The sequence below is a fragment of the Gobio gobio genome (assembly GCF_949357685.1).
Source record: "Gobio gobio genome assembly, chromosome: 25".
NCBI classification, from domain to species: Eukaryota; Metazoa; Chordata; class Actinopteri; order Cypriniformes; family Gobionidae; genus Gobio; species Gobio gobio.
This window is the reverse complement of record NC_137121.1, coordinates 25,297,225-25,441,403: the sequence shown is the minus strand read 5'-3', so window position 1 is coordinate 25,441,403 and position 144,179 is coordinate 25,297,225. Positions and strand designations below refer to the sequence as shown.

The following is a 144,179-nucleotide window of genomic DNA, read 5'->3' as shown; positions in this document are numbered from 1 at the left end:
TAATAAGGTGTTGAATGTAATCTCAAAATGAATATTGATTTTTTTCATGCTGTACATTATAATGATGTGATGCACCAATTGACTTGTAGCTTTTAAAATGTTTTAATTTGACACATTAGTACAGAAATGTAATGTCAGCTGTAGGTTTTCATCCACTACATTAACATAATTAACTGATTATCAGTATTGAACCAGATTTTTAATGTTGGTGCAAATCAACCCTTATGCGTTGTTACGACCGGGGGGAGTTGACGGAAAGCATTCGGACACTTATTGGTCTCTGGAAAGCGTATGGTCAGTGGCTGAATATGGACTTGGCTGCTTACAGATGCATGAACGGGCTCGTTTTCATTTGGCCACTTTAATTTAGCCTCTGTCAATTTTTAGATGCAGCGTCCCGAGACGCGCCTATTTATACGACTCGAGTAGAAGCGCACAATTATTCTGCTTCCCTAAATGAGGCCATTTTTTTACTCTTCGGGATTCATTAAAATAGCATTTCAGCTGTAAACTGTCCAACAGATGTGCGCGTATGACGTATTTGTAATTGTGTGCTTTCATTAGAGGCTGTTTGCACGAGTTCGTCTGTGATCAGTCGTGTGTCCTTGTTCATCTTCTGAATTGATTACGTGAAATGAGAGCCTGATATCCATATCTCACTGGAGCCGACCCTCCTGCTTTTGTTCACCATGGGAGATGGTGTGTGTTTGTTGGAGGGGGTCGAGTCACAACTGTTATCAGAGCATTCCCGGCCCTCTCTGGGCTCCGCGGAGGTCTCTGATAACTCCCAGCATGCACTCCGGTGTGAGTGGAGTCTGTTGCGGTAGGCTGGATTTAGAGTCACTGTCTCATCTGATAGCTCTGATTATTGATACGCTGAAAGGGTTTGTTTCCTTCTGAGTGTCCGTTGTTGAATTTTAAGGGATTCTTTCAGGGTTGCTCTGGTGTATCTTTTTACTTTATGACTATTTTCACTTTATTACGGATCTAATATTAACTCTTTCCCCTATTTTTTTGTGTGTAAGTTTTCAGCCAGTGCCAACATTTTTTAGCATTTTCACAAAAATGTCCCCCAGAATATATTGTTGTATGAAAAGAAAGAACAGACCCTCTGCTTTTAAACCGTTTTATTCTAGCTTCATGTTTTTTTTTTTTTTAAATACTTGAATGTAGGTATGTTTCATTAAAAAAAAGCAGCATTTTGAACAAATTTTCAAAGATTACTATATGCTTTCTAGTATATAAACAATATTCAAACTAGGATTGACCGATATGGATTTTTTAGTGCCGATACCGATTTTTTTTCATCAGCCTTAGCCGATGACCGATATGGGCTGCCGATTTTTGAGCCGATATTTGGAGCCGATACTCCTTTTGCTCCCTCAATTTACATCATAAAAATGACACAATGATCATGATGATGACAATTTAAAATTTAAAAAGGAACATTTATTGAACTAAAAAAAACAATTTAACAAATAGTAAAAACAGGTGAGGTAGAACAAGAAAAAAAAGAGTTCAGTGGTGAAACTAAATTCTGAAAATAAATATTTAAGCATAAATAAAATAATTACACTATTGCACACCGTATCAACAAGCAAGCATCATAATAAAGTGCACACTGACTGTACTATACTTAAAACTTTTATACTTTTAAAACTATTTACAACCTAGTCATTTAATGCTTAGGTGCACTTAACTTAATCTCTTGAAAAAAATATCGGCGAACGCAGCAACCTTGTATCTGCCGATGCCGCAAATATCGGCCCGATATATATCGGTCTAACACTAATTCAAACCCAACTGAAAAAATGCGATACACCACACTCAAGTTCATGGTGGAAGGACAAAGAAAGACAGTTTCCCCATTTAGCCAGGTAGGCAAGATGCTACCTTGGAGTCCCAGCAACATCGTCATTTTCGTAGTTTGTTACGAAATAAAAAAATCTCTCAACTCAGAAAACCGCTTTCCTGTCCTGTTAGCTGTTATACTGCACTCGTAGCGCACACCCTTTAGTTACACGCGTGTGTGCCGGATATACAGCGCAAGAGAAACTATGGCTGCGTCTGAAATCGCGTACTATGTGAGTAGGTACTACATTTGAATTTGAACGAACTTCGCGACCGTTATAAAAGTACTTTCTATATAGTATGAATTAGGGCTGTACGATATTGAAGAAAAATGCGATATCCTTGTTAAATAATGCGATATGTGATACGATATTGCTTTAAGTGTGTAAAATCTATTTAAATAATATTTTTTAAAAATATTTAAAAAGTGAGAATGGTACCATTTATGTGTTTCACATTCTTTCTGTAAAAAGAAAGCATTGACAGTTCCAGTGTGTAACAAGACACGAAAAAATAACGGCTTGTGCGCATGTTCGGTGTGTGTTTCAGACAGCAGACAGCGCGAGACTGCAAGGAGTTGTTTTTCGCGAGTGATTGTGTTTAATAACTCTTTTTAACGTCAAGCAAGTCACATAAGTAACAGTCGTGTGCCCAGTCTATTCTCTGCTATATGCGTTGACCTAAAACATAGTAGCCTATTAAAATCATTCAGATATTGCGTGCCCTTGCGATATGTACATTTGCGATATTTCGATAATTTCGATATATTGTGCAGCCTTAGTATGAATGAATGAATGTAATCCGGACGTACTACATCCGCCATGTTGTCATGATCACGTGACCTACCAGCGTCAGTTGCGTCCCTTCACCTCCATTCATAAATTGTCTCCCGTGGCCTCATGGGATAGTAAAGTGTCCATCGTATGCGCACTTCAGAATCTCGCCGGAAGTAGTAGGTCATCCGGGTACTTTTCGCCTCTGTTTTTCGAATACTATGAATTCGGACATACTACTCTGTTGGCATACAGTTTTTCGCATACTATATAGTAGAGAAGTATTTGATTTCGGACGCAGCTTATGAGCATACAACGTTACGATGCCAATTTGTAAGTCATGAAATAAAAGTAAAGGACCAAAAAATCCACGCAACTGGTTTGTCGTGTGTGAGCTGGGAAGGATTTGCATGCAGGTGTGATGTTCATTCTGTTCATCAGGAGCAGTTTTCATGTTCCATTAACAGCTCATGATGTATTGTGTACTCGCCATGGTAACTGTTGTTTCCATAACCACAAAATGCCACTTTATTTTCACTTTGTTGTTTTGTTTTATTTTATTTTATTTTATTTTTTAAATGAGTGTGGTGGCTACTTTATATTAGTAACAAAAACTGCTATTTAATAGCTTTAACTTATAGGCCTATTTATTCATTAGTATTAGTCATATTCATACAATTTATGTGTTTAAGTAGGCTAAAGTGGGACATTTACTTGTGTGTGTCAATTTTTTTAAAATAAATGTGCGTGTTTTTTTTTTTTAAACATTATGGTAAAGGCTAAATTGACTAGATTATTTATAACTAGTCTACAGTGCAGACATTTACTTCATTTTAGTTTACTCCGGTATGCCAACTGCTCTAAAGGAAACGTGAAGCCAATGTATAAAGTTAATAAAGATAAAGTTATTGATATTATTGCTGGTGCCCTGCCATGAACCTCCACAGCAAACAGAACCGAACCGTGGCTTCAAAATCGTGACATGAACCGAACTGTGTCATAGGTGTATCGTTACGCCCCTAGTATATAATGTATGTATAATAGCGCCCCCTACCGGATAACGAGGCAAACACGAAAGCTGGAAAATTCTGTCAATGGCGGGGAAAGAGTTAATAATTACAACATTTTTGTATGATCAGTAGATTCAATATAGTTTTAGTGTCTGGTATAGAAAGAGAACTGAATGGAATAATGTTGCATTGGGGGGAGGGCCTCTAAATATCTTTTTTGTTATTTCATTTCATTTCTAATATCGAGTTATTTACCAGTACTGAGTATCTTTTGAAACCAAAAGAGAGTTGAATGTAGTAGGAAAGGACAATATATCGTTACCATCCGGTTGTTAAGTCTGATGTCACGTGGCAGCGGGTCCAAGCGCTCTATCTCACACCACAAGAAAAACAACAAACGGTGCTAATATACACACAATGTGGTGTAATACTACAAAAAAATATATTATCATAACCTTTATCTCCATACCAAAATTCCAGATGGCCAGACAGTGATTCATCTTTTATAAATCTTTAAAATATTGATGTCTGCGACACTGTGAGCACAGAGACTGTTGTAGACTGTAAGTATTTTAAATATTTGATGTTTAATATGAATAAATAGCGCTCATAAACGGCCGTCGATGGCATTCTCAAGTGAAACGAGTTGAGGCTTGGACCCAGAAACGGCGTTCCTTACTTAACAAGGGGATACCAATATTGGCTGTGTGTTCATTTTATGCATTTATTTGTTCATGTGTATTAGTTTTGGCAGATAATTAATAAATTCTGCAAAACAATTGTTCATTGATAGTTCATTATGCCTAATAATGTTAACAAATCAGGCCTAAACATTGTAAGTTTAACCAAGATTTTTTACATTTATTGCCAAGTCTGTTTAAATGTCCATGCTTATTTTCCAGATTTTTTCACTCACTTAAAGTTAATCTGTTTGTAATTTAATTGTTTAATTCATTTGTTTCTGCCTATCTTAAATTCACTTGTTACACAAACCATTTAATTATTAATTTTTTTGTATTTTTTTCAGGGCTGTCAAAAGATTAATCGCGATTAATCGCATCCAAAATAAAAGTTTGTGTTTACATAATATATGTGTGTGTACTCTGTTAATTATTATTTATATATAAATACACACACATTCATGTATATATTTAAGAAATATTTGCATGTATATACTGTATATACATTTATATAATCTATAATATATTTAAATATAAATGTTTTATATATAAAAATAATATTTTTTTCTTAAATATATACATGCTTGTGTGTGTATTTATATATAAATAATAATTAAAAGAGTACACACACACATATATTATGTAAACACAAACTTTTATTTTGGATGCGATTAATCGCGATTAATCTTTTGACAGCCCTAATTTTTTTGCATTTATTTAACAAGTTAGTTCAATTGTCCTTTTATCAGTTGCTATCTATTATAAATTTGGTATTGGTATTGACTAATATTTCAATATTGATGCATCCTTAGAATAACATACTGTTCGATACTGCTTATCTGGAAAATATTAACCCTCATAATATAAATGTATAATATTGGGCAATGACTATAAACGTCATAAATCTCATTGGTTTGTGGTTGTGTAATTTGTAGCCTGCGGCATCTTTGTTGTTTAACAGTTTGTGAATGTGTGAATATCTGCAGTCTTTGTCACCTGTGAGTCAAAGTATGTGATTCCATTAAGCGAGTGATCTAAAGTTAGCCGTGTCACAGTGGAATGGCAGGAAGTGAGTGATCCCTGACGTGATCCTTCAGGCACAAGTGTGACGTTGCCGGTGGTCTGGCCATCATCAAAGATTCCCCATCCTCCCCTCTGGTACCAGCTGAGAACCTAAAATAACGTCCCCTACCCCTACATGAGATCCGTCACACTTCAGGTGCATCAGTCTTAAAGGGAGTCAATTCTGTCATTTACTCGCCCTCTTTTTGTTCCAAACACATGAATGTCTTTCCATGTTGGATGTAGCTTTTAAATAATGTCCTTGAGAAATCGAAGCTACAACATCCTTCACCGTCATTTAGTTCCTTTCTATTGCATGCTTTTCACAGCATAGTCATTTCTGGGCTTGGTTTGAATAATTTGAATATTACGTTGAGTATATATTTTTACATTCGTATAGAATATCGAAATCCACACACATGCACGTTTTCTCTAACCTATGTGAATGTCACTGGCGGAGGTCATTGAATGGAAATGAACTACAGCATCCATCCATCCATATGTGTCCCCTCGCTCCCGCTGAAATCTGAGCCCTAATCATTACCTATGGGCTCTTTATAATACTGTAGAGTCAGCAGCCTTGAGCTATTTATAGCCTTTTCGATACAGTCGCTTCACTGCTATCACGTTTTTTTCTTCTTTTTTTCGCCCCCAAAGAAGTCCTTCAATGGATGCAGAAGATGTGGTCTTACATGGGATCAGTTCATACTAACGGAACCTTAAACATGGCATCAGTTTCCAGATTGTCAGAATTTCCTCTCTTGTTCAAACAGAGCCGATGTTAATGGCACTGGAAAGCTTTGTCAGCAGATTTACTTTGAAATATCCAACATTACGGTTTGTCGACGGGAAGCAATTTGTCAAGCTCGGAAAACATATGGGTTTTTCTTTTGCCGATGTTTAGAGGTCAGGGTCAGCCGATGGCCGATTTTTAGGGCTGATATCTTGAAGTTTTCCCCTTCATTTGCATGCTAAATGCCACACTAATAATAAGTGGATGCACAACATTTCTAAACTTATCATTTATTGAACACTGATTTGAACCATCTCTCGAATCTTAATTTTGTGCACAACACTGCACGGTATTAAAATGAATTTATCCAAAGTTAACCAAACAAATCAATAAACTGACCAAGTATTAATGATAAACATGGCCATAAATACCATTCCCATTCTATGCAATGCGTCTATACACTATCTAATTTGCATAGTAATGTGCTTTTGGGACAATATGTAATGTAAAACGACGTGTAATAATGGGAGTAATAAAAAGGAATATTTTCATAAGAATCTCATATATCATAAGAATATCCAAATTCAGAAATTCACTAAAATATAATGTCCTCTACAGAGGCAAAACCTGTATTCTGTTTCATGCAGAGTGAATCCAGCATTTATATTTAGTTGTCACTTCCGAAACTTGAAACTTGTGCGCTGATCATGCGAACACCGAATTACATTTTCTTTCTTGTCTGTTTGTCCTTAAACGGACACGTACATGCAAAAATTGTCTTTGTCAACATTCGCTTGTGGCTCACATGAATGTAAACAATTGAGAAAGAAAACAGATGCGTATCTTTATATTGGATCCATGCATTCGGTCTTAAAGTGACAGCAGCCTAATAAACCAGACGCTCTCTGTGTCATTAATGTTAATCAAACAACAAAATACACTTTTCTTTAGTTTTAACAAAGATTACTTGTATTTAATTGATACAGTGAAGACTATGCAGTGTTATTTTACATTTGATTATTCAATTTCAGTTTGTGAATACTCTTAGGCTTACCTAAAAAACACAAAGCACTGTTTATTTCCTTTGTATATTTCTTCTATTGTATTTATCTATGCTTTGTAATTTGTTCATTATTTTCTTTGCAGATTAACTCCCCTACAAAATCACCCCAATCGTTCCAGAATGATTAATTCTTTCCAAATAGAGCTATTCATGTCACCTGGGGAAATTCATATTTCCTTCAGCTTGAGGCTTATTCATCACACTTTTGGTGTGAAAGGGCCTTTACATTTGCTAAAAAATATAACTTTTCGTTATTGAAAACACAAGCAAGCAAGCCCAGAACAGAACAATTTACTTTCCATAAAAAGTAACTTAGTTACTTAGTAAAGTAACTTATCACAATTATTTTTTTTAGGGAGTAACAAAATATTGTAATTCGTAATTTTTTTTAAAGTAACTTTCCCCAACACTGGTCACTTTCAAACCAAACAGCGTCAATGTGGCGAATCCACACGATCAACTTTTAATCGAAATCTGAAAATATTTCCCTGCAGCTAAATTCCCAATCGCGTGGATCCCTATTGAAATTACTGCATTTCGGCCACAAAACTTAACCGAACAACGTCAGACAGATTAGCAATTTGGATTTTTATGCCCAGCTATCTGCAGTTATTTAATAGCATCTCCTCAGAACAGTGTAATTTGGTAGTGTAGTCATTTTTCAGGATATCTAATATTCATTGCTCTAGTGTAGACATATTTGTCACAATGCTGCAGAATGGCTTTGGAAACGAGATGCAGTGAGCTGGCAGTATGGAGATAGCTTACAAAACTCTGCTTGTGTTCGCCAGGCTGACTAGTCCTGTTGATGAACCGAGGATGATGGGATTTATTCCCTGACCTCAGTATGGATCAAACATCACTGTGAAATCGAATGAAAATGTAATCAAATATATGCAAATATTTTTAATAACTATCATAAACCTTTTGGACATAACAATGCTTATGTTTTGGCGAGTTAAATGCTGACACAGCCTGTTTCCTACGAGAACTAGTTGGTTGGCCTTCAAATGGCACTTATTCAGCGGGAAGACCTGTTTATTAACTGGTCACCTCTATCAACACCTCGTACTGAATTTAAAGAGCAGAAAACATGTTTAGTATGTAGCATTGACAGGTCTGGACGAGTTTATATATGAACTCTGGTCAGCGTGCTATTTTTCTGCCGCCTCTATTGATAGCTAAGTAATCCCATGTTTTAGCTGTGCTAAGGAGTGAGGAAAGGAAAACGTGCGTGGAATCTGCCGTTACTTCGGTCTCGTGCATTCCAGCCTGACAGCCTGTCGAAGGAGCTACACATGCAGACTGCATTTCTAACATTTTTAGGGAGTATGGAGTGGCATTAACACAGTGGGTTTCCAGTTATATGGAGGAAGCTTAGGTGCCACTAAGGCATTCGACTGATCATTATTTACTTCAAAAAATAACTTATCAAGTCATATTTAAGTATTACTGGTTTGAGTCTTATGGTTTTAACTTGACTTACATTTATATAAAACAGTTTTTGTACTGATGCCGAACTTAAGGGGATAGTTAAAAATAAAATAAAATAAGTCATATGTGAAATAGGGATGCTCCTATTGATAGTTTAACCGTTAACCGAAAGTAAGAATTTTGACTGATTAATACTATCAGTTAAACGGTTTAATAGCCACGGTTTTCTGCCACGGGTCTAACTGTCAACAGGCTGCGCTCCAGACTAAACCAACATCATGTAGACATGTTACTTAAAAAAAAACTAAAAAAACATCTAAGGTGTGGATTAAGGTAGGCCTGCTATTTTTATTTGATGAAAAAAAACTTTCAAGAACCGGAATAGTTTTTTTCCGTTAGACTAAGCTTCAAACTGATTCGGTGTATTTTCGTTTTGTCATCTTAATTCAGTTATTTAAGTGGCCTATTTATTTTATGCTTTTTAATTATATTATTTTATTGTGTTTGTCTCTGTTGTCAGAAACGCTGCAGGTGCATGGAATTTTGCTTTTTTACGGGTCACAGACACTCGTCAATTGTATTTTTATTTAATGCCAATTCAATATTGTAATCTTATCAGTTAACGGTTAATATTCGGATAATGAGCGGCGGTTGTCAGTCTGGAAAATTAACCAAAATGAGCATGCCTAATGTGAAAGTCAATGGGGTTTGAAAATACTTCAATTTGTGAAATAGGCACCAGATTGACACTCTTTTCCTTATAAATCTATAAAAACGTGTTTTGTTTTTGTGTCTATGTCTGTGGTTGTCACACTAGGTAGCTTTGCCCACAGTGAAATTCCATTGTTTTGATTGGACAGCCAAATTACTAATTACCATCCAAATTGTGTTATTGAAATGTGGTCAAAAAGATCTGGAAGTACTTCATAACCTTCCGGTTGCAGTAAATGAATCTGCATTGTTGGAACGTTTGTTAACCAGTTATAATCATTACAATAATACACATAATATACAAATAATCTACAGTAATACATTTTGCAAAAACAAAATACATTTCACCCAAAGATTAAAACTCATGTCATTCTAAACTTGTCTCTGAAACAAAAGAATATATTTTCATACAAGAAATTTCCATACAAATGAACCCCTTAACCTGTTCTTTTTTTTATTATTGCCTTTTTTCGTATCACACATTTTAGTAATCATCATAAATTAGGTATCATTCGAAAGCTTACAAACTCAAAATTCATCCTGTGGAAACCATTTTGAAATTAGATGTTGTTTTACCATGGAAACCGTACTTTAAATTCTTTTAGCGGTCTCCTCCCCTAGTGGGCGGTGTCAGGTTTCATATTACAAAATTAATTTGAACTTCTTTATAATCAAAACCTTTTCTAATCTTGACAAAACGTATATCATCGGACAGTTCTAAATCTCAACTATTTTGTGATAGAAGTGATATTTGGACCCGTTTTTGGCTGTTTTTGGTACAGCGCATAAACAAAAGCTAATTTGGAACTTCAGTTTTTGTGATATCAACTTCGAATTTGGAACACAACTTGGTTAGACATATGGCCTTGATTTTATAAAAAAAAAATTATATTTATTTTGCAAAATCTATATTTTATTTCAAATAAAAAAATGTTAAGTACAGTACATTTGATTTACAGTAAGGCCCCGTCCGCACGAAGCCAGAGCTTTCCCTATCCAATCTTTTTTCCCTCGTTTCAAGAAATATTTGTGTACACACGAGCCAGGCCAGTATGTGGCACTGTAATTCTGTCACAAAAATGCACTAAAATATCATATTTTATGTTGTGTGGAAGAAAGTAAGTACAAGTGTGGAATGAAATGTCAGAATTTTCTCCATTCAATTCTGGTATTTTGACTGAAATAATGACAACCGGCAAGAGATGCGCACTTTAACTTGGGTTATGATTGTGCAAATTCATGAATATTTCTTATCTACATCTACGCATTGGCAGTGAGAGGAACCGTTTGTACAATGAAGACTTCCAGCGTTGCATTTCTGTACGTGGCATTTACCTGCAGGCTTCATAGCCGGTGGAGTACTAGAGGGATTTTGGAGCGTTGTCCCCCCCAGTGGCACTGAAAGGGTTAAGACCGATACAGCACTTTCTACTGCAGATGGATCTGTGCTCCTACTGAGCAGAGCAGTTCTACAGTGAAGCACTGCTGCAGTTCAGTACACACACTTACTCCCTTCAATGTTGCCAAGCCACGGGGATTTACTCGCACGGCGCACGTTTGGGTGTGAAGTAAAGCAAGAGCTCGGCGAGAATTAAAGGCGATTCGGATGGAGTGATGCAACTTTACTGGAAGTGCTCGGAGTACTTTTTAAAAGCGCCTAAGCAAATCAATGCGGTCTGTGGATGCGACTCCTCTCTTTCCCGAAGTGATTGAACAGTTACTGGCCACTGCTTGATACCAGGGTTGGGACTCTCTTTTTGTTTGTACCTCTCTCTCTCTCTCTCTCCCTCCCTTCCCCCTCTCTCTGCACTATCTTCCTCCCTCCCCCGCCTCGTGCCGATTGAATCGGGGATCTCGGTGTGATCAGGCAGGATCAGTATGAGGGCTGGAGCTTTGCCGGCATGCGCACGGGTCTGCGGGACCCTGGTTTTGGAGAACACATATGACTGAAGAAAGCTACGTGTGTGTTTCTGGTTCTTCTGAGGTGATCTAACGGCTGTAAGTAATGCTTATGCTCATCGATTGCGGTTCTTGTTATTTTTGTGCATATGCAAGTAACTTGCATTGAAGTTTAACCAGGTTTGGGTCTGCAATGCTGAGCACCTTGAGGCAGTGGTGCGTTGTAGTTTCTTAATACTTTGGCGGAGTACAACAAGTGCTCCAACAGTTGCGCAAATTGATGTTAGCGATTTAGTTTTGGTGTAGCTGCAGTGATCGCGTGCCTCTGTAAATCTGCAGCGGTGGTGACGTTGCTGTGGTGTGTATGTGCAGGATATCACTACGTCCCCTGGGGACCACCTCCTCTTGCTCTGAGCTTTCCTGCTCCTGCGTTTGAATAGCGGGATCACATGCCCCTGGATTGGGGCTTTTAGCCGTCGTCAGCACTTTGAGACACATCTTTCTCCATTTCTGAAGTCATCAGTCATCAGCTCCTACGTGTTGCCGGCGGATGCCAGATCCAAAGGTGGTGTGTGTGTGTGTGTGTGTTTAAGAGGGACATTTGGATGTTTTTCCACCCTACTCATCATCTTTTGGCTTCCAGTCAACATACGCAATGTTCTCTGGGAGAATTTGTTTGCACTGTTCAATGCAGCTTCTTGCTCTGTTAACACTTAACCCTGGTCTGATCGTACAATTTTCTGTAGTATTGTGGTAAAGGATGATCCCAGTTACTAATGCTGACTTCAAAATTGACCCGATTTACTTTCTTAATAGCTAAATGTTCTATGATCTATTTTAGGAGACTTATTGATCTTGACACAGTCATGAGGGTCTGCTGGGGTCCTCTCTATATCATTTCCTGTTTGGTTTTTTTCCCCCTTCCCCATGTATCTGCCCGTTGGTTGCAAGTTTTCAAATATTCTTCATATCTGCTTCAGTTCATTTTTATCATAAAAAAGTAAAACATGGTTACACTACTGATGTTTCCCCCCCAAGAATTGTTACATCTTGTCCCTAATCTAGAGCTATCCCTAGAAGAACCAATGAGTTTTGTTCTTGTTTCATACAAACACCTTTGAGCTTCTGCAAGAACCAATGAGGCTTGTTCTCGCGTTTCAAACAAACACCTTTGAGTTTCTACATGAACCAATGAGTTTTGTTTTCGTGTCGCACAAACACCTTTGAGTTTCTGCAAGAACCAATGAGTTTTGTTCTTGTGTTTCATACAAACATCTTTGAGTTTCTGCAAGAACCAATGAGGCTTGTTCTAGCTTTTCAAACAAACACCTTTTGAGTTTCTAGAAGAACCAATAATCTAGAGCCATCCCTAGTTAATGCTACTGTAGATGATGGCGAAAAGTAATATAAAATCCTCAACAAAGGAAGATTGAAATGAGCAGACACAGACAAGGTTGACCAATAACTAGGGATGCACAATATTGAATTTTTGCCGATATGCAGATATTTTTCAGCTCATTTTGGCAGATGCCGATACATATGTATTTTTTTCCCTTTGTTTGAAAACAACACCAAGTCTTTCCTGTGCAAGAATTAGAAATTAATTTTTGTATCTGTATGTTATTACAGATTAATAAACTGTATGAAAATGTATTTAATTTACAAGTGTCACGCTTGTGATTTTTGACATCAATTGCTGCTTTATTTATTCAGAAACAAAAGTAACTTCAAGATAGTTGTGCATTCTACATTTTATTTATTAGTATAATAACAATACCCCCCCCCCCCCAAATAAATATAAATATTAACATAACATTCTACCGGCCGGGAACTAGGACCTGGAGGAGGCTTCTGCCGCTGTGGAGGCATAATTGTTTAATATCGCCCGATGCCGATTATTATATTTTAAGCCTTTATCGACAGATTCTGATGTTGTGCCGATAATATTGTGCATCCCTACCAATAAAAATAAAAAAGTACTAATATCAGCTGAAACAGATGTTACTTTTACCTTACTTTTCTTATATCACGAACACTGATTTCTTCTTGTAGCGCAGAGAGAAAAATAGGTAATTTCTCCACAACTTTGTGAATCAAACTTCCTTTTCTTTCAGTGGCCAACATAGTATCTAATTAAAGTGTGGCACCTCTGCATTAGCTCCGTATCATCTCAGACCTGCACATACACTCACACAACTTTGTAGAAATGGTCTAATAGCACTTGTCGACAGTGTGATTTGGCTTAATCCAGCTGTGCGTCTCGTAGCAGCACTCAGTCCACCGCTGCCGTCTCCCCTGAACGTCATCTTCATGTCGTCCGCATCACAGCCCCACTAGTTCCCTGCATCTGAACCCAACAGCGACAACGAGAGCTATTTTTAGTTCCTCCCTCTTGCTCTCTCCGTTTCGCTCTCTCGATTTCACTCTCCTGTGGTGAGGGATAATGTGCTGCATATCCAGATTTAAAAAGACACTGAATCGCTGCCTCTCAGTTCACACTAGCATAGTAATGACTGTTAGCAGTTAAGACGAGCTTGACACTTACTATTTGCGATGCCTCAGTCACGCATTGCAAAGAGGCGACTTGGTGGCAAGCAGAAAATCACTCGCACAACTCTGTCACTTTCCCCCCCCAATGATGCAGATGGCGTTTTCCATTTTAATGGGGCATCTCAGGTCTAGGCGTTATCTCTGCTAGTGTCTCTGGAGTCTGACTATTAGAAAGCAGAGTGTGAACTTGCGCAAGAATTTCATGGATTGTTTGCATGCCGCTTGCAAGCCAATTATCCTGGACCCAAGTTTTATCATCCTCCCTGTCAGATCGCCCCCATCCAGTTGTTGTTACGTAAAAACCACAGATACTCACACCATCTGTGCATCTTCCTATAATTGACTTTTTTCAGGCTCTGTTAGAATTGATAACCTCTTCCACCCCCTCTAAACAGGTCCTGTATCATTAATTAAAAATGACTTGGGTAGCTTCCTGTCAGAATAGTTTGGCCCTGGCCACTCGTTACGGCTGTGTTCAGCTGTCCGATCCATCTGCGAGAGGGGCCATAGCTGTCCATGATTCCAGACCTCTGATAGTGTGGAGCATTGGCTGCCAGTCAAGCTAGGTTTCTTCCTGCAATATGAAGATATGCTTGACCTAGGGGTAGGTGCAATCGGTCCCTTTGGGAACGCAATATTTAGCATGATAATGTGTGCAAACAGTGGATGCATGTATACACTATGACTTAAACTACTCTTAATACATTCATGAGCCCCGTTTCCACCAAAATTACCCGGAACAATTTGTCTCAGGAACTTTCTTCCCCCAGGCGCAAAGTACCGCGAAGATTAGTTCGGTGGCGTAGACTGCACGCGACTTTCCAGTTCCCACTTAATTTTGTCCTCAGTGTATAAACTCAAAGGGATGGTTCACGCAAAAATTAACAATCTGTCATAATTTACTCCCTACCCTCAAGTTGTTCCAAACTTGAAAGAAGATATTTTGGAGAACTAAACAGTTGATGGACCCCATTGACTTCCATATTAGGGAAAACATTCTAGTCAATGGAGTCCATTATGCAAGCTGGTTTCCGCCACATAATAAAAAAAACGTATAAAGTCAGAATTGTAGGATATAAACTCGCAATTCAGAGAAAAAAGTATTCTTTTAGACTTTATGGCCCGGTTTCACAGACAGGGCTTAGACTAAGCCAGGATTAGGCCTTAGTTCAATTAGGACATTTAAGTAACTTTTATAAACATGCCCAAGAAAAAAACATTACTGGTGTGCATCTTGAGACAAAACAATGCCACTGACATATTTTAAGATTTGTCAGTGCAAGATTCTTTCAGTTAAAATAGCTCAAACATGCATTTTAGTCTAGGATTAGCTTAAGCATTGTCTGTGAAACCGGGGGTATATCTCACAATTCTGACTTTATAACTCGTAATTCTGAGAAAAAAGTCAGAATTGCGAGATGTAAACTCACATTTGTGAAAAGTCAACCAATCAGAATGTTCATGCCTAAGTCTCAACCAGAACGTTCCTTAAAGGATTAGTTCACTTTTAAATAAACTTTTGCTGATAATTTACTCACTACCATGTCATCCAAGATGTCCATGTCTTTCTTTCTGCAGTCGAAAAGAAATTAAGGTTTTGGATGAAAACAGTCCAGGGTTTTTCTCCATATAATGGACTTCAATGGGCTCCAAACGGTTCAAGGTCCAAATGACAGTTTCAGTGCAGCTTCAAAGTAATATATTATATTACTATATAATAAGGGTCTTATCTAGTGAAACGATCAGTTTCTGTGTGAAACCGAGCAGTATTTATGCTATTATTTTACCTCTTATCAGACGAACGTGATCATCTCTGAGCTCCACCATAACTTCCGCTAAATGAGGTCAAAATACGAGCCTGATCATAGATATATCGATCGTAGATGCCTCATTGTACTGATCCGTGCAGGCGCTAATGAGGCATCTACGTATATACCTATGACCACGCTCGTATTTTGACCTCACTTAGCGGAAGTTACGGCGGAGCTCCGAGATGATCACGTTTGTCTGATAAGAGGTAAAATAATAGCATAAATTCTGCTCGGTTTCACACAGAAACTGATCGTTTCGATAGATAAGACCCTTATTCATCGTTTAAAGCCCTTTGAAGCTGCACTGTCATTTGGACCTTGAACCGTTTGGTTTGGAGCCCATTGAAGTCCATTATATGGAGAAAAATCCTGGAACGTTTTCATCAAAAACCTTTCTTTTTGACTGCAGAAAGAAAGACATGGACATCTTGGATGACATGGGGGTGAGTAAATTATCAGCAAAAGTTTTAGGTGAGCTAACCATTTGGTTACATGACAAGATAACATTTAACATCTCACAATCGGTGAGTGCTGTCTTCAACAAATGGCTTGTTTCATAACCTTGCCGTCATGACTTTCCTCAGACGAGCAATTCGCTACTTGAGCAGGTTGATGAATTGACGCAATGAAGTTTTATCTCTAGCGTGGGAATCTCTTGATTGAGGAAATCTGTCACAGTGAATCCAGAGCACTCCGGGCTCTCGTACGTTTATATAGCAGCATCAGGACGATCGTTACAGTGATTCCCATCACACAGGAATATTTTTATGACATGTTTGACATCAGGCGTTTGATTGCAGCCTGTGGGCATCCCGAAACGTGTGACATGCTTTATTTTTGACAGTATATGGAGTAATAGGGATGTCGGCTTTGTTCATTGTGCAAGTTATTTTATAGTATGGTGAGAGACCGAGTCGGACTTTAAAAGCTGAAGTCTGTTCGGATGTATCATGTTTTGCTGTATCACATGCTTATTGCACCAAGAACATACTAAAGCAGAATCGTAACTTCCTATGGGACTCAACTTGCAATTTAAATATGGATTTTGATGTTAGCATTTGGCTTAGGCCATCACGCCTAATTTCTATTGAGAAATTAGGCGTGCCATATCATATTAATTTCACGCCATATCCCTATTTCACAATTAATTTTGCCTGGAAGTTACTGGAAGAAGATTGATTGACAAATGATTGGTGGGAGACGCACCATTCAATTAGAAAATGAGAGAACCTTCTCTTTCTCTCTCACCGTATCGCTCCATCCTTCTCAAGGCCAATTTGTGCAAATAGCTACAGTGCTACAAATCTTTACATTTACAAACACAACCTCAGAATGCTGCCTCATCAGGAAAAAAGGTTTTGCCGCCTTTTTTGCTGTTAGCCAAAGTAAAATGGACTGCCCTTGCCAGTAAAAGTAGTGTCGTCATGCTTCGCCATGGAGCTTGAACGGACAGAATCACAGTTTGTTGTAAAATATGTATTTCTCTTTGATTTCCGGCAGCTAGAGAACCAAACAAAAGTCATAAACGTGCAGCTTTTCTGTGCCTTCGGGTCAATTTTGAACGGGCTGGTAAAAGTCAGGAACGGTATTGCCCCAGTCATGTTCTGCCTTTGTAGCGCATTAAAAAAGATGACTGTTAAACTCTCTAAAGAGCTCTTTCACGGCATGTAAACTTAACAAAACTTCAGGAGAAACTGTGAACTAAGATTTACTGTCATCAGGAATCAAGTGGCCCCTTTGTTAGCTTTTCGACTGGCCGTTGAAAACCACCCATAAATTCTGGCAAAATGGTGCAGGGAATGTTGCATCAGCGCTTTTACGGCGCCGATCAGCCTTAAGATGGGAATAAATCCTCCCAACCCTTCTTTTGCTCTCCAGAGAGCAAACTTTTCCCAGCCGGGCTTCAGTCGCCCTGCGTTTTGCACACTTCTGTTTATGAATATTTAAGTACCAAAGTACCAAATTGTTTCTCCCCTCAAGTGGGATTTCTGCTTGTCAGTTGCTGATGTTGTGCGCGCAAAAAATCCTTATGTATACATATAGTCCTTTGTATTTTCTTCACAGCTTATATATATTTTAAAGCTGTCTCGGTTAAGACAACAAAAAGTTTGCACTCTCTCTTGATGCTGTGTAATTCTTGGGTAAGTTTCTATCCTTACCCTCCAACTCTGAAGCCGGTTTGGCAGCTTGCCTAGACTGTCGGGAGGAACTGAAGGATGAGCAATGTTGTGTTTAACAGGATAAATCCAAAGCCTAGTGAGCTGCCTAACTGTCTACTGCCTACATAGTTAGCTACCTTCTAAGGTGTCATCATCCTAACGCGCAGAACCTTATAAGTGAACGATTTGGAATGGTGCAGGTATGACGTCAATTTGTAGGCCAACCTGCAGTTAGCATCACACTGGTTCCCTTGAGAAAAACAAAGAACATGTTGATGTGTTAAAATTTGGCCAAAACTAGATATTTTAAGGGATAGTCCCCCCCCCCAAAAAAAATTATCCCATGATTTTTTCACCCTCAAGCCATCCTAGGTGTATGACATTCTTCTTTCAGACGAATACAATCAGAGTTATATCAAAAAATGTCCTGGCTAATCCAAGCTTTATAATGGCGGTGAATGGGAGCCAAAAATTTGAAAAGTGCATCCATCCATTATAAAAGTAATCCATACGGCTCCAGGGGTTAATAAAGGCCTTCTGAACTGAAGCGTTTGGTTTGTGTAAGACAAATATCCATATTTAAGACTTTTATAAAGTGAAATATCTAGCTTCCGGCGGACTGCCTTCTGTCATATACACCTAGGATGGCTTGAGGGTGAGTAAATCAAGGGATAATTTTCATTTTTTGGGGTGAACTATCCCTTTAAAGAGACAGAAAAAACAAATTTTTCTTGTGTTGCACAGAACAGAGTAAATTTTAGGTGAAATATCTCTTTAAAATGCTGTCTAGGAGTTTGTAATGCATCTCCAGAAGACAAATAAGCAGTTGATGTGAATCATCTTTCAAGGACGTTCTCTTGTGGTATTACAGTAGCTCTTGAGGCTTTATCTTGCTGGATTACGGTCTTCCTGTGCTCTTTGGTTTCTTGTTCGGAAGATTTCTATGATTCAGCCTGTTGTTCCAAAGAGTGAATGTCTAATGCCCCGGACGATCAGAAGTGTGCTCTTTCAACGCAAGTAGCATTAGTTACAGAACACTAGGAATTGGCCATCTCTGTTGGATGCACTGAACATTTACACCACTTCTCATGCATTTCCTTTTTAACATTCAACAAGGGAGAGAGGACTAGATTGTACAAGAGACAGATGGATTTTCTAATCCACTTCCTTCCATGTGATGTAACAAGCTTGTTAGCTGTGAAAGGAATGAACGCAATGATTTGGAGTCACTGACTGAATCCGAGTAGGCCGAGTGACTTCCCAGTGGTCAGTGGGAATTTACAGATAGAAAAGAGCTGTTGTGCTCACGAGGACACGGATTCGATTTCAGCTTACATCATGCCCTGATCTGTATTCTCTTGCAGTACTATTTCCTCCACTATTCTGGAATTGAAGACAAGAACTAGGGGTGGGCGATTATATACCGGTAGACGCAATTAACAGGTCGAATTTTGTCAGGCGGTAGAGATTTTGGACTATTGTCTCTATCGCGGTTAGGCTCGTGCAGTCACAAAAGCTTATCGCTTGAATGCGTATTTAAGATTTGCAGCGAAAGACGACTCTACATAGAGCGCGAGAACTGCTTTTTTCCACCTAATTGGGCTTGAACAGTTAAATAGTCACACTGATGTGTCAAAGTGACCATGTATTTGCTAGTAAACGCATTCCGTTATGTCTGAAGTGAACCTAAACAGTTGAGAAAGTATATTGGATCCGTGCAGTCGGTCTTAAAGTGACAGCATTCAAATTTACCTGCTGTCATAATGCTAATCAAATGAAAAAAAAAAACTCACTGCTCTTGAATAAATAAGAATACATTTATATTTAATTTACACAGTAAAGACTATGTCTCTTCTTTGCTCTTCCTTTACCTCAGTTTACTTGTCTTCAGTAATCTTGAGAGTTTTTTTAGGCTAGTATTAACTTTTTAAATGATATTGAAAATGGTGATAAGAATTATGTAATTTCAATTTGGTATTAAACATTTTGATGATATGTGACCACAAAACCAGTCACAAGTCGCACGGGTATATTTGTGGCAATAGCCAACAATACATATTAGGGGTCAAATGATAGATTTTTCTTTTATGCCAAAAAATCATTAGAATATTATATAAAGATCATGTTATATTTTGTAAATTTCTTACCGTAAATATATTTTAAAAAAATATTTTTAGTAGTAATATGCATCACTAAGCACCCTCAGATTCCAAATTTTCAAAAAGTTGCATCTCGGCCAAATATTGTCCTATCCTGACAAACCATACAACAATAGAAACTTATTTATTCAGTTTTCAGATGATCACATTTACCCTTATGACTGGTTTTGTTGTTCATGGTCACATATAGGCATGTGCCGGTATCAAATTTTCATGTTGCGATTAATTGCTGAAGCTTTTATCACGGTATACGGTATTATCACGATATTGAAATAAGTTGCAAAAAAAGTGTTGTCATACTATAACAGGTTAAATCACTTTCTTATAACAAAAGAACCAAACATTTAAATACAATAAAGCAATACACAAAAATGTATAAAGTAAACAAAAAATTTAAAACAGATTAAAGTGTAAAAGAATTATAAAGAACAATAGGTATGCTGAAATGTACATTTAACTAAGATTAATACATGCTTTAGAAGTATTTTTCATTGTCAGTTTGTTAATGAAGGAACTAATGTTAAATACTGGAGCCTTGTAAAGTGTGTGATTGAACAACAGTCAGAACATATTCAAACAATATCTAGGGCATGTAATTTAGTCCAGATTAAAATATAAAATGCAAGTTTGAAAATGAATAGCCTTAAATCTTTAAAGTCCCTGTAAAGGCAATTCTGAGATTTGTTTCTAAACACATTATAAATGTTAGAAATGTATTGCTGAAACACATTACAAAGACTGTGAACTAGGGCTGTGCAATTAATCGAATTTCGATTTCGATTTCGATTTTGCCTCCCAACGATCACCAAAATAGTACAATCGAGAAAAAACGATTATTTTGCCTTGCGTTCTGAATGAAACGCGCACGCGCTCATCCGCCCCTCCCGAAGCCACAAACTTTCTCAGATCGGGAGTCTCGTGTGCATATCATCCGCTGGAATTTAAAAACTTGGCACGAGTAAAGATGGCAGAAGGAGGGCAGTTACAGCAGCGTTTGGTGAGCAAAAAAGGCAAAACCAACTCCGTTGTCTGGGAACAGTTTGGCTTCGAGGAATCAGACGACGAGCAGAAACATGCTACGTGCAAGATTTGCTACATGGTAGTGGCTGCAACGCAAGGGAACACCACAAATTTGTTTAACCACTTGAAAATTAAACAGAGTGACCTATGAGAATCTAATAAAGAAACAAAAACTGACGAGAGCAGGGGTGCCGTGTAAACGTCCTTTTTTCCCCTCATATTTTTCAAATAATTCTCTCTTTGTAATCTTTGTTCAATCTAAAGACCAAGATGGCGGCGCGAGTAGATCGCGAGGCTCAGCGTCTCTCCAGATTCTGCAATTTTGCGGTATTTTTCTTGTTCATCTCGGGTCTGTTCGTACAGAACAGTTGTGCTTTTACATCGTACACCCGTTGTGAGCTTTTGGATATTGGTTTGCGAATTTCCGACAGTTTTATGGACAATCTTCAACTCCTTCCTGAGATCGCTAGGACGCCCGAGGCGATGCGCTCTGCCCGGCCGGGCGGAAGTGCTAGAAGGCGGCGCTGTGATCGTAAACAAAGGCGGGGTAAGCGTGGAGGTCTAAGAGCTAAGCTAAGGCTAACTCCTTACCGGCTCTCTTTACCCAGCATTTTCCTTGCCAATGTACGATCGCTAGTGAACAAAATGGAGGAGATTCGACTCAGCATCACACACAGTAAGAAACTTTTGAACTGTAACGTCCTAATCTTCACTGAAACCTGGTTAAACGGCGGAATACCGGACACCGCTATTGAGCTAGCGGGATGCCACACGCTCCGGGCGGATAGAACATTAGATGGCTCCGGTAAGACCAGAGGTGGTGGATTGTGCATTTACATTAACAAAGCCTGGTGCACAAACTCTGCTATTGTTGGGAGTCATTGTTCAGCTAACCTGGAGTTTCTCATGGTTAAATGTAGACCGTTTTATCTACCCCGGGAGTTCACCTCCACTATTATCACTGCAGCCTATATTCCCCCGGATGCTGATGCCAAGCTTGCTATGAAAGAACTTCACGCAGCCATCAGTAAACAACAGACTGATCACCCGGAAGCTGCGTTTATTGTTGCAGGTGACTTTAATCATTCAAACCTAAAGTCAGTGCTACCCAAGTTTCACCAGCATGTTTCCTGCCACACCAGAGGAAACAAAACCTTAGACCATGTTTACACAAACATGGCTGGCGCTTACGTTGCGACACCCCTCCCCCACCTAGGACAGTCAGACCACCTCTCTTTGTTTCTATCACCCAAATATTCACCCCTCATCAACCGTGTGAAGCCATCAGTAAAGACCATCAAGGTGTGGCCTGCGGGGGCAGACTCCACACTCCAGGAAAGGTTTCTAAACACAGACTGGAGTATGTTTGCTTCTCAAGCCACCTGTGGCGCTCACACGGACATTGACTCATTCACTTCCTCTGTATTGGATCATATCAATACCACCATCGACAGTGTTACAACCCAGAAACAGATCACCACATACCCTAATCAGAAGCCATGGATGAACAGGGAAGTTCGACTCCTGCTGAAGTCACGCAACACTGCCTTCAGATCAGGAGATGCACAAGCCTACAGTACGTCCAGGGCAAACCTGAAGAGGGGCATCAAAAAGGCCAAGCACTGCTACAAGCTAAAGATAGAGGGTCACTTTTCCAACTCTGACCCTCGACGCATGTGGCAGGGCATCCAGGCCATCAGTGACTACAAACCCCCCCACTCCACCCCCGCAGCCACTGATGTCAACTTCCTGAACGAGCTAAATTACTTTTATGCTCGTTTTGAAAGAGACAACAGAGAAACTGCCACCAAGCTCAAACCCTCAGCTGACCCACCAATCACACTCTCCTCCACAGATGTCTGCAAGGCACTGAGCCGGATCAGCGCGCACAAGGCTGCTGGACCAGACAACATCCCTGGTCGTGTTCTCAGGGCATGTGCGGAGCAGCTCGCTGGGGTTTTTACAGACATTTTCAACCTGTCTCTTGCCCAAGCAGCTGTACCGACATGCTTTAAACGCACGTCCATTGTGCCAGTGCCAAAACACTCTAACCCGAGGTGCCCTAATGACTACCGCCCTGTAGCACTCACACCCATCGTCATGAAGTGCTTTGAGCGGCTGGTCCTGGAACACCTAAAAGACTCTCTACCATCCACATTGGACTCACACCAGTTTGCCTACCGCAGCAATAGGAGCACAGAGGATGCCGTTTCCATGGCACTGCACTCTGTGCTCACTCACCTGGACAATAAGAACACGTATGCACGCATGCTGTTTGTTGACTTCAGCTCAGCATTCAACACTGTCATCCCATCCAAGTTAATAGCCAAACTTGGAGACCTGGGCATCAACACTTCAATGTGTAACTGGATTTTGGACTTCCTAACTGACAGACCCCAGAATGTTCGTTCAGGATTCACCTGCTCCACATCCATCACTCTTAACACTGGTGTACCACAGGGCTGTGTGCTAAGTCCGTTTCTCTACTCCCTCTTCACCGCCGACTGCAAGCCTGTGTATGGATCTAATTCCATCGTCAAGTTTGCGGACGACACTACGGTGATTGGTCTCATCAGCAACAACGATGAGACTGCCTATAGGGAAGAGATCCAGCACCTGGCCACATGGTGCACCGAAAATAACCTGCTCCTCAACACCACCAAAACGAAGGAGCTCATCGTGGACTTCAGGAAGGAGTCAAGAGGCACACACGACACCATCCACATCAATGGAATGGCTGTTGAGCGTGTCTCCAGTTTCAAGTTCCTGGGGATCCACATCTCGGCGGACATGTCGTGGACGACCAACACCTCCAGCCTGGTCAAGAAGGCTCACCAGCGCCTCTTCTTCCTGAGGACACTGAGGAAGAATCAGCTCTCCTCGGCCATCCTGGTGAACTTCTACCGCTGCGCAATAGAAAGCATCCTGACCAACTGTGTGGCAGTGTGGTATGGGAGCTGCTCTGTTGCGGAGCGCAAGGCACTGCAGCGGGTGGTGAAAACTGCCCAGCGCATCACAGGGACTCCACTACCTGCCATCGAACACATCCAGAGGAAACGCTGCCTGCATCGAGCTCGCAGCATCCTCAAGGACTCCTCTCACCCAGCCCACAGACTGTTTTCTCTCCTGCCCTCCGGCAGGCGTTTCAGGATCCACCGGACCAGGACCAGCAGACTAAAGAACAGTTTTTTCCCCAGAGCTGCCTCTTTATTGAACTCAAACCCCCGTTGATCCACTTCCCTCATAAACTGATAACTCTCCTACCTCACATCTTCCTTCACTTTGTTATTTGCACTACCGACTGTTTATCACAGTAACAACTGTTTACATATGCATCTTGCACTGCCATATCTTAACTGGATTATGCTCATTTGCACTGCCGACTGTATTTATAGTACCAATGTTTACATTTGCATTTTGCACTGTACTTCTAACTGTAATATGCAACCACTTTCCACTGCACTTTACACTTTTTTTTTTCTTTTTTTTTTTTTTTTTTTTTTTTTTTTTTTTTTTTCGGATAGCTCTGTCCATAATTTATTGCACTACCCTAATCCACTGCTATTCCTCATATTAGCCTAACATATCATTGTATACCTCTATCTGTAAAATTCTGTTTATAGTAATAGCCATCTGTATATTGTATTCATAGTACATATTCACCTGTAAATTCTGTTTATAGTAATAGCCATCTGTATATTTATTCACTGTACATATTCACCTGTAAATTCAGTTCTGTTTATAGTAATAACGTCTCTCTATTTATACATATTTATACATATTCAGTACATATCCATGTCCTGCACTTACGCATCCATTGTATATCCTGCACTTGCTGCTATTGCACTTCTGGTTAGACCTAAACTGCATTTCGTTGCCTTGTACTTGTACTTGTGTAATGACAATAAAGTTGAATCTAATCTAATCTAATCTAATCAATGCATGCGAGTGCTGCCGTATGTTTGAATATGACCAGTCGTTTTCACCGTCATCACCCGGGTTTAGTGCCAGAAGACGCGAATGAGAAGCCGCGCGCGCTGTGAGGAAATGTATCTCTGTGCGCTCATCCGAGAGCGCGCACACGTCTCTCAGCACGCAAATACTGAGTTATCTTTCAAGTCTTGCTCTTGAACGGACAAACTCACACAAAACGTATGTCAACATGTCCATCTTGGATGAGTATCCTAGCAGACATAGTCTGTATATGCCTTAAGTGAACTTTATACAGTCGATAAAGACGACGCATATCCGATCCGGATTGAATAGCTTTTGTAAGTTTAATAGGATTCATCTTTAATTTATGCACTCAAATATGCAATGTTATTTTACATTTGAGACATTTCTGTACCTGAAAACTAATGTTAGACGTACCTGAAAAGCATATCTAGCCGAACCATATTGTTGATCTTATTTATTTGTGATTATAATTTTTACGTGAATACTTTTACACTTTGATTTGAATATATGTTATATTATTTATTTTAATAGTTCAAAAAGTACAACAAATGTTACAATTTCAATTGAATTGTTGAAAGGTGTATTTTTAATAAATACAACACATTCCCAAAGTCATGTGAAATAATCGTGTTACATAATCGTGATTTCAATATTGACCAAAATAATCGTGATTATGATTTTTTCCATAATCGAGCAGCCCTACTGTGAACTATGAAGTACTGATTTCAGAAGTTAGACCGTTAAACAGTTTTTCACCGTTGCTGTGTTCAGGATTTTCTGGGCGGGGCTAAAACGGTGGCTCGATGACACACTGGAGCCACCGAGCCTGGCTCCTCCCCTAGAGCACATTCGCATCAGTTCGATCGCGAGTTACTGTTAGTACTGTTAGTTACTATAGTCAACAACTTACATAACAGCTTACAAAACAAAAACGATGAAGAGGTGGATTCATTTTGTGAACAGCAACCTTGATGGAGAGCTGAGGATCATCACCGACACCTACCTCTGCAGTGACTTTACACCGGTTCGTTTTACAAACTTTCACCGGAGACAACTGGGATTCACTGATAATCCGCTGCAGAACCGACTATCCCCCGCCCAGGCCTTCATCCTCCCGTCCCGCCGACATCTGGTGCGTCGTGATCATAGACGCTGGTGATCAGTGAGTGTTGTCTTGTGTTCTACTGCCGCTTTCCCGCGAGTGGGCGTGGTTTCGGCGCCGACAGCGGACACACCCCCAGCGTTTGAGAGCAGAGAATGCTGCTCATTTTTTCAAGTTTTTGATAAGCTATTTTTTGTACTTCCCGGATTTTTTTATGATTCAAATTTGGCTGGGTGGTTAATAACACATTTATCTGTGGTGTGAGGAACTCAAACACATGTTTAGTTTTGACTTTACAGGGACTTTAAGTATTATGTATTAGGTTATGTGATTACTGGGGAAACGGCTGCATTTCTGCTGTTCCGTCAGCGCCCTCTGCTGTCGAAGAATGAATGTGCACTTCAGCGCATCTCCTCATTCCGCCATGTGCTCGGCTCATGCACGGTCTATTTACATCAGTGCGTGTTCCTCTTTGACGTGTTTTTCATTTTAAACGGTTGATGGGTAAAGTATTCTTAAAATTCATTCTAAAAATCTGAATAATTCGTAATAAATAATTATTCACTGTATTTTGAAGTGCCCACGATAACAATATTGTGCATGTTCATTATTGCGGTATATCGTATTACCGTTTACCGGCACATGTCTAGTCACATATATAAAAACCCTATTTAAAGCAAAAATAACTATCGTGATTAGACATTATCGTGAAATAAAATTAACTCCAAACGTGATAAGATTTTGGTCATATTTTCCACAACTTGCTAGAGCCAATAAATATAATACTAGTTATTAGAAAAGGTAAACTTGAATAATTTTGGAGCATTAGTCTGGTTTGACTTACTAATTTTACTGTATTTTCAAAGTTTTGTCATCTGAATGATCAACAACAAATAACACAACAGTACAAACTCTTAGAGATAGCAAAGTGATTTCAAACATTATTAACTGACCATCCAAGTTCATTGATCAAGTATGCAAAAACAGAACACAGGTGACATTTTTAAAAGTATCTGTTTTTATCATTTATCATGTCATGCTAAAACCTTTCTTGCAAAGTTTTAGCTTCGGATACATCTCCATTGGAGCACTGCTGTTTAATTCTAGTTAAATTAGTTGGCCTCATTTTTATTTGCATTACAAAAAATATTGCATATATCCCAATTAAGGTCAATTGGTGCCATTCTTTTTTAGTATAGCCTTTTCTAGCTTACATTTTCGTACAATACGTCATGGAAAGGCCTATCCAGCTGAGAGTAGCTATGGCTTTAACAAGCCTCGCAAAGATGCAGGATATGTTAATAGCACCCGATCGATCCAAGCAGCTCCTCATTGCCATGCAGGGCACAGGTGAAGGGTTGAGCTTGCAGTAATTGTCCCCTAGGTCAGCACATTTCCCACAACGCACTGCCCTTGTATTCTCTCTCTCCTTCCCTCTCCTTATTTCTTTCTCCGCATCTGCTCTTTATTTGAATTCATAGTCCGTCAGTCATGTTTCATTACTCTGCAATCGTCAAACGGAGCTTGTTTGGCTGATGTTTTAAGAGCGATCTTTAAGAGCAACGTTTTAAGTAACGTCAGATTGTCCTGGAGGAAATACTATTGCCGTCGTATTTAGCCTGGCCTGATTGGCAGAATAAATCATATTTTAAAGAGGCCATATTACGCCTTGACTTATTCTAGTAGACCCCAAAAACAATTTTCATCAACATATATTTTGTATATTTGCTGCTGCTTTCTTCCCAGTCTGTTAGTAAAGCTCTGTTTAGTTCCCGTCTTTATGAAGCCCCACCTTCAGAAAAGCACAATGGGCTCTGATTGGTCGGCTGGACTAGCGTGTTGTGATTTGGACCACAGCTTCGAGTGTGTTTTAGAAGTGTCTCTTACCATAACCACATGTATCAACACACTACCAACACAACTCAACCAGGCCTGGTTTTTTGCATATTGCTTGGGAGGGAATTCTGGGAACGAGTTCAGAAACCGTGCTTACTGTTATAGAGAATAACTCCCTTTGGAGATACGTCTTTGTGCTTTGTAACTCTGCAAACCCTTTTCATGCTCAGAGGGCAACATTACACACTAAAGAAAGCATTGTAGGTCTTCGTTAATTGTTTTATTGAAGCATAATAGTCTACAATTATTTGCCCGCTGGTTATTTATCCTGAAAAAGTTAAATTTTCATTTGACATTTGCGTTATTTTGCCTGGGCAACAAGCCTCCACAAGCCTTCATGCATTCGGTTGCCAAATGTCAGAAGAGTTTATATCCCCCAATCAGAGCTTTTCTCTTAAATTGATACATTTTCTGCTTGGTGTTTTACTTAATCTTCCTAACCTTGCAACTATGCACATGTGCTCTCTCTATTAATCATTTTTATTATAATTGTTGAGCAAAAAAAAAAAAGTATTATCAGTTTAAACAGTTTAATCTATACTGTAAACCCAAAGTTGGCAAAACTCAAAAATGTTGAGGCAATCGGTTGGTTTTAAGTTAAGAAATTCAAAGTTTAAGTAAGCAGAACTGGCAGATTTTCATTTTGTATTTATACATTTTTAATTGTTCTTTTCTTGAAATTATTCATACATTCAACTTAAAATGTTCATGTAACCTCAATGTGAACATTTCTATTTGTATAAACTTAGCTAGCTATAACAAGCTAATTCGCTAGCATGTTAACAATGGCATTGCTAAATGAGTGCAGCAATATAAAGCATTTGACATAATTGCAAAATCAGGTCAACTCACACCAAGTCGCATGCACCACTTGTCACCATGATGGTAAATCTCCAAAAGCCCAACAGAAACTCTTCTACAGCATAACAAAACATTAATCATTACTTAATATCCCACTTAACATTAATCTTGCACAAAAAAAACATTAAATAACATTTAATTTTAGCATTTACATTCGAGTGCCATGGGCAAATCATGCTGGGAAATAGAAATCCCAGCCCAGTTTCAGTTAAACTTAAGCTTGTCTAAACTAAAAGAAATAATTTTATAAAATTCAAAACAATGAAACAGTTCCGTTTACTTAAAATGTATCAGTTCTGTGAACTTAAAAGAAAAAGAAAGTGCTAAATACTCAAAAAAGTTAATTTGACTGAACTAATTGGTTTAAGTTTGTCCTACTCAAATCAATGAATTATTTTGAGCATTAGGGTTTACAGTGTAGGCCAGTGAATGAAAGACCACAAAGTATTGACTCTCTGTAGACACCACAAAAAGATAGCAAAGGTTGGACTAATGAGTCCCTCTCATCAACAGACTTCATTCGGTCAGATTAGCGTGCTAGTCGAACCAAAACTGCTCGATCTTCCCGATTCACAGGCAGTTGAACGCAGTTGAGATTAAAGGGATCAGACCTCAGGCGTTTCTTAGCCTTGGCAAGAGACCGATAACCATAACTCTTGCTGTCAGATTGTAGTAGATCTATTTAACTAGCTGCACGCTAACAAGATGTAGTGTGCGGTTTGAGACGGGCGTAACGGGAAGTCAGAGCTGTGAAGCGAAGGAGACCTGAGTTATTATCTGTGAGGTCAAAGGCACTGGACGGATGGACTGAGACTTGATCTCTCAGCTCGTGAAGATGTGACACGAGGACGTCATTCATCCTTCCTCTATCGCCCTGAGGTCAGGAGGCAACCGCTTGTGCTTCACACAGAAGGCCATCGACCTCTCATCACGCTTTCCGTTTGTTACAGAAACCATTTACACGTCCGAAGCTCTTCATTTTTAACATACTGTACCTGTGGATTTGCACATACGCTTCCTGTTGCATGTTGAAGATTCCTGTTTTGGTAGGTCATTCGGACTGAATGCAATGATTGGATGAATATTTTTTGGGATCCTGAGACTTCCACAGAAGATGCATGTACATATTTTAATATTAAGACCACTTTTATTAATGATTGCTATCAGGATGTCAAGAGTTTCAACTAGTATAACAAAAAAGTTTACAGCCCCCTCCAGCCTTTTTGAAAATTCTTCACAATTTCATGGCCCACAGAATATTTGTTGTATGAATATCTGATCATACAATATATCCAATGAAAGAACAGACCCTCTGCTCTTACACACACACACACACACACACACAATTTATTCTAGCTTAATGCTTTCTTTTTTATCAACACTTGAATATAGCATAGAAAAAGAAATATTTGAAACTAAAAGTTGAGAATCATGTTTGTTTGTTTTTTCAAAGACTACAATGTGCATATGCAATGCTTTTATTGCTTGTTTCTGCTCCTTTTTTGCCTGTGTTTTGATCCGGAGATTCTGTACTCTTTCAGAAGATACTGTATAACAGTGAAAACATGGACAGCCGGAAAATTCTGTCAATGCCACGGTGACAGAATCGTTGTCTCGTAAACAATGTTGGAGTAATTAGTTATGTGTAACAGTTATGTAATTTAATTACTAAATAAATAACTGTAATCAGTTACAGTTACTGAGAAAAAATGTAATCAAATTAGTTACTTATGAAAATGTTAATGATTACAAAGGGGGTTACATCTGCATATTTTCTGTTAAAAGTTTGTTGCTTTGCTTGTTTTTGATGTGGTGCCTCCTGCCATTTTAAGGCCGCTTAGTAAAGCAATGCTATTCTGATGCTTTTGATTGGTTCTCGTTTGAATTTGTGGCGCACCACGTCTGCCAATTACATCAATCCACATTGCCGTTGAAAGCTTTAGGCTACAACCTGTCTGAGAGTTGCCACCATGGCGAGTGATTAAAATGCGTTTCAGTGCTGGAAATTAGAAAAGTAATCAAAAAGAAATTGTAATCAGTTACATTACTTTAATAAAGTAATAGTAACACTAATTATTACATTTTAAATAGGGTATCTTGTAATCTGTAACGTATTACATTTCCAAAGTAACCTTTCCAACACTACTCATAAATGATGGACAATTCAGTCAATGGCAGGGAAAGAATTAACATTGAAATATATATTGAATGTCTTAAGAAGGATGAAAATATTGCTTGTTTTCTAGCTTGTGTAGCTCCAGTGCAAACACTCAATGTTTCTGTCTTACATAGAGGAAATGATTCACATCTGTTCAGGCATCTTGTATGTGGTCGTGTTAATGTGAGGTACAGGAATCTTCGTTTCACTAAGGAGGGAACACGTTTGAGGAGAGAGTGAAGATTTGCTATTAATAGATGTGTGTGTGTGTGTACGTGAAGTCGTGGATATCCTGTCAGGTGCTGCCTCCGGTCCTGACACTGCTGACATTCTTCATCCTTCATGGATTTCCTCACTTGAGGTCGTGCCACGGACGTGATTGAGTGGGCGGCACAGTTGCCCTCATGGAACATTTCTAGAGCTTCAACCCACGATCCTTCTTGCTCACAGTTTAAACCCTCCGCATCGTCCTGTTGGTGTTTAATTTGCCATACATTAACACCACATACAACTACATAAAATCATTCACTAAATGTTTGATTAGATTGAGTTTTTTATTTTATTTGAGTTTCTGATGATCTATAGGAGCACAGTTGTGCAGCACTGACGTTGTTGCTGTAAATGCGTGAAGCTGCTGTTCGAGGTGACTGCATTGCAGAAGCCATGGAGAAATAAGTGAATGAATCAACGTTTGCCCACCTCAGGTGGCTTTGCTGTGTGTCAGCAGTCCTTTCTTCTCCTCAATCCTAGCGTGAGGTTTCACCACCTTTGTTTTTTCCTTGTCTGTTGTGTAACACAATTTCCAAGTCTTCTACATAACGTGTAGGAAGATCATTTAGACTCTATGGAGGATTTCTAAATGTATTTACGGATGTTACGCGCTGAAAAGCTTTCAAAGACATTTCCGAATGTGTGTGTAACCCGCTTGATTTTAATGAATGCATCTGCATCCTTAAGGCCGTGTGGGAATGTAACCAATTAAAGTTGTTGATGTTAATCTAACGATTTGTGTGTTTCTCTATTAATCTCTTTCTTTCTGTTTTGTTTGTTTGTTTCTCTCAACACAGAGTGCAGCAATGGAGGAGACCGTAATATGGGAACAGCACACTGTAACTCTACACAGGGTGAGCATCTAATCCTCTGTGTAATAATTAAAACCCTTAGAAATATTGGTAGAATCTGTAGCATTTGTGTTTTGTTTTACTTGTTTAAAAAAATCTATCTCAAGATGGTCTTTTATATTCAGCTGGCAGATTTCTTTGACTTGTTTTAAAGACCCCATGAAATCAAACCTCTGACTAGCCTGGTCATGGTTTTAACTATAATGTAAACTATAATCTATTGGCTAATAAAAATAAAAAAAAAGTCCTGCTACAAGTGTGTGTGAGTGTGTGTGCGATCAGGCATAACATTATGACTGGTGAAGTGAATAACACTGATTATCTCTTCATCGCGGCACCTGTTAGTGGGTGGGATATATTAGGCAGCAAGTGAACATTTTGTCCTCAAAGTTGATGTGTTAGAAGCAGGAAAAATGGGAAAGCGTAAGGATTTGAGCGAGTTTGACAAGGGCCAAATTGTGATGGTTAGACGATGGCCCATGCTGACCCCGGTCCACCACCGAAAGCGGCAACAGTGGGCATGTGAGCATCAGAACTGGCCTGGTCTGATGAATCATGTTTTCTTTTACATCACGTGGATGGCCAGGTACATGTGCATCGCTTACCTGGGGAACACATGGCACCAGGATGCCCTATGTAGGGTTGGGAATCGTGAGAAATTTTCCGGTTCCGGTTCCGGTTCCGGTTCCGGTTTCGGTTCCGCCTAACGATTCCGGTTCCGATTCCGGTTCCATTAAAATTATTACACAAATAGTGGTAAAGGAAAAAGGCACAATACGCAACTCAAACAATCCATTTTGTGTTTATTACTTGCTCTAAAATTAATTTACAGGTTGGCAATGTCAAAAAAGTCCTGTACTGTACATAGGCTATATTACAGTATTAATTAAGCCATTCTTGCAACACATTGTTTTTCAAATGAACACCTCTGAAATTGTCTTATTACATTTTATCTCTCTGTCTCTGAATAAAACCAAGTTATAAATTATATTTATTAGTTATATTTATTAATTAGTTGTATATTAATTTAATAGTAATTCAGTTATTCAGTGAACTTGTAAATAATAAATTGCAATTCAGCATTACGAAGGTAATTGTGCCTAAACGCTTACCTAAACCATGGTGACTCAACGATTGACATACATATACATTATATATATATATATATAGGCCTTACACTATAAATCTGGTATAAGCCCTGAGGCACTCTGTGCTGTAGCAAATGTTTTGTCAAATTGCTAGTGCAGCCTCCTTTGCATGTTATTAACTTTTCACATTTTGCTTCATTATCATTCATTCTTTGGAAATGAATCCATACTTGTGACTTTCTCTTCGCCATGCTGGTGGTCAACGAGAAAATATCTGACGCAAAACCATAAATGTGTAGCGCGAGGGCTTTCAGTGCTGAACTGCGTTGCACTCCTTGAAGCGGCAGGCAACGTAATTAATATTCATGATGAGGTGAGCCAGAGTTGCCAGGTTTTCACAACAAAACCCGCACAATTGCACAATCGCTTCAACCCGCGGACATGAAACACAGCCCGCGGCAACAGTGGAAAACGGGAAAGCGGGAAAACCACGGACTTGGCAACACTGGCTGTCACTCGCTATGAAAGGATACGCTTCCAGCGCTTCGCACACACATTGCACCAGAACCGTTTTCGGAACCGAAACTTAGGAATTTCGCGCGGTTCTGGTATTTTTCAAAAATCTGTTTCGGTTCTGAATAAGAACCGGTTCTCGGTTCCCAACCCTAGCCCTATGGGAAGAAAACAAGCCAGCCGAGGCAGTGTGATGCTTTGGGAAATGTTCTGCTGGGAAACCTTGGGTCCTGCCATCCATGTGGATTTTACTTTGACACGTACCACCTACCTAAGCATTGTTACACACCATGTTCACCCTTTCATGGAAACGGTATTCCCAATGCGTCCTGACACAAAGCAAAAATGGTTCAGGAATGGTTTGAGGAGCACAAGTTTGAGGTGTTGACTTGGCCTCCAAATTCCCCAGATCTCAATCCAATCGAGCATCTGTGGGATGTGCTGAACAAACAAGTCCGATCCATGGAGGCCCCACCTCACAACTTACAGGACTTAAAGGATCTGTTGCTATTGTCAGATACCACATCACACCTTCAGGGGTCTAGTGGAGTCCATGCATCGACGGGTCAGGGCTGTTTTGGCAACAAAACGGGGACCAACACAATATTAGGAATGTGGTCCTAATGCCTGATCGGTGTGCACAAAGCAAACTTTCTTTTTGGTTTTTAGTGTTACATTAAATAATGTTACATTATTGGGTTATTCCCTAATAAAAGTACAAAATACATTTAAAGAAAAGTAATGCATTAACGCTGATTTCACATACTATCGGAGTTATCGTAAAATACAAATTTCTTTGTCAGAAATTGGACATGAATGCCTTCTGAAGTCGTAGTTGGTTCTGGGAAACTCTGAGTTTCCGAGATGGACGGGCCATAAACTTTAAACATGGCGGAGGACGATTGTGAGAGTGACTGCTATTCTTTATTAGTTTTTCCACAACAGCTACATCACCTTGTCTTGTCATTAAAGAAGTACATTTACATTATATAGTAATAGCCATTTGAAGCATATTGCATGTTTTATACACTGCGAAAATGGCATGTTTTTAACCAAAATTCCAGAATCGTCATCTAGCTATCTAGATGCATTAATATCTCTGATAATCTGAGGCAATTTACTGTTGGAGAAGAAGTCTACACTAATGTCCGATGTATCAGTTATGTGTGTTAAAGTTTTATCAGTGTCAGTTCAAAAAGCAACACGTTACTTTGTTACATCAAAATGTTTTAATGCACATTACTTGTAACCTGTTACAGCTAAAGCTGGTCAAATCAACAATTTATGAGCTGTTGCTGAATTCAGGTCCAACATGGCTTGAGTTTTATCGTATTGTATTGTTTCTCTCCTCTTTATATCTGTGATAAGGTCTTTCTATTTCTCTGCCCTTCTCTGCCCTCTCTCTGTATCTCTCTGACCATCCCATCACCTCATTTATCTTCCTTCCCATGCCTCCGATCTTATCTTTTCATTCTCTTTATCCTATTTTTCACTGTGGTGTGAATGTTTGGGTGTCTCTCTCACCTGTTGGCTAACATGTAGATGTGTGTCTCACAGGCACCAGGGTTCGGTTTCGGGATCGCTATCTCGGGCGGACGGGATAACCCTCACTTTCAGAGCGGGGAGACGTCCATCGTCATATCTGATGTGCTGAAGGGAGGCCCAGCAGAGGGCTTGCTGCAGTAAGACCGATCACTTGCCCTCTTTACCAGAGCTACACTCCAGATGAATTCAGTTCCAGTTTAATTCCTGGATTTGATTTGAAGTAGATTAATTTGATCAAATGGAATGAGATGTCAATAATATGACTTAAGCGTTTCGTTTTTAAAAAATAAACATATACAGTATGAGCGAAAAATGATGTCCGGAGTAGTAAAATCTTCACCCTTTATTCAAGTCTTATTAAAAAATGTGTTAACGTTTTTTGTGCTGACGTAATTTTTGGCCAGGCTGACATACAAAGAAATGAACATGCAAAAACAAAAGAGAACCAATTAAATACTAATAACTGCTTTTCCTGTCAGCTTTTTGTTTTTCTATGCTTTTATTTTTACATAGGCCTTTTTTCCTGAATAATTTTGTCAGATAAATCCCTTCACCAAGTTTTGTTTTGTTCTTCCCTTTTATTTAATAAAAAATAAATACTTGCTTCATTTTTTGATGGTTTAGTCGAACTTGTTGGGTCATTAAAAACAAATTTCCCCTCCGGACCGCACTTTTGCCCACTACTGTATATTTCTATGAAATACTCCTAAATACATGATTCACTATTTCCAGTAATATCAGATGATGCTAATAATGTTTGGGATGCCACCTAAAGAAATCTATATTTAATAGATAACATGTATTATAATTTATACTCATTACTCAAATGATTTAAATTGTATTGAAAACAGTACTGTACTGTACTTGGACCCACTCTACATTTTTATGTACATGTATTATCAAATATATTTATTTTAAATGTATTAATTTTATAGACCATGGTGAAAGATTTTCTTTTCTAGAATCCTCTGATTACTCAAAGTTGCTCTTCACCCTCATGGAGTTTCTTAGCGTGTAAACGCATGAGCGCACAGGACTGCTGATCAAGCTTTGCACTGAGATCAGTTGGAGTGGCACTTTTGCTTACTGCCTTTTGCACCTTTTGCCCCCGGCAGGGAGAATGACAGAGTGGTGATGGTCAACGCCGTCTCCATGGATAATGTGGATCATGCATATGCAGTGCAGCAACTTCGGAAAAGTGGCAAGAATGCAAAAATAGTATGTAACCCGCTTTTTGTTTATTCTTTAACTCTATTTTTATGTAGAATTTGTTATATATATATATATATTTCTGGTTCTCTGATTGGCCTTTCCAGCCGTGCAATATTCTCCCAGTATCAGAACTGGAACCGTTTCACTGTTTTTATCACTCCACTTGTGACGACTGTCTTGGCGGCTGAGAAAATTCACCATAATTTTTTACAAATACTACTGTGTTGATGTATCACGGAATGATTTTTTTTAGGCAAGAATGTAGTTATTTAGACCTCAGATATTAGCCTAGAAATCTAGACACACCTTAGCGGCAGCAAATCTAATTTGCAGCCAGGGTCATCTAGCAACTCTCCGTTGGCTTGCGAGCTGGAAAAACCAAACTCTGGTCAGGCCAATATCAGCGTGTGTAGAGTCGGTGGGCGGGCTTAACATAATGAGGGCAGAGTTGCGGCGGTTTCATGTGCTACTTGTAAACAAAGAAGCTGGCGAACAGCGGCCTTTCGAATCGGCTTTGGCCGCAACTCTGGAAGACTTGGAGTTAAGCTTTTCTTTAGGCGCCAGAGGTTTTTTCCTAAAACGTTCGATTTTGACATCTTAATTTCAAAAGGCTATATCTTAAAAGTGATAAAAGATAGAGACTTTCTGTAAATTAGAGAAATATTAAGGATGATCCAAAGTTTATGTAGGGATTAAATTTTCCCATCTAATTTGAATATTATGACGTCATATGGTGGTGGTCACCTTGGATTATGGAATTTTCATGAAAAGTCACGTTTAAATGATAAAATGCAGCACTTCTTTCCCCCAAAAATGTACCTCACCTTCTGTATGCTATATTGCACAATACTGAATGCTCAGGTAAATAGTAAACAAACTGTGTAAATCGTTACTAATAAATGGTAGAAACAAACCGAATGCATGTAGCGGTTGGCCTTTTGCTGTAGAGACTTTCCATTTACTACATACAGTAGGCACTCTGATTCCATGTATGGGGCACATATATATTATTCATATGACACACAAACACAAGTAGACAAGACCTGTTTAGTTCAAAAGCTCGCTCGCCATAGCAAGGCAGAGATCATGAGTGAGATGATGAGAAAAGACGAGAGACAGACGCGCGCCCGCCCGCAGAGTGTGCACAGTTCGGTCATTGCGACTCCCCACCCTGCCCCCTAACTGTATTTGGAATACACGATTCGTGGTTCAGCTGCGCGAGACAAACGCTGCCAGTGTGAATGCACAACGCGCGGCTCCTGCTCTCCATACGCACCACTCCTGCCAACGCACCTGCCTGCGCGTGCAGTGTGAAGCCGGCGTAACACGTCTGCTAACTTCGCGATGAACACTCCGACCCCGGGAAACACCACTGTGTTCCCACCACTGACATTGGGCAAAGGACCATCTACATTGGGCAAAGGACCATCTACATTGGGCAAAGGACCATCTACATTGGGCAAAGGACCATCTACATTGGGCAAAGGATTCACCGTTTGTGCTTGGTGTAGGGCTATACTTTCACTTTCAGAATCACGTCATCTTCTGAAGGCAGATATTCCCCTTCAGAATCAGGGTCCGCGAATAGAAGACCCAACACTTCATTGCGGGTAAGCTTTATTGATGCCATTAGAAAATAATAATAATCTAATGCAAATACTCGCTGACGTTGACACTATTGCTCTGATAAAATGGCTCACTTGCACACTAGCTCCGCTTTTGTTCGCACTGATTCAATGCGCTCTTGCTCGAAGATTTTGTATAGAAGCATGACATTTTTTTGAGTCAGGGATGAAGTATGACATGTCTGCCATCTAGTGGAGGGGAGGTCGAACGAAATTTGACCCCCTATTTGACAAAATCAGCCGTTTTATTCAGTGCCGCATCTTGTCGTGTAAACTCCAACGTGGCGCCTAGAGGGTTAAGAAAGAAAGATGTGTTCTGAGGTTTGCCGACCGGATATGGTGAAAGTTTAATCCATCAACTAGCTCCGCTTCACCTTCTGCGTTGCTCTGGTTGGTTGTAGTGCTATCCTATTGCGTGCAGAGGGAATTTGAAAGACAACCGTTTATCCCGCCCCTCGGATTGAGCCCTGCCAATGGTGAGTTCCCAGACCCAAATATGTGACTCATATATAAACATATAGCGCCTGTTTTACAATTTGTTTAAAAGCTTTTATAGATGCGAGCTCCAGACCGCCAACAGCCGTTCAGCGTTCATGTACCCGCCAAGAACAGTTTCATCCCGGGCACCATGACAGTGATACTAACGGTGAAACGGTTCCAGTGCTGATACTGGGGGAATATCGCACGGCTGGAAAAGGCTCTCAGCCAATCACATTTAGTCTTCTAAGACTTTTTTATATTTAATTATTTTTTGTTTTTGTTTATATAATTTGTATAAAATAAAATAAAAATGCTAATTACAAGTAGTCTGGTAGTTAAAATATGTCTAATAAAAGTAGTCTCACACTTTTGGACTACTTTGATTTTGCACGAGAATGTTTTAGAGATGTACTGGAGATGAAAAATGTGCCCAAAAATCCTTCTGTCCAGACCATCAGGAGAAAGAGGAAGGTGCAGATCCCTATGGGGCGCACGGGTGAACGCGAGACCATGTCGGAGCACGACGAGGACGACGACAGCTACGAAGACGAGATCTACGAGGCACGGAGCGGCCGCAGCGCCTACAGCGGGGGCGGGGCCACGGGCCGGAGGAGCGGGAGAGGCGACCGGCTGGGCGGGAGGAGGGACCGAGACAGAGAGCGCAGCGGCTCCAGGGAGAGGAGTCAGTCCCCACGCTCGGACCGCCACTCTGTGTCCTCCAACCTCCCCCCACGCCCAGCCAAGGTCACCCTCATCAAGTCCCGCAAAAATGAAGGTGAACATGGCCGCTTCGACCCTGCCGACCGGTGTCGTCCAATCACTTTGCCTTTACAAATAATAACAATGTTGTTCCTGACATGGCACAAGAAGTTTCCAGCCGCTCTGTCCACAATTAAATTGAAAATGCTGGACGAAACAACATAATCACATCCAGTCAGAACATATCTGAAGTTTACCATTTAGGCCCAATGACATTTTTGCTATGTCAACCCTCCACGCACACCGTCATGGTGTGGCTAGTCATTTTTTAGTTTTCTCTTTTTAGATTCCCGCCCACTACTGAAGGAACCAGCCGGCAGTGGCTGCTTGGCCTTAGGGGCTGAAAATCAAAGTTAGTCATTTTTTACAGGAAAAAGGGTTGGGTGTGCAGGTTTCCATCAGGAAAAAAAGCAACTTTATAGCTAACATATGCTAACATTGTGTATGTGTTTCTGCGGTTTACTCTGTAAGCAGAATACGGGCTTCGCCTGGCCAGCCACATCTTCGTAAAGGACATTTCCCCCGAGAGCCTGGCAGCCCGAGACGGAAACATACAGGAGGGAGACGTGGTGCTCAAGGTAAGATAAATTACCACCTGTAGTGGAGGGGAAACAGATGGAGAGAGAGAAGGGAGTGTATTAAGTGATGAGCGTGACCGAAGCGAGGCATTTAGTGATGTGAGGAATTATGAAAGAATGCAGACATTTGCTAATGGAGATAAATGACAGTGTTCGCATCTTTTTTTACATTTTATTAACTCTGCATCTAGATTAATGGCACTGTGACTGAGAATCTGTCCCTGATCGATGCTAAGAAACTGATCGAGAGGTCAAAGGGCAAGCTGAAGATGGTGGTGCAGAGAGACGAGAGGGCGACCTTGCTCAATATCCCTGACATGGATGACAGCATACCTTCAGCTAATGCCTCTGACAGGGATGGTGAGAGAGTCTCTATACAACACACACACACACACGCCTACCAGTCAAAGTGGATTGGATTTATTATTTTCAATTCTACCTGCTAATAATGATTATATATAGATAGAAAGCTGTAATTTTAATTCACAAAGCAGTCGTGAGATCCTACCAAATAAATAGATGTTTTATTTATTCTTTAGAATATCAGTTTATCCGCAGGTTTTGTTAACAATACATTTTCTTTTACAGTAAAAAATCTAAACAAAGCTAATTGTGTGACATTGTTTTAGTGAATATATCTTCATCCTATTGACAAATAAGTTCTTTTTAAGTGTAAACCTCACAATTTTGTTAGATAAAACCATTTATTATTAAATAGTATTTTAATTCTTATTTTAGTATTATTTATATACATTAGTATTTATTACTATTTTGAGTTAGTGTTTAGCTTTTATATTTTCATTTTAGTTTACATTTTATTTACCAAATGTGTTATTTCAGCAAATTCTTGTTTTAAGCAGTGTTGTTGCTGTTAACTAAAACTGAAACTTTTAAAATTAAGAATAAAGCGAAAATAAAATAATTGATAAATATTGGATGATAAATGTCAACTTAAACGGAAAACTCAGATGCAAATTAGAAATGAAATGTTCACTTGGCAACTAACTGAAATAAAACAAGTTTAAGTTGAAATACAATTTAGAACTGAAAAAACCAAACTTAAATTTAAGCTAAATGTATACATTTTATTTATAGGGTATTTTAGGGAAAAATAGAATATCCCAGTAGCAATAATTTAGCCTTTAGACTTAGTATACTGTAACTAACACGTAATGGTGTGAAATCATGTGATCTTTGTGTTAGATATTTCAGACATCCACTCCGTGGCCTCGGATCATTCCAACCGATCCCACGAGCGGAAGAGAAGCAGCCGCTCTCGATCTCCGGACCGGCGCTCGGAGCCCTCGGACCACTCTAGACACTCTCCGCCACAGATCAGCAATGGCAGGTCCGAACACTTTTCTGTTTTTCTCCCATTGCTGCCACACAACATGTTTCGGTGCAAATGAAATCAGAGGTCTGATTCACGTGACGCTTTGATGCCAAATCATCTCCAAATAGTCTTTTTATCCCCCCCCCCTCATTATTAAAGTCTTCCGGTTTTTTATAAGATTCAACAGATTTGAACTTTAAGAGCTGAAGTTACAGGCCTGCTCACCGCTGATATGAGAACAGCCTTGTGACAGGCATATGAAAAAAAGGTTCTGTCAGACGGTGCTGCAGCTCTTGACAAAACGCTCCTGTAAATTGGATGTGTCCTAGATAGATAAACCAGGGTGTGACAGCGGTAGAGGATGAGAGGAATTTCATCTCCCTGCAAATGTGCCATCCTCCTAAATGAAATCTTAAATTTAAAAGTGAAGTGTGTAATTTTTTTTTTTGATTGTAAAATACTTTCAAATACTTGGAAGCTTCAGTAGGTCATTTGTGAAACTCTCTGGCACTATGAAAATATGCTATGTTTGCTTTGAGCAGCCCAGTATTCAACTTTAACTGTTTGGCTGGCTTTTGTTTTCTGAAGAATTGCAGATGGGAAATGTTTTAGGGCAGGGCTCCAGACTAACATTTGAGAGCAGTGGCACCGGCTCCACTAAGTTCTACAGATGATGGTGCCAGCACCTGATTTGGTTGCACTGGAGGAAAATTTATCATTTAATTTAATCATAAAATCACTATTGTTTTGCTAATAAGTGCAATTACTAATAATATAACATGTTTGTTTATTGGAAATTTAACAGTGAAGCACTGAGATTGAATTGATATTCAGATAAAATTACTTTGTGACGTCCTAATTTTACATCTATTAAGGTGCAGTGTTGAATTCTTTGCGCCATCTAGCGGTGAGGTGGTGAATTGCAATAACCCAACGCTCACCCATCCCTTTCGAAGCACATAGAGAAGCTACGGTGGCCAACACAGGACATAAATTTCGTCGTCTGAGACAGCAGAGAGTGACTAGCGCTCTGTAGAGAAGTTTGTCAGTTTAGGGCTAATGTAGAAACATGGCGGCGCAAAAATGTCGATTTCACCGTAAGGGGACCCGCGGTGTATGGAGATAGAAATGGCTCATTCTAAGATAATAAAAACATAACGGTACATTATTTAAGTTCTTCACACACCACTGAAAACAAAGTTATGTATATTATATTGCATTCCTGTCAATAGATCCTCATAAATAATACACACTGCACCTTTAAGGAGTGGAAATTGCTAATACGTGCTCCTCTGCCGCCAACTACTGGTTATAGTGGTCTTTTTTTTCTAAGTGGCCTACACCTTTAAACCTTTTACAAATCATCACATTAAAAATAACATTGAAAAACTTAAGAGCTTTTAAGTGCTGGAAAAGTGTGAAGCCCTTGAAAAGTGCCTTTCATTCTCAAAAGGTTGTACGAACCCTGAGATGAATAATGTGAAAACAAAAACAAAACCTGCCGCTATTTCTGCCGCAATACCATGTGGTGTTACTACATTAAATCCATGGTGAATGTTGGTGATTTGTGGACTGAAACCCCTGAACTAACTCTAAATTAACTGTATTGAGAAAAAAAACTGTAGAAATAGGCTAGAGTCAAGATCTTGAAGAACCACCAAGTGTTTATTTTAGAAAATGAGGCTACTGTAGGCCATATAAATAAATGTATATAATAAATGTATATAATTATCTCACCCAAATATTTGATAATGCAGTGCATTTTTGTTTTTAAAGACAAATTTTCAGGTAGGTCTAACATTAGTATTGAGATAAGAAATACTAAAGACATTTAATAAGAAATCAAATGTAAATTAATATTGGTCTTCCCTGAATAAATTAAATTAGATTAATCCTTACACTTAAGGTTGCAAAAGTTAGATATTCAAGAGCAGTGAGTGTCATAAAGGTTCATCAAACAACACAAGACAAAGAGAAACTCAGAGACAGCAGCAGTTTATTCGACAGCTGTCACTTTAAGAGCGAACACGGATACGGTTACAGCTGCACAAACGTTCACTCGCGAGTCACGACAGGGTTTACGTGCATACTGGTCAAGACGGTCATTTAGTACATACATTTGAGTGTATCTGACCATTTCACCGCAATTGGTTCTCGCAAGCTTTTTGTGAGATGGCCTGTGTGTGTGTGTGTGTGTGGGCGCGCGCTCACGGTCTGGAGAGCGCGCGAGTGCTGGTTTGAACACTGGCAAGACTTAAAAATAAATGCAAATGGTAAACTTTAGTGACGATGCGACACTGCATCGATTGTGCAAGTGGCAAATCCTGTCAACAGTGGCAAATCCTGTCAACTGTGCAGCTTGATTTTAGTGCAGATGCGATGATATGAAGCCATTTGAGCATTTTGAAAGGGAGAGAGAGAGCGCGCGCACGCGGTGATTCACTCGCGCTGTTTGTGAACTTACGCAGTCATTTGAAAACTTTCTGTGAGACGCAAGTTATTTAATGTAGAAATATGAATTGTACCTCACCTTCAGCATTATAATTATTTTACCCGCGCTGGAAAGAGAATGAGACGGTGTCGCTGCATATCATGCCCTCGCTCTCATGGCAGGCACGGGTTTTATGTGTCGTCAGCATGAGATCTGCCTTTTTAGAGACCGCCGATCAATCATCCCAAAGCGATTATCGACCGATCGAGATCGGTTGCCGATCAATCGGAGCACCCCTAGAAAATTCTGCGCTGAACGCTTCCACTAGATCTCGCAGTAAAGATGTTATTAATTCTGTGGTGATTTCAAACGCTTTCTCACTGGAGATCGGCCCGTGTATGAGCTTGCGCTGTCTATTATTGTTCCGAGTTGATAAAACCGTCTACACAGAGCAGCTTAAACGAGTAACGCAGGTCCATTCCGCTTTCATTTCGTTTGCTGTTTGAGGTTTCAGAAATGGCTTATCAGTTGGGCACCGTGGTGGTCAGTGCAACCTCTAACAAAATTTAGTCGCACCAACAGGAAAAAAGTCTGGAGCCCTGTTAGGAGAAGAAATTACACACTTCACAGTTCACACAAGCCAGGATTGACTACACACATGTTTACAGACCCTCAGGTTTGTAGGTGTTCATGAAGTGTCTTCTGATTCTTGTTTTGAATCAGGGCCGCAGGGCCGACGACTCAGAGAACCCGGCCAGTGTAAGTTTTTGGGTCCGGTTAACGCAGCGTCCCGAACGTAGCTAACCAAACTAACGCTTTTGTGAGCTTTGCACTAAAGCATGTGACGTGGGCGCTTCACAAAGTGGTGTAACCCAACGTGTGCTGAAATGTGTTCTTCTTTTATGCGCACTACTTGACGTGTTCATTTCATCATTTCAACGTCACTCAAAACCTAGCTAAGGGAATGAAGCTCAACAAGCCAACTTGGGTACAGGAAATGTAATGGTTTGTGTGCATAATCCCAGCATGCTTATCCATCAAACATATCCCTCCATTCATTCTCATTTCTTATTCAATCTCACAGAGCTGGTCTCAGCTGTGTTGCCCATTTCCTGGTGAGTGAAAAAAAATAAAAATAGGGGTGTCTGTCGGTAACGTACAAATACACCGAAGGGCTGCTGCTGTCAGTTTCGCAGTGTAGGCGAAAACATGCTGCTTTTAACATCGTCTGTAGTAGTAGTTCTCTGCCTTAGAGAGTTCTTGGTATTACAGGCACATCTGCTCTCCCAGCCATCCTTGAAAGTCGTCCAATAGGATTGAAGAACCACCTGCACCATGTGCGTAAAAATTTGGAATCGGTGAAGACAGAGGCCACGTGCTGAAAGCTTAGGCAGCTGCCTTTTTGCCTCTCAATCTATATTGTTGTTGCTTTGTACAGTTTTTCTGAGAAGAACATCACTGAATTCCTGGTTTGAGAACCAACAGGTTTAATAGATTGGAACCATTAAGGAGGCAAATTTTTCTTCCAACTTTTTGGGGGGGTGAACATGTGGAATGGTGTCAGAATGGGCATGGCACTGTGTTGCAAAGGTTTCCCAACTAACAAAATATGTTCTAAGAACATTTTCTAACATTCCTATTAAGTTATGAAAATGCAAATGCTCTCTGAACATTCAAAATCTCCAGTTTTTTTATTCGTAATTCAGCGCGGAGCCCTGGAGGGCAAAACAGCCATAGAACTGCAGCACGAGCCTGTCAATTGTCCATCTTAAAAACTAAAATATGTGAACAAGATGCAAGTTTTGGGCACTTGTGATCCAAATACAGCACCTGCTGCAGTTTTTCAATCCATAAAAACTCTATAGGTTGAGTTGCACCAATAAGGATTAAATTAAGCAAAGTTTAACACTTAGTATTTGTTGATCTGGGTTTTATTTTAAATTGAGTTGTGTTGCACCACTTCATTTTAAACACAAATTAACCATGTAGAAAGACCGTTTGAATTAAAGGGCTGATCGGGATGAACTGACGACAGGCTAAAGATTTCTTATTAGTGCAACCCACCCATAAAGTGCCTTAATGTACCATGATATTAACTGCACAACGGCTGCTTAAAAGGACCACAAAGTCAGCAAAGCATGCAGTTCCGTCTCCATGTAATCTAAAAGCATCGTAATAGTAATAGGTAGTTTAATGTGGGCAGCCACCTCTTCGTTTTCAAAAGTCTCCATTTTGGTCCGTTTATACTGAGTTTTCAAACTAAAACGGGATCTGCAGCGTTTTCAAAAGTCTCAGTTTTCGATGTTCGAAAACGCCAGGCGTAACCGTAGCATAATGTATGCGTTTTAAAATGAAAACGCACTAGTGTAAACAGGGCCTTAGAGAACCGTGCCAGAACGTTAGCCAAAGTTCTGAGACTGTTCACTGTTAGCTGGGATGTTTGACAACCTGAAGCAGAACTTCCTGTCCCACCGAGAACATAAGAGAAGACGCATACATATAAATCAAAATGGATTTATATTTTTGCCTGTGTGCTACCTTTTATGTCTCAAAGATGGATCTGTGGACGTCCTTGTGTTGCCATCAGCCAGTCAGACTAATCATGACGTTTCAGAGTGATTAGTCACATGGCATTTGCTGAATAACTAAGTATTATAGACCTCCTTGGTTTGAACCTTGTGTATGAATAAGATCCAACATTTTTCCTCTTGCTTTCATGGTTGATTTTACCAGCCCGGATTGTCAGTCTGTTTACAAAGAGGAAAGAGTATGTTAAGAAGTCCTGCCAAGTTCTTCCCTCCATTTTCTCTTTCGGTTAAAAACTAGAGAATTACACCAGTGTTTCGCAACAAAATAAATAGGATTATCAACTTAAAGGTAGGGGAATGGTATGTTGCTGTCAAAGTCTCTACAACGTTCAGTCGGACTCTGATATTTTGGCACAAAGTCGTTGGGCACTTGGTGGACGCTAGCCAAATCAGGCAGATGCCAATATGGACATGCTCTCATTCTCAAAACTAGTAGTGCTTATTCATTTTGATGTTTATTTTAAGGACATTTTGTTCACTAATTTTTGGGTCGGCACTTAATGTCTAATGTAAAATGTAGGTCCTGATGCAAAACCAGTTAGGGAAGGTCTATATTACACTTACATCCCTGAATCAGAATGCTATATTTCTTAGAAATAAGTGCCACCCCCACAACACAATACAGTTTTTATAATCCATAAAACTAACTACAAGAGAAAATGTAAAGACCTTTGAGTGCACAATGGCGTCTGTAATATTTTGAGGTATAGTGCGTTACGCCACACACTTATCCTCAATGTCACCAGCCAAGGCTTTTTATTGAGCCACACCGTTATTGCTGGGAAAGATATTCCGTCATTGTCATGAATAAAACAGGACCACATGTGGCGGCCCGGTCCTGCAAAGATGGAGAGTTTCTGCAATCCGTGGGTGTCGCCCGCTGTTGTTTACCGTGACAATAAAGGTCACGGGCAGGACCCGTCATCTTTGGCCATGTGCCGATTTTTGGAGTGCCTCAATAGCGGTGTTGCACCTGGAGTCCTTTTCTCTTTGCCATCTCTTTCTCTCTCTCTCTGTCTCCTCCATTACTCCAGATCAGATGGTCTGCGCTAAATATAGTCCAACAAAGGAGCTGCAAAACACAGCTGTGACCTTCAAGACTACCTAGCTGCCCTAGCCACACAACGTCCTCCCTCTCTCCCCATCTACCTCGCTCTCATCTGCCATTTGTCTTTCAGTGTAAACAGTGTTTTATGGGTTGTGTGCTTAGGCTTGATAGTGTGGAAAAAGCGGTGTTGTTTTTGGTTGTCCTGCTGAGAGCAGAGCATGCATTAATCATCAAAAGCTTTAACCGAACAGCACAAAGCTCATCTCATTCCACATTGTATCGTATATTTTCAGGTGTGTTATTGATGTACATTCACTAACGGCCTGAAACATACTCTACCAAGTACATGAACGCAAACACTACTATAGTGGGCATTTGCGTAAACTTTCAGGTTGACTACTGTCATAACTTTTCGAGCAAGTTAAAGTTCAATGCTTGACCTCTGGTTTAATAGCACAGATATTTGAAGGTAACTCTATCGTACTGAGGTTGGTTACTGCCACAACAACACAAGATTGCACGTTAACACACTTCGTTGGCCAAGCATTCACCTCTGCGTTTGGGTACTTGTGTTGAGAATGTTTGTGGCCTTTGGAGAAAAGGTGTTTAGCTGTCAAAGTGAATTTGATGTGTGATTCATTTGACTACCTTTTTATTTAGACTGTTTTAATGAATCAGTTAACAAAGTGATTCGTTTAAAGTGTTCGTTAAGTGAAGTGTTTACAGACGTGAGGCATTTTATGTGTTTTTTTTTTAAGAAGTCTATATTTAAACTCTGATCTTTTAGATCTGTATTATCAGATATATGATATTTGTGTGTGTATCCCGGTCAGTAAAGTTGGTCTGATTCATTTTAGTGATTTGGTTTGTTTGGACTATTTGCTTTGATGAGAAAAAAAAAAAAATACTGATTCGTTTGTCGTCATTAAATTCAAAATGTCTGTTTTTTCAATCAATAATAGTGGTAAATAGTAATATTTTGAGTTATAATAATTAGAGTATACGTATTTAAGTTACAATAGTTTAAGTTTTGTAAAATGTTAGTGAAATCAATCTGGGAAGTCTGCTTCATGTCAGAGATTCGGTTCGTTTAGACTCTTTCAATGAATTCAAAAGTCTGATTCATCGTTGAACGATGAGTTCATGAGTTCGATGAGAACGATGAGTTCAATGATGAGAACAAAGTGACAAGAGTCAATATGATTGTCCATAAGTTTTACAAATCAGTGTTTTTTAGTAGTATATCATGCAAATGAAGTTTGAGTTTGATGTCACTCTAGTTAAGACCCTAATGACTTACTTCAAAAGACTGATTCACTAAGAATCATTCAAAACTGATTCATTATTCAACACTGGCAAAAGTCTACATTACTTTCGATACATTTTTACAAATCAGTGGGTGTTTTTTTTGTTTTTGTTGTACATCATGTAAATGTAGTTCTTGGAGTCTGATGTCACTCTAGTTGATTGTATTTGTTCCAGATAAACCCGTTTTAAGGCTGTTAAGTTGAAGAAGACTCATTCTGAGAATTGATTCTTCCAAGTTTTGCATTGCTTATGCTTCAAACATATCACTCCCCTTATTGTTTTACTCTCAGACAAACTTGTCACACACAATCCACTGATTTAAATAGCTTCTCATTTCGGTTTGACCAAATCATTAAAAAGAAACGGCTTCAAAGAATGATTCATCCACAGACTTACTACAGTAAATCATGACATTTACTCATTACCAATGTATGATATTTCCTGTGTGGGATTCTAACGGCTTTGCTCTTTGTTGTCCTTTTTTTGTACACCCACAGTCACAGGAGCCGTGATGAAGACAGGATCTCAAAGGCTGGGCCGCTTCCCTTACCTGCTAAGATGGTGGAGGAGATGCCGAAAGAGCAGAGCGCAGCCAGAGAAGAGAAACAGCTCCCCCCTCTGCCAGGTCAGAGGTCATTACACATGGATACACTGTGATCGAACATTCTCTCCCTGTGCATGTGGGCTTGTGTTTGTGCGCAGGTGGTGATGACCAGCGGGAGTTTGTCAGTTGTGACAGTGTCTTCCCACCTGCTCCGTCCCGCTGGGCGTCTCTGACCTCCCAGTGTGCGACACGCTCCTGTGGTGACAGTTTTTTGTGTGTGTGTGTGTATTTGACTCAGCTACTCAATGTGCTTTGATCTCCTCAGAGCCCAAGCCTGTGTACGCTCAACCCGGCCAGCCTGACGTGGACCTGCCTGTTAGTCCGGCAGACGCCCCCGTGCCCAGCGTCACACATGATGACAGCATTTTACGGTGCGTCTCGCCAACTTGCCCAAACCTGAAACTGTTTCAAAGAAGTTGAGATTTAAACGTCCTAAGATGTGTGTTTGTGTTTCCACCCTCAGGCCGAGCATGAAGCTGGTGAAGTTTAAGAAGGGCGAGAGTGTTGGATTGAGACTCGCTGGTGGGAATGACGTCGGGATATTTGTGGCGGGAGTTCTGGAGGACAGTCCTGCTGCTAAAGAGGGCCTAGAGGAGGGAGACCAGATTCTCAGGGTGAGTTTACTGTTTAATTACTTCAAAAAGTCAACAAAAGCTGTCTACACAGGCAGCTACCTCTAAATGTCATCAGGGTGCTGTACTTTTGGTTGCTAGTGATCCAGCATTTAGACAGTCACTGTGGAAGCAAGAGCTATGGCAGAAGAACTCAACAGTAACCGCCCACTCCCATGAAGCATTGCAAATGATGTAAAAAAAAAAAGGTGGTCTCTTTTCACTCTCAAACAACTTATGTATGTGTATATTTATAAATGCGCTACCATTCAAAAATGTGGGTTTTATAATATTTTGAAGTCTCTGTAACACTTTACAAAGCCTTTCTGTATAGTGTATTCATAATGTGTCACAATTATTTATGAACAAATATAATGCATTATTACCACAGTTAAAATGGGTTCCTGATTACATCTGAAATTGGTTGTTTGTCATGTGTTTTAATGCATTATACTTTCTAAAGGCATAACATAAGTATTATAATGTGTTAACAATTATTCATGAGATCATAAAATGCATTATAAGGTGCAGATTACAAGGTATAATGAATATATTAAACATATTTTTTAAACGCATTATGAATAAAGATTTAAGTGTAACCAAAGTCTCTTATGCTGACATTAGGCTGCGTTTATTTTTTGAAAAATACAGTAATATTGTGAAATATTATTACACTTAAATGTAACTGGATTCTGTTTCAATATATTTTAAAATGTAATTTATTCCTGTGATGGTAAAGCTGAATTTTCAGCATCATTACTCCAGTCTTCAGTCTAATATGATGATTTGTTGTTCAAGAAACATTTATTATTATTATCAATGTTGAAAACATATTTTTGTTGAAACCCTGAAACAACAGCGCATGTTCAAGTGACTTGAGCACTTGAAAACAAAGTCCACTAGATAGTGTGTGCGCCGAACGGAAAAAGTATTATACTTCCAAAGGCTTGTGCACTCAACTGTGTGTGAGACAAAGCGGCCCACGGAAAATGAAGTATACGCAGGCTTTAATGCGGTCTTGATGAAATTTTCTTACTGACCCCAAACTTTTGAATTGAAGTGTATATGAATATTTTATTGATATTGAACTTTTGTTTGTGATTGTATTACTTCAGTGCTTCATGTAGATCATTCCCTCATAAAGATAAGCACGCATTTGTAGTTTTGATTCGTTTGATTCATAGTTCTTTACTAAAGAATGTTTTAAAGGCTTGTATAAAAAAAATGAATGGGAAAAATACTTCCTGAGCCAATTTTACAATAATATAATGTATTTTTGGGTGACACTGGGTGCTTGTTACATGTATTTACCATAGTAATAACAGTAAAGTATGCATAATTACATGCAACTAACCCTCAACCAACCATCCTACCCATACTAAGTACATGTTGTTGATTTTAATATTACTTAGTACTTAAATATATAACTACACTGTAACAGTGACACCTTAAAATAGTGTAACCCATTTTTGTAATAATAAATGGGTAAAATAATTATTTATTGGCCTATTAGAACCTTAATGCTACATTTTCAATATTGTACAAAAGTAGTTTATTTATAATATACAATCCCTTTGACTCTACCGCAGAGTTCACAGCAGAATCATCTGCAAAAAATACATGTGATGCTGACTTTTTGCTAGCAATAGATATTAAACGAGGCTGCATCATTTGCTGCCCATTTTTTTGGATCTGACTTAACGTCAGGTTGGCCTGAGATGCCTGAAAATGTTGCTTAGGTAGACAGCTTAAAGGTCCTGTTCTTCGTGATCCCATTTTTCAAACTTTAGTTAGTGTGTAATGTTGCTGTTAGAGCATAAATAATACCTGTAAAATTATAAAGCTCAAAGTTCAATGCCAAGCGAGATATTTTATTTAACAGAAGTTCCCTTTCAAAGCCTACAGCGAACGGCTGGTTAGGACTACATCCCTGTACATCCTGCTTTAATTACGTCAGTAGAGCAGTATGTCGACTAACCTCCGCCCACAAGAATATGCGAAAAAGGGGGCGTGGTCTTGTTGCTCCCGCGTGGAGAATAGGAAGTGTTGCGTTCGGTTGCGTTCGTATAGTTTGTTTGTTGCCATGTCGTCGAGACGCTGTTATTTTCATCCCGGAGTCAAGTCACCTTTGTTTGGCTTTCCCAGGGACGCTGTACTTAGAGATCATTGAGCGCATGCATCCCCGTTATGGTGAGAGGCGTGACCTTTCCGGTAACGTGCGCTCTGCGTGTGCTAAGCTGCTGTCGAATCACAACACGGGAACCGCTGGCACAATCAGAACTCGTTACGTGTTTCTGAAGGAGGGACTTCATAGAACAGGGAAATCTTTCAAGCCGTTTTGAGGACAGTGAAGACCGCAGTATACAGATAAGTAAATTGTGTGAAAAATACTGTGTTTTTTTACTCGCGAAACATGAACACATGTTATATTGCACACTGTAAACACAATCAAAGCTTCAAAAAAACACGAAAAACGGGACCTTTAATGTTTTGCAGCAGAGCCTTCATGCTAATGCTGTGTGTGTGAATGTGCATTTCTCTCTGATTTTGATACCTGCTTGGTTTGTGCTCAAGCCGTTGCATTTCTTAGTTTCTTAGCAGTTCAGCCTGAAGATGTTTGTGGTGGTGTTTAGCTCTTGTGATGAATAACTGGAGTGGGACTCTTAAAGGCCTGTGGGTGAAGGGAGATTTGGTGTCCCGGCTTTTATAACCTTCTGTTTACGGGCTCTTAAATGGCAGTCTTAGTTTTATGGCGGTTCCCCCTTCCAAAATGTCCCTCTTGTGCTGTATCGATGGCATTAAAGCTCAGTGTGTGAAGATGCTTGCCTTCTCTCAGGATGGTTTCCCCGGTGACGTTGGTTTCCTTCACCTCGCTGCCAAACGCAGCCTCTTTCTTTTCCTCGCTGGGTTTTTCCAACATGCTTATTCATTATTCAGAACATTTGTCACTTTCCCTTTTCTCGGAGACCTCACCGCCCACCACACGATCACACTATTTCACAAACCTGTCTCAAGAACAACAGTCTTGAAACTTTCTGCCCATTCATTAGTCCCCTTTAGAGAGGAGTTTTGTTGTTGTTGTTCTAATTAGCTTTTCTTCTGACCCTTCCCAGGTAAACAATGTGGATTTTGCGAACATCATCCGTGAGGAGGCAGTGCTGTTTCTGCTGGACCTGCCCAAAGGAGAGGAGGTCACCATCTTAGCCCAGAAAAAGAAAGATGGTGAGGATGATCTGTCAGGTCTTGGGACAAAAACTTATTTGAGTTTGTTACAACAATGCCGAAATAGCTTTTTGGTAGTGACATCGGCAGAAATTGAAAGTAGCAATAGAGGACAAGCATGTTAATGTATTTTCATTGAAGATTACCAAGACAAAATAATTTAACCAATGATATCATAACCTAGCTTGATTACACCCAATCAAATATTCATGGATAAAGCCTAATTGATTAAATGTGTGGAACTTAGTGTTATTTTAATGTTTTGTAAGTAACCAGTTAGTGCTATGCTAAGGAAGTTGTCAATGCCTGATCAAAAATGTGTGTTATCATGATATCCTATTCTAGCTAATAAAAATAGTTTTTTTTTAACCAGTTACCGTTATGCTTAGCTTGCCAATCTCAATGTTTGATCAGAAATAATCAATCATATGTCATTCTAGCTAATCAAAACGGCTTTTCTTAACCAGTTCGCTCTATACTAAGCTAGTAAATTAATCAGTTAGCTTTCCTATCTCAGGCTACGTCTACATTAATCCAGATAGTGTTTTCGCTTGCCGTCCACACTAGCGTTTTCCAAAAGTTTCTCATCCACACTGAAACGTCAGGACATGCCAAATTTAACTTCCTGCGCATGCGTAAAACCTCATAAAAACTCACCGAGATGATACAGACATCATAAAGTTATCACACAATTCTTCTGGCAGGATCATTTTATTTAGCAAAATATCTCACCATTCACTGCTAAATAATAATAATAAAAATATATTTGCTTCACAGTGTACCGGCGCATTGTAGAGTCCGACGTAGGTGACTCGTTCTACATCAGGACCCATTTTGAGTATGAGAAGGAGTCGCCCTACGGCCTGAGCTTCAACAAGGGTGAGGTCTTTAGAGTGGTTGACACCCTTTACAATGGAAAACTGGGCTCCTGGCTCGCCATCCGCATTGGCAAGAACCACCAGGAGGTGGAGCGAGGCATCATCCCCAACAAGAATAGGTACTGAAGCCGTTTGCATTCAGTCATGCTTCTTTGATGTGGTGAGTCGATCAAGTTTGGACGGATGTTTTGTGTCCTCTGCAGGGCTGAGCAGCTATCGAGTGTCCAGTACACTCTCCCAAAGACTCCAGGAGGGGATCGGGCCGACTTCTGGAGGTTCAGAGGCCTCCGTAGCTCCAAACGAAACCTGAGGAAGAGCAGAGAGGACCTTTCTGCTCAGCCCGTCCAAACAAAGTTCCCAGCTTATGAAAGAGTTGTTCTTAGAGAAGGTACGCCACCTGCTCTTATAGCCTTCTTTTAGTTGCTATGGTTATTTGTGGTTTGGACATCTATTTTTAAAGCTTTGCTAATCAGTTTCAGCTTGTCTGTCGATGTTTGCAGGAAATAATCTGATAGATTTACATTGAAGGACCGCATATTTGTAGAAATCTAGTTAACCTGTCGTTTCTCCTGCATAAAAGCTGGTTTCTTGAGGCCAGTGGTCATTTTCGGGCCTATTGCGGACGTCGCAAGAGAGAAACTGGCGAGAGAGGAGCCTGACCTCTTTGAACTTGCAAGTGAGTTTTGTGTAATGAGATTTGATGCCGTTTTTCCTTTATTATTCAGAGGGTAAATCTGTATAAACCTGTCTTCTCCTCTCAGAGAGTGAACCCAGAGACGCGGGGACAGACCAGCGCAGCTCTGGAATCATCCGTCTCCATACCATTAAACAGATCATTGACCGAGTGAGTATGGACTCGGATAATTTAGTTAACTGCCATCCCGCTTTCCATCTGCTCAGCTCGCGAGCAAAGACCCGGCCGGTGTTTCATGATTCTGTTTGTACTGCTAGGACAAACATGCCGTGCTGGACATCACCCCCAACGCGGTGGATCGTCTGAACTACGCTCAGTGGTACCCCATCGTGGTGTTCCTGAATCCAGACAGCAAGCAGGGCGTCAAGAACATGAGGACCAGGCTCTGTTCTGAGTCCAGGAAGAGCGCCCGCAAGCTGTATGAGCGTGCTCTCAAACTGAGAAAGAACAACCATCATCTCTTCACCAGTGAGTAGACCCAAACATCATGTACGAGAAGTATTTTGAAGCATGTACGAGACACTCTTGTCCACATAATGAAAGTGAATTAGGCCTGTGACTTTTGCAAGCTTCAAAAAGGATGCAAAAGGACCATAAACCTAGTCTTAAGTAGCTTTGTGTGAGGAACAGACTGAAATTTTAAGTCATATGTTACCTCCACTTTTAAAAGCAAGCACTAGTTGTGGTTAGTTTATTAACATAATGTTGTGATCTGCTTCCAGAATTAATTGCGACTCTACTTTCTTTTTAGCCACCATTAACATGAACAACATGAATGACGGGTGGTACGGTGCTTTGAAAGAGACCATCCAGCAGCAGCAGAACCAGTTGGTTTGGGTCTCAGAGGGCAAGGTAAGTTTCTCTACAGTTCTGCATCCCAATATCCAGATATCTAGGCGACACAACCACCTTAAGTGAGGGGACTTAAGCAACCGTTTCAACTCAACCCCACCCCCATTTGTGTGTCTTATGGAATACCTTACTGTACTGCTGTTTGAAATACTTGATACTGATTGGTCAGTCATGGTCATTCTGTGGCTAAATATATTTCTATAGTTACACTGTATAATTTAATAGATACTAATTGTCTAACTGTAATTGTAATTAGAGGTGGACATGCAGTATATATCACCAACCCTGATATATCAACCGATATTTTGTTATAATTCTGTTATAATTTTAAAACCATCAAAGCCTGAAAAAATTATAATTTTAAAACTCTAATTATATATATTGGTCAACCTATACATCAACTAGGCTGTTTTCCATTTTTTTTGGTTGATAAGTGTCAGAATGGGGACTTTTATTTTGACAGCACTAAAAATGCCAGCACCTGAATTAATACATTTTGATAACTTTAATTGTAATTAGCTGTTGACTTATTTCCAAGACTTTTTTTTTTTGGTTTGTCTGATAAGTGTCACAACTTTTATTTTGACAGCATTATATATATATATATATATATTAATAAATCCAAATGCAAGTATCAGCTGATATATATCTGATATGATAAAAAATGTCTAATACTGGACGATAGGCGATATGGTACCAATGTATTGTGCAACCCTAAAATAATTTCCGCTTAAAACAATATTTCATGTCCGTTTATTTATTTGGTTAGTAGCGGTGTAATAATAATTATAATTAATTATAGTTGTTAAACTTTTTAGAGCAGAAAGCAGAGCAGAGAGGCTCATTCCTGCTTTTGCACGGTGTCCAGTGCAAGGCGTTTGATGTGCATTGGTTTCCGCTCTCACCCATCCATCATTTCATTTCCACTGTTGTGGGTCATCAAACTCATCCTAACCATCCCTCCCTCCCCCTCTCCGTCTGCAGGCAGATGGTGCTCCTGACGATGACCTTGACATCCACGACGACCGCCTCTCCTACCTCTCGGCACCGGGCAGCGAGTACAGCATGTACAGCACTGACAGCCGCCACACTTCCGACTACGAAGACACCGATACGGAGGGCGGCGCCTACACCGACCAGGAGCTGGATGAGACTATGAACGATGAGGTGGGCCTGCCTAGCGAGCCTGCCATCACGCGCTCATCCGAACCTGTCCGAGAGGACCCGCCGGTCATCCAGGACGCAGCCGGGTACCCGAGCTACCAGCATGCTGTGCCGCAACCAGAGCCAGTTAACCGCATTGACCCGGCCGGGTTTAAGATGGCAGCGCCTCAGCAGGTACAGAATAGGAGTACCATTATGTGTGTGTGTGTGTGTGTTTGTTGGTTACTTTGTTCATGTCAGAGTGACTTCTCTAAGTTTTAGGGTGACATTGGTCATTTCTGCTATGCAGTGATTTTGAACTCTAATCTTTAAAAAATTAATACACTTGGTTTGTAATTTAATGAAGCATTTCTATAAAATACACTCAGGCACTTAAAATTTTTTTTTTTTTTTGCTTCATCAGAATGGGGATGACACTTAGTGACTTTTGTCGCATTAGCTATGTGAACACGCACACAAAAATCACGGACATGATTCGGTTAAAGGGTCAATAACAAAAAAAGTCACACTTGGCCAGATATTTAGGACACAGCAGTGAATAATTATCGCTGTCCATTCCTTATTTTGTTAGTTTTTTTTTAATCGGAGTGCCTATTCACACCAAATGCAAATAGCATGCCTTGTTGGCAAGTGCTATTCGCTCAAACTCCGCCAAACAGCATTTTTAAAATACGCTTGTTATTCAACGTCTTCAGTGGCACAATCAGTAAAGTGTATGGCTAATGGATCATTGTTTTGATGCGATCAACACGGGTTCGAATCCGCCTTTTGCAGAGCTCGCTCTTCTCTCTTTTCTCATCACAAATCACATCGGAAAGGCATTTTCTTTCAATAAAAGAAATAATGTGGAAATGTGGAAAATGTGGAAATGTTTAATAATAATAAAAGCATTTATTGGGTTGGGTTAGGGGTAGGTGTAGGGAGGGCTTTTATTGTCCCTTTAAGGCGGCATCCATTTAATAATTTAAATAAATGTAATCATTTACACTGTTATTATTGCATCCTGTTAATGTACAACAATGCTGAGGTGCAAATAGTGTGTATCTGTCAAAATAAAGTATAAATTACATGTAATTACTATTTATATTGCAAAGAACTGCTACTTTTATATGGTGTAAATAGAATATATCACTATTTTCACTTAGTAAATAGCATCTATAGAATCAATAGAATCTATTTGCTATTTATAATTGGTATAAATAGAATCTAGTTGCTATTTTCACTTAGTGCAAATAGCCGCTGCCTTTTTAAATGATCAAATACTGAGTAACAAAAATGCTTACCATGCGTTTCCTTTCTGGCAACTTTGGTTACATTTTTTGGGGTGTCATTGTTACAGTGTAATTATATATTTAAGTACTGAGTAATATTAATTAACTACATGTTCTTACTATAGGGTTAGGATTAGGTTTTGGTTGCGGGTTAGTTGCATGTAATTATGCATAATTTACTGTTATTACTATGGTACATGTACATGTAACAAGGACACTGTAAAATAGTGTTACCCAACATTTGAATGTTTGATTGTAATCATAAAGCAAAGATCTATGCATAACTTATTTAACAAAAAATATCTAAACCTTGACAAAAAGTAGTCTTTTAGAATGTCTAAATGTATATCTAAATTCAAAACCTAATAAAATTAAGAAATGATGTCTAAAAAAAACACAAACCTCTCTATATATTTATATATACAGGTGGTTACACATTTTATAAGTTTTTTTTTATTTTTAAGGCTTCGGTCACTTTTGGCTGAGAAGGAGCCAAGTGTGACCCCTAAACGAAGAGGTCCAGAGGGTTAGGCAACCGTTAAAGGGAAAATGTTTGTCTTTAGGGCTTCGTTAGTCATTAGGATATACAGAAAACTGACAGGATGAAAAGCGACACTGAGGACACAGGACGTTTTTTTAATTAATTGCCAATTAAACCTATATATGCACCCCTACGAGTTCAATATAAAAACTATACGAGTATATATGGTCAGAATGTGAAAATGCACTGCATAGTAGAAATGACCCATTATATACAACAAAAGCCATTTACCTTCCTTTGGGATGTTGAAATGTAAACCTTAATTTTCTGCCCAATAATATTTGAAATTTCATATGCAGCAGGACTGGACCACTACCTATTTTTCTGCTTCCTGTAAAGCTAAAGACACTATTTCATTCTGATACACACTTGATGTGAGCTAGTTTGGATGTTTTGATGGTCGTAGCTGCTAGTTGTAGCTGGTGCTGTTGGCGGCGTGTGTCTGTAACCTCTTTGCCCCGTACTCCACAGCAAGCCGAGGCCGCTCTGGCCTCGCCGCCCCCTCCCTCTGCAGCGGCAGCAGCGTCCCCTGCTGTCGAACCCACCTCACCACTAGCGGGTACGAACCCAGAGGAGCCGCCTGGCACCCCTCAGGCCGACTCCCTTAACAGCCCCGTCCCCGTTCCCGACCCCCAGCCCGAACCTGAGCTCGCTCAGCCCCCAACACACGACCCCCACCAGTTGCTTCCTCCTGGCCCAGATCCAAAGGTACCAGCACAACCGGAAGCTGGACCCGCTCCCGGCCCGTGTCGGCCCGGTTCAGCCCAGCTCTTTCTTTTTCAACCTTGCCTGCGTCTATCACTCTTTTCTTTGACTCCTCCCACTCCACTGTCTGCATGAATGCTCCGCCCACCCCACGCGTGTGCTGCGTGTGTTCCTCTGACACTACGCCAGAGACTGTGTAACTGGTACACATGCACCACAGGAGGACGAGGACCCGTTGCATAAGTAGATGTGCGGTCTCCTCCCATGGTGCCTCGTACTTCCTCTTGCATGGCTCCTAATTTAAGATGTTTCTTGCAGCTTGTTCTGTCTGTAGTAGGGCTGGGCGATATATTGAATATGTAATGTTATATTTGTGATGGCAATTCAAAACAAAGCAACTTAGTGAATGTGTGGCGATGATTTTTAAAGCGCTTCTTATACGTTTCCTGAAGATTGTTATTAAGGTCACATTAGCGAAATTTTTTGGGCAAAAAATGCCCCGACACGGAATTTCCGATCGTATGAATTAAAACAACTGGATTTCGCCAGCAAAAATGTGCCAAACATTGATGAATGTGACCACACCTTTAGACTAGTTTCCGTCCTTGTCTTGCGACCCATGAGAGCGTTTTTTATACCTTCTTTAATTTAAGATAATTAGGTTTTAGTTAAGTAATTAAGATTTAAGAATTTGAGTCTTTCAAATTTCAATCATTTCCTTGAAATCAGTACAAACTGTCCTCTAGGAGTCAATTCATATTTGTGATTCATTGATTCTTTTGCGTTATCACTAATTAGCTGCGTTCACACAATGTCGTTATTACGAGATAACGTTCTATTTCGAGCTGTACACGCCCTCGGGAATTATGGCAACTCTATCAACGGCAAAATGAATCCGCTGCAGTCAGGTGGTACAGGTCACTGTAGCGCCTCAGTTAAAGCTACTCGTGAACCGATCATCTCTTCCTTCTAGTTCATTTATAGTATCAAATAAACATGAATGAACTTCAGAAGGAATGCTGTTTCAACCGGGGAAAGACATTAGTACACACCGCTTTTCAAGTTCAAGTCCACCAACGTTAATCTACGAACTCTCTTGACTGCTTTGTCGGATAAAAATGGCGGATTCGGCGAATGGCGGATTATGATTGGTTAGATTGCCTGTCTATCAAACTCCCAGCGAAGGGTGAATTAGGCTGTCCATCTCATAGTGAAGTCATAGTTTTGAAATCTAGCTACCGCCCTACGTTTTAAAATCACGTACAGGGGACGTTTGGTCCTGTCAGCGAGGCACGCAAACATGACAGTCATGCGGCTCTTAGACGGTACGCTTTTCTTTGACTGTTTGTCTTTTTCCGCTCGCGATCTTCTAACATTACACTACGACACACCGTATTTCTTGGCACACTCGTTTTACGTGTTTTTGGCGCCACTTATTGTTGCAGGCATATTATTGACATGTAAAAGTCTAGACCCTGAATATAAGGGCGTTTTCACACCTGAAAGTCTGCACCAAGGTCCGAACCGAAGTTCACGTTTTTGATACATTTGATACTTTCGGTTAGTTTTGATTTGGTTTCACATTGCAATTATGCGAGCGCACTGAAGAACTTTACATGACACACTTGCGTCCACTCGTCATCATCTATGTGGGCTGCATCTGGACATTGATTGGTTTGTAAACGGACGTGTGTCTGACGTCAGCGTCTTTGACAAGAGTGAATGAACGGACCACTGATATAGATCAGTGGAACGGACGCAAATCGTTGCCACTATTGAACAGTGCGCATTGCTTGACTATGTTCTTTTCGTCACGTTTAAAAGTGGACATTTCAAGCTTTATATACACATATTTCTCATGTTTGTGAGACAAGTAGCTGCTGAGTTTCGGTTTATTTGAGACGCGCTCAAGTTCATGTGCAAAGCATGTGATCGCTCCCGCGATTATTGTCTGCTATAGACTATTTGCTTCTTATTTATTAAATCCAGGTAATTATCTGATGAAACATTGTTTAAATTAAGATACAATTTATACAAAACGAAATTCACATTAAAGAAATGTTCATAAGCATATTCATGCAAAATTTCGTTCAAAATCATTTCTGACCTTCTGTCTTCTGACATAGTGCGCATCTTTTCACTTTTCATAATCAATGTAGCCTAGATTGAATTTAAAAATAACGTTATGATATTTAAACATAAACAGGAACTTCCTGTAAATGGTCTGAAAGTACGAACCATACAGAAAATGCTTTCACACTAGAAATGAACCGAACCTTTGTTCAGTTTGATCCGGACCGAGACTACCTCTTTTCGTCGGACCAAATTTCGTCTGTTTGGTCCGGACCGTGGTCCGGGGGAGGTTTCACACCTGTAATTTTGATTCGGACCAAACTGAAAAGTCTGAAAATCCGGACCAAACAAGGTAGGTGTGAAAACGCCCTAAGACACATCTGTTTTTCAGATGTATTTTTTTTAAATATTCGGAACAATACGGTAATTCTGACATGGCGTGAATGCACCTAAAGAGTTAAAGTCATATTTTTTGCATATATTAAAATAAGTGTTGTCAAATGATTAATCACATCCAAAATAAAAGTTTGTGTTTACATAATATATGTGTGAGTACTGTGTGTAATTATTATGTATATATAAATACACACACATGCATGTATATATTTAAGTAAACATTTTATATTTATATTTAAATGTATATACAGGATATACATGCAAATATTTCTTAAATATATACATGTATGTGTATTCAAATTTACATAATAATTACACATTTTTATTTTGGATGCAATTTAATCGTTTGACAGCCCTAATTAAAATGCTTCTATATTATAAATATATAATAATGCTGTATTATATTGCTATCGTTTGCGTCAGCACTGTTTCATGCAAGTCATTTTTCTCCATATTAAAGTGCTTATGTTAATATATTTTTTATATTAGAGCATACAAATGCTTTTATATAATTCTTTGTTGTGTTTATGTAGTGAAAAGCTGTATAAAACATTTACTACAGTTTAGTTTGTACATGAATCATTTTAAATGTACTTTGCGGTTTAATTTAAACAATGCTTCCTCAATTTCAAAGCAAATTAATTCAATATTTAATGATGTCAAAAGACTGGAAATAAATGTGATTTATATTTATTTAGCTATATCGCCTGGCCCTAATCTGTAGTGATAGCCGTAACTGTAGCGTTTGGCTTTGACCTGAATCACACCTGTACGGACGGCCGCTAGATGCACTGTAGACGTGTCACTAAATTGCAAATGGACTTTTCCCTGATTTGCAAGAATGGACTTCTGTAGTTGCATGTTCATTTAACCTGCAGACAGTACTTACAGCAATGTAAAAGGAAAACAACTGGACTAATTCTGCATAATGTCTTCATAACCAGTGTTTCTTTTCATAGATGAAGGCGTTATGTAAGAGCTTTTGTGCTTTTTGACTGTTAAATGGTCTTATAAGAGGACCTTTTACAGCTCTACTGTCTTCAGGCTATACTTTGAAACTTGAGAAGGAGCCTTTCAAGACATAAAACATCTTTATAGCTCCTCTTGATCATATTATAAATCTATTAGATTTTAGTAAAGATGAGAATTTGAAGTAGTGTAACCAAGTGGAGGTGTAGTACCATTTGAAGGGCTTCTTATCAAACTGTAGAAATGTAGAGCTGGGTAATAAACTGATCAGATAAGCTTGTTTTATTGCATAAGGAATTAATCTGATATTACCGTTTTGTTTTTGTTTTTTTCTGATCAGGTATAAGTTAAATTTTAGTGCTTGCAAGGCACCACTGTTTATACTTATCAAGTTTATACTTAAAATAAATATATATACAATTATTTTTATTTATTACATATTTAAATAAAAAAAAAATATATATATATATTTCTAGTCTATATCTTGTCTAGCCTTCTATTATTGTTTTTCCCCACATGAATATGCAGTTGGTCTGCAATTGTAAAATAAAGTTTTTATTAGCCATTTCTGTTTGATTTTATTCCTTTTTTTTAATGCTTCATATTAGTGAACATTCTGAGACGACTATTTATAGCTGCTTTTACACTCCAAAAATGGCTTTGCCATGTGTTGATTTATTGCACTCCGCAACCAAAGCCTAAAACACAACTTGTCTAAATCTGTTTTACAACCTTGCAAGCACTTGTATTTCCAGAAGGAAATGCTAATCTAGTGTTTTTATATTTCATTGCAGTTAATTTGAATTCCTTTGCCTGTTTTTCACCCTTAAAAATATTCTTATCTTAGATGTGTTTTCATTTCCTCTAACGACTGAGGTTCTGTTTGCGCTAAATTCTATCCAGTTGGAAACTTTTCCAGCAATCAGACTCTGACGGTTGACATTTAATCCCTCACAGATGTACAAAAAGGATCTGTACAGCATAGATGAGCCGGTGCGAGTGAACCACGGTGTGAAGCCTCCCCCTCCCCAGCAGCAGCCTTTAGGCCCCCCCACCTCGCTATCCTACAGTCACCAGCCTGTCTACCAGGACCAACAGCCATACCGCCAGTACGACCACCCGCCTTATGGCTATGACGGTGGCGGCTACGCACAACCAAAGCCTCACAATTACGACCCGCACCTGCACTACGACAACCGCGTGCCTCACTACAATGAGCAGTGGCCCCCTTACGACCAGCAGCAGATTTCACCCCAACCGCCACCTGCGTCCGGCTACCCTCAGGGCCACCAGCCGATTCCTCCTCTGGGGTACGAGCCCCGCTCTCCGTACGAGGACGGCCCCACTCGGGATTTCAGCCCCCCTCAGTCCCAGTATGATGGTGTGCCCCAGATGGGCTACGATAACCGGCCACGGCACTCTAAACCTGCACCGGTGCGCTATGAAGAGCCGCCGCCTCCTCCCCCTCCGGCCTCTTACGATGCCCGCTCGCCTTTCGAGCCCGAGCCACATGGTTTCCCAGGCAATGCGCATCGCTCCCCTGATCCGCCCAAGCAGTATTACGGTGACTCTGCAATGAGACCCTCATACAACCCTGGACTTCCGAACCGAGCGTATAAAGCACCCCAGCATGAGCCTATGATGAACTCGGAACCCCCCGCTCCGCCTCCCAAACCCGAGGCCGTCTTGTCTCCAGGGGAACCACCTCATCTGGCAGCTTCCAAACCATTGCTGCCTCCACCCAGGGATGATGATGATGACGACCCTGCCATGAAGCCCCAGTCTGTGCTCAACAGGGTCAAAATGTTCGAGAACAAGCGCTCTGTGTCCGTAGACCGAGCCAAGGACACAGCGGAAGTAGCTGGAATTAGGGTATGTTTCTGTTGAGCACTTTGGTGTTAAATAACAATTTATTATGTTTATTTGCCAAATAGGAATATGCGTAACGCCTTTAATAACTTTAAAGTGCTCCCATTATGCTTTTTCAGATAGTATCTTTCATGTAGTGTTTAATTCATCTGTTTGTGAATGTAAAAGGTCTGCAAAGTTTCACAGATCAAAGTGCAGAAAAGTGGAGTTATTGTCTCCCAAAAGAAAGAATCGATTCTGAACTGCCAGAAATGAGTCGTCAGTAATTCCAGTCTTACTTCCTCTTCGAATCTACGTAGGTTTGTGACTGGGCCATCTGACCAATCAGAGCAAAGCAGAGTAGACCACTCACAACAGACTGGGCCATCTGACCAATCAGAGTAGAGAAAGCTCTCAGAAAGGAGGGGTTTAGAGAGACTGAATCTTTTATCAAAGCGTTTCAGACACTGTGAGAAAGGGGATTCTGAAATGTGTATTATGAGAAAATGAAAGTGTTTTTAGACCTGACCTGACCTACCCTATTGTCAGAGTTTGTGGAGAATGTAGTTTGTGAATGACATTGTGTTGATAGAACGGATGTACTTTGTTCTTCAGCCCACAGATCTCCCGAAACCTGTGAGCACCCCTGGTCCTGTGCTCAAAGCCAACTCTCTCAGCAACTTAGAGCAGGAGAAACCCTCTTACAGGTACAAACACACTCTTCCATTACCAGTCTCAGGTGTGGGGTCGGTCAGATTTTAATGGTTTTGAAAGAAGTCTCTTATGCTCACCAAGGCTGCATTTATTTGATCAAAAATACAGTAAAAAGTTAAATGTAATGTATGTTTATACCTTCAACCAGCCTTCTACTAAGTATCAAGAAGTGTTCAAATGTAATCCTGTAGTGCCCTCTGCTGGTTGATCTTCCATTCTGGAAAGCACCATTAGATGTTACATAATATGAAGTTAAGCTCTTTCCTTTTGATTATTTTCTTCTGCTCCTAGAGCTCCAGAGCCCCAGAAACCTCAGACGCGTGTAGGGGACGACGTGGTCCGCTCCAACCACTATGACCCAGATGAAGATGAAGAGTACTACAGGAAGCAACTGTCATACTTTGACCGCCGCAGTTTTGACAACAAGCCCATGAGTCAACCCAACACTGGAGTCAATCGCTTCCACGAGCCGGCCAAAACACCTCAGCCTCAGATAGCATATCCTTTCGCCAGGTACCGTCCAATGCTAGAAAGACAGCACTTACTCTTGTATGGCAGTGCTCTAGTCTAGTGTATGTCATACACACTCTTTTTGCTTCAGGACGGAGTCTGTGGAGAAGGTGAGTCCTGTGGACAAGAGGTACGAGCCTCTGCCGCCCGTCACCCCGTCGCCTGCTCCATATAGCCAGCCCACACCTGCTGCCCCTCCCACATCTCTGCCCAAACTCAGCAACATAGAGGGTGAGTTTGGATGGTACTTTTATGGTACTTTTACAATTTAACTCTTACTAGTTTAATTGAACTAATAACGTTACTACTCACTGTCCAGCCATGTTTATACAGACATTACAGGAGAGTTCTGACACTTTTTTCTCCCTACGGTCATGAATATTCTCACATGTTCTTTCTATCACATCTCAAATGATGTGTAGCGGTTAATAGCATTTTGTGATACAAAATGTCCGACTCCTTCTGTTTTAAAGCTAGCAAGTTATGCATCCTAAATATTTTCACACTTAATGCATAGTATTACAAAATTACAGAATGACTGAAAATAATGCGCTATAAAATGATTTTGTCAGTTGGGAAACAAGTACACACACCTAAAAAAAAAACCTTATATATAATTGTAATAGTTTTATAAATTAAATTTTATTACTTTTCTACATTTAATTATATTATTTATGGTGTTACAATTGGGGAATAAAATGTCCAACTCATAGCTAGCATATTTATGTATAATAGACAAAAAGAATGTTTTCACAACTAAAGCATAATTTTACAAAATTACAGAATGACTGAAGATATTGCATTATAAAATAGCTTTATCTGTTTGGGAAACCCAACATACTTGATTAACTATTAATTATTGAAAAACTATTATTATTATTAATATTTCTATTATTATTATTATTATTTAATTATAGAATAATTTCACACCAAATATAATGCTTTATTTCACTTTTTTTAAACATGATAAAGTTGCCAAGTTTAAATGTGACATCATATAACAAAAATAAAAAGATGAAGTTCATTAATACAGATAAAAAAAAGTGTCCAAAGTTGAAGCAGCAAAATTTCAGAAATCAATGCCAGTACCAATGAACTTGTGTGATTTTGATGCCACAGCAAAAACTGAATGCATGGTTTTTCAAATGTGCATCACCCCTCTCTCTGATCTCCAGTGAACTCGCTACCAGATCCTCACAGCTCCCCCAAAGCCAAACCGGACCTGTCGGCTCTCAGAGCTCCCACCCGGGACGATCCCATCCAGACCAGCTACCTGCCCCCGAAGTCTTCTATCAACGGCACGGACGCCCCTCCCAAAACGCTAGGCGTCCCTACCAGCTACAACCGCTACGTCCCCAAGCCTTACACCAGCACCGCCCGACCCTTCGAGCGCAAGTTCGAGAGCCCCAAATTCAACCACAACCTGCTTCCCAACGACACACAGTCCAAGCCTAGTGTGAACAACAACCTGAAACCTCAAATCTCACCCCAGCCCCAGGACACCGACAGCGGGGTCGACACGTTCACGCGCACCATGGACAACAGGCCCAAGTATCAGCACAACAACATCAACTCCATTCCCAAGGCCATCCCCGTCAGGTAAGGTGACGAAAGCCAGTCAGAGCTGCATTCCTTTCCTCCTTTTACCAAACGACTCACGGGCGTCTGTTTTCTAGCCCTAGTGCGCTGGATGACGACGACGAAGATGAAGGTCACACGGTGGTTGCCACGGCGCGGGGCATCTTCAATTGTAACGGCGGGGTGTTGAGCTCCATAGAGACAGGAGTCAGCATCATTATCCCACAAGGAGCCATCCCAGATAGTGTGGAGCAGGAGATTTACTTCAAAGTGTGCAGGGACAACAGCATTCTGCCCCCTCTGGACAAAGAGAAAGGTCGGCATCGTTCAGCAGAGTAGATCATTATGCTGTTGACTTTTGTTGCTTTTACTGTGTGTGTTTTTCCCTTTCCAGTATTGTAGGATTTTTTCAGCTTTGATGTGCATTTACACTTTACACATTTGGACAAAAACTACCTTAGAAAGAGTTGACTAGCTACAAAGACAAAGAAAATCATTGTCTGGTAACAATAACATTCGCCACTGTATGTTTCGTTTAAAGGATTAGTTCACTTTTAAATAAACTTTTGCTGATAATTTACTCACCCCCATGTCATCCAAGATGTCCATGTCTTTCTTTCTGCAGTCGAAAAGAAATTAAGGTTTTGGATGAAAACAGTCCAGGATTTTTCTCCATATAATGGACTTCAATGGGCTCCAAACGGTTCAAGGTCCAAATGACAGTTTCAGTGCAGCTTCAAAGTAATATATTATATTACTATATAATAAGGGTCTTATCTAGCGAAACGATCAGTTTCTGTGTGAAACCGAGCAGTATTTATGCTATTATTTTACCTCTTAACAGACGAACGTGATCATCTCTGAGCTCAGCCATAACTTCTGGAGAGTGAGGTCAAATTAGATAGTGGCCATAGATATATCGATAGTAGATGCCTCATTCTACTGATCCGTGCAGTCGCTAATGAGGCATCTACGTATATACCTATGACCACGATCTAATTTGACCTCACTCTCCGGAAGTTATGGCGTAAATTAACATATTAATAGCATATTAGCATAAATACTGCATAAATAGCATAAATACTGCTCGGTTTCTCGCAGAAACTGATCGTTTTGCTAGATAAGACCCTTATTCATCGTCTGGTATCGTTTAAAGCCCTTTGAAGCTGCACTGAAACTGTCATTTGGACCTTGAACCGTTTGGGTCCCACTGAAGTCCATTATATGGAGAAAAACCAATCCAAAACCTTAATTTCTTTTTGACTGCAGAAAGAAAGACATGGACATCTTGGATGACATGGGGGTGAGTAAATTATCAGCAAAAGTTTATTTAAAAGTGAACTAATCCTTTAAGGCCGCTTCACATCAAGTTCACACTGACTTTTTGTCGTTCTTTAGAGGAGAAAAAAGGATTGCATACATGATTTGTTCAACATGCAAACTAACCTGTTTATACAAACTCCGATGTGACTAAACATGAAGTATAAACGGCCATTCACATCGCACAGACAAATGCAAACAAACACGTTTGTCGGGTTTTGTCGGATCAGTGTTTCTGTTACTGTTGGTCTGAGTGTGTTTTCACCCAACTTGTTGGTGTCTGTTGGGCAGTAGCGTACTGTGGGGTTTCAGTCAGGGCCTTCACTAACGATCAACACACCCCACGCCGCTGCCATAACAACACCACACACGCACACACACACACGCATACAAAATACAATCATGCACTGTATGCACTACTGTTACGAACCCCGCTTTCAAAGTGCTCGTTGGGAAGGGGGCAGCAACATAAAAGGACACGCGAATTTAACAAAACATACCCCTGCACTCACCGTTTAGGCAACTGGTGAAATGAATCTAAATCAACTCACTGGCACAAATAATACTCTTAAACAAACAAACAAAAACGCAGACCAACAAGAACATCCAAAGAAACACAGCTTGTCAGCGGCTTAACATCAGGATGCACATGAAGCACATTAGGACTGGTCCACGGAGCTGTGATGTGTTTAGATCAGGGGTCTCCAAACTCGGTCCTGGAGGGCCGCTGTCCTGTACTGTTTAGCTCCAAGCCCAAATAAACACACCTGGGGCCGGTTGCATAAACCGTTAAGACTAGTCTTACAAGTTAGACATACATTTTTTTCTTTAAGACTGTTCATAATTTTTTTTAAATCAGTTACATAAGAACATAGACTGGCCTAATTTGATATGAAAAGTAAGACTGAATGCCACTTGCCTAACTGCTAGTGGCTCATACTAGATCTTAATTCACTGTCTTAACAAAATGGCTTAGTTTATGCAACTGGCATTTTTTTTTAGTCAGCTTCCGAATTATTAAAAATGAATTACATTGCCATTCAACTTTTTTTTTTTTTTTAAAGAAATTAATACTTTTGATAAATGCTGAAAATTCAGCTTTAGTCACAGGAATAAATTACATTTTTAAATATATTAAAATAGACAACAATTATTTAAAATTGCAATAATATTTCACAATATTACAGTTTTTACTGATCAAAGTAATGCAGCCATGGTGAGCAGGAGAGACTTTGTAGGTTTTGAATGAATTGCTCTTGAATTGTCTCTCTCTTATTGTCCCATGTATGCTTTGACAGGTGAAACTCTCCTCAGTCCCCTGGTGATGTGCGGCCCTCACGGTCTGAAGTTCCTGAAGCCCGTGGAACTGCGTCTACCACACTGTGCGTCTATGACCCCTGATGGTTGGTCTTTTGCTCTAAAATCCTCCGACTCCTCGTCGGGTACGCTGTCCTTTCTCTCTGTCCTTTAGAGGGTCTTTTGGGATTGAAGCTGTCTTGGAAGAGGCTTATTCATCTTACGGTTTTGTTTCATTTTCTGGGTTCTCTGAATTAATCTCTCACGCAGCCATCCTGATCACATGACGCTTTCACTGCACAATCTGTGTGCTTGCTTTTTATCGTTTTATCACCAGTCTCAAATGTCTCTTCAGCTCTTATTCATTCACAATTCATCCATGAAATGTTGTTTAATGTGACTGGAACGGACACGCTTCTTTTGGGAAAGTCATCCAGGAGTGAATCTCTTGAAATGATAATGTGTGGATGAATACAGAATGATATTTGAATGATGAGAATTGCTCCTTGTGATGGTTAAAGGGATAGTTCACCCAAAAATGAAAATTCTGTTATCATTTACTCGCCCTCAAGTTGTTCCAAACCTGTGAGTTTCTATGTTCTGCTGAACACAACAGAAGATAGAGTGAAGAATGTTTGTGACCAAGCAGATAGAGCAACCATTGACTGCCATAGTATTTTTTCCCCTACTGTGGTAGTCAATGGTTGCTCTATCTGCTTGGTCACAAACAGTCTTCAAAATTTTCATTTTTGCGTGAACTATCCCTTTAACATGGATATAATGTGGCTGTAAACAAGAAATATGGATGCCATATGGCATTTGCTATTTTTAACCATTTTTTTAATGATGTCACCCATAAATACCCAAACTCTGTGTGTGAACAGAACTGGATTAAGTGCACAAAAGAGGAGTGACAGCAGTTTTAGCTGTAGTGTGAAAATGGTGGAGTCATTGGGTACAGTCTGGTCAGGTTTTGGGAAAGTTTGGGAAATTACAACCATATTTATTCCATCTGCAGGACTGAATCCCTTAATTTATCGTGTACAAATACAGGAGTCACTCCTAATCTCAGCATGGCGATAATGTGGCTGTTTACCAGAAATGTGGATTCCAACAAATGAACCTGTTTTACATTTGGTATTTTGAGTGAATTTGGTCGTCACACCCATAAATAACTGAATTGAAGTGTGAACAGAAGCTGGATTAAGTGCTCAAAAGGGGAGTGACTACCGAATTTAGCTGCAGTGTGAAAAGGGCAAACAGGTGCTACATTTTGGGAATAACAACCACATTGATTTAGGGGATTCAGTCTTGCATATAAAATAATTGTTCTGTTTGTATGTTGAATACAGGAGTCACTCCTGATCTCGCGATGGTTGACATGGTGTTAATGTGCCAGTAAAGGAGATCTGTTGATGCTAACTAATCAAACATAGCAAACAGGTTAATTTAAGTCTTCCCGGGAGCAAATTCAGTTGTCACTCCTGTTAACAATCGAACTGTGTGAACAAAGATTAAGCCGCCAAAAAGTAGAAACAACTGAATTTCACTGCAGTGTGAAATAGGGCTGCATGATTAATTGAAATAAAACATGAATCTACTTAGTGCTGGGCGGTATACGGGTTCATGCTGAATACCGGTGTTTATTTTTTGTTATGATATGATTTTTTATTATACTGCAATAAAATGATAACGATATATATTGCAAAAGACACGAAATTGATATTGATAAAACGTTCAATAATTATTATTTTTCTTCGTCGGAAGAAACCAGAGGTTGCGAAGCAAGTTTGGTTGCATGAACAAAGGCACTCACTCTCTGGTAACCTAGCAACGTAGGGAGTGACACGCTAACAGCCAATCGTGTAACAGTATCATGTTTGTTTGCGCCATATCGTTGTCTCGTGTTGGATTCTGAGAACCGGCGTGGAGTGATAAGTGGAAAATGAGTGACCGTAGTCAGACCAAACTTGTTTTAGCACCTTAAGCCTTGTTTATACGTTCGTCTGGCTCTGCAGCGCGAGCCTCCGCTGACTGCGCGCACGCCTCGTCCGTTTGGGGACGTGTTTATACTCGACGCGCTCGCCGTTGTGCTATTCTTTGAAACGACATGGGCTGGTACTCTGCATCAGTGCCTTATGACAAAGCATCTAAACGGTACAAAGAAATAACGGAGGCACTGCACCTTAATGTTCAGAGATAATTGTTAAGTGTTCATTGTGATTTTAGACTTAATTATTCATTTTAATTATTTAAGTTGGTTGTGTTGACATTTCTGCTTTTATAACTGAGGGGATTATAATCAGAGGAAGGTTAAGTTTAAAATAAAAATGTTTAAATGTAATATATTTTTCTCCTGGTCCTTATTTTAAATGGGTCATAAAATATATCAATATCGACCGATATGAAACACTTATATCGTGATACAGTTTTCAGCCATATCGCCCAGCAATACCGGTGTATATTGCTTAAACAACGTTGGGAATGCGGCGTGACACTGTTTGCGAGGGGTCCCGTTTCACTGTTGCACTGTAGTGAGGACACAGCTGAGATCACATTACAGCGGAGAATTCAAACAACATGCGGCTCGTGCAAGAGAGAGCGGTTTCTGCACAGAGCGCCGTCAGGAGTTTAACAACGCTCACCACAGATACAGACCGAGTGGGTGTTTAAGTTTTTTAATGGACATATATTTTATATACTCAAGTGCTCTAAACCAGCACCGTGTGCGCGCACAATGGAAGAATGGGCAAAAAAGTAACTGCTTTATTCTTTCTGTGTTAAACTGACGTGTGTCATTTGTTCAGAGACTAGTGCTCTTAAATGTATTTAAAATATTATTAGACCTTTTAAATGTTCTCCCTTGTTTTGGCAGTTTGTTATTAACCCGTTTAATCCCACTTCTTTTCTTGCAAATTGAGTACATGCATTTTACTCCTTAGACCTCCCTAACACAAACTTTATGCCCTCTTTGATTTTATGTTGGTTAAGTTAGTGAAATATTAGGTTTTATATTCGGTCACGGAAACAGCATAGTCAGAACTCATACAAATTCTTCAATTGAAACAGGTTTTGGCTGTTGATCCCAGTTGTCATTTGTTTATTTTTGCGGATGTGTTGGACCTCCTAGACGTGCATCTCTGTCGTTCCTGCACTTGAGGGGGAGGCATTTGGGGGTGGCTGTGTTGGTGATGGCTCAGATGAGAAGTGCCAGGCTGGGGAGGCCCATTTGCCTGTTAGGTGGCGATGCAGAGGTGAACTGTCTGGAAGATGGGGTGGATGTTCATGAGAGCCGGTTGGTTCTCGTGGACATCTGCCTCGTCCTCTGGATGGTTCACCTCTGCATCACCATTTCGTGGTCTGCCTATCTGGGCCATCACTGTCACGGCCACTTTCGGTTGCCTCTTTTTCAAGTGTGGGAAGGGTGGTGATGCAGAGGTCACTAGTGTTAACATAATCATCTGAAATTTCAGACGCGTTTCTGTTGCGTCTGTACAGTATTCCTCATGATGTTTGTCCTGTGATCCACAGGTGACCCCAAATGCTGGCAAAACAAGTGTCTACCAGGAGACCCCAATTACCTGGTGGGCGCCAACTGTGTGTCCGTGCTGATCGACCACTTCTGAAGAGAGCAACAGCTGGTCTGTTACCGAACGTGAGCGCATGGACCCTTCTCCCGGTTCCTCTGCTCAGGAGGAGGGATTTGCACCACTTTATGAAGTATTAATTCTTTCCACTTTTCTTTGACGGGCTGAAGCGTCGTCCCCAAGATGACACAGTGCTGTGGAACACTCTTTTTCTCCCTTTTTCAAGTTTGGTTTTGCCTTTTTCTTTACCTTTTGGTGCTTGAAGACTTGCAAAAAATAACTGAATACATAAATTAATGAAGAAATCTAATGGAATGCATGACCCGCGCCGCAGACAGTCGGAAAAAAAATCCCTTTTTGACATTTGTAGCCTCCTTTTCTCCAAATAATTCTAGTCTTGGAACGGAACCGGAATAAAATAGTTGGGGAATTGAATTAGTTTTACGTAACACACAAGTGAATCCTGCTCATGTGCTCCCAAACTGAAAAGTTGATGTATGATGAAAGCTTTTTTTGTTTGCGAGGTCATGCGTTGTTCGTGGAGCGCTGTAACGGATTGTCGCGGATCTGGAAAGCATGTCGGTTTCTAGAAAATGAAGAACAATTGAGACTTTTTGAAGTGAAGGAATGTGACCGTTGCACTCATGGACTTCCCTCTCTGACTTAAAAGAACAGAAACGAAAAGAAAAAAAAATGGGCTCTTTCTCTTTCTCTACGTTTTGAAGCGATCTTTTCTAGCGATGTTTTACCGTAGATAAACATTGACTGTGGTTTTCCGGAACTCCTGCTGTCTAGAGATCTATGCATGTGCTATGACTCAGGTCCAAACGCCTGCTACTAAGTTGAGTACACAAACCTACCCATCATACACTGCAAGCAGTGATGCCTTATCTGCATTTTTTGTTGTTACTTTGACCCGAAAGACTAGCAAACGTCGAATTTCTGTTACAGGAGGAAGTTACGAAGGATAGGAAACTCTCACGCCGTGATCAAGTGGGATATTTAGCACACAAATAATGAAGTCTGATCAACAGGTCTGCTTTTTCACTGCTATGCATATGAAGTCAAAGAATATACCAGAACACTAGGATATGTTTCAATTACAGCTGTATATATTGTGCTAGCATATGGCCTTGGTTCGCTGTAAATGACCTTTTGTACATCTTTGTTATTTTGTATAAAAACGTAACATGGAAAAAAAGTTTCTTAACAAAAAAAAACAAGGAAAACTATTACATTGGTTATGTTTGTATTCCGGTTATACTTCTGAGCCTTGGAATTTAACTTAGCAGTACGGAGAGAATTTAAATGAATAAAAAAAATCTAATAATAAATGCAACGAAAAAGGACGTTATCTTTTATACCAACGACATATATATACAAAAACACTACGTAATGGCATTTTTAACAGTTACAGAAACATTTTTATTATTTACAATCTAGAAAAGTGCTGTTGAAATAATTTAACGGCGGTCCGCTTTGGTGGGCGGACCCTGGCTTTATTTGTGATACTGGATGCTGTATTGTGTGCCCTGAAATGTATTTTTCTACTAATAGACAGTTTATTAAGGCACATCAGTACGACTTTGTTTTGATATGACGACGCAGCTTCATCCCGGGTTTAGTTTCTTCTCTTTGTGTGGCGACATTCTTCTTTTTTTATTTTGTTATTTTCTCTCGTTTTCTTTGCAGCACATTTCTAAGTATACAAGTGTATTAATAAATAAATTCATTTTTAAAGTAAAACTTGTGACTGATGATGTTGCGTAATCTTGGCGGTTGTGAAATGTGAAAGATGTGAATGACCCCTGTGTTGGGTACAGAAGGAAACTGGTTCATTTGGGTTTGTGGTGTTTAGAAATGTTTATTTTTGAGCTCAGAGGTTGCTGGGAATGGAGGTCATGGTTTAGTGCACTTGCCCTTTCACCTACTTAAAACCGACACTGCAGCTGATTACAGGGGCAAACTCTTGACCGGCTGGCTTGAGACCACTGAGAAAACCTCTCTTAAAAGCCATTTGGTCAGCTCAATGAATCTAACCCGACTCTCAACTGCTGCTTTTCACATTGGACAGCAAGTGGAAACTCAGAACCACAGTTATTGTACTAAACTGAATAAAAATTTCATTAACTCTTTCCCCACCATTGACAGAATTTTCCAGTAGCCCCTCGCTGCAGAACACCAGATCCAGGGGGCGGAGACGGGTAGGTTTAGGGTCTGGGGGCGGAGACGAGTAGGTGTAGGGATATGTAAAGTGGGAAGAGTTTGCTCTAGATCCAGGGGGTTGAGATCGTTAGGTTTAGGATCCAGGGGGTGGAGACGAGTAGGTGTAGGGTCTGGGGGTGGAGATCCGTAGGTTTAGGATCCAGGGGGTGGAGACGAGTAGGTGTCGGGTCTGGGGGTGGAGACGAGTAGGTGTAGGGTCTGGGGGTGGAGACGAGTAGGTGTAGGGTCTGGGGGTGGAGACGAGTAGGTGTAGGGTCTGGGGGTGGAGATCCGTAGGTTTAGGATCCAGGGGGTGGAGACGAGTAGGTGTAGGGTCTGGGGGTGGAGACGAGTAGGTGTAGGGATGTGTAAAGTGGGAGGAGTTGGCTCCAGATCCAGGGGGTTGAGATGGGTAGGTTTAGGGATATGTAAAGTGGGATGAGTGGGCTCCAGATCCAGGGGGCGGAGACAAGTAGGTTTAGGGATATGTAAAGTGGGATGAGTGGGCCCCAGATCCAGGGGGCGGAGACAAGTAGGTTTAGGGATATGTAAAGTGGGATGAGTGGGCTCCAGATCCAGGGGGCGGAGACAAGTAGGTTTAGGGATATGTAAAGTGGGATGAGTGGGCTCCAGATCCAGGGGGCGGAGACAAGTAGGTTTAGGGATATGTAAAGTGGGATGAGTGGGCTCCAGATCCAGGGGGCGGAGACAAGTAGGTTTAGGGATATGTAAAGTGGGATGAGTGGGCTCCAGATCCAGGGGGCGGAGACAAGTAGGTTTAGGGATATGTAAAGTGGGATGAGTGGGCTCCAGATCCAGGGGGCGGAGACAAGTAGGTTTAGGGATATGTAAAGTGGGATGAGTGGGCTCCAGATCCAGGGGGCGGAGACAAGTAGGTTTAGGGATATGTAAAGTGGGATGAGTGGGCTCCAGATCCAGGGGGCGGAGACAAGTAGGTTTAGGGATATGTAAAGTGGGATGAGTGGGCTCCAGATCCAGGGGGCGGAGACAAGTAGGTTTAGGGATATGTAAAGTGGGATGAGTGGGCTCCAGATCCAGGGGGCGGAGACAAGTAGGTTTAGGGATATGTAAAGTGGGATGAGTGGGCTCCAGATCCAGGGGGCGGAGACAAGTAGGTTTAGGGATATGTAAAGTGGGATGAGTGGGCTCCAGATCCAGGGGGCGGAGACAAGTAGGTTTAGGGATATGTAAAGTGGGATGAGTGGGCTCCAGATCCAGGGGGCGGAGACAAGTAGGTTTAGGGATATGTAAAGTGGGATGAGTGGGCTCCAGATCCAGGGGGCGGAGACAAGTAGGTTTAGGGATATGTAAAGTGGGATGAGTTGGCTCCAGATCCAGGGGGTTGAGACAAGTAGGTTTAGGGATATGAAAAGTGGAAAGAGTTGGATCTGGATAAAACCTTGCCCCCTGGGTCTCGTGTTCTGCAGTGACGACCATCTTGAATTTTCCGGCAATTTGTGTTGTGATTTATACGGTAGGGGGGGCGCTAGTACACATCTTCTGAATGAGTAGAGTCTCCGGATCAAAACATGCGAAAATAAGCAGAAGCAAGCGATAGAAGCAATTGCTAACGCACATATAAGCTAACACAATCATCAACATTAAACGGCGTATAAATCAAAACTGCCTGATGTTACCGAATGAAATGTGACCCTGGACCACAAAACCAGTCATAAGTCACACGGGTATATTTGTGGCAATAGCCAACAATGCATTGTATGGGTCAAAATTCAAAAATCATTAGGATATGTTCCATGAAGATATTTTGTAAATTTCCTACCGTAAAAATATATATCAAAAATGTATTGGTAATAATAACTTTAATAGTAATAAACTTTTCATTTGGCCAACTTTAAAGGCGATTTTCTGAATATTTAGATTTTTTTGCACCCTCAGATTCCAGATATTCATATAGTTGTATCTCTGCCAAATATTCAATCCTAACAAACCATACACCAATGGAAAGCTTATTTATTCAGCTTTCAGATGATGTATACATCTTCAATTTTGTTTTCCTTACTGGTTTTGTGGTCCAGGGTCACAAATGTCGACCCAGGACGAGCTACATGCCTGTGAAGCTTTGGGGGTGTTGATGGACTCAATCTACTCCATCTGTGTTTTGATCATCAGATCCTGATGTCGTTATTGACAAAAACGTGATTTTCTCAGCTTTTTCGTTCAAAATGTTGCTTTAATTAAAGCTTATCCACATTCAAGTGTTGCTAAAAAAAGAATGCATGAAGCTAGAATAAAATGTTCATATTGCATATTCAGATATTCATTCAACGAAATATTCTGGGGCCATGAAAGTTTGGTGAAAATTATCAAAAAATGCTGGCAAGCTGATGGGGAAAGAGTTCAAATACTATGAATGGTGTTTAATTTGAGTCTAAATACCTTAGAGTTTGATTGGTCCCATTGTTTGATGTGAACAAAATACAATGGAAGCCTTTGGAGCAAAAAAGTATTTGAAAATTGGACAAAAACGCAACCGTGTCATTCGCAGTGCTTTGTGGGAGTGGGCGGAGCTAGTGAGATCCTTTGATGCATTTTTGCTTGTTTCGACTTTCTGGTTGGTGGCATTTTCTGTACAGCATCATGGGTTATGTATTCTATCACCACAAATAATGCTGTTATTTTAAAACTCAGTACGAAAAAAGGTTACAAGTTATCGTTAAAATCAACTTCCCAATGGAGAAAATGAATGAATTTCTACTGATATGAATTTTTTACTTCTGGAAACTGACTGTTGCACTCCATGCACAATTATAAAGTTGCATTTTTCTCAACCGATCATGACCCAAATCGCTGACTTGAGAGTTAAAGTTGTGCACATTTAGTGCGACACAATCGTATTAGATTCTAATTAACTTTTATTACAAGTTAGGAGACAGTTATAAATGTACATTATTAACAAGGTTAAGTGATAAGGCACATTGAAGCATTTTATAAAGTAAACTAATGTAAAACAGTTGACTGTGCTGGTCTGTAAAGGTTAAAATCATTCACCGTAATCACTTGTTTTCCCTGAGATTAGTGGGCAACTACTGGTTAGTAGATTTCAGAATGTACCGTTAGCTTATTTCATGGTTATTACAGTTTAATGTCCAGCGACATGATCGAGTTATGAATTTCCTGAGAGAGTGGAATGTATTTCTTTTGCGTCAGATCCAGGAAGTAGAGAGGATCTTGTATTAAGGTTGGGTCAAAGCCTTCCTCCACCAGCTTCACTTTTTTCATCTTGAACGTTCCTGTGACTTCCAAGGAATTCTGAAAGACAAATTTGCCTTTGCTGAGTATCACAGAGAGCGAAGCAGAGACTGGAGAGGACGGCGTCTACTAGCAAGATTCATGAGCATGGATATGGGTAAGATGTCGTACCTGAATTCGGATGAATCGAGGCCTGGCGTACACTGGAAGATAGTTCGCCAAAACACTGCAAGTGTTGATGCAGTCAAACTCTTTACCCTCTTTCAGTTTCACAGCTGCCATTCCAATCCTTCCTTCATGGCCTGGAGATACAATAGGTTTTCATATCAAAATATAAGCATGCTGTTTGCCCTCAACCGCTCAATTCCCCAAACAATAGGTGTGTGTTCCAACTATAAACTATTGCTCCCGGCCAACTGTCCTAGGCAGGGATGACATGAGGGTGAGTAAATAATGAGAGGATTTTCATTTTTGGAAGAACTATCGCTAATCAAATTTGGTTCATTTTGGTTCAAGTAATGACATGCGGCTCAATAAATCGAGCAACAGCTCTACTTGACAATATGCAGCATCATGAAATCCATTCGATTCCCAACTCTTGTTCTTTCAAATCATGGTTCTATGCAAATGATAACATCTACCTTCAACTTTGACTCCATACACATTGGCCTCCTCAACGCAGTCCACCATCATGAGGATATCTGCCACCTCGGTTGTAGCCACATTCTCGCCTTTCCACCTGCAATAACGAATGACAACGCAATGCTTGAAACTCCAAGAAGTGTGCAAATGTGCTTGACGGACGCTTCAAGCTGAAGCTTCGCTACCTGAACGTGTCTCCAACTCGATCCTGAAAGTACAGGAAGTTGTCGTGGTCGATCCTCAGCAGATCTCCGCTGTTGAAGTACAGATCTCCTTTCTCAAACACATTACTAAGTCTCTTCTTCTCGGTCTGCTGCTTGTTCCCAGCGTAGCCGATAAAAGGGGTGTGTTTCGTGATTTTCCCGACCAGAAGGCCCACCTCATCTATGAAACATTGTATCAACAACCGTAGAGTTAAAGAAGCACATGTAACATGTTAAACATTAACTTTTTAGGACAATGTTCCTAACAAAAGGCCAATGGGTCAAATACTAGACTAAACAAACACGTTGCACTATCTTTACTGACGCCACACGGCAATAAAATGTGGCGATTTATACCGCAAAACTAGCAGCTGACCTACCTTTTCCGACTGGGATACACAGACCCTCGGCGTTCCTCACGGGTTCTTCTTTCTCAATGTCAAACTTGATGAGGGCAAAGGGGAAAAACACCTGTGGAACACAATGGCAGTCAGGCATCAGCTTTTCTCAATGCTGAGAAATACGTGTCGCCACTCTTACCTTGCTGAGAATATTGATACGACCGACCACTCCGACTTTATCGGTGTAATTGATGAAGCCGACATTTCCCTCCGTGGCAGCATAGAGCTCCCCGACATGAATGCGTCCGAAGCGGTTCAGGAACTCTCTCCAGACGTCTGCTCGTACACCATTACCAATGGCGATCTTCACCTTGTGGTCTAGGTCATTGTCTTTCTGCAAAGCGGAAACAGAACAACCTAGTTTGTGGTTTTATCTTTGCACTGCATCAAAGCTTACCAGCACAATAGCTCTGTCCAAACCCAAGTGAGTTACCTTCTAAGAAAACATGCTAATGGTCATAAAACTTCTTAAGTGACTGAACTGGAGGACTTTACATTGGCAGGAAACACAAAGAGTGCTCCAATACACTAGAAGTTCCTTCCTGTAGCTCAAACAGTAGAACCTGTTGCTAACAACACAGAGGTCATGAGTTCCATTCCCAGGGAATGCTGAACTGATAAAATGCACTATATACCTTCAATGCAGTGAAGACACTTTGGATAAAAGCTTCCGCTTCCTAAATTCATGAGTGCAAAATTATTTAAGAAACTTCCTAAAGTGTTTCATGTTAGCTTGATGCCAAGCTAACACCTCAATACTCTAAAGGTGTGGTCACAGTTAGCATTTCCGCGGGTGTAATCTAGTCATTTTAATAGGAATCCATGCGGTTGGGAATTTTGCGTGTTGTTCACTGTAATTCACTGCGTTGACTAGGGTTGGTTTTTTTCGATACCGGTGCCTAAACAGTGTCTGAACCGATACTTAATTTTTTTTTTTTTTAAAGCCACAAAACGAGGTGGATGAGATTAAAGAATGGCTTTTTATAGATTGTTTTATTATTATTTAAATTGAACAATTTATTACAAGTTTAAAGTATACTTAAATATATAAATAAATACAAAACACAATTTAACAAATTCACAGAAAAACTAAAACCACCTAACCCAACTACAACAGGCCTAATTTAACTCTAAATAACAATTACAGTAATAACAGCAGTAGTCTGTATTCTTGGTATGCTACAAACCAGTTTCAAGAAATATGACCATAATCTCTGGCTAAATATTTTAGAACGCATCGTCTTATTGTTTCCATGGCGACGCGTCGTGCTTCTCAGATGACACACAGAGCCACAATAGCGCTGTATGACAGCTCAGCTGTATCGGGTTTATTTCGTTTTTTTATTCAAAATATTCACATACTTGCTAACTATGTCATGAACTATCTGATATTCTGATTTTCAAATATGTGTGAGTGAACTTGTGTTAGTTGATCTATACTGCGCGACGGGCGGCGCCATGTTAGTTTGCGCCTGAGAGAATCGGATCTGTCGGATTTAACGTACATCACGTAAATTCATTCACGTCTCACGAAATACATGAAAGTGACCACTGAACTGGGAGAAGAATAGAGTTAACTATATAGTTACTAATGTGTATCTGATATGAATAAAACACGTAGTCAAGTTATAACTGTCTGAAAGGGTTGTTTTTGCCGCTTCCATAGACATAAGTGTGTGTTTTTTTGCTAGTACTTTTTACTGCATTTACATGTCTGAAACCTAAAATAAACATGATGTGGTTGAAAACACTGAATTGTTGTGATATGTGAGGAGCGCTGAGCGTGTCTGTCTCTGGCTCGCGCCAGCCAAAGCGCGAAAGCACGTTTGAATTTAAGTGGCACTGAAATCTGCGTTCAGATTCGGGCCGGAACATACCGGTTATATAGGTACCGCCGCCGGTGCCATATTGGCACTGGGTTTCGGTACCCAACCCTAGCGTTGACCAACAGAAAGCTGTTTGGTTTGAAAGTGACTTCTGCGTGAACTGTGACTATTGGCAATGGACTTTTTTTGTAATTTTTCATTAAATTTCGCTAATGTGAGCTCACCTTAAAGGGTTAGTTCACCCCCCTTCAAAATCTTTTTTTTTGAGAGGGGTACACACCCTCAAGCCATCCTGGGTGTATATGGCATTCTTCTTTCAGCCCAAAAAAAGTCCATCCATCCATCCATCCGTCCATCATAAAAGTAAGTAATCCACACGGCTCCAGGGGGTTAACAAAGGCCTTTTCAAGCATAATAATGCTTTTTTTTAAAGAAAAATATCCATATTTAAATCACTTGCTTTTGGTAACAGCCGTACGTGAGTCTAGACAAGACTAGTGTACGTCCGTTACCGGAAGCCAGTGATTATAGTTTATAAAGTCATAAATATGGATATTTTTCTTACAATAACGCATTGCTTTGCTTCAGAAGGCCTTTATTAACCCCTTGGAGTTGTATGGAGTACTTTTATGATGGACGGATGCACTTTTTTGGGGCTTCAAAATGCAAGTTACCATTCACTCCCATTATAAAGCTTGGAAGAGCCAGCCTATTTTTTAATATAATGCTGATTGTGTTTGGCTGAAAGAAGAAAAGTAGAAAGTCATATACACTTGAGGGCGAGTAAATTATGGGATAATTTTCATTTTTGGGGGGCAAATAAATAAAAAAAAAGACAAATAAATGAAATTTATCATCATTTCCCTCATCTCTGTCCACCATCTTGAATGACCGGAGATTGATTATTGGTAGTTGTTAGCATGTTGCTAAGATAACAGCTTGATACTCTAAAAAGCATAAAATACAAGGTTTACACAAATACTGAATAAATGATCAACTTTAAATATGTTTTCTTTAACCACCATTTTTGAACCATGGATTTTTGGTGGCAATGCATTCTCTGGTGCGGTCACATTTCAAAATGTTCAACAGGTTCCAGCTGGCCGTGCATTTGAAGGCTTGGTTTGATACATATCTGATATCTCGACATCCAACTTACTTCTAAACACGAATATCTGATTCCCCTTTGAATTCCAAGCCATCACAAGGCGAGGGCAACATTGTTTGCCCACAAATATTGCCTTCAATGTTGTATTATGCAGCAGATGTGCTTGTATAAAGCAAAGAAACTGTTGCTTCGGAGATGCGCAATGGCTCTTCTGTTTGGAACTATTTTAGTTGGCAAAATAGAGACTACATTGACAATATTGTGTCTAAAATGTAAGTCACATAATAGTCATAAATAATTGTTGTATAAAATCAATATCACATTGGCAAACATGCTGCTGATAATCGGAAAAACAGCGCTTGTGTGATATTGCTTATAAATGTTTTAAAAAAGAACTTATGTAGAGTTTTTTTTGCACAATATCTTGGTTTTTGGAAGCATTTTTATTCATTTTGGTGGCATTTTTGCCCCAAGCACCCGTTAATTTCCGACTCGTGTGTGTGCACAGTGTGATGGCGGGGGGGCTCTTTTTCAAGTGCAAGCAGAGGCCCCATCTATCGCAAGGCCCATTTCTAGTGAAATGGGTGAAACATAGAAAAGGCCACAACTGTAGACAATAGAACTTTTTTTATTACCGAAATTTCGGTAAGGTGACCGCACCTTCATAAGGCAGCGCTTTTTTGAAAAGCCTTCATAACAAAGTCTAAGTAGGAAGTCTAGGAACAGAGCTAATGACAGTTTAAAACAAATTTTAAAGAGAAATATCTTCATACTTATAAAACATGATGCATGTTTTTACCAAGGGGCAACCTTCCGCGGCCTCTCTCTTGAAGCCAATACGGAAGTGACTTAAACTACAATTCATCGACTGGCCACTAGGGACAGGCTCCAAAAGGGAGTCAAATCTGTATCTCCCCCATGTTAAAATGCCTTTACAGCAGAATAAAATATGTTTACAGCCTGGTACAAAAAGTGGTTTTGGTCTATACGGCTAATTTCGCCCTTCATGACAACTGTGAGGGGGTGAATTTTTTTGTAACTCATCCATTTAAATAATATTAAGCCTTAAATTTCTGCATAATTAAGGGCGTGACCACTTGAGTGACAGGTGGATTGCCACTATGGTCGAGCTAGGTGGGCGTGGTTTCAGCAAACAGGCACCTCAGCTCCACCCACGTCCCGCCTCTTTGTCCATTTTCAGTTATCTGAGAGTGACTTTTAGGCTTCAAAGATGCTCTTCGGGACACTACGTTCACATTTTTTTACCTTTGGTGCATTGCAGAGGTAGCGCAGCGTTTCACCGATGTACTGCATCACAGTTATGTTGTACTTCCTGCAGTCGTCCCAGAACTGAGAGGCGGAAAACTTTCTCCGCAAAACAACAGTGTTACCTTGAAAAAAAAACATTATTTGTAAGAACTGTATAAAACCAGACGAGCATTTCTAAATATATAATGTAGCATATCATACCTCTTTCAATAGATCCAACGAGTCCGATGAGGAATCCAGCGCTGTGATACAGAGGCAGATTGATGTAGAATACGTCTTCAGATGTCACTCCACAAACACCCTGGATGAACGACGAAGCCCAGACCCTCTCATGGGTCACATACGCTGCCTTAGGAAGACCTCCATGGACCAGAATATCAGGGTTATTTAGGGAAACATATTATTTTCACAGCATATACAGAGTCATATATCCGTGGCTATATAGTTATCACCTAATTTTAGCCTTTGGTATGCTATTGAGTGGAATATAACAATAAATATTACATAACTCACTACATGTGGCCTTGACAGATACCTGTAGTGCCAGAAGTGTAGATATACAGTGCTGTACTCCTGATATGGATATTGGACCTAAGAGACGGGGACAGCGGCTTATCTGAAGCCTTAGCGATCACCTGACCAATACACTGAATGCCGTCTGTAGTCAACTCATCTGACAGGAGGTATACGGTTATCCCCTTCTCTTTCAGTGCCGGCAAGATCTCCTCAACAGCATCACGCAGCTCTGCAAGAGAAACAAACACTTCACTGCAACTCGCACATCTCAGAGGCTTGAAATAAAGAAACAACATTAAAAAAAACACCTATTTTATCATTAAAAATCCAAAGTCTTCCAAATATCTGTTCCCAAAGAAGTTGGCCTGTTTTCACATGCACAGCGTGTGCTTGAGTCCTCTGTCTAGGCCAGTGCTTCTCAAACTTTTGTCTTATGTACCCCTTAACCACACAAGTAGGGCTCAAGTACCACATTGGTGTGCTCATTTTAACTCATATTATCCTCCTTATTTTTCAATGTGGAAGTACTGTGAACGTTCGGTGTGTTCACACTTTTAGAAAACATTAGTCCTGCTCCGCTTCGCGTTCACATTTTAACACAGAATCTAAAAATACTGAACCTAACGGCATAGTGTTCTTGTTGTATGTGCGTAGTCTACATATGATGGTATTTTGACCAGCTCAGAACTCATGTAGAGCTTATAAAGTGTGTAAAGGAGTCAAAACAGCGGCAGGAATCCCTCCATCACACACACAAACCAAGATCTGCTGCGAGGAGACGCGGTTCTGATCCTGTACCGAACTGTGATGAGCAACATCACGGCTATGATGAGAAAAAACAGGTATGCTTGAGCATTTGGCCCTTTTTAGGGTTGCATCTTATGACATCATGTCCTGACTTTGGTTTGTTTACATGTCTTTGGTCTGTGTTGCGTTCATATTTCATTCAAACTACACCAGAATTAGTTTGGAATTGGAGCGAGACCCATATTTTCAGCGATCTCGGTCCGCTTGTTTGGTGCGCTCTAGGGTTCAGATGGCAGTCACACTTATTCAAATGAACCGCACTAACTGAGCAATCGCACCAGGGTTCATTTTAATCTAATCAAACATGCCAAGTGTGAACACACCCTCATAGGTAAATAACTAAATGGTAAAACTATTTGCGGCTACAAACCAGTGTTTTTAGATTACAATACTGTATTACAAGACTTTGGAATTCCTTGCCTGCTCGGATTAGGCAAGCAGAATCCCTTAGTGTTTTTAAATCCTCTCTTAAAGCTTATTTCTTTAGGGTAGCTTTTACTTGATAATATTGAAATTTAATTTATTTTTATTTTATTGTATTGTTTTAAAGTATTGTATGGTTTGTATAATTGTATGCTTTTTTCCATTCTGTGAAGCGCTTTGAGATGCTACTTTTAAAGGCGCTATAGAAAATAAAGTTTATTATTATTACTAAAATATTATTAAATATTGTTCAATTAAAATGACTACAGATACCAGTTTGCAGCATAAAAGACTGTTAAACATAACTGGAAGCGGTTGACATCGAAAGCCTTGGACATTCAAGTTTATAAAAAGGCATTCATGTTTTAAAATAAGGTGGATAATGGATATCAGTTATCATTATAGCAAATTTTTGTTTGTTTTGTACTCCATTAAATCCAATTAGTAGTAGGCGCGTGCTTTCTATTGCCCAAACCTGGGGCACGTTCAAGTTCAAACTGCTACGCAACGTTTTGCTACGGTTTCTGGGGTGAACCATAGATATACAAAATAAAGGCTAGATGTCTTACGGCGGAGTCTCTAACGTCATCACCGGCGGCCATCTTGTCACAGGCAGGGCTCTGTGGTACCTGATATAAGGCGAGTGATCTGCATGAACACAGATACTCTTATCTCACTGAAATCTTGACGGATTTACAAATGGTTTGGTTTCTTACAAATGTTTTTAACATGGCTATAATTATGAATGCTTGAACAAATTATGAATAATTTTTCATAAGTATGCAGTGTCATAACTACATCTCTGACGTTTATAACAAACCAAACAGTTTGAAAATCTGTAGAAAATTGAGCAAGTTATGGTTATTTAAAAAGTGCAAGCACCATGAAAACAATGTTACGAGTGAGCGAGCTGACTGTGACAAGATGGCCGCCAGGTGCGGACGTCGACCTCCATTGGCCAGCAGCGCGGACGAGACATCTAGCCTTTATTATGTATATCTATGGGTTGAACGACATGTTTCCTGGAAACAGTGTGCAACGGGTTTGAGATGCGTTTTCTCTTGTTTTTGTGGGCGTGTCAAAAATGTCAGCCCAATCAGCAGCAACATGTATATAAACCACGAGGTGTTAAAGAGACAGCTCGCACAAATGTGTCCGCTGCAGCTCAGTATACGCAACAATTGAAGATATTAGAAGACGTGATTGTAGTAAGCGTTTTATATGATGATGTACAACCCCAAATCAGAAAAAGTTGGGACAGTATGGAAAACGCAAATAAATAAAAAAACAGAAGTGATTTCTAAATTTACTTTGACTTGTATTTCATTGCAGACAATATGAACACAAATTATTTCATGTTTTGTCTGGTCAACTTTATGTCATTTGTAAATATGCATCCTTTCCTGTCATTCAGACCTGCAACACATTTCAAAAAAAGTTGGGACAGGAGCAATTTAGGGCTAGTAATGAGGTAAAATGGTTAAATAATGATGTGATTTGAAACAGGTGATGTCAACAGGTGATTGTAATTATGATTAGGTACAAAAGCAGCATCCAAGAAAGGTCTAATCCTTTAGGAGCAAAGATGGGCCGAGGATCGCCAGTTTGCCAACAAATACGGGAGAAAATTATTGAAATGTTTAAAAACAATGATCCTCAAAGAAAGATAGGAAGAGATTTGGATATTTCACATTCAACAGTACATAACATAATTAAAAGATTCAAGGAATCTGGAGGAATTTCAGTGCGTAAAGGACAAGGGCGCAAGCTAAAGCTGAACAACCGTGATCTCCGATCCCTCAGGCGGCACTGCATCAAGAATCGTCATTCATCTATAAGCGATATCACCACATGGGCTCAGGACTACTTTGGAAAACCTTTGTCAAGTACCACAATACGTAGTTACATCCACAAATGCCAGTTAAAACTGTACTGTGCCAAAAGGAAGCCCTATGTTAACAGTGTCCAGAAGCGCCGTCGACTTCTCTGGGCTTGGAGGCATCTGGGATGGACAATCACACAGTGGAAACGTGTACTGTGGTCAGATGAATCAGTATTTGAGGTATTTTTTGGGAGGAATGGACGCCGTGTGCTCCGGACCAAAGAAGAAAAGGATCATCCAGACTGTTACCAGCAACAAGTCCAAAAGCCAGGGTCTGTCATGGTATGGGGTTGGGTCAGTGCCCTTGGCAAAGGTAACTTGCACTTCTGTGAAGGCACCATTAATGATGAAAAGTACATAGAGATTTTGGAGCATAATATGCTGCCTTCAAGAAGACATCTTTTCCAGGGACGTCCATGCATATTTCAACAAGACAATGCAAAACCACATTATGCACACATTACAAAGTCCTGGCTGCGGAGGAAGAGGGTACGGGTACTTGACTGGCCTGCCTGCAGTCCCGACCTGTCTCCAATAGAGAATGTGTGGTGCATTATGAAGCGCAAAATGCGACAACGAAGACCCCGTACTGTTGCCCACCTTAAGACTTGTTTGCAGGAAGAATGGGACAAAATTACAACTGAAACACTTCATCACTTGGTGTCTTCAGTTCCTAAACGTCTTTTAAGTGTTGTGAAAAGGAATGGCAACATTACAAAGTGGTAAATGCTTTACTGTCCCAACTTTTTTTGAAATGTGTTGCAGGTCTGAATGACAGGAAATGATGCATATTTACAAATGACATGAAGTTGACCAGACAAAACATGAAATATTTTGTGTTCATATTGTCTGCAATGAAACACAAGTCAAAGTAAATTTAGAAATCTTTTTTTTTTTTTTTTGCGTTTTCCATACTGTCCCAACTTTTTCTGATTTGGGGTTGTAGTTGTTTATATTTTTAGCTTCATTGCAAGGCAAGTTTATTTATAAACCAAATTTCATACACAATGGTAATTAAGTGCTTTACATAACAATGAGAAAGACAATACAAGGTATTAAAAAAGTAAGAACTACAAATAAAATGATTTTAATCAGAATTGATTACCAGGAGATAAAAAAAGTTAATTAAATGGGATGGGGATGGTCTCTTTTATTCTGGACGGCAAGGGCAGTGACTAACATTGAGCGTATTTTGGCGTATTAAACACGTATTTATGTAGATTTCATCAGGCTCCGAAAATTCTTCAAAAAGAACACAAAGAATGGCCTTCTCAGCTGCCATAGCTGCAACTCAAGTCATCAGAACAGGCCAACAGGGTGTTCAACGCACCACTGTTTCCGTTTAAAAAACTTTTTGCAACGTTTTGTCGGGGCTGAACGCAAGCTCCGCCCCGCAGTAGATTCTAAAGATTTCCTTACTCATGTCAATGCTAATCGACATGAGTCGATCGCATACATAATACTACAATAATGACCCCTAAACCTACACACTAACATTAAAGGCCCACTGAAGTGCCTTGAAACCCTCAGCATTATTCAATGTGTTGACGTGATTTCCACTAAAACAGGAAGACGGGGCGGGACATAACGAGCACCCTTTTTTAAAATAGCCAATTGCGTTTCATTCAGGCCAGAGCCGTTGAGCTCAGTAAAGCTGCATTTGACAGTCACAGATTCCCCTTTTAGATTTAATATGAAACTGTTACTAAAGCAAAACAGTGGAACATAATCTGAGGATGTGTAGTTTTAAAATTGCAATTTCGCAAAAAATCCCATAAATCGCAAAAAAGTTTGAGGTGGTTTTTCAGGCAATTCGAAAAAGGAATATCTTGCAAAACTGCAATGGAAACAGTTTTTTCCGTATTAACAGGTCACCTGCCGTAGTCTACATGAAAGTCACTTGATAATTTGTTAAAGATGGCGCGATATGTTCGGACAGAAGACGAGACAAAGTTCTTTATTCTTTTACCCTATTGCATTGCACAACTCAAAAACGGTTGATCTGTTCATCCGGGAATTCTGAATCCACAGTTCCTCTGTGAAATCACGTACTATTACCTCCCAGAAACACCTCATACATGCGGCCGCTTCCAAGTATAAGGGGCTTTCCTTGCCATTAATGCTTGGATACCACGCCTATGTCTCCTTCGATTAAAAATAATGGCTATTGAGGTGACTGCGATTTACTTAAACCTACTAACATGTGTCACCATGATTTTTGGAATGACATATCGGGAAAGGAAAAACTATGCTTTTGACACATAACATCGGCTAAGGGAAACGGCGTAATTTCACAAAATTTCTATCGACAATTAGAAAATATTGCAAAAGTTTTGCACAAATATGTAATGGAAACCTGCCTATTAACGCAAAACCAGACTTCATTTACCCAAATGGAAAGCAAATTTAAACTGTTCCCTATCCCCTATATAGTGCACTATGTGCCATTCACCATGTAAAAAATAGTAAATGTGTGAACAAGTGATAGATTTTAGCCGCAGCTTCGGCGCTAATTTATAATGTAGGGGGCGTGATGCTTCAGATTCTAGAGAGCATTTGATTGGACAGAAAATCTGATGAGAAGCTGAAGTGCAGAGTGATGTCATGAAAAGCATTGATTCATATTGGCGGAAGTGAGAGACTGTACATTTTGAATGCTTATATCTTCTAAATGCAAATTTTGTCATTGTTTTGGAGCGATAACAGTAAGACGAACATATTCATGCTGTAAGCCTTGTAAAAACTTACATTTTGATTTCATGGGGACTTTAAGCTGTTTTGGGGTAAAACCATTGACAATAAAATAAATGGACACAGCGACCCCATAGACTTCAACGCAGAAAAGTGAAGTCAATTTGAAGCACTCACTTCCAGATGGCTGATCGTACTGCGCAGCCTCAGACTGAGCTTGACCACGTAGATGTGATGTGAGCAGCCTGTCTGACAGTTGTAAGTCTTCTAGTAGTTGTGCAAAGTGAAATCTGAATCACCGAATCTTGCAGAGACGGAGAGCGTGAGCAGGGGCAACTTTTGGTAATTATTCTGATTCATTATTTTGTCATCAAAATTAAATGCCAGTACGCCATTTTAAGTTAATGCATCCTGTCTATACGGTAATTTATCTACTGCGCGACAGAGAGTCTTGTGGTTATGATAGAGCCCTGCATTTCTGCCTGAGCGCGACGGGCCTCGACTTTTTTTATGCCCCTAGGGCCGGGCTTCGGGCCTTTTTCGGCTTCTCCTTCATTTTATATTTTATACCGACGCGTAAAACGGCAGGCGTAAAAGCGTCAAAATAAAAAAAACGCCTCGGGTTCATTTTTTTTTTTTTGACGCGGCGCGTTAAAAACTGGCCGACCAATGAGATCAGCGCTTTTGTTCACGTGCCTGGAGCTGCTGAAGTGACAGTAAAACACGACTTGGTGGCGCTCAAGCACAAAACGGTCTTGCCGAGCACACATTGATACGAAGAAGAAGTAGTAAGTAGACAAAGAAGAAGATGGGCTGCTAATGCTGCTTGCCAGTTAGCAAAAAGTGTGTGAATGGTTTTGCCATAGACATAATATATCTGTGGTTTTGGCAAGCACATAAATACTGTCTCTCCTTTTCTTCTGTGTGACAAGCGAGTGTCAGAAGCGTAAGTGCCGCAGCACCACCTTGTGTACCGGGAGCGCATCGACTGAATGTGCACGTTCACTTGCCGCATCGCCAGTGGAAATCGCTTGGGTGTGAACACTCAAGATGCGCCGAAAAACGTCACGAAAAACGCTGGCGATAAGCGCATGCGATATTCGTCCCGGTGTGTACAGGCCTTTAGATGATCAAAAACACAACCATCTTCATTAAAACTAATGAGACTAAAGGCTCTTACCAGTGTTTAGGTCGCTCGTTCTCATAATGCGGTCTCTGATGTTGAAATGAGCTGATGAATAAAATGCTCATATCGGTTGCTTTCGTTGACATGAACTCCGTTAAATGTGCATATAGCGCAGGAATTGAAGATCGGATTTATATTCATTTTGCGGAAGGGTGTAAGGTAAGACAACCTGCATGTGTTTTTTATTTTTATTTGTTTAGATTAGCCCGTTTCGTTTTCGCGCGTCATTGCGATCTGCCTGCCTCATCTTGTCAAAAATGCCTTTTTACTGTGATGGTGGTGATAGTAGGCTAAACGTTTAAACGATGCTTTAAGTGTTGTATATGGATTTTATAAGCAAGACAAGTTAATTGTTGATTTGAGAGGCTAAAGCGTTGGGTTAACTCACTGTCGGCCGCTGGCCGCTTGGTCGTCACTTTAAAAAGCAAAAACTTTAATTTAACAAACAAAAAAATGCTTCAAACATTTTTCTAAATTAACTTAATAAAGAAACGAAACGAAATATAGCCTAACTACTTTGACAAGTGTTGATTTGAGAGGCTAAAGCGTTGGGTTAACTCACTGTCGGCCGCTGGCCGCTTGCTCGTCACTTTAAAGAACAAAAAAAAATGCTTCAAACATTTTTCTAAATTAACTTAATAAAGAAACAAAACAAAATATAACTACTTTGACATTAAAAACAAAACTTAACTATTTTAATGGCTGCAACTAATGTGTAATAGGGAGGATAAAAAAAAAAACACGGGCTCCTGTCGGACTCGGGCTGATAATTTTGATGAGCTGTCGGACACGGCCGGGCTAGGGCCTCAGCATCGCGGGCCAGGGCCGGGCTAGGGCCTAGTTTTGAGGCCTGTGCAGGGCTCTAGGTTATGACGCAATCGTTAGCCTATTTTTACAAAAATGGCTTCTACAGGGCGATAGTGTAAGATACAAGGTTATGGAGCCTTTTACACATTGTCATGTTTCTTTAGAAATAAACAATGGACAAATTGGGTCTTTAAACGCCTTGATTTAAAGTAATTCGCTGTCAAAGTGACACCACAATGAATGGGAGTCAATGGAATGCTAACAGCAGGTGATGGCTTGGTTAGCAATGGCTGCCCCTATGGAAGGTACGCTTTCCGGGTGTAGGATTACCCCCTTGGGAAAAACGCGTCCACTACTTAAAGGGTTAGTTCACCCAAAAATGAAAATTCTGTCAGTAATAACTCACCCTCATGTTGTTCAATTTGAGCCTCTGACGAGAGTTCGCGGGAGTGCCACAACGCATGCGCGAGAACTGAGATTAACCCTACTCCGAAAGAGTGAGCAGCCAGTCAAGTAGTAGTAGAAGAAGAACGCCGTAATCTCAGTTCTCGCGCATGCGTCGTGGCACTCCCGCGAACTCTCGTCAGAGGCTCAAATTGTACAATAATAGTGTGAAAAAGTCGTTATTTTTGTTGTTTTTCCGCTCAAAAAGTATTTTCGTCGCATGATAGACTTAATACAGAGCCACTGTAATCATTTGGACTCCTTAAATGACGTTTTTACTTACTATTCTGGGCCATCAAGTTTCAGTCCCTCTGAAAGCCTATGGAGGAGTGAGACAGCTCTCAGATTTCATCAAAAATATACTAAATTATGTTCCGAGGATGAACGAAGGTCCTGGTTGGAACAACATGAGGGTGAGTAATTACTGACAGAATTTTCATTTTTGGGTGAACTAACCCTTTAAAGGGGTGGTAAACCACGATTTCACTATTCTAACTTTAGCTAGCGTGTAATGTTGCTGCTTGAGCATAAACAACATCTGCAAAGTTACAACGTTCAAAGTTTAAAGCAAAGGGAGATATTTGCTTTTAAAGAAATCAGTTTCTAAGAACTACAGCAAACGGCCGCTAGGCGACTACAGACATTCCTCCAGGGTTGGTGACATCAACAGGCTCAATATTTACATAAACCCCTCCTCCGAGAATATTAAATAAGGGGGGGTGAGGCCATTTTGTATCGCGGCGCTGTTGTGGTATAGTTAGGCTGGAGTGTTGTTGCCGCGATGCCAAGGAAACGCTATTATTTTCATCCGGATTGCAGGTCTGGGGTACTTGCTCTGTTCAGCCTTCCTTGGGACGGGGGTGCGTTGCAGAGTGTTTAACATACAGCATGTTATATGCACGTGTGTTTGAGTCAGCGGGGAATCAGGCGCGCGCAGGGCTCCCTGCAGCACATCTCACGGAGGAAAACATCCACCGTCTTCGCGATTTCAATGCCGGATTTGCACAACGTCAGCTGCGTGAAAAAACACTGCCAGTGCGTGGATGCACGACGCGCGCGCTGCACATTTCACGGAGGACAACTTCCACAAACTTCGCGAGTTCAATACAGGATATGCACAACGGCTTGTCCTGAAAGCTGGATTTACAAACAGAAGCTGTTTACGGGCCACAACCTGTAAGTCTGATTTATTTTTCATCGATGTGTTTTCCTGTAATAGGTTGTACGTTGTAGCAAGGAAGTAAACAGATGACAACGCTGTTCTGCAAACCAGTCTGTTAAATGCTCATTCATACTTAACGTTATCCGACGAACACCTAACGTTACAAACACTAACGTTAAAATCTCAACAGCGAACCTGGCATTAGTGTAAATGATTCTTTGATTAGAGCTTTTATGTATTGTTTATCTACAGGCATGCTAAACATGGTTCTGTGTGTGATTTGGCTAACTTACTAGTAAAGCCAGTGCTTAGTGTTCGTTTGGGGTTAGTTCTTGCGATAGATATTTGGCTATAATCGTTCTAAAATACAAAAGTAACAGTGCCATTCAGTAGCGATTATAGATCCGCAGTCTTTACTATTGAGGACTGAACAGGTTCTGCTCGATCATCTTCACTCAAATGTTCTGGGTCTGATTCGGGCTCATATGGTTTTATTGACGCCGTTGTTTCTAATACTGACCAAAGCACAGCCTCCGGTAAAGGTAAGGGGCGTGACGTTTCCGACAAACGTGCACTAGGCGGTTAGCGAATCACAACACACTGGGCCAGCTAACCAATCAGAGCCCATCGCGTATTTTTGAGGGACTGGCTTCATACAACCCGGAAAACATCAGACCGTTTTACAAGGATCGGGACAGAGCAGTGTAGAATAAAGGTCAAATATATTAAAAATAAGGCAATTTTTTTTTAAACGAAGCATGAACACATGTTACAGTGCACCCCACAAACACAGTCAAGCCTTCAAAAGAATGTGTTTTACCACCCCTTTAAAGAAGTACATGCTGCAGGGAGGACATCTTGTATTGGGGAAAGTTCCCGTTCTTTCTTCTGATTGGTCAATACAGCGGTCCATTCGCGCGAAAAATCAGCAATGACGCGAAACACCTGGTCACCGTATCCCTGCGCACGTGCGCAGTTTTGTTGCATACCAACGCACTGTTGTGTCAGGAAGAATGCCAGTAAATTAGATAAAATACTCTATAATAAAAAAAACATCCTTGATATTTGTAGTTGTATAAAATAAAAAAATATCAATATAAAATTGAAACCCTGCTGCACGAATAGCTATTCTGCGCCCTTTAGTTTTGATTATATTCACAATATACCTTATTGCAAAAGTCAGAATATTTTTTTACAGCCTAAACTCGTCATTTTCTTTTTATATATGTAATAAAGCAAATTACTTAAAAGTATGAGAATATGGTTGGGAATCAGCGCTAGCTGCCAACGCCTCGCAGCATGACATTCCACTGCTATAGTAGCCATCTATATGCATATACACTATACTATACTACACATCCATTTATAGGCACACTAATGACAAGCGCATCTACTGTATACATCTCATTCTCACCAGCAGCTGCTATGAGCACGTTCGCGCCGCAGCAGGAGAAGCAGTGAAGGAGTGATTTGGATCTGATATTGAAGTTAAGGAGTGCAGCGGGACAGCCCAGCTTGGCCAGGCCGAGCCAGGTCCACACGAAGCGGGGCTCGTTCCCCAGGAAAAGCGCGACCGTGTCCCCTTCTTTGAGCGCAGCTACCGTGCGCAGCGCATCCGCGACTTTGTTACTCTCCTTATCCACCTCCTCATAGGAGTACGTCTTCCCCTCGAAATGAATAAACGTTTTCCGCGGGTGCTTCCTCACTGCTTCCAAAAAACAGTCCACAATACTATAGAACGGAGTTTTCCTTTTGTACACATTTAGTCGTATCCCAAAGCCAAGCGCTCTGTAAATATACACGCAGTCCTGGAAAAAATATGGGAAGAAAGTTTTCAGCAGCGCGGGGAGAAGAGCCAAGCCCGCGAGGAGAGTCATCCACATATACATGTTCACTAGAGTTTGGACAACACTAGGGTCTCGAGATTAACTATATGCCATAGCCTGACACTACTTCCACAGTCTTAAAATTCATGGGCCACATTCTCTAAATGCAAGTTCAGCCCTTTTGGGGCTCCAGAGAGAGATTATATTATTCTGATCCACCCCCGACTCGAGAGCCTCGCCGGGTTGCCAGATCCATCATCAACTCGGCGCGGTTGTTTACGCCGTTTTAATAAAACAGATTAGTTCTGTCAATACATTAAACATCGCGTACAAGCCTTTTTGCAGTTAATTTGTTAACAAAAAAAAATGTAAACAGGCTTTTTTTTCTTAATGCCACACGCTTTCCTGGTGCAAATTGTGTGCATTCATGGTCATTTGCACCAAGTTGCAAATTGCTTTTGCCAGAATCTACTCAAAAATAAATAAATAAATAATTTCCCCCAAACAATTATTTTAGATCTGCAGACAATTTTCTTGAGGGGAATTTTCTTTAGTGGATGAGAAACACTTGCTTATCTTAGATGTGTAATTTCATGCCAATAAATAATGACATATACACTCAAAAATAAATGTAAGCCTTTTTTTAAGATTTACACAATTGAATTAATAGTAAAATTCCATCCTGAAATTCCAAATTGAATTGAATAATGACCACTTTAATTTTCAATTAAATTACGTAAGGATTATTCCATTCAATTTGATGGAATTTTACTATTAATTAAATTGCGTAAATCTTAATAAAAAAATAATACTTAAATAAAAAAAAATGTTTAGTGTTGAAACTTATGTGCACTTCTATTCAAATTATTTAAAGACCACGACTACTTAATTCATGGAGTTTCTGAGTATTTAGATGAACTTCAATATTGTATCTTATACTCTCCAATAATTCATAAACATTATAAACCAAATGAATCAAACATTGTATAAATAAACATTGATAATTGCATTTAAAATGGAAGATGTTTGTAAAATGAATTATTTTTTCTAATTCAACTCTCAACTCAAATTGCATAAATCTTAAAAAAGGCTTAATTTTTTTGTTTGGTGTGTATAACGTGTGCTTATATTCAAATTATTTAAAGACCACGACTACATCTGTGGCAATTTATGGAGTTTCTGAATATTTATATGAACTTCAATATTGTGTCTAATAGCCTCCAATAATTCATATTAAACATAATAAACCAAATAAATCAAACATTGTATAAATAAATATTGATAATTGCATTTAAAATGGAACAACACTGAAAAAACAGGTATAAAGTACAGAGACCTTTGTTAAAAAAACAACATATCTAATTAACAAAAAAATGATTTTATATACGGGAGCATTTTAACCTCACAATATGGCAACCCTCATCCAATTCAGCCTTTGAGACATGAGGCAGTGGGAGGGTTTCTGTGGGAGCCAATCATTTTACAACAAACTCTTACGAAACTATTTGTTCAATGCAGACTACAGGGGAAAGTATCAAATTCTCAAAGACCCTTTTCAGACTGACAATGAAGTCGTTTTTTTACAATTTTATTATCTTTTTAAACAGTCAGAGGAAACTTCTGAAGAATAGGGTGATATAAAATGAAACCACTTCTTCAAGAGTTTTGAAATATACAAAATAAGATAAATCATTTGTTTGTTTTTTTTAGTACTGGCTTTGGTACATACAAAAAAATACAATATAATTGCAACATTTTTGTGTTAATTATGATCTCGGGACAGTTACTATCCTGTAAGTGTAAATGTAAATTTAGGTGTCTGAACAAATAAATGATTGACTTCTCTCAATAAAATGTATTATAAAGAGCAAATCCTGCTCTTCACAACCTGAAGTGACCCTCCAATATCGAGTGATATGTGTCATGTGTCAGAGGTCTGTAGCTTTTCACCATCTCGTCTAAAACATACAGAGGGTCTGTGATTTCAGCAGGGTTGAAGCCCTCCTCTACCAACTTCCCTTTCAGCTGTTTGAAGGTGCAAGTTACAGCCAAACTGTTCTGCAATGAGAAACACATTGACTTATTTAGATGTTGGTGCATTTGGAAATATGAAATGGTATTTACAGTTGAAAATCAGGGTTTTCAAATCAAAGGTTTTACAAACTTTCAGCTGTTTGTAATGAACAAATACAAACAAAAGAATTTGAAATTGAAACAATGCAACAAATGTTTCAAGTGGTTTCCCCAAATTCAACTGAAAAGACTTATGCAGTCTCAAAATTATTCAACCCCCTAAAAAAAAGAGGGTATGCATTGACGTTGCTTTCCCGGCGAGACTGAGTGGCAAAAGTTAGTGGGGAAACTGTGAAAACACAAGTAAAACAAATGAACAGTGGCGGCTGGTCAATAGAGGGCGCTGGGGCGCCGCCCCCATCAAAATTCCAGAAATATACATGTATACAAAAATGATATAAAAATGAAACAAAAATAAAAATCGTTTACTCATACGATGTGCCGGCTGTTAGTAAGAGCCTCAGCATTTAATAAAAACTGACTTTGATCGGTTAACTAATATGTTCTTCTTCAATATGTTTCATGCGGTTTCATGCGCGAGGGACGCCGGACAAATGGACGTCTATCTGAGTACAAAAATATACGGGCAGCATGTGACCTGAAGCTGGTCCCTAATTGGTTTCTTAAAGATCCTCCTCCGGACGCAGGTCGCTGCGTCCCTGGCGAATCAGAATTGGCTGCGTGTTATTTTATCCATTCTGATTGGTTCTTGTCACCTGTCATTCAACTTTACGCTCTTGGCCACTAAAGCGAAAGTCCGCGGGCGACACAGTCACTCCGACTCCGCCAAAACCTTATTAGGATGATCACTTTCGTAGAGATGGCAGCAGTTAAACCAAATTCTTTCACAAGATGTTCGCTGCAAGAAAACAAAAGGATAAAGGATCCCGGACCAATGCGATTTACAAATCCAGCAGCCGGCCCGTGACAGGACGCAGCTGCACTTGGAGCTTCACGCGCTTGTTATGAGAAACGGAGGTGGCTGGCTGGATGTGTTGTTAGCAATGCCCTTTATTGCTTTCCCTGTCTTTTATTTGAAAGTGTTGGTACTGAAGTTTGGTGGACAACAACGGGGGTAAGAGACCTCAAATATCTAACTGAAATATGCAAACGTCATGACACTACTGAGATGACTGACTTTAATCAGAGAGTCATTGAGAAATGTGCTGGCCAGAAAGAAAGGAGAGCAAAATGTATGGTCAAGTAGTCAACATGCTAGTCTGTTGTGGCTGTTTTCTTTTGTTTTTCCTTTCCTCATTCAATTATATGTGGGAAATGAATGTGTAAAAAGATAAAAGTGAAGACACTGTTTTCTCTTTAATGCTTGAATTTAGGCAACATGCATCTTGATACTGCCCCCCCCCCCCTGCCTGCGAACGCTTTACATAAACACAATATAGGTAGGTCTAAATCAGTGTGATAACGTATATCAATGTTACATATATATATATATATCAGCATATCGTCCAGCCCTATAGTTTTTTTCTGTTTAATGAAGAAGAAAAAAACCCAGCCAATTATGCAGAATATACTATGGTAAATATTTAACTGATGAGTTGTCAATACAATATGTAACAATACAATATATAGGGTATGATTTTACCCTAAAATATATACCCTTAGCTAGCAGCCATATCACCCTGTAGCCCAAGACTGGTTTCCCACTGAAGCTAAGCAGGGCTGGGCCTGGTCAGTACCTGGATGGGAGACCAACTGGGAAAACTTGGATGCTGCTGGTAGAGGTGTTAGTGAGGCCAGCAGGGGGCGCTCACCCTGTGGTCTGTGTGGGTCATAACGCTCCAGTATAGTGATGGGGACACCATACTGTAACAAGCACCGTCCTTCGGATGAGACGTTAAACCGAGGTCCTGACTCTCTGTGGTCATTAAATATCCCAGGATTTCTTTCGATAAAGAGTACGGGTGTAACCCCGGCATCCTGGCCAAATTTGGCCATTGGCCCCTGTCCATTATGGCCTCCTATTCATCCCTATATTATATATACACACGATTGGCTTCATCACTCTGTCTCCTCTCCACCAATCAATTGGTGTGTGGTGGGCGTTCTGGCGCAATATGGCTGCCGTCACATCATCCAGGTGGTGCTGCACATTGGCGGTGGTGGTGGAGATTCCCCCCTTTTATGTAAAGCGCTTTGAGTGCCTAGAAAAGCGCTATATAAATGTAACAAATTATTATTATTATTAGTTGCACCGGGTGTGCTTGAGCTAGAACACATGAAATGTCTGAACTGCCTATGTTTCTTGAGTGTCACGTTTGACTGCATGTTAGAAATATGGCTAAATCAAAAGAATGGTCCAAAAAGTTCAGAGAAGATATCATCGGCAAAAAAATACAAAAAGATAGGAAAAGATAGCGAAGGCACTAAATGTTCCTAGAGACACCGTTGGAAGCATAGTTCGGACGGGGCAGAAAAAGGAAGACATCAACGGCTGCAACCAGATTTCTGAGAAGGCAGGTTCAGAAAAAGTGACTGTAAAAGATCAACAGCAAGACTTGGTGGCAACAGGCACTGAGGTTTCAGCTTGCGCAGTAAGGCATGGAGTTTCCATGCCAGAACTCCAAGATGTACACCAGTATTGACCCAAAAACACAAGAAAAGTCAGCTCCAATTTGCTCAAAATCTTATAAATAAGCCACAGAAGTTTTGGGATTCTGTTCAGTGGAGCGATCAAACTAAACTTGAACTTTTCGGCCCTATGGATCAGCGGTATGTCTGCTGTGTCCTACAGTTGCTTTGTGTCCTCTGGCGCTGGAAACTTGCAGCGTGTGGAAGGCAAAATTGATTCATTGAAGTATCGGTAAATCCTACGAGAAAACGTCATGCCGTCAGTGAGGAAGCTGAAGCTTGGACCTTCCAACAGGACAATGATCCCAAGCATACCTCAAATTCCACCAAGGCTTGGTTGCAGAAGAAGTCCTGGAAGATTCTACAGTGGCCATCACGGTCACATGACTTGAACCCCATAGAAAATCTCTGGTGGGACTTGAAGGCGGCGATTGCAGCACGCAAACCCAAGAATATTACTGAACTGGAGGCCATTGCTCATGAGGAACGGGCTAAGATTCCTCAGAAGGGGGTGTCATAATAGCAAAAGGGTTTTCTATTAAAGGTCCTGTTCTTCGTGATCCCATTTTTCAAACTTTAGTTAGTGTGTAATGTTGCTGTTAGAGCATAAATAATACCTGTAAAATTATAAAGCTCAAAGTTCAATGCCAAGCGAGATATTTTATTTAACAGAAGTTCCCTTTCAAAGCCTACAGCGAACAGCCGGTTTGGACTACATCCTGGTATTTCCTGCTTTAATTACGTCAGTAGAACAGTTTGTTGACTAACCTCCGCCCACAAGAATACGCGAAAAAGGGGGCGTGGTCTTGTTGCTCCCTCGTGGAGAAGAGGAAGAGGAAGTGTTGCGTTCGGTTCGGTTCGGTTCGGTTCGGTTGCGTTTGTCGCCTTGTCGTCCAGACGCTGTTATTTTCATCCCGGAGTCAAATCACCTTTGTTTGGCCTTCAGGGGCTGTAGTTTGAGCGCGTTCATCTCCCCGTTATGGTAAGAGGCGTGACCTTCCCGGGCAACGGGTGCTAAGCTGCTGTCGAATCACAACAAGGGAACCGCTGGCACAATCAGAACTCGTTATGTATTTCTGAAGGAGGGACTTCATAGAACGAGGAAATTCTCAGGCCGTTTTGAGGACAGTGAAAACAGCAGTATACAGATAAGTAAATTGTGTGAAAAATACGGTGTTTTTTTACACATGAAACATGAACACATGTTATATTGCACACTGTAAACACAATCAAAGCTTCAAAAAAACACGAAAAACGTGACCTTTAAGTACTAAAGATACTTGCCATGAAGGGGTTGAATAATTTTGCCAATAAACCTGATCTTCAATGGGGGTTGAATCCTTTTGATTACAACTGTAATTATATCAATACTGCCTAAAGAGAAAGAGCTTATATGTGCATGCTTTGCAATATGATGTTACCTGGATCCTTATGAAACGTGGTCTGGCATAAGAGGGGAGGTAAGCGGTCACGTGGCTAAAAATGCCATCGCATTCAAACTGATGGTCTTTCTTCAATATGATGGTAGCCATTCCTATCCTCCCTTCATACCCTTCAAATTCAACAAAAGATCAAGTGTGTCAGATTAGAAGAAATATTAACCAATGTTATGGATGATTTCTGATTTCTGAAATAGCATTAAACCTTGAACTGCAACGCCATATACATTTGCTTCCTCGATACTCGTCGCCATAGTCAAGATGTCCGACACTTCATTTGTGGAAACGTTCTCCCCTTTCCACCTGAGAACAACAGAACCATGCATTTATTTTCATTTCTGCCTTTTAAAGGTGTATAAACAGCTTTATTTATAGCGTTTGTTCACCTAAAAGTGTCGCCCACCCGATCTTGGAAGTAGATGAAGTTTTCACGATCTATCCTGAACAGATCTCCAGAGTTTAAGTACATGTCTCCCTTCTCAAACACATTGTAGAGTTTCTTCTTCTCTGTCTGTTTCGGATCCCTGGCATATCCAGCAAACTGGGCCTTCTGGGTAATCTGTGATACTAGTAGACCGGTCTCACCTGTATTACAGTCAATGTAATAGGCTAACAACAGGCTTTTTTTATTCATTTTTATGCATACAAACATGCTTCTTCAGAAGAACTGAAATTTGACTTGCCTTTAGCTACTTCTATGCAAAATCCATTTGCATTTCTTACAGGTTCCTCTTGTTCCTGGTCAAACTTAACCAGTGAATATGGAAACAGTTTCTGAAACAACATGAATGTTTTCAGACAAAATGAATGAGTGAAATGAGAAAAGCCAGCTTGGTGAATTGCGAGTAAAAGAGTAAAGAGCGCATTGACTGACTAGTTAAGTCTACCTTATGGAAAAAATTCACGCTACCGACAGCCCCAATTTTTCCAGCGTAGTTCAAAAAGCCCAGGGTTCCTTCGGTTGAGCCGTAGAATTCTTTGATGTCAACATGACCGAATCTGCTAATGAACGTCCTCCAGACCTCTGGCCTGATCCCATTCCCGATGGCCATTCTAACGTTGTGTACTTGGTCACTAACACGCTTGTAGAGGAAGGGAACAAAGATGAGAAACAGACTATTATGCACAGCAAACAGAGCACTGCAGACAGTGGAGGGGAGGGGGGTAAGATGTGTCGCCAACATTTTTGCAACTGTTGCATCCAAAAGTCTTTGTTTAGCCCAACAATTATCTTAAAGGGATAATTCACTCAAAAATGAACATTCTGTCATCATTTACTCACCCTCAAGTTGTTCCAAACCTATATGTGTTTCTTTCTTCTGCTGAACACAAAGAAAGATATATTGAAGAATGTTGAACCAAAGAGTTGATGGACCCCATTGACCCATTGAACAAAAAAAAAACAAAAAAAACTATGGAAGTCAATGGGGTCCATCAACTGTTTGGTTACCCATCCTCTTCAAAATATCTTTCTTTGTGTTCAGCAGAACAAAGAAACACATATAGATTTGGAACAACTTGAGGGTCAGCTTGCTCAAAGGACAACTAAAGTGAAAAGTCAATCTAGCCTATATACAGTCATGCTCAAAAGTTTACCAACCCCTTGCAGAATCTGTGAAAATGTGAATGAATAATTTTAACAAAATAAGAGGGATCATACAAAATGTATGTTTTTTTATTTATTTAGTATTGTCCTGAATAAGATATTTTACATAAAAGATGTTTACACATAGTCCACAAGACAAAAAAAAGCTGAATTTGTAATAATTACCCCATTCAAAAGTTTATGTACCCTTAATACTGTGTGTCGTTCCCTGGATGATCCACAGCTGTTTTTGTGTTTTGTGATGGTTGTTCTTGAGTCCCAATGCCTTAAGAGCTGGGGGTGAAAACTTTTTGAATTTGAAGATCAAGGTAAATTGTACTTAAAGAGTTAGTTCACCCAAAAATGAAAATAATGTAATGTATTACTCACCCTCATGCCGTTCCACACCCGTAAGACCTCTGTTCAATATTTTTGGTGCGCCAAAAAAACGATACTTAAATAACGACTTATATAGTGATGGCCGATTTCAAAACTTTGCTTCATGAAGCTTCGGAGAGTTATGAATCAGCGAGTCGAATCATGTTTGAGTCCCTCAATTGTCCTCAGTGTGAAAAAATGGATCTCTAAATCATACAGTCACTTATAGAAAGGGTTCAAATATGCAAAAAAGATGCTGGAAAACTGAAGAATGTGCAGGACCTGAAGGATTTTTCTGAGTTTAACCCCTAGGAGTCTGAGCTGTTTTGGGGCCCTTTAGAAGTTTTGACATGCTCTGACATTTGTGCATTTTTCAGCTGCTTGCATTTTTCAGCTGCCTCGTGTAATTACACTGTATTCAGCACAAACTGGGCTACCACAATATGTGAGCAACATGTATGCACATGCTTGTATTTTTGAGAGAAAAATGTATATACATGGTTTTTGAAAAAACTAAAATGAAGGCCTCAAAACACACAATAGATATGTGTCCACAAGACTTTTGACTCATGGGTGTATTTGCCATGAGTTTTTGCTTTAAACTGATGTGAGAATCATTGAGCATACTCATTCACATAAAACAATACACCGATTTAAAATGTGTAAGACAGTTTTTCTTCACAAAGCCCGTATGCAAGGAGGCGTGATATCTAATGAATAATGATGGGTATCACCGGAGAGGACAAAGAAACATAATAGCATAATGACCTGCATAATGAGCTGCATAATGAATGAGCTTCAGGTATGTGACAGAGCAACAGGACAAAGGACATATATTATATATTGTACTTATCTAGTAAATGCATATTGATTTAAGAATGTTTAAATATTTAGACTAGAAACAAGACAAAAATTACTAAGAGCATTATTTCTTTTTTTGTACTATTTTTGGTTTTTGAAAGTAGTCTCATGTTAAAAAAATTATTAATAAATAATTAAAATTAAGATACAATTTATATAAAACGAAATTCACTGTAAAGAAAGCAATTCACTTTCTACAAAACCAAAAAAATTCACGTTCTACAAAACTCGATATTAACTCGATAAAACAAACTTTGATATTAAATAAAAAAAAATAACACTAGATTATAATATTTAAACATCAATATGAAGAAAAATACGTTTGACTGGTACTATATTTATAGCATCTGAGCAGACAATAATAAAAATAAATAATAAAAAGTATTAATACACAGTATTAAGTATCAAGGGTGTGTAAACTTTTGAACGGGATCATTTTTTAAAATTCTGCAATTTTTTTTTCTCGCTGACTATATGTAAACATATTTTATGTAAAATATCTTATTCAGGACAGTACTAAATAAAAAAACATGCATTTTGTATGATCCCTCTTATTTTGTTAAAATGATTCACCTTTTCACAGATTCTGAACTTATGAGCAAGATTGTTCATCAGTGTGCAACAAGCACAACATTGCTTTCAAAGTACGATAGATGACAAAAAGAGGAAGATTCTGTGCTGTCTGGCTTCTTAAATGCTTGAATACCTTTGGTGTATTGCAGAGGTAGCGCATTGTTTCTCCAATATACTGGATCACAGTGACGTTATATTTTCTGCAGTCGTCCCAGAACTGAGAGGAAGAAAATTTGCTCCTCAGGACAACAGTGGCTCCTAAGTACCAAACCAAGCAAACAATAAAAAAAGCAGAGCACAAAACATTTCTGAAGACTTTATTTCTAAAGACATCTAGTTGCATTTGTCACAGAACATTGGAATATTGTGTTGTTTTTATCTCATCGATGATGAGTGGCTGGATTACCAACACAAAATACAAAAGAAAAAAATGATGATTTCATACCTTTATCAACAGCACCTCCGAAACCAATGCCAAAGCCAGCACTGTGATACAAGGGAAGGCAGATGTACACCACATCATCAGACTTCAAACCACAAGTGGACGGGAAGAGGGCCATGGCCCACAGCCTCCGATGAGTGATCACGGCTGCCTTTGGGAGACCTGCAGGGCATACGGCTCATTAAATCCACATGCACTCATTTATTAATTACACATATGTCATATTACTGACACTTTTATCCATTCCCTCTGGGGCAAAATCATCTTCATTCAAAAACCGAATAAGAAAACGCAACTGTCGCTGAATCCAGTCTTACCTGTCGTGCCTGATGTGTAGATGTACGCCGCTGGGCTGTTGAAGCGAACGTTGGCCCTCAGGTCGGCAGGAACCGGCTCATCTGAAGCTGCCTTGATCTTGTCTGGAAGACTTTGCATTCCCTCGGTCGTCACATGGTCAATCAGTATATAGACGGAGATCCCCTGCTCTCTCAGCGCAGGAAGCACCTCCTCAACGGCATCCTGCAGTTCTACAGGAGTGTGTATAGAAGAATTTATTCAGTTTGATTCATTTAGTCAGTTCACTCAACAACACTGAAGGTTTTTCCAAATCCTTAAGGGATTTTTTATATGTCAGAAAACAAAAATAGCCAACACCAGTGTTTTCCAACCTGGGAGTCGCTAAAGATTGACAAGGGGTCGCCAAGCTCACTCTTGTTTGTGAAACGGTTACCAATTTGACAATAAACCACAATGCATTTTCTGACGGTTAGTTCTACAGTTTATTAAAGGTGTCATGAACTGGCTTTTTAAAAAAAAAAATACTGTTGTCTAAGGTCCACTTATGACGTTTGCGTGGTTTTTACATTCAGAAACCTCATAATGAATAAGTAATAGGCTATTTTCTGCCTTGGTTTTGAGGCCCTCTGAAGAAACGGTCGGTTTTGATGGGCGTGCCGCACTTAAGACATGGAAGTAAACGCCCACGGCTAGGATTGGATAAGATTTGCATATTTAATGAGCTTCAGCTCCTCTCAGTACCAGTGGGAATTGTTTTGAAAGCGTCTGGGGAAACGCTCACAGGCATGTCGCGAAATGTCTTTATCAAACAAACACAATGATTCATCTCTCATCCACCCGCGATTGATTGGAATGATGTCGCCCGATCAGTGAATATAACGGCGAACAGTACAAGAAAGGAATGTTATTTCACAATTTAATATAGCCCGTCGGCAGGCTGAAAAACACATAGCCCCGGGGACGTTCGAAAAAAGTCAAGTCCGAGCCCTGGCCCATAACGTCACAATCTGAGTCTGATCACGAATGAAGCAATAACACTTAAAATAGAGGATTCTCCAGCCTGTGACAGCATGCTAAGGTATGTAATCAATAGATATCAAACGATCTGTAACAATGCAATACTAACACATATAAAAAACATGTTTTACTCACATAAGTGTGTTGCACCGTTCCTGTCGGATCCAATATAGAAGGCTCAGCATTGTGTTTTAATCTCAATATGTCTGCAAATCCAGTCTCGACCTCTATCTTGTTTAGAATCGATTCCGTGGTGAAATGAAGCAAACAAACGCGCAATGTCTTACGCACTTGAGCTGGAACCGGCATGTTTATTAATCGGTAAGCGACCCGTTTAGTTCCACGAGTTGGTGGGCGGGCTTGAGGCGGTGCTTCTGCGTCCTATTACGTCCGTGGTCGACATATTCTGAGATCTCTCGTTTTCTGGGCCTGGTGTCAATAAAAGCTTTTCTTTGACTAACAATGACGTTTTCAGCTCTGAAAAGGATATTCTTATATCACAATGAACTTTTATATATTAAAGGCTCAAGGGAAAGTTGATTTCTCAATTCATCACCCCTTTAACCTATAGTACTAACCATCTGAAAATGCATTGTGGTTTATTGTTAAAACCGTAGTTGATTGGCGGGATTTGAAAAACCTAGGGTAAATAATGTCCAGTATTAAGCAAAGTAAGCAACAGTCTCACACACACACACACACACACACAAACAGCATGCGATCGTAGGTTGTTTCATTTGAAAAAATGGCAGAAAGAAGTGAGAGGTTTTACAACTGAGTGCTGAGGGAAATTATATGAGGTTTTAATTTTAAATACATTCTATGAATGTGTCTCTGAAAGGAACTGACTTCCTTGAGAAAAGTTTTGATGGCATCTTCCCTCATCTTCGTTTCATCTCACAATTCTGAGAAGAATTTGTTACCTTTTCATTATTTATTCTGTGTGGGAAACAAGCTTACACACATTTGTAAGGCGTTTCCTTCCTAAATGAGCCAGTGTTGGGCCATATTTTGGTCTGAGGCGCATGGCGCAGGTGCACTTAAGCCGTGTTTGAATCTAAAAAACGACCCAAAAGGGTTGTGCCTAGTCTCTTAAAGGAACACGCCAACTTTTTGGGACTTTAGCTTATTCGTATCCCCCAGAGTTCGATAAGTCCATACATACCATTCTCATCTCTGTGCGTGCCATAACTCTGTCTGACACACTCACTGCTAGCCTAGCTTAGCACAAAGACTGGAGGTAAATGGCTCCAGCTAGCCTACTGCAGAATAAGTGACAAAATAACGCCAACATTTTCCTATTTACATGTTGTGATGTGTATAGTTACATCGTGTACTAAGACCGATGGAAAATTAAAAGTTGCGATTTTCTAGACTGATATGGCAGGAACTAATCTCTCATTCCTGTGTAATGATCAAGGAACTGATAATAGTCCCCAGCCCCAGCGCTCTCGGTGCAAGCAGATTGTCACGTTGTGTAGCGGACCCTGTCCGAATGATGGCCAGACTTTACTGATGTTTCATGGAGTTTATTGAAACCGTTTGATCTCCAAAAAATCACTGTAAGAGCTAAACAAATAAAGCAAAGAAGTGCGCATTAACACCTCGTACACAAACTCTCTCTCTTCATAGCATTATCATTAACATACAGCGAAATATACTCATTATTTTTTATAACAAAAATACTCATTACAGATGACAGTAAACAAGAACATACACCCCTTATGCCTTTTCGGGGGGTGCTTAACAAACTACAAACTTTAAATCTGCCTAACCACTCCGATGAACCGCAAGCTCTCACTATCTTTCCGTAGACTACAACATCCGTCAAAATAAAAGTCCCTACTTATTTAGACAGATAATGCAGACCGTAAACCTATTTAAACACACAGAAATGTCAAAAATGTACACAAAAAACAAATTATAAGATAAATCACAATGAAGTCTGTTACACGTTGGTTATGTTGATGGAAGTTAGCCTATTTTCAGGTGCTGCATAATATCATTGCTTAAAATTCCTTGATTATTACGCAGGAATGAGAGAATAGTTCCTAGTCATATCGGTCTAGAAAATCACAACTTTTAATTTTCCGTCGGTCTTAGTACACAATGTAATTATACACATCACAACATGTAAATAGGAAAATGTTGGCATTATTTTGACAATTATTGTGCAGTAAGCTAGCTGGAGCCATTTACCTCCAGTGATTGTGCTAAGCTAGGCTAGCGGTGGGTGCGTGCGACAGAGTTATGGCACGAACAAAGATGAGAATGGTATGTATGGACTTATCTAACTCTGGGGGATATGGGGAATAAGATAAAGTCCCAAAAAGTCTGCGTTTCTTTAATGAGTCATGGGTGTGTTTTGGGCGTAACCGAGCAATAAACCAATCAGAGTCTCATCTCCCATTCCCTTTAAAAGCCAGTTGCGCTCGCACCATGGCGGATTCGCTATTTGCATGGGGTAATTTGCGAGTGGAAAGACTCCAGAGAGGAATACTTTTATTTTTAATATTTAAAAATGTTTGTGTTGCTGCGCGTCCCTGTGTGTAACAAGCAGAGTGTACGCGCGTTGTGCACATGAATCATGCAGAGTGTGACAAAATGTTCAAACCTTTGCAGTGTTCGTAGAAATTTCGCATTGCTCAAACGTGTAGTGTGATCGCGGCTTTCCCATTTTTTTGGCGAAATTTCATTGGTGAAATCCAGACATTCCAATGGGATTCCGCACGATTGGGAGTTTCGTGTGGGGACAAAAAGTCCCAAGGTACGTCCCAATTTGTGTACTTATGCACTATGCTATGCCGTTTTGTAGTATAAACAGTGAATTGTGTGTTCACAAAGAAAATTCCCAAAAGAAAAAGTTTATGAAATACATCTAACATGCACTTATTTAACCAAAAAACGAAGTATCATACGCCAAATAACCTTATAAAACTCCTACACTACACAACTGAGTACAAAAATAGTGCATAGTGTATAAGTGCATAATTTGGTTAACTAAGAGTTGACCATAAGTTTCAAATTAGTGTTAAAAACGCATATCAGGATGCAGCACGTTTATATGGTTAACATTTTGGTCACTAAATAATTTGCCAAACTTCCATTTGTTAATGAAAGTTAGTGTCACCACAGACAGAAAAAGGACATGTCAGTTAGCACATACTGTGCACCGCTTGAGTAAACAGCTTACAGTTAGTACAGTTAGTACATCAAGCACTGATTGCATTTGACAAATAAAACTTTGAACTGGAAGAGTTACAGTACCTGCACCGGCTATCAGCACGCTGGCCCCACAGCAGGTGAAGCAGTGCAGAAGGGACTTGGTTCGGATGTTGTTATTGAGAAGAGCAGCAGAACATCCGATCTTGGCCAAAGCCAAGCATATCCACAAGAACATAGGCTCATTTCCCAACAGAAGCGCTACTGTATCTCCTTCATGAAGATGTACGTGTTTTAACAAAGCCCTCGCGACTTTATTACTCTGTTTATCCGACTGCAAATACGAGTACGTTTCATCCTGGAACCGAATGAACGCTTTGTGTGGGTTCTTCTTAACCGAGTCCAAGAACCGATCCACTACTAAGGTATAGAAAGGTTTGGACTTGATGAATTTTTTCAAACGATGTACAACTAATGCCACTCGATAGGTGTATTTGGCCTCTTTGATAAAGTAAGGATAACGGTAATGTAATGCAAATAAAAGTAAAACAGCACTTACAAAATACCAAAACATTGTACAGTGTGATCCGATTCTTTCCCGTAAGACCTACTTTCTAATAGGGCGCAACATTTAGATAAGTTCAGTGTAGGCGGTGCTTTTGAGGGAATGGACGCGGACTGGAGCAGATGGTTATGAAATGAAGAGATTCATATCACAGCCAGACTGAACATTCACGACGCGACAAACCGCGAACTCCCATTATCAGCGAAGATTTCCACACTGTAAACGCGTTACCAAAGATATCAACCCTTTCAAAATAAGCTAATTTATCGCCTTTTTCCTCATGTTGTTTCCAATCATAAGACTATATTACTTTAGATATTTTACATAACGAAAATATAACCTGTCATTTAACATGCTCGAACGACAATGTTACGAATAAATATTACAGCATGTCTCCGTTCAACATTCTTCAGAAATGTCCAAAACAAAAGTCTCAGGTTTAGAATGAAATGAGTGTGAATAAACTTTGACTGAATTGCCCAATTTCCCTAATAAATGACCCTGTTACCATGATTTTGTAAAAATAAAAAAACCCTGTTAACTAAAAAGGTTATATAAAAAAATAGCATTAAAATGCTCCAAATATTTCAACTCTTTTCACTGTAAACCGTCAACCCTGTTACCTTTATCCCAGCGATATAAAATGTATTAATTTAGAAATAATGTTAATGAATACAAATTTATTAACACTTTAAGATATTATTTGCCTGATATTTCATGAGTTACAGTACAGTGTATATATATTAGAGTGTATATTTGATAATTGTCTAATATTTAAAATCTTACAAAAAATAATTACCTCATCTAAGTGAAAAAGGCTAACAAACCATTTCATAGAACGACCCAGATGACGCTTAATATGCGCTCTATTTCATCTTTGACCTCATCTTATCTGGCACTGGACTTTGATTGAAGGCACAGATGCAGCCACAGGAGTCATTCGGGAATATAAAACAACAATAAACTCACTTTGTGCCTTGTGTTTTGTGCAGCATGTTGGAGATTACGCTGCTTTGTTTATTCGGTGTGAAAGAAGATAAGAACAAGAAGAAACAGTTTAATTAATGCAAAACTAGGTTGCTTTATTAAGTTAAAATGTAACAAATTCATGCAGCTGCTAAGACGAGTACAAAAGACATTTGGCTCAAACAAGTAAAAAACACATTGCACAAGGTTAACTGAGAATGCAACTCTTTTATATACAAAGAATGATTGCACAGGCACAAACAAATCGAAATGTCATTCCTGAAGCTGTGCCAACGGGCTGTCGAACCCACTGTCCTGCTGACGCACTTTCAGCTCTGAAAATAAGCTCTTCGGACGCATTTTCCAGACGCCATGTCCCTCAGATCCAGGGATTGGCTCTCTGTGTTTATTTGTTCTTCTGTCCACACACACGCTTGGTTTAGAGTAAGACGAAGGTTGAACAATCTCCTTGTATAGCGTAACATCCGAGTTATCACCGATGGAGCTTCCAAAGTCCAAACCAGCCAAGGAAGGGCCATTCACTGAGAAAGGCTTCCCAGGCTCGGGATAGGAGGACGTCAGGTGAATGTTGTTCATAAAGTTGGAGCCGTTACTGGTTAAACTCCAATCACTCTGTCCATCATCCCGAACAGGAGCTTCTTCAATAAGGAATGGTTGGACGGCTGATGGTTCTGCTCTTCCGGACTCAAAGCCCTCCATGAACATTTCCCTGCTCTGCTTTCTCAGTGTGACATTAGGGGTCCTGACATCGCTGTTAAAAACACTATCATGAAAGTGTGTGTGTTTCTGAGTTACCTGACCAACCGTAAGAGGGTCTATAGATCCACAGATCACTGCAGAGCTCAGGGAATCTGCTTCAAGGCCTTTAGGTTTGATACCTTTCTGTTTAGCAGTCATGGATGAATAATGTGTGTCGGTTAGGCTGTAGATCTGATGGATCCGTTTGTCCTTACCATCCTTGTGGGCTTCAGCTCCATCACCCAGCACTTTAGCAGGAGCGCCACTGGTTTCAATGTCTGATCCACCTAAGCAAAAATCAAATTTCACAGTATAAAGTACAGTAAAAAATGCCATATCATGCTAAAAATTAAGATTTAATGGGTAGGATATTTTGTTAAAATACATTCTCTTAACCCAGTTTGTTGTTGATTGACTAATATTAGTATATCATTAACAGGTTTATCTCCCCTAAAAGTGTAAACATTAAGCCTCCCAGGCAACATAAAAACATGAAGTGGTCCGCTCAGATCTGTCAATCTCTTTCTAGCTCAACCTATAGTGATAGTTTGGGGAGTGGTTCCTGTAGCAGGCGGAGCCAGAGGGTGTGTAGCTGGTGTGGGAGCATGACTGACAGGTTACATGGGAAAAGACATTCAGCTTCTGGTACCAAAATTCCTTCAAAGATTAAAGGATTAGTTCACTTCAAAATGAAAATTACCTGATATTTTAGTTTTTTGAGGAAAACATTGCAGGATTTTCCTCCACATAATGGACTTCAATGGCAACCAAGATGTTCAAGTCCAAACATTGTGAATGTTGAATGTCCAAATCAATGCAGTTTCAAAGCGCTTCGAAGGGCTCTGCGTGATCCCAGACTAGGAATAGGGTCTTATATAGCGAAACGATCATTTAACCCTCTGGTGCTCTTCGGTCATTTCTGACCAGAACATTTTCTGTTTTGAAATTTAACAAATCACAACTTCATCGGAATGATATGAAACTTGGTGACCTTTCTAGCATTAGGTATGTAAACACACAAATAAATTGGGGTCATGATTCAAGAAAAAAAAAGTAGCGTTCATTGTCTTCGGTCATAAATGAACGACCATAGGAAATGAATGGGAAATCGGCAAAAACACAAATTCTCAGAATATTTGTGTGTACAATCTACAAATCGGCCACGATACTGAAAAAAGTACACAGCAGTAAAGGGGTGACACTCTAAAACATCGAGAGTGTTATATTGACATCCACTCACACACACACACACACCTATGAAAAACTGAACCTATGAACCACATTTTGAATGTTTTTAAATCACAGCTTCATCAGAATGATATGAAACTTGGTGTCTTTTCTAGCATTAGGTATGTAAACACAAAAAAATTGAGGGCATGATTTGAGCATGCCAAGTGGTCGTACAAAAATACTCCCACTTTTCGGTGCTTTTCGGTCAAAAATCACCACCATAGGAAATTAATGGGAAATCTGCAAAAACACAAATTCACAGGAAAAAAGTCTATATTTCTAACAAACAAAAAAAATATCTAAAACTTTATAATAAATAGTCTTTGAGATTTTTTAAATTTATATTCAAATCCATCAATAAAAAAAAATCATTAAATGTGTTCAAAAGAGAACTAGGGAATTCTCAAGCCTCTCCATAGAGACCTCTAGTGATTACACCCATGGTTGCATGATTTCTTAAATAATTCCAAAAGAGGGCGCTAATCTGCCTTCAAAAAAATTTGTCTCTATTTTAACCTGAAATAATGCACTAATTAACAAAAAAAACAATTACAAAATTTTTTTTGTATAATTTTCAATGGCAAAAATAGACCAAAATACCAAAAAATCATCTCAAAATACAAAATTAAAAAGAAAAAATATTATTGAGGAAAAATAAATTGCATTGGTTTTACTGGGGTGGAGGAAGTTTCATTTTTAGGTGTCCAGTCACTTATGACCGGGAAGACAACCAATGCAACCCCTAAACGAAGAGCACCAGAGGGTTAAATTTTTTTTTAAATCAATATACTTTTTAACCTAAATTGCTCATCTTGCGCTGCTCTGCGGCTCGCCACGGATTGCATAATCACATCGGAAAGGTCGCGCTAGACCTAGGAGGAATTATCGCTAGATTAGACCCCATTCCTCGCCTGGGATCGCGCAGAGCCTCTGAAGCCCTTTGAAACTGCTTTGAGTTGGACCTTCAACATTTTGGTTGCAATTTAAGTCCATTTTGTGGAAAAAACTCCTGGAATGTTTTCCTCAAAATACTTAATTTCTTTTTGACTGAAGAAAGAAAGACATGAACATCATGAATGAGATGGGGGTGAGTAAAATATCAGAATTTTCATTTTGAAGTGAACTAATCCTTTAAGCGGACCATGAACACATCAAAGTGAACGGGGCATTGCAACGCAATATGCTCTGGCCCGGTTATATGGGGGTGCTAAGCACCCTCAAACGGAAGCAAGAGCACCCTCAGTTGATACAGATTTGGCAAGCGCTTGAGTGCATATTTGTGCTCTGGAGAACATCAAATGTGTTTTTGCAGCTGTGAGCAATGTAGAGGCCAATCAGAGGTGTTTAAGTTAGTCAGAATCTACACACCGCTCAAAACACGAGTGTTTAATTCAATGCTGCTGAGTTATGCAGGCTTGCGAAACCTCTCATTAAGACACATATTTTGACACGATGTAAGTAAGAGATTTACTGTGTATTGTTGACAGCTTCATTGATTATAATGGAACTTTGTGAGATCGCGATGAACTGACAAATCAACCGTTTTAGTGACTGTAGCGCTTTCCAGGCTACAGCCTATATCATGGGTCTTCAACCGGGGGTTCGCAACCCCTAAGGGGTCTGCAGCGGTACTGCAGGGGCTCCGCCAATTAATGTTTGATCACAAATAATTTTTTGATGAAAAAAATTATAACATGGGGAGAAAACATCACAAAGTCAAATTCAATTATAAGCACCCTGAAACAAAAGCAGAGCACCCTCCGTTGATACTGTAATAGTAAAATATTATTGAAGAAACAGATTTGGCAAACATTGCGTTTGATTTTGCGCTCTGGAGAACGTGAAACATTCCTATTCACAGCAGGTTTTGCAGCGGTGAGAAACCATAGACATTCTCGATGATCTCTGGAACGCAATGGCCAATCAGAGGTGTTTAAGTTAGAATCCACTCACCGCTCAAAACGGCAGAGTTTTTATTAAGTTCTGCTCGCCCTCGTGAATTCTCTCATTAACAAAGACACGATGTAAGTAAGAGATTCATTATTTAGTGTAGACAACTTTACTGACTTTTGATGGAACGCTGTGAGATCGCGAACTGAGTTGAGTGACAGCTTAATTGTGATTGTAAAGTGAGCGTTCTTTCATGCTTTTGAGGTTGTATAGCTATAATCCATTGAATAAAAGTATTGTTTATCATGCTGCTGAGAGGAACAACGCCAAATTACACACTGCAAAGTTTTGGAAGTGACGTCTACATATAAATGCGTGTTTCACTCTCGAAATTGTAATTGACAGTGATAACCAGCACGGGACAAAAATATGGCATGTCAAAATAGATACGCGATGTAAATACCGTACAATAATAAAACAATAATCTGATTAGTAAAATAAATGTATGATTCTGCAAATCAATTAAAATAATTTACAACAACTGCAAACAACTAATACAATTTTTTTTTTTAAATCGCAGCATTTTGTTAATTTTAACAATGGCAAGTAATATACATTCTGATCTACTGTCTTAACATAATAGATCTTATTCTTAATCATAATATAGTTCGTTTCTATTAATATCGAAGGCTATATGCTTAATATGTAGCTCTGTTTGACACATTTTGTATCGGGGGTCCCCGCTCCATGTCTTTATCGCCTAAGGGGTCCTTCCCCTGAAAAACGTTGAAGACCCCTGGCCTATATAATCCATTGAAAAAATCTAAGTTAGAGCATCTAGAGCACCCTCAGTCATTTCAGAAGCACCCTCAGTGATTTGATAGGCCTGAACGCGCTACTAATGGATGCTTCTTTTGATGTGTCCAGTAGGGATGTGACGAGACATGACTGGAAAAATAGTCTGGCGGTGCATTTTGAAATGCTTTAACTAATCATCTTGTAATGAATGTCATTTTGGTTCTATTTTCTGAGTATGAATTATCAAATGCATTAAGAGACAACAATATACAAGCACTGTGATAAAACTGTGTGTGAGCTATTTCAACTCCTTTCCACAAATTGAGTAGTGTTAGCTACTCAGTTGCTTACTTATGACACATAGTAACACAGCTAAAAGTATTCCTAATATGCTGGACCTTGTATTGAAAGTAGCCTACACTGACCCGTTGAGACATGCCGTACCAAGCACCTGTAAGAGCTGTATTTGTGATGTTTGAGTTAGGAGAGGTTTTGTATTTTTGTAATTGCGCTAGATGCCACTAGTGTCACAGAAACTACATGCAAGCATGAAAGCATACCTTGAGAGTTCTGTGTTCTTGAAAGCTTGCGTTTGGCCACCGGGGTCTCGAGGACTTTGGCCATAGCGGCCAGTTTGCTAGCAGCATTTATGATTTTCTTCTCTGCTCTGGAGAGAGAAAAAGTGCAGAATGAAGAGCAAACCAGAGAAAGAGAGGAGATCATCTGCGCGTCTCCATACCCTGCGGCCTGGCCTCCGTCTTCCAGCAGCTCCTGCAGGCAGGTGAGGTAGTACCTGCGCATCCGCCTGGCCGTGTCTTGCCTTTCCCTCAGGACCTCAGTCCTGATCAGCTCTGCCGCACGCTCTTTACTCTCCTGCAGGTAACGCAGCATGTCGCCTAACATATGAAATAAAATCGGAGTTGAGGGAGCTACTTTATAAACTGTTAGCTTCAGTTTCAAAGCAGTTAAACTGCGGAAAAACCCTTTTAGTAGTGTAGCTACACTACAAGTTAGAGGAATAAAATGTGATTAGTTCTGTAAAACATCTTTATAGAGGCCTTGCACTCACCTCTGATTTTCTCCACTGCTTGCATGTATTGCTCCTTCATTTCCTCAAGACCTGCTTGAAGATTCTGCTGGCTGACTGAACCGCTGAAACATTGATGAAGACCGTTAGTGTGTAAGAGCCACTGCGCTTGTAGTCAATGATGTGCTCTCATTAAAGAAATCAAACAAACACTTGTAGTGTTTACAAACCTTGAAAGTGCTTCTGCATTTGAGGTTTGTTTCAGTTCCTCGAGGGCTTTGAGATGAACCTGCTGCTCCTTCTGCAGGGCTGCCTCGTGCTCATCTGATTTGACATGAAAAACAACGATTAAAAAAAGCCTTCTCCAACATGCCATTTGCTTCTAATGGGGGTCCATTTATGCCAATCAGTAATGATGTTACATATTTTCCTCTTTTTTCTCTCCCTGTCATGCTCACCCCTATTGACTGCGATTGGCCTGAGGAGCAGTCAATCATCATTAACCTGCGTGACGTCACTGTTCCCGCTGCCAATCAAGTCTCCCGCCAGAGTTAACATGTGCTAGTCGTCTTTGATTGCGTTTGCGTGTCACGTGACATACATTGTGCAACAGTTTTTGATGTATTAGACACAGTAGGTTAGAAGTGAGTTAGTCTTGGGTTGTTTTGTTCTTCTCTTTCCTTTGGCGCAGCTCGTATCCCTTTTCCCTTGGGTTTATTTTTTTTTTTATTTGATTTTGTCAATGTCGTTTTCTCTTTTTGTATTCATCAATTATCCTTATTATTTCTCATCTCTTGTAAACTTTTCCCCTGTGTATAATAAATAATTTTGTTTAGGTTTACGCAGGGCCGGCCCAAGACTTTATGGGACCCTAAGCAGAATTTTATTTGGGTAACATGCAGCAAGAAGTAATTTCATGTGCTCTTGGGGGCCCCCTAGTGGCCAAGGGGCCCTAAGCAGCCGCTTAGTTCGGTTATGCCTTGGGCTGGCTCTGGGTTTACGCTTCTCTTGCAATCCCCACATACACATAAAGTCGTGGCCAAAAGTTTTGAGAATGACACAAATATTAATTTTCACAAAAGTCTGTTGCCTCATTTATTATGATGGCAATTTGAATGTACCCCAGAATGTTCTGAAGAGTGATCAAATTAATTGCAATTAATTGCAAAGCCCTTCTTTGCCATGAAAATGAACTTAATCCCCAAAAAAACATGTCCACTGCATTTCAGCCCTACCACAAAAGGACCAGCTGACATCATGTCATTGATTCTCTTGTTAAAGTGTTGGTGAGGACAAGGCAGGAGATCACTCTGTAATGCTGATTGAGTTAGAATAACAAAGTGGAAGCTTTAAAAGGAGGGTGGTGCTTGAAATAATTGTTCTTCCTCTGTTAACCACGGTTACCTGCACGTGCAGTCATCATTGCTTTGCACAAAAAGTGATTCACTGGGAAGGATATTGCTGCTAGTAATATTGCACCTAAATCAACCATTTCTCGGATCATCAAGACTTTCAAGGAGAGAGGTTCAGGTGTTGTGAAGAAGGCTTCAGGGCACCCAAGAAAGTCCAGCAAGTGCCAGGACAGGGCTGCGGGATTGGGGCACCACCAGTGCAGAGCTTGCTCAGGAATGGCAGCAGGCAGGTGCAAGTGCATCTGCACACACAGTGAGGCGAAGACTTTTGGAGAATGGCCTGGTATCAAGAAGGGCAGCATAGAAGCCACTTCTCTCCAGGAAAAACATCAGGGATAGACTGATATTCTTCAAAAGGTAGAGGGATTGGACTGCTAAGGACTGGGGTAAAGTCATTTTCTCTGATGAATCCTCTTTCCGATTATTTGGGGCATCCGGAAAAAAGCTTGTCCAGAGAAGAAAAGGTGAGCGCTACCATCAGTCCTGTGTCATGCCAACAGTAAAGCATCCTGATGTGTGGGGTTGCTTCTCAGCCAGGGGTGTGGGCTCACTCATAATTTTGCCAAAGAACACAGCCATGAGTAAAGAATGGTACAAAAACATCCTCCGAGAGCAACTTCTCCCAACCATCCAAGAACAGTTTTGTGATGAACAATTCCTTTTCCAGCATGATGGAGTACCTTGCCATAAGACAAAAGTGATAACTAAGTGGCTCGGGGAACAAAACATCGAAATTTTGGGGCCATGGCCATGAAACTCCCCAGACCATTGAGAACTTGTGGTCAATCCTCAAGAGGCAAACAAAAACCCACAAATTCTGACAAACTCCAAGCATTGACTATGCAAGAATGGGCTGCCATTAGTCAGAATGTGGCCCAAAAGTTGACAGCATGCCAGGGCGAATCACAGAGGTCTTGAAAAAGAAGAGTTTACACTGCAAATATTGACTCTTTGCATAAACTTCATGTAATTGTCAATAAAAGCCTTTGACACTTATGAAATGCTTGTAATTATACTTCAGTATACCATAGTAACATCTGACAAAAAGATCTAAAAACACTGAAGCAGCAGACTTTGACACAAATATTAATTTTCAACATTCTCAAAACTTTTGGCCACGACTGTACAATTATCACAAAGTAAATGTTACCCCATCCAACCCTACAAAATTGGGGGTCGTAACAAATTCTCAGCTAATCAAATAAATTAGCTGAGAAATCAAATCCAATTTTTTAATTTTATTATTTAGAAAAACCCCTCTAAACATGTAGATATAAAAAAAAAAAATCCACTTAGGAAACAGGAAATGATGAGGAGAAAAGACCAGTGACCAGTTTGGGTAAAAGAGAAAAAAAGAAGAAAGAAAAAAACGCATGTTAAAAAAAATCGCTATCGTCATGTTGGTAAAAATAAATAAAATAAAACGCAATTAGATTATTTTCCAAAATTGTTCAGCCCTAGTGTGGGAACCCTAGCACAAACCTATTTATTTAAAAAAAATTGAGATTTTAGACACTTTATAATTGACCGTTTCAGTGATTTATAATTGATCACTTATTTTAATATTTTACATTATATTATCATTTATAATGAATAATACTTGATTAATTTACTGATATGTCAAAATGTTTAGTGAGAGGCACGTGTCCCCATAGTTTCTAACATTGAGAATCTCATATTAAGTAGCACCTTTCATCTTCTGCTGGGTGCTTTTGTGCTCTCGTACGGTCTTCTGGAGCTGGCGGCAGGCCTTTTCTAGATGTCTCTGGAGCTCTTGATTCTTCTTCTGGAGTTTGGCCAGGGACCCAACGCATTCACCCTGCTTCCTCTGGGCCGTTAGACCTGCTGCAGGGCGAGGAACCGGTGAGGAGGGAAGAGGTGCTGATTCCAGCAGAGTGTGAGGTGTGTGTGCTGAGGGCCTTACCCATCTCCGCCTCGTGACGCTCCTGGGTTTCCTTCAGCACGCGTCTCAGCTTGTCTTCGCTGCTCTGAGGTGTGAGAAACAAAACATTTAATGCGTTTCTCTGGGTGGAGACCGATGATAAAATATGGGTATGCATGATATGACTGCATAAATATGATTACTGTGTATGTATGTGTAATAAAGAACAGGGAACTCTGTGGGTGAGGCCATGTTCATTACAGTGACGTAGCATGATGGTAGCTTTTCAAAATTGTGTAATGATATGCACCTTCTTCCACTCCTGCTTGGCTTGGTTGGCGGCTTGATGTAGTGATTCTCTACAGATCTCCCAGACTCTGGACCGAACGGTTCCTGGCACACGGCTGAGCTTGTGTTGATCTGGACTGCCTCTCTTCTCCATTCCCTCCTGCAGCACCTCCTTCAGATCCTCCAGCACCTCCTCCAGCACCCGCCGCCTCTCCTCATGCAGTCTGCAAAACAACAGTCCTTTAAAACACCACATGATACAGCGCATATTCATAAGCTCATGTTTAGAAGGGTTCTGTTCAGGAGTCAAAAGGTTGAATCCCTTTTATGCTATTCTATTGATTCAAATTATTTAATATATTACTGCGGTCAAATCGATTAATCACATCCAAAATAAAAGTTTGTGTTTACATAATATATACGTATGTATTGTGTATCATCATTATTTTATATATATATATATATACACACACACACACACACACACACACGTGTTTGTAAGACTGGAGAAACTGTAAGTACTATAAGAGATGGCGACTCTCTAAGAAAACAAAGGAAATGAACATCTGAAGTCACTCTTGTGCATTTAGCGTCCCCATCCGAGACGACATCACACAGAGTTGATCACCCAAGCAGTGCCTTAATTTACATTTCTTTCCCTTCACTGCCTCTTCCCCCATCGCTCCTCCATAATTCACCCAAAATCTACATTTGGTTAGATATAGTTTTGCATTAAGTGAGTTCAGATCTATGGAGACTGAATAAAATATTCTAGAATGATCAACGTGGAGCACGGCCGTCTAGAATATCAGTTAATCGCCTCTATCACAAACTCGTCAGTCTTGGCCATTAGACAAAAAGATCGTAATCCGGCTGGTGCGAGACTCAAAGTGTTATTGGGATCCGGATGTACAGGTATAATTTCAACAAAGGGTTAAACAGAATAACCAAATGTGTAGTTAAACTATTATACAAATGACCAAATAACCAATCGGCATTCTAACCTAAATTCGAGGTCATGATAAAATGGAGTCAGATAAAAGTAAATTGGAATTGAATTACTTTGCCCCGTTGAAAAGACTGAATGCACAGAAACCACCCGTCATTGGGACAGTTGGGCGGGCTTTACTTTTAATGCATACATGTATACATTTAAGAAATATTTGTTATATTTATATACTATTGATAATTAAAACTATAATATATCCTTTTTGGTAAATGAAAAAAGCTGAATTAAAAAAAAATATTAAATGAAAAACAAACTTTTTTTCTAAAAAAGTATATTTTAGTTTAGAAATGTTGTCTTTGAAACTAACTGAAATAAGTTACATAAATACTTAAATTAATGAAACTGAAATAAAAATATATTATAGGCCTAAACTGAAATAACACACACACACACATGCATTTACTATAACTATGACGTGTGTGTGTATATGTGTGTAGTTGCGAAGGTATTCTCTGTGGTTTTATTGTGTTGCCATGCAGTTGCTAAGATGTTCTAGTTTGTTGCTTAGTGGCTGATGTCAAAAGAGCCTCACTTGAACAACAGCTTGCCTTAGCAAACCCCCCCTATTTTAGATTATTATGAACCTGATCTCTTGTTGAGCCCTCCACTCCTGCTCCTTTTCCCTGAGGGTTTTCTGTAGCTCTGTGTCAGTTTGCTCCAGGTCCTGCTGTAGGACGGCTTGTAGTTTCTGCTTCTGCTCTCTCTGGAGCTGTGCCCTGAGGCGGGACATCTCCTCCTGCTTGTCCTCCATCCAAACGTCTCGGGCTGCAGCCAGCTCTGCTTTGATGAGGGCGGCCTGCTCCTGGCACGAGCGCTCCAGTCGGGTGCTGAGGGTAAGCACTTCCTCCTGGAGCTCCCCGTTTCTCCTGTTACACTGCTCCACTTCGGTGCATCTGGTGCGGAGCGTGTCCTGCCACCTTTCCTCCACTGTCTTGACAGCTGAAGACACCTGGGATGAGGAGGAGAGTGTTGAGCAACTCCGAAATTAAATATGAAGAAATAATTTTAGAATGATCACTACAAACACCTGTTCCTGGACATGCTGCTGTTGTAGTCGCTCCCATTCATCCTTCTCTGTCTGCAGGCTGCTTTTGTATTCTGGGAGGGAGGTCAAGTCCTGGAGCCATCGAGAGCGAGCCCTTGATATTGCACCTTCAATCTAAGAGAGGCAGAAATTATTATTAACCCTGTAAAGCCTGACAAAGAAATAATAGTCTGAAAAATATGCAATTTGATGCAGATGCTGATATATTTATATGGCAAAAACATACAATGAAATTCTGATAGCTTCTAATGTGAATCAATGAGATCTTTATAAAGTATAGCAGACAAATTACATAAAATGCACATAAATATAAGTTGTCACTCATTATCTCCCAATATTGTGTCTTGGTAAGATGCTACTTAAATGCTTAGTTTTATGATCAAAGCTCTCTAGTTTTTATTGTGGGGACAAAACCATATAACACAATGCAACACAATAATGGACAAATAAAGTTCCTCAAAAGCCTAATGTTCATATTTAATACTGACATGTTATTTTAATACACAATTATTATTTTTTAAATATGCATGGATAATCAAGTAAACCTAAGTTGCTTCAGTCCAGTAAGTGCTCACCTTGAAATATTACAAACAATATAAAAAATATTCTTAAGTTTACTTTATAAAAATCAGTAAAGATGTTACAGCAAAAAGACCTGAAGGGGGACGTTTGTAGAATTATACTAAAAGGCCATTTACTTGCTAAAAAGTATAAACTATCAAACAGCTACTCTGCAAAGTTTTGGACATTATTGTATCAAGTATGATACAGTGGTCCTTATAGGGTTAAAATTTGTAGGCATGGGTCATGATGAACTGGTCAATTTTTTTAATATAATATGTGACCCATGCTGGCAAAATGAGTCGCATTTGATGATCTATGCTAAGCTATGCTAAAGTGCTACCGCCAGACCCGGAGATCGGCTGAATGGATTCAAAAACGGTAAACCTCAACTGTTTAACTCTAGGGGAGTTGGAAAATGAGCCTATTTTTAAAAAAAAATCGCTGTGTTCCTTTAAAACCTTCTATACCGCACAGATCTAATATAATGTTACACATAAGATGTTTTTCCCCAACAGTTAACCAAACGTTCACTTAAGACATAACAGATATTTTGAAATACTGCAATCCTGTATATAATCGGGATCGCACGCTGTCTGAGGCGTCTTTGTGCGCGCGCTTTGGCTCTGTCGGTCAGAAAGAAAGGTACTCCTCTCAGAAAACGTACAAATAAAAGATCATTTTAGATGTTTAATTGCTATTTGGAGCATTGGGATTGCTAGACAAAGGCTTAATGAACTACAACCCCAAATCAGAAAAAATTGGGACAGTATGGAAAACGCAAAAAAAAAAAAAAAGAAGTGATTTCTAAATTTACTTTGACTTGTATTTCATTGCAGACAATATGAACACAAAATATTTCATGTTTTGTCTGGTCAACTTCATGTAATTTGTAAATATGCATCCTTTCCTGTCATTCAGACCTGCAACACATTTCAAAAAAAGTTGGGACAGGAGCAATTTAGGGCTAGTAATGAGGTAAAATGGTTAAATAATGATCTGATTTGAAACCGGTGATGTCAACAGGTGATTGTAATTATGATTTGGTACAAAAGCAGCATCCAAGAAAGGTCTAATCATTTAGGAGCAAAGATGGGCCGAGGATCGCCAGTTTGCCAACAAATACGTGAGAAAATTATTGAAATGTTTAAAAACAATGTTCCTCAAAGAAAGATAGGAAGAGATTTGGATATTTCACATTCAACAGTGCATAACATAATTAAAAGATTCCAGGAATCTGGAGGAATTTCAGTGCGTAAAGGACAAGGGCGCAAGCCTAAGCTGAACAACCGTGATCTCCGATCCCTCAGGCGGCACTGCATCAAGAATCGTCATTCATCTATAAGCGATATCACCACATGGGCTCAGGACTACTTTGGCAAACCTTTGTCAAGTACCACAACACGTAGTTACATCCACAAATGCCAGTTAAAACTGTACTGTGCCAAAAGGAAGCCCTATGTTAACAGTGTCCAGAAGCGCTGTCGACTTCTCTGGGCTCGGAGGCATCTGGGATGGACCATCACACAGTGGAAACGTGTACTGTGGTCAGATGAATCAGTATTTCAGGTATTTTTTGGGAGGAATGGACGCCGTGTGCTCCGGACCAAAGAAGAAAAGGATCATCCAGACTGTTACCAGCAACAAGTCCAAAAGCCAGGGTCTGTCATGGTATGGGGTTGTGTCAGTGCCCTTGGCAAAGGTAACTTGCACTTCTGTGAAGGCACCATTAATGCTGAAAAGTACATAGAGATTCTGGAGCATAATATGCTGCCTTCAAGAAGACATCTTTTCCAGGGACGTCCATGCATATTTCAACAAGACAATGCGAAACCACATTCTGCACACATTACAAAGTCCTGGCTGCAGAGGAAGAGGGTACGGGTACTTGACTGGCCTGCCTGCAGTCCCGACCTGTCTCCAAAAGAGAATGTGTGGCGCATTTTGAAGCGCAAAATGCGACAACGAAGACCCCGTACTGTTGCCCACCTTAAGACTTGTTTGCAGGAAGAATGGGACAAAATTACACCTGAAACACTTCATCACTTGGTGTCTTCAGTCCCTAAACATCTTTTAAGTGTTGTTGAAAAGGAATGGCAACATTACAAAGTGGTAAATGCTTTACTGTCCCAACTTTTTTTGAAATGTGTTGCAGGTCTGAATGACAGGAAAGGATGCATATTTACAATTGACATGAAGTTGACCAGACAAAACATGAAATATTTTGTGTTCATATTGTCTGCAATGAAATACAAGTCAAAGTAAATTTAGAAATCACTTTTTTTTTTTTTTTTTTTTTTTGCGTTTTCCATACTGTCCCAACTTTTTCTGATTTGGGGCTGTAATTTTTGTGAAAACATTAAAATCAACCAAAATCTTCATTTTTCACTTGTTTTGCCTGTAGCTCGAAATGATACAGTGTGCTTTCTGACTCATTTAGCCAGCATGGGTCACATATATGTAAATGTAAGGCTGGGCAATAAAAGGATAACAATAATTAAAATCACAATATAATTTCTCGATAAATGTATAGCAACGACATAAATGTTTATGTGCCAAAAGGCATACAAATACCAATAGAAATCATATAGTTACATTTTACCATGGTAGTGGGGTGCTATATGTGTGGTTTTACCTGTGGTTATCATGATCTAAATGTAAGCTACTATGGAAGACCAATGGTTCATTTGAATAAAACTCAAGCAGTCAGAATATTTCAATTTTTATAGATGTTACCTTTTTTGTTAAATGAACATAAATAAATCCTCCCAACTCAAGCTACTGCTACTGTCAACTCCAGCTACTGTCAAATGTCATTTCTAAGAGACAAAACATGTAATATTATTAATATTGCCGCCTGCACTGCAAACTGTGCCGAAGATGCGCATCACCAAAGCCAGGAAACACTAACCTGGCTTCTACAACTGTCACTCAGGAGCAAAATTCTGCCTTTAAACTTGAAAGAAATAAAGATTTGACATTGATCTTGATCTTTTTTGATATCAACTGATATGAACGATTTTATCATGATGTTTTTGGGCCATATCGCCCAGCCCTGTAATGCCAATTGTAGTATTTTTATGTTAAGAGCTGTAAATCAGGTCATACCTGGAGCGCTATGTCATCAGTGTGCTTCTGCTGCAGCTCTCTCTGAGCATGTCGTACTGCTTCCTCCACGGCTCTGGCCTGGGCGGACACAGCCTCCTGCTGCAGGCTCTCTCTCTGAGCGCTGAGCCGGACCTCCAGGTCCTCCGCTGAAATCAGCTGCCCTGCCGTCTCAGAGGAGCTGGTCTGACACGTTCCCTCACTGGTGTCTGACTGCCTGGCCTTCCTGACTTCTTCCTCAGCTTCCTGTAACCTCTGAGCCCAGGACTTCTCCAACTAATAAAGACAGACATACAAAACAAGACAAATATGCAAACAAACAAACGAGACAGATGAAACATACAGTCAGATGAAATAAAAGACATTTAACAAAAGAGACAGATATGCAGAGAGGACAGACAAAGATAAAATATAAGCGCATTTGACCCAAAACTGAATGGCACAACAGTGGTATTTAGCACAGAGTAGAAAGAAGACTGATGTAAACAGCACATCACCACTAACCGTCTCCTGCTCCTGCTGCCAGCTCTTCCTGGCCGCTTCCAGCTGCTCTCTGACCTGCTGCTCAATCTCAGCCTGTGTGTCTGTCTTCCACTGGGCTCTGAGCCGAGACACGTCCTCCTGATGCTGACACTCCAGCTCAGACCTCAGTCTCTCCAGAGCACCCTCACCCTCCTCTCGCCTCTTTAACTAAAACACCAGCAAACATGATCAAATATTAACGTCTCACACAGCCAGACTTCTGACTCTCATTTTAACCCTTTGTACGCCCAGTTAGACAGAAACAGACTAAATAAAACTAAATACAAAATAATTATTAATTAAATAAATGTAATATAATAAAAAAACAATACAATAAACAAATAAAAATAAAATTATTAAATTAATGATAACACTTCACTCAACAAATAAACAAACAAATATAAAATGTAATTATATATGTTTTTATTAAATGCATTAATTTAATTTAATTAAAACATTTAAATGAATAATTAAATGATTCCACAAAATTAAATAAAAACAATTAATTAAACTTATATAAGTAAAATAAAAATAAATAATTAATTAAATAAATATTCAGTATCTAGTGTGGGGATGGGACAGTACGAAAATTTCATATCAAGATTATAGTGACCCAAATTATCACGATTATCAATATTAAATCACAGTTTTGTTAAAATGAGATGAAAGTGGTCAAAAAGCACTGTTGCACACAACAAGTTTTATATTTGAAAATCAACAAACAACAAATAAAACAAGCAGCTCTGTGCATTTTTTTTTAAGTAAGATTCTACTCTTGCATTTCCTTCCTTATAATGACCGTTGTCAATAGCAACGCATTATAACAGCGCACATCCACGGATGCGCTCTCTCGTTTCATTCAAATGCAACTCGCCGTCTTGCGTCTCCGTTTTTGATTGTATTGAAAATGAAATCAGAGGACTTTACTAATAATACTACTATAATTTTGTTGTGATCACCTTGTCTGGACGATTGTTTTGTGTGCTCTATTTATAAACGGGTCAGATGTAAAACATTAATCTAAATTCAATTTGTCCCCGTATTTATTTATGTGGTTAAAAAAATCTGTGTAATAACACCTCAGATTTGGTCCTTTTAGAAGGCTGGAAAATCTCCCGAGCGCTGTCACTGCTTTCGGCCATTTCTTCTCGTTCAAAAAACAATGTTGCGTGATGTGTCTGCGCCAGACTGATGCTGGCTGGACAGGATTTACCACGTTGAGTTTTAAAAATCGTGATAATCAAACATTTTAAACGATAATACTAACCGTCAGTATATTTTATTGTGAAACCAGTAATTGTCCCATCCCTAATGTAGTACTTACCTCAATATCTTTCAATCTCTTCTCTTCTTCAAGCTTGTTTTGGAGACTTTCCTCCAGCTTGTCCTTCTCTTTGCAAACAGAAATGTAGCATTCCTGCACAGCTAACACCTCCTGACTGACATCAGCCAGCTTTGACCTGTGGAAGGACCCAGTGTTAATGAAAGTCAGTGTTTGTGCTTCTGCAGGCTTCACGAAGGATGTATGAAGTAATAGACTTGTTCTAGGTTAAAGGTGAAGTACTGGAGCTGTTGGATCTGTTGCAGATGCTGGCTGGCGATCTGCTCAATGTGAGCCATGTGCTCTTGCGTGAGCTCCTCACGGACACGATTCACCACGTCATCCCTGAACTGCTGCTGAGTCCGCTCATCCCTGCAGACACAAAGCATTAGCTAGAGTCAAATTAACTCTCACGTGATTAAGCCACGACCCCTCTAAGCTAAATGAAGGAATATGTGACCTCTCTGCTGCTTCCTGTTTCTCCTGGTCCAGCTCGTGGATCATCTCTCTCATCTTGGTGCAGAGCTCAGAATTGGCTGCCTTCACCTTCTCTTCACTCTGCTTCAGCTCCTGATTCCTCTTCTCCAGAGCCTGCAGTTCACAACAGAGATGGGTCAGGATGGTCGAATAGTCATCCAACAACTAGCTGATTAAATAATGACTTCTTTTAGAACAGTTAGATCCAGACAAGTGTTATTGTAGTATTGTTTTAAAACCACTATACTCCTTATTAATAATTAGACTTTATTTTAGTTTTCAGTTTAAATTTTAGTTTTAGTAATTTATGTCATTTTCATTTATGTTTTTAAGTTCAAGTTTGTCATCTAATATTTGTTTTATTTTGGCTTCATTTTAATTAACAAAAAATGATTTTAAAAAGTTTTAGTAAATAAATACAAACACTTTTCTCCCCATCATTTCCAGTTTTCTATCTACCGTCTGTATCAAATGACAAAAGTCCAAATATATACATTTTGTCACCATTCTTATCTATTGCTGAACTGAATATTCATATTAGTTAGTTTGTTTCATAATTTTTTTATTGTTTTGTTAAGGTGAAAGTTTTTGATTATTTGTGTATTATGTATTTTTTTATTGAATTTGATTTCTTCATTTATTTGATTATCAAGATTTCTTTAAAATATTTAATAAATATTTTAAATTATTTTTTTAATATACATTTTCTTAAATATTTATATTAAACTTAAATTTATTTTTATCTACATGTTTATTTATATGATTTATTTTATTACCAATTTCTCACATTATTACTGATAATTTCTTATAGACAAATTTAGCTTCCATTTTTTATATATATATATATATTTTTTTTTTCATACTTGACCCTAAACTAGAAAATGTAGAAATGTACTAACTGAAATAAAATTAAGTGTATTTAAAAAAATGTCATCTATAATGTAGACGTCTTCTATAATAACATCTATTATGTTCAATCAATTATTTCAGTTATCAAAAAATATATTTAGGAGTTTTAGTTAACAATAACACAGATCCAGACATAAGATTCCTCTAACTTTGTGAAGATACATGGATTCTGACCTCCACTCTCTCCTGCAGGACCTGCCGCTCCTCCTGCAGTCTGATGAGGTCTTTGTGAGGGGCGGTAGTCCTGTGGGAGGTTTCCAGGTGTTTCTCCAAGCTGCTCTCCCTCACCTGTACCAAACGCAGAACGTGTAAGATCACACACACCACAGCAGACGGAGCACACAGGTTGATTTTCTGTCGGTCAGACCTTAGAGTCTCGTGCGATCTTCTCAGCCTGCTCTAGCTGCGTCTGCAGCTGCTCTGTCCGGGTCTGGGAGCGTCGCAGCTCCTCCTGCAGCTCAGAGATCTTCAGCCGCTTGGTCTTCAGGTGACTGAGGCAGCGCTGCAACTCGCCCTTGAGCTCTCGCACCACGTCCTCCTTCAGCAGGTTGGAGTCTCCTGCTTGTGCAATGTGAGGTGTGCTGGAAAACAAAGTTATGATTATGAGAAGTTTGAAATTATGAACAATTTACAATGCAGTTCAGAGTATTAAACGTTACCTGTGGATGCGTCCATTTCTCCACTTGGACTTCTTGATCCCCAGGTCCACGTAGGACTCAGACAGATGTTTCTCCCAGTCTCCATTAGACTCTAATGAAAGGGCTCCGTGTTTAATGGCAGACTCATACAGATTTATCTGCTCCTTTAGTTCAGTCAACTCTTCCTGTTAAGAGAACAAACACACAGGCCCGGTTTGTAGCCGTATTAAGCTTTAACGTTTCCCATGAGTTCAACTCCTTTCAAACAGCAGTGGATTGACTGACCTGCAGGGCTTTGTTGATGTCTTCACTGATGGTGCGAGCAGACTGGGCCTGCTGAAGCTTCATCTGTAACTGGCTCATCTCTTGTACAGAGCCTGTAGAGAACAAATGAAGCTTTGGGAAAATGATAACCGACACAGGGGAGACAAATCTTCCTTAGTGCATTCATTAACGGGACATTGAAAACATGTTTTTACTTCATTTAAAACAAAAGAGCTTTTGCATCAATCTTATAGGCCTTTATCCCACTTCCACGTTCGAAAAACCGAAGCTTCACGTATGAGCGTAAAAAAAACTTCCGCTGCAGCCTGTATCAAAGAATGTGCCCATAGCATGGGATTTTAATCATTTATTTATGTAAAATTCAGCACAGATACTTCTTCTAAAGACACCAACCTCAGTTTGCAATCATTAATTGAGTCTTGTGAAAAGGAAAAAAGTGTCATAATATTCTGACGCTTATCTCGTCATTTTAAAGGCGAGCGTGTAAGCCATACTATAAGTATGTGTATGCACAATACTTTGTCTTATTTTAATCTCAGAACTGCAAGAATTCAATATAAACAACATCATATTAAAGAGCATTAGAATTAGACGAATCTTAAAATCTTAATTATGACTAAAGTCTATTTGGTGGGGATTAAATTAAAGGTTAGGGGGAAACCTATATTAAACAACAAATGTTTGCAATTTTTCATGCACTTACTCAATGTGAAGTTGTTTAAATAAAGGAATATTTCCAGCCCATAAACGTTTTCAAAAATAACTGGTTTGATCATCGTAAACGAGTCATCCTCCATGTTTGAGTGCAATGATTGGGTAGCATTATACCGTAGACAATAACGGGTGGTAGTATATTGCAAAAATAACCAAAATAACATGAAAAAAATTATATTAAATCAGTCCGATGATTCCTCTGGCTGCTCGGTAATCTCATGACTGGCAGCGCTGACTGACAATTGCGTCACTCAGATATTGTTACACATTAAAATGAAAACTGACACATGGTAAGGTATCATGCAAGTCTTAAATTTTCAAGTTTTAAATATTGACGTTTATTGTTAAGTTCAACTAAATTAATTTAATTCTCTTCTCAAAGCTGGCATCCGTACATTGACAATAATGCAGGTGGAAGTTCCTTTACGCTAATAATAAGAGCAAGATGTGACGGCAAATAAATAAATAATTAAATAAATAAATATAACAGAATTTACATAAATTTAAAGAAATTAACATTTTATTTTATTATAATACTTATTTTTAAATATAATAATTATAATTGACTAATTAAACAACAATACAAATAATAAAATATTTAAAATAAATCATTTAAAAGAAATATGGGCAACACAAGTAAAAAAAATGTATATTAAAGATCAAAAATAAAAAATGATCAAATGTATATTTACATAATACTATATTATTTTAAAATATAATAATTGTAATAAAACATTATACTTATTTTTATTATTAAACAATAGCAATAACAATAATGATAACAACAACAATAATAATGACAATATAATAAAAAAAAATTTCAAATAATTCTTTAAGGGCAACAAGTAAAAATAAAAGAAAATATTAAAATATACTTAATTTTTTATTATTAAAAAAATATATAAAATATTATTTCAAATATGTATATTTTTAAAGAGAACATAAGAGGAAAAAGGAAAAAAAAGTTCAAATTGTTAATTTTTATTCCTAAATTATCATTTAAAAAAAAGAACATAATATAATATTCCTAACAATATTATACTAGATTTTTTATAATTATTATTATTATTTTTATAATTAAGTAGGATTATTTAATAATTGTAATAATACATGCATATGTATTAGAAGAAGAAGAAGAAGAAGGATTTTATGTAATCATTAGACAATTTTAAGAAACCAAACCAAAGAGCAAAGTTAAATAAATAAAAGTGATGGTTCCCAGATTCTCAATAGTTCCTCAAATGTGTATTTGAGTCATTGCAGTCTAGTTGTAAGGCTTAAACTGTTGTAACTCCAAAAGAGAAAGATAACAGGCCCATACGATTACCCATGAGACTCCAGCAATCACAACAGTAAGCATAAACAGAAGCACGCGGGATGCCACATACCAGTGTGGAGTAGGTTGGCACACTGCTGCTGGCTCTCCTCCAGGCGCTGTGTGAGGGTGTTGATAACAGAGGCTCTGTCCACCTGATCCTCTTCCCTCTGACGCTCCAGCTGCCGGACCTGATCCAGAAAACGCTGGCCTGCCTCTGCCTGATAAACACACACACAGTGAGAAACACGGGCCTGTGCTGCCCTCTGTTGAATGCCGCCTGTAAGGGGTTAATTTGCACTTGGGAATAATTCACAATTCTACATATCCTCTGACCTGCTCGTTTAGACTCTGTGACTGGGCGTCTAGTTTCTGCTGAAGGGTGAGCAGTCTGGCTTCATACTGCTCCCGGATGGCGGCTGTGTCCCTATCGTGCTGCTCACGTGTTCGCGAGAGAGTGTCCGAGCGACACAGCTCAGTCATCTGCTGCTTCATGCTGTCCATCGCCGCCTCGGCCACACGCTGCTGCTTTACGCTCTGTGTACACACATTTCCTCTCTTACAAGGGCTATCACACAACACTTCATCGCTCGACACCATTTTAATAAGCATGATTTTACTTTGACTTGCTCATGTTGTGCATGAGGAAATCGTGAGCTGGTACCTCTTGCTCTCTGTCTGTGAGAGATTGAATCTGTTTCTCCAGAGATCTGATTCTCCCCTGCAGCTGAGCTTCTCTCTCTTTGGCCTCCTCTACCAGAGCGCTGGACTCCTTCAGTGATACCGTCAGTCCGTCCTTCTCATCTTGATGAAAAGAAACGGTATTAAAACTGATGAGACACACACTTATTATTACCAAAGTTTGGTTCCTGGAATGTGTTATATGTGACTATCAAAATACACATTAATGATTTTTTTTTCAAAATTTGTAGTCCCCATGAAATCAAAATTGACAATTCCTGATTATTGCAGAATTTATTATAAATGATTTAGCCGTAGACATTTTTGTTTAAATTCATTTGTCAAAAATAAAATGCAAGACATTAATGTGCAAAAAAAAAGTAAACGACTAGTATTTCCAAGTCGACTAGCAGCAGCAATATTAGTAGTCGGCTGGTCTCACACATCCCTAGTTATGATTCAATATTCGCTTTAAAATATATTGGTTAATTAATCAGTTATCGGCAGGTACTGACCAACTTAATTAAGTAAAATCCAATATCGAAGACCTCTCGAAGACAAGACTATTGCAAGTTTCATGACAACTTTAAAAGTATTTTTTTTTGTTTGTTTACCACATTTCACATTCTGGGTCAATTTTGACCGAGTATAAACTGAGGCTTTCAGGCTTTGTTTTGGTTTTGTGATAAGATTTGCTTGAAGAAAAAAAACAACTTTTGTAAATATGCATCAAACCTCTTTCCTGTATCTCTCAGACACTTTTAGGACTGAATTCTGATGATAAACACGACTATGCACACACAAATAATCAAATAAAAAAATATCTTTACCATAAAGGTGAATTTTATGAATTAATATTTTTTTTTGAATACATTTCAGAGTAATGTTGATGTTTTTTGTTAGAAAAGGAACATGTATGAATTTTGTTCACGTCATTTTCATATACAGTACGTTCTATGAATTTTATATAATATATGAAAATAAAGTTTTGCTATAGTTCATGTATAATTTGAATATCCAAAGTTTTGTAATTAAAAAGTCTGTCGTAATAGCATGGTAATAACACCGTAATATGCAAAACTTTTAAATGTTTGCACATTCACTCATTAACGAGAAATGATTCATCAGATAAATATAGTTTTAATGGAAAAATATCAAGTTATGACTGTGAGCGTACCTTCCACTGGCTCAAAACTGACCCAGAATATGAAGATAGTATACCTGGGTTGCACTTTATTTTACAGTACGTTCACTTGTGTGTACTTACCTAAGAAAATACTGGGTAGTATAAGGTAACTACATGGATTAAGGTTAGGTTTAAGTGTAGGTTCAGGGTTATTACCTACTTATTGTAATTACTATAATAAGTTAATTGTGTGTACATGGGGAACAGGACTGTAAAATAAAGTGCTACCCAGTGTTTAATGCACTATAAGGGCTAATACCTTTTTGAAGCTAACATTTCAGAGCGAATTTAAAACAGGTGTTAATCTTATTAAGCTGACCTTTGACGATGGCGAACTGGTGCTCCAGATATCTCATCCTCCTCCTGCAGTCCTCTAGTTTCTGTTCCAGATCCTCGATCTGTCTGGATTGAGCTCGGTTTAAAATCTGTAGCTGCGACAGCTGCTGACCTTCTGTTGTATCTGAACAACATTCATACAACACACTTTAATAAAAAACTACTAACATAGTCATTACAAATATGTTTTCAATCAATTTTAGATTATATTAATTATATTACGGTTTAAAAGTTTGGGGTCAGAAAGATTTATTATTAAAGAAATGAATGCTTTAATGCTGACAGTAAAGACTTTTACATTGTTACAAAAGATTCCCATTTCAAATAAATGCTGTTACTTTCTCTTCATCAAAGAATACTGAAAATAAATGTATAATAGTTTCCACAAAAATACAAAGCAGCAAAAATAGTTTTCAACATTGATAATAATAAATGTGTCTAGAGCAGCAAATCATCATATTAGAATGATTTCTGAAGGATCATGTGACACTGAAGACTGGAGCAATGATGGTGAAAATGCAGCTTTGATCACATGAATAAATTACATCATAAAATATATTCAAATATAAAAAAAGTTATTTTAAGTTGTAATAATATTTCACTGCATCAAATAAATGAAGACTTGGTGAGCATACGTCTTTTCAATAACATTAACTCTTCCTGACTCTACTTTTGAACGGTAGTGTATAACGGCATCTCACTCTGTGCTGAGTCCAGGAAGTCCCTCTGAAGCTGGTCAAAGTGTCCATTCTGACTGGTCACTTGAGGATTGAACATCTTCGGCTGATTTACAGGTTGATGTGGGTGGTAACTGGCCTTGTAGTGGTCAGTGGGTTTGTTCCCAGCTCCTTCATTATCAAAAACCTTCAACAAATGTGCAAAATTATTAAATACGCATACATTTAAAAAAAATAAATGAAGAAAAGATCGGCTGCAAACATTCACCTGAAAGTGGTTTCTGATGTTATTATGCTCTTCATGTCCCTGGGCATTGTCTCCATGGTAACCTGCCCCATGATGAAGAGCGTTGTACGCGTCCTGCTCCGGCCCATTCCCAGTGGAGAAGTCAGTGGCGTGGGACTCATCCGTGCCTGCGGATGAGTGTGCATAGTCTCCACTCTGGAACTGGTGGTTCAGTCCGGAGGGTAAATGTTCTGTCCCGGTCTGGAGGTGATGAGGGTGACTGTTGGTCTGAGACGTGTGACTCCTATAACTGTAGTCCTCATGATAAGAGCCTTGATCGTACTCTACATATTGCTGTAACACATGCAAGAAAAAGAACTTGTTATAATATATTAAATGCATCAGTAATTCAGTTTTACATTCATTTTCATTTTCCTCCTTTCAATGACCCTCAGAATTAAACTCACTTCCTCATGGGAAGGTCTTGGATGCTCCCATTGTGGCACATTCCAGGCTTGCTTCGGTCTGAAAGACAAACAGACAACCCAATACATTTATGTATGCTTTATTAAACAAGTATTTGAGTTAAGTGTTGAATAAGGGTGTTTTGATTATCGGTCGGCCGATACGGATATTTGGATAGCTCAGAGAGCAGGGTGACTGATGGCTGAATTAAAGCTGATATAGGACTGGATTTAATTTAAAGATAGTAAATAACCCATTACATTTAGATTTAATTTATATATTATTTACTAAATGTAAAACTGATTTGAAATCGATAAAAAAATAAACCGATTTATACTTTAGATGGCAACTTCTTGATTCTGTAATTCTATTATAGTTTGAAAATTGATACAATTTTATATAATTTATTTGAAAGAGTTAAAAGAGCAGTTTCGTGTCTATCCTTGTATTGTAACTGGTTGAGGTTGATATAAGATTTAGTAAGTAAAACATAATAAGTAATGCAATACTTTTTAGACGGTTTAATTAGTACAGTAATCTAATAACACTGTTGAAGATGTCATTGGTAGCAAGTTATTAATTACTTTTTTTAGAGTAACTTACCCAACACTACCCACAAGAAGCTCTAACCTTTGAACTGCCAAAGTTTAAGTCAGTAAATGTTTATTAGATGTAATAAATGTTAAATATATTAAAATGTGTTTTCTGAATGCCGACAGTTTTACTTTCAATTATTAGACAGAACTGTTACACAACAACAGTAAACTAATGAAGACTGGGAATGGGAGCTCTTGTGTGCGCTCAGCCGCTGGGACAAAATAAAAGTCCTGCTTCCGACACACCGGCCAAACAGAAAAATGTATTGGCTGATGCCAAAAAATGCTAAATATCGGCCCTGGTGATATATCAGTAAAGCACTAGTTTTGGTATTGTGTACCTGTTGTTGTCTTCTGGGTGACTGCAGGTGGAGCGGCCGAGCTCAGGTGAGGAGCAGTCACCACTGTCATCCAGCATATCATCAGGGAGATCCGTCAGGAGCTTGTGGAGCTACAACAAGAAACCAAACATTCACAACTGAAACCATGAGCCTTTTTCTCCTCTGTCAGACTGTTTATACTCAAGCTCTTCTCGGGTCTACTTGGATGCAAAAACCCAAGGTCAGGCCGGAGATATTAGTATGATATTACTGCTATTAGTAGCTTTGGATCTTGGGTAATTTTAAATAAATGTGACCCTGGACCACAAAACCAGTCATAAGTCACACGGGTATATGTATGGATTGTATGGGTCAAAATTATTGAAAAAAAAATCATTAGGATATATTAAGTAAAGATCATGTTTCATGAAGACAATTTGTAAATTACCTACCGTAATATATAAAAAATGTATTATTAGTAGTAATATGCATGGCTAAGGACTTCATTTGGACAACTTTAAAAGGCGATTTTCTCAATATTTAGATTTGTTTGCACCCTCAGATTCACGATTTTGTATCTCGGCCAAATATTGTCCTATCCTAATAAACCACATATCAATGGAAAGCTTATTTATTCAGCCTTTAGAAGATGCAAAATCTCAATTTAAAAAAAATTACGCTTATGACTGGTTTTGTGGTCCAGGGTCACAAATGTGCTTTAACAGAACGGACCGGAGAAGACTTCATTTAAAATATGCCAACTTTCCTCTGTCATAGAACTATTGATACATAGCCTATTTGGTTTTAAATAATAAAATGTTGTTAAATTAATAATGTTATTATGCCCCTTCATCTCGGTGTCTGGTCCAAATAAACTGCGCTCTTCAGTAACCAAGCCATTTAAGAAAATAAGTGTCGGGATTAGCTTTTTATTATTAACTTAAAATGTAAAATCCTTGTCATTTGAAGTAAAACAAAGCAAAATACAGTTGATTCCAAACTAATCAACTAAATTTAATTAATATTTAAACTATAGGTTTGTATATTTTTGTGTTTTTCCTCCAACAAAACAATTTGTGAAGGTCTGGGCTATTCAGACAAACCAAATCTCTGTGGGTTTGACCATGACAACATTCTCGGCTTGGTTTTTAAAATCAGCTGACATATAATAGGTTGCCGAACATCAATAACTGTCAGTGTGTTTTCCAATCAGAGTATAATAATTTTACACTTATAAAAAAAGACAACTTATTGATGTCATCTGTACGAAATATCAGGAACTGCATATTCATGTGACACTTTGCAAGTTACTACTCCATTATAAAAAATATTTCCTCAACACATTTTAGCCTCAGTTTACACACATTAACATAATCATGAATACATAAACAATAAAACAAATGGTTCTATATCTTTCATAACATGGTTGAGAAACCATGATCAGGGGTGTCCTGGAGGGTCACTGTCCTGAGTTTAGCTCCAACCCCAATTAAACACACCTGTACCAGCTAATCAAGGTCTTACTAGAAACTTCCAGGCCGGTGTGTTGAGGCAAGCTTGAGATGCTCTCCAGGACTGAGTTTGGACTTTTAGAAAGTGCTAAAACACGAATTTCGATTAAGGGTGTGTTCACACTTGTAGTTCGGTTCACTTGGTTTGTTTCGTCTGGACCAAAAAACAAAACACAAACATTTAGTCCTAGTCCGCTTAGCGTTCACATTGGCATTTTAACACCGAAACTAAAGGCATAGGGATATGTTCACAACCTGATTGGTCAGCTTTTATTATGCATATTTTGCGATGGAACATCAATAACAATGCTGTGTGATGGGATAAATGCACATATGATGGTATTTACCAGCTCAGAACTCGTGTAGCACTTATAAAATGTGTAAAGGAGTCAAAACAGCGGCAGGAATCCCTCCATCACACACACAAACCAAGATCTGCTGCGAGGAGACGCGGTTCTGATCCTGTACCGAACTGTGATGAGCAACATCACGGCTATGACGAGAACAAACAGGTATGCTTGAGCATTGGGTCTTTTTTAGGGTCACATCTTTCTGTTTTTCTGTCTCACACATGTCTTTTGTCCATGTTGGGTTCATATTTCGGTCGAACCGCATTAGATTTTGTTTGGAAGCAGACAGAGATTCATCGTGCAGAGATTCGACGTGCAGCGTCGCACTTACTTATTCTAACAGAACCATCGCACCAGGGTCTGTTTTAAACGAAGCAATCATGCCAAATGTAGCACCCTAAAAGCCGGCAATTGTAATAGTAACGTACATAAAAAAATGCAACAAACATGTTGAGAAACGAGAATGGTCCATCTACACAAACACACTTACTCTACTCACTACTAGATATATAGATACTTCTATTGTATATTAATTCAAATATGGTCAATTACAAAGGGTGCTCCGATTGATCGGCAACTGATCTCTATCGGCCGATAATCGCTTTGGGATGATTGATCGGCGGTCTCTAAAAAGACCAATCTCATGAACCGATCGCATGCTGACGACCCATAAAAACCCGTGCCTGCCGTACAGTTGACACAGGATTTGCCACTTACACAATAGAGGCAGTAGCCGCGTTTCCATTACAGATTTGCGCAAAACTTTTGCGATATTTTCTAAAAGTCGACAAAAAAATATTGCGAAATGACGGCATTTCCATTAACTGATGTTATGCGACTAAAACATTTTTTTTCCTCTCGTGATAAATCATTCCAAAAATCATGCTACGTATGTTGTTAGGTTTATGTTTATCCCAGCCACCGCACGCCATTATTTTTAATGGAAAGAGACGTGCGTGTTATAGCACTGATGGCAAGGAAAGCACCTTATACTTGAGCAGCACATATGAGGCGTTATGATAAATTGTGGCATTTTATATTCTATTGTTTTTTTATGAGTTTAATAAAGAACTCGTCTTCTGTCCAAACATACCATCATCTGTAAAGAATGATCGACTTTTAGCCTACATACGCCAGGTTATTGTGACGCATTGCCACATACAGAGACGAGCGAAAAGTTTGAATTTGCATGGTGGAACTCAACGGTTTTTTTTACCACTTCGTTATTTTGGCTCGGAATTTCGTTTTTTGGAAATATAAACTGAATTTAGAAATACTTTTGAAATGAAAAACTTTGCGTTTAATAAACAAAATATATTTTTGAAATGAAGACAGCGTTTGGAGTGGAGTGCAAAATAATCTGTTCCCTGAGTCCATGGCCTTTGCTGTTATCGTGAGTGTAAAAGTAGACAGTTTATAGTTTATAATTATGTCTTGCACTTATCTGTATGGCTAAAACTGACAGAGTATTTTAAGTTTCCGCTGGAATAGCCTAAGGAAAAAATTCATCAAAAGGCGACAACGACTTCGTCGGAAAGAGGGTTAAAGAAAACGTAGCCTATTTATTTTCATATAGTTAGGCTATGTCTAAATATTATAATCTTTTAATTTCATATGTTGATTATGAAAAGTGAGCAGCATGAGTAAAGCACAATCAGATGCGCATATGTCTGGAGACATGGATTTTGAGCACAATTGAATTGTGTTTTCTAGAAAGTCTTTCTTTAAAATTAATTTCGTTTTGTATAAATTGTATTTTAATTTTGATCAATGTTTAACAACTATTTGGCTGAAGGCTATATTTAATAAATAAGAAGCAAACCAAGATCGTCGGGAATGGATAGACCTAGTCTTTGAGCAAGGCTGAAACTATAGCGTCTTTCTGTTTTAATACATTTCTTGAATATATGTCATAATTACAGTATAGGCCTATAGATAGTTATGATATTTGTGGTTGCACCGGGGTCCGTCATTATAAAGTTACGCCACTTTCCTTATTAGGAGAAAATATATGTCGTTTTAACGACACAAGATCTTGTACATACTTGAGTGGAAAAAAAATTATATGTAGGCCCTATGTGAGGGCAATGCGTGACCGTACCAGGTGACCTGTAAATGCGAAAAAAAACGTTTCCATTGCAGTTTTGCGAAAATGTCCTTTTTCGAATTGCCTGAAAAACCACCTCATGGGAGCGTAAAATCTTTTTTGCGATATATCAATTTGCGCAATTTGAAGGGTAATGGAAACGCGGCTACAGTCGCATCATCACTAAAGTTTATCATTTGCATTTATTTTTAAGTCTTGCCAGTGTTCAAACCACTCAGCACTCGCGCGCACACACACACACAGGCCATCTCACAAAAAGCTTGCGAGTACAAATTGCGCTGAAATGGTCAGATACACACAAATGTATGTACTAAATGACCGTCTTGACCAGTATGCACGTAAACCCTGTCGTGACTCGCGAGTGAACGTTTGTGCAGCTGTAACCGTATCCGTCTTCGCTCTTAAAGTGACAGCTGTCGAATAAACTGCTGCTGTCTCTGAGTTTCTCTTTGTCTTGTGTTGTTTGATGAACCTTTATGACATTCACTGCTCTCGAATGACTAACTTTTGCAACCTTAAGTGTAAGGATTAATCTAATTTAATTTATTCAGGGAAGACCAATATTAATTTACATTTGATTTCTTATTAAATGTCTTTAGTATTTCTTACCTCAATACTAATGTTAGACCTACCTGAAAATGTGTCTTTAAAAACAAAAATGCACTGCAAGATCAAATATTTAGGTGAGATAATTATATACATTTATATGACAAGAGTCACCTAAGGGGGGGGGGGGGGGGGGGGGGGGGGATTCCCCCATTGTCAGAAATAAAATTCAGGCCCTGAATGAATGTCTGTAAAATTCCCTATAAATAATTCTACATGATAAAAAGAAGGCTTCAAATACTGCTTCCTGTGATCGGCTCCAAAAATCCTGATCGGAGCACCCTTAATAACAGAAAAAAAAACTTGCCATAGTTTTGTCCTTTGTGGCAGTAGCCAGTTTTGGTGTAACAAGTTTTACATATAGCTGCCAATTATTAAATGTAATCAGTGTTTTAAGAGGCTACATCCCATTAAGCTGATCTGATGTGTGTTAGTCTGCCTCCCCTCTTTGTTTGGAATAATTTTATGTTATTCTGCCTTATTTGGGAAAGATGGCCTACAGTAGCCTTAAGTGATCTCATTTTCTAAAATAAACACTTGGTGGTTCTTCAAGATCTTGACTCTATTTCTACAGTTTTTTTCTCAATACAGTTAATTTAGAGTTAGTTTAATTTCTACAAATGTTGCAAACTGCAAGATTACAGATAAAAGATTGCCATTCCCCTGCCATTCTGTGATCGGCAATCGGCAGATCTTGATCTTGGTGATCGGTAATCGTAATCTCTATCAATTACATTATCTATTAATTATATTTTATTAATGTTAAATTCATATAGTGTAAAATAAGTGCTTGATTACAACAAATTTGTTTCATTTGATCATAAATCTGTAATAAAGGACAAATATTACAATTCTGACCAATTCATTATTTTTTATATTATAGCTGATAATACATTTCTTATTTATTTTTTTTCTGCATCCCTAAAAAAAAAAAGTTTCTGTCAACCACTAATACACATGACTATATTGAGCCCGAATGTCATTTTAAACTATCATCATTTTCCTCAAAAGTGGCACAATACAGCTGAGTTTAAGGGAAACCCACTGAAACTCTGAGAAATGAAACAAGCATGTGCAAGCACCCGATTCACTGCAGGTCCCGTAGCAACCGTTTACAAAAACACACCCGCCCGGTTACAGACACGCTGAACTCACACCAACACCAGCCCATGGCCCTGAGCCGTCTTAAAGGAGCACAGCACACTTAACTTTCAGCAACTCATGATAAAACAGATCAGAGGACAGACAGTCAAACTCACCCTCCATAACTCCTGCTGGATGCCTCTCACATCCTGAAACGTTCCCTCGGAAATCAAACTTTCCCGCATTTACACTCCTATGACAGCTACTGCAGGAGCTCTTGGACTCAGTGACATACTGAAGGACTATTGTGTGCAATGCTGGATTTCAGCAGAGTGAGTCATATGAGAAAAAGAGAGGAACTAAGCAATCCTCGCTTGTCCAGGCTGAGGTCGGCCCACTGTGGGGGTCAGAATATACGTTTCCGTTAACTGGAGCAGAAACATTCCTCGTCTGATGGACAAAAAACACAAACAGCCTGTGAAAATGACTGTGTCGATGGTCGTTGTTCACCTCGTGCTATTATTTTCTGATTCTAATCCATATGAAAAGTGCCTACAATTGCTCCCTCCATTCAGTGCAAACGTTTACCCAGAGACAGGCTTAATTATCTCTCAGGAAAGAGCTCAGAGTATGTAGGGCAGTGCAAACACAGCAAACACACCTGACTGCATTGCACTTGCACCAATGGCAGTCAATGTTCATTCATGCAGCTGATAGCTGTAAGGTGAGTCAGAACACACACGTTTCTGATTGGAGAAGATCTGCTCTTTAAAAACAAACACTGATACTGCATGTGACCGAAAACAGAAGAATCTATGAATAACCTTGAGAAAGTCTTATTCAACAAATGTGGGCTGGGTGCCTATAACTTGTACAGTAAAAGTTAGCTGCAAGGCCCAATTTTTTGCTAACGCTGAAACA

The 144,179-nt window shown here is 39.5% G+C and overlaps 4 protein-coding genes across 10 annotated transcripts in view; 1 reads left to right on the top strand and 3 right to left on the bottom strand.

Moving 5' to 3' along the window:
- tjp1b (tight junction protein 1b) overlaps positions 1–74,580 on the top strand; it is a 176,807-nt gene extending 102,227 nt beyond the window's left edge. For 3 of the 7 annotated variants that reach the window (XM_079809267.1, XM_079809271.1, XM_079809273.1), the window contains 29 exons: positions 31,957–32,013; positions 35,169–35,293; positions 36,272–36,374; positions 38,924–39,248; positions 39,519–39,584; positions 39,704–39,810; positions 40,002–40,170; positions 41,014–41,158; positions 44,298–44,333; positions 49,016–49,143; positions 49,388–49,493; positions 49,586–49,736; positions 52,847–52,955; positions 53,733–53,952; positions 54,037–54,221; positions 54,414–54,509; positions 54,595–54,677; positions 54,785–54,995; positions 55,279–55,379; positions 56,364–56,717; positions 58,827–59,063; positions 63,456–64,370; positions 64,962–65,053; positions 65,352–65,573; positions 65,662–65,801; positions 66,746–67,169; positions 67,247–67,464; positions 69,767–69,910; positions 73,296–74,580. In XM_079809267.1, the coding sequence (XP_079665393.1) occupies positions 31,957–32,013; positions 35,169–35,293; positions 36,272–36,374; positions 38,924–39,248; positions 39,519–39,584; positions 39,704–39,810; positions 40,002–40,170; positions 41,014–41,158; positions 44,298–44,333; positions 49,016–49,143; positions 49,388–49,493; positions 49,586–49,736; positions 52,847–52,955; positions 53,733–53,952; positions 54,037–54,221; positions 54,414–54,509; positions 54,595–54,677; positions 54,785–54,995; positions 55,279–55,379; positions 56,364–56,717; positions 58,827–59,063; positions 63,456–64,370; positions 64,962–65,053; positions 65,352–65,573; positions 65,662–65,801; positions 66,746–67,169; positions 67,247–67,464; positions 69,767–69,910; positions 73,296–73,390 (5,364 nt within the window). In that variant the 3' untranslated portion in view covers positions 73,391–74,580. Of the gene's footprint in view, positions 1–11,178; positions 11,316–31,956; positions 32,014–35,168; positions 35,294–36,271; positions 36,375–38,923; positions 39,249–39,518; positions 39,585–39,703; positions 39,811–40,001; positions 40,171–41,013; positions 41,159–44,297; positions 44,334–49,015; positions 49,144–49,387; positions 49,494–49,585; positions 49,737–52,846; positions 52,956–53,732; positions 53,953–54,036; positions 54,222–54,413; positions 54,510–54,594; positions 54,678–54,784; positions 54,996–55,278; positions 55,380–56,363; positions 56,718–58,826; positions 59,064–63,455; positions 64,371–64,961; positions 65,054–65,351; positions 65,574–65,661; positions 65,802–66,745; positions 67,170–67,246; positions 67,465–69,766; positions 69,911–73,295 lie in introns of those variants that run through there. The other 4 variants (XM_079809272.1, XM_079809268.1, XM_079809269.1 and 1 more) reach the window with 4 other exon arrangements.
- A 2,597-nt stretch (positions 74,581–77,177) lies between these two features.
- slc27a2 (solute carrier family 27 member 2) lies at positions 77,178–96,240 on the bottom strand. Its single transcript, XM_079809281.1, has 10 exons — positions 95,569–96,240; positions 84,772–84,981; positions 84,438–84,596; positions 84,234–84,358; positions 80,173–80,367; positions 80,013–80,103; positions 79,615–79,813; positions 79,429–79,526; positions 78,959–79,089; positions 77,178–78,847 (listed from the first exon to the last, which is right to left on the bottom strand). The coding sequence occupies exons 1-10, from the start codon at positions 96,041–96,043 to the stop codon at positions 78,671–78,673; spliced, it is 1,860 nt and encodes a 619-aa protein (XP_079665407.1). The 5' UTR covers positions 96,044–96,240; the 3' UTR covers positions 77,178–78,670.
- Positions 96,241–97,086: 846 nt separating this feature from the next.
- On the bottom strand, positions 97,087–111,872 carry slc27a2b (solute carrier family 27 member 2b). The gene is made up of 10 exons (XM_079809282.1): positions 110,502–111,872; positions 106,238–106,447; positions 105,924–106,082; positions 105,612–105,736; positions 102,969–103,163; positions 102,765–102,855; positions 102,468–102,666; positions 102,287–102,384; positions 102,064–102,194; positions 97,087–98,038 (listed from the first exon to the last, which is right to left on the bottom strand). Exons 1-10 carry the CDS (start codon positions 110,968–110,970, stop codon positions 97,862–97,864), a joined length of 1,854 nt encoding a protein of 617 aa, XP_079665408.1. The 5' UTR covers positions 110,971–111,872; the 3' UTR covers positions 97,087–97,861.
- Positions 111,873–112,020: 148 nt separating this feature from the next.
- Positions 112,021–143,878, bottom strand: cep152 (centrosomal protein 152). Its single transcript, XM_079809274.1, has 28 exons — positions 143,435–143,878; positions 137,623–137,732; positions 136,688–136,745; positions 136,263–136,574; positions 136,019–136,181; positions 135,301–135,441; positions 133,779–133,918; positions 133,451–133,651; positions 133,188–133,335; positions 131,086–131,177; positions 130,822–130,985; positions 130,530–130,743; positions 130,337–130,450; positions 129,237–129,367; positions 129,020–129,148; positions 128,780–128,915; positions 127,438–127,623; positions 126,937–127,209; positions 123,250–123,381; positions 122,807–123,171; positions 121,236–121,437; positions 120,968–121,031; positions 120,733–120,888; positions 117,862–117,955; positions 117,674–117,756; positions 117,344–117,500; positions 117,165–117,271; positions 112,021–112,973 (listed from the first exon to the last, which is right to left on the bottom strand). The coding sequence occupies exons 1-28, from the start codon at positions 143,501–143,503 to the stop codon at positions 112,201–112,203; spliced, it is 4,914 nt and encodes a 1,637-aa protein (XP_079665400.1). The 5' UTR covers positions 143,504–143,878; the 3' UTR covers positions 112,021–112,200.
- Positions 143,879–144,179: the final 301 nt, after the last annotated feature.

Coding starts and splice junctions, on each gene's coding strand:
- slc27a2b (XM_079809282.1), bottom strand. CDS start 110,970: ATGTTTTGGTATTTTGTAAGTGCTGTTTTACTTTTATTTGCATTACAT. Junction 102,856..102,968: donor GCGTGAATTTTTTCCATAAG/GTAGACTTAACT, acceptor ATGTTGTTTCAG/AAACTGTTTCCATATTCACT. Junction 98,039..102,063: donor CACGTTTCATAAGGATCCAG/GTAACATCATAT, acceptor TTCTCATTGCAG/AACAGTTTGGCTGTAACTTG.
- slc27a2 (XM_079809281.1), bottom strand. CDS start 96,043: ATGTATATGTGGATGACTCTCCTCGCGGGCTTGGCTCTTCTCCCCGCG. Junction 80,368..84,233: donor ACCTCTGCAATGCACCAAAG/GTAAAAAAATGT, acceptor TCCGCTTTGCAG/AAAGACAATGACCTAGACCA. Junction 79,814..80,012: donor GTGTATCCCAGTCGGAAAAG/GTAGGTCAGCTG, acceptor AATGTTTCATAG/ATGAGGTGGGCCTTCTGGTC.
- cep152 (XM_079809274.1), bottom strand. CDS start 143,503: ATGCGGGAAAGTTTGATTTCCGAGGGAACGTTTCAGGATGTGAGAGGC. Junction 135,442..136,018: donor CTTCCTGGACTCAGCACAGA/GTGAGATGCCGT, acceptor AATGTTGTTCAG/ATACAACAGAAGGTCAGCAG. Junction 133,919..135,300: donor CCAGTTCGCCATCGTCAAAG/GTCAGCTTAATA, acceptor CTTTTCATCAAG/ATGAGAAGGACGGACTGACG.